Raw genomic sequence first — 129,197 nt, forward strand, 5'->3', positions numbered from 1 at the left:
GTTCTGGAAGGAGTGATTGTGGTATAGCCAAGTCGGATGGTGAGATCGTGTTGCAGCATGGGGTGAGCCGGAAACACGAGTAGTTCTGTCTTTGTAGAGTTCAGCTGGAGGTGATGCTCTTTCATCCAAGCTGAGATGTCTTCTAGGCAGGCTGTAGTGCGAGCTGCTACAGTGGTATTGTCTGAGTGAAACGAGACGACGGGTGTCGTCAGCATAACAATGATGCGAGAAGCCATGTGCCCATATGATGGCTCCCAAGGATGTTGTGTAGACGGAAAAAAGCAGCGGTCCAAGCACCTATCCCTTAAGGACCCCAGTGACCATGTGGTGAGCAGTGGACAGCGAGCTCCTCCATGACACCCTGAAGGATTTGCCTGAGAGGTAGGATTTGAACCAGAGGAGAGGAGAGCCAGAGATTCCTAGAGATGACAGGGTTGCTAGCAGTATCTGGTGATTGACAGTGTCAAACGCTGCAGATAGGTGTAGCAGAATCAGGACCGAGGATTTTGATTCCGCCTTGACTAGCCACAGTGCTTCAGTGATCGATAGCAGTGACGTCTCAGTGGAGTGGTTTGTTTTGAAGCCAGACTGCTTGTTATCCAGTAGTTTGTTCTGGAAAAGGTAGGGAGACACCTGGTTGAAAACTGCCCTTTCAAGTGTTTTTGCAATAAATGGAAGGAGAGAGACGGGTCTGTAAATGTCGGGAGTAGAGGGGTTCAATGTGGGTTTCTTCAGTAGGGGCGTGACCTGGGCCTGTTTGAATGTGGATGGAAAATTGCCGGTGAGCAGAGATGTGTTGATGATGTGTATGAGTGCAGGTGTGAGTGTGCTGGATATGGCCTGAAGGAGATGGGAGGGGATTGTGGGTCAAGCGGACAGGTGGTGGGGTGGCTGGAGAGAGGTCTTGTGACTTCAGTGTCAGTCAGTGGGGTGAAAGAAGAGAGTTCAATGTTTGAAGTGAGGGTGGTATGTACTGAGGTCTGAGGTGCTGAGAATTGTTTGCTGATGGATAATGTTTTCTCAGTGAATAATACAGCGAAGTCTTCCGCAGTCAAAGAGGAAGTGGGCGGGGAAGAAGAGGGCGAAGAAGAGTTTAATGTCCTGAAAAGCTGCCGAGTCTTTGTTGCATTGCTCACATCGGTGGTATAGAAAGATGTTTTAGCTGTGGTAACACTAGCAGAGAAAGAGGAGAGTAGTGACTGGTAGTCCCTTAGGTCAGCAGGATTCTCCCCAAAAAATTCTGTCATCATTTACTATCCTTTACAGTTCAAACCTGTATGTTTTTTTTTCAGCAGAACACAAAAGAAGATATTTTGGAACCATTGGGGGTCCAGTGATGTTCCGTTACCAACTATCTTTAAAATATCTTCTTTTGTGTTCTGCGGAAGAAAGCCATAAAGGTTTGATATGACAAGATGTTGAGTAAATGATGACAGAATTTTTCTTTTTGGGGTGACTATCACTTTAAAAAAGAAAATTCAATGTCATAAGCACTATATAAATGCAATGAGTTATTAAATATTATCATGTTTTTACATTGTTAGTTTACTCTGACAACCATGGGAGTTTTATTTACACTGTCAAACACAACAGATGTTTGCCACATTGTTAGAGACTGCTGTGAGAGAGTGTCGTCACTGCTGTACAGATTTTGAATGACACGAGAGTGATCACAAAGCAGAATTTTAATTTCTTAAGTTAGAAAATTACTTTATGCTCAGCACATTGTGAAGGAAATGCGACCCTCCTTTAAACGTATAACAAAGCCATCTGCCATTTTAAGAAAAGGTTCTTGCCTGGTTCACTTCTTTATAATGGCTTTACGTTTAGCTCTTTGCTCAGAGGTGGCTTTAATATGCAATTTTCTTGCAGATATGAAGGTTCTACTGAGTATTAGTAGCTCTAGCTAAGTCAGAATAGTGCTGTGCAATTCAGGTTTGAACTTCTGACCACAGCAGCAAGATCTTCAGTGGCCATTCTAATCAGCCGATTTTGGCTCATCCAGCTTTGAGCCTTGGGGTGGTGCCAAAGCTAAACCCTCCCAGTCTTTACTGTCACTTCTTGTTAACACCAAGAGGGGCTGCACTTCTTTAACATGTTAAACTAAAATATATGATATAATTGTAGTTTAAACTGAATTAATGTTTGATAGAACCTTAAAGCCTACTCTTATTTCATATTGTAACTACATGTTAATATTGTCATTACATTAATACTACTTTAGGCTAAATTTTAAACCGTGCTGAATTATAATAATGATTTGATCCTGTTAACACATTATTAATAATCATGTGTTTTATATTGTCAATACCAATATACTGCATGTGACACCTATGGTGAAATAACAATTGCCCTATACTTTATGAAAAAATATAGAACAGTGCACAGAATAATAAGTAAATAGTAAACAAATGATTAATTGAATGAGGATACATAAAAATATCTAATATGATTTGATGTAGTATGCTTGTAGACTGAATTGAGACATTTAATTTTATAATGTACATAATTTGCTGAGGGGTCGAAGAGTAAATTACTCTTTTACTTTCATGGTTTTAAGGAGTATGTATATGTATTAACTGTAGATTACAGTCTATCACATTAGACAGCTCACCTTACTCAACCCCATCCTGATCTAAGATTAGACTGAACATTCTGTAGATACCCTTTCTCTGTTACATACCAGTGTCCACAAAGTCAGCATATGCACGGACTTGTCTGGAAATCTGTACGTTGCTCAATGTCTATCCATTTAAGGCCAACTCCAGATCTATGCCACCTGAATGTAATTCAATACTCAATATTTATGTGATGTTAAACTTATAAGGATCCTACAGGTTTTGTATTTTTTTAAATCATAGCACAATTACTTGCTGATTTTCAAAATCTGCAGGATCTGGGGATAGACTGCTGCTTTTCACCTATTTTGGTAAATTTGTTTATTCTTTCTTTGACCACAATGTAGGCAAGATCTTTACTAACGTTACAACAGTATTGACAACTAGAAGCCTGTATTTCACATCAATATGTGACAGCACATGCATATCAATAGAAATTCATGTATGATTTGTGAATTGCATTCCTTCAAAGCAATGTCCTTCACAAAACACCTTTGTCATTTGCCTGCGGCAAGGTGTGGATTTTGAACACATTTCCTGCTAGATCATATTAATGTCATCCAAATACTTGGCATATAGGTCAAATCAAACCTAGCAGGGTATTTCAAATGCCAAAATCTCAAATCATTAAATATGGTGACAAATTCAAAACTCATTGGTTCTCATATGACTTGTGAGCATAGCTGTCATAGAAGTGTTTCTTCACAAGATATGCCAGAACGAACAAGATTTAAAGTTCTATTTATATCTGAAAAACTAAATTAATTTGGGGAGAACTCTTTAAGTTTGTAATGCTAGTGTCATGAAAAACTAAGGGTGGTGAGGACATGGAGACAGAGGACCCAATTGCAGAGAGGGAGGTAAGGTTTTTTTAACAAGACTTTAATAAATAATAAAAAACAAAACAAACACCCACGAGGGGGTAACATAACAAAACATGGAAACAAGAACAGTAACAGGAAGAAAGACTAACTAAACTAGCAGGACCAGACTAGTAACACAATCACTACAAAATAAACTAGACTCACTGACAAGACAGGAACTCACCCACATGACAAAAACAATGAACCAGCACAAGACAAGAGACACAAGGTCAATATATAGGGAACCAAATAAAGAGGGAACAGGTGCAAGGGATAAACTAATTAACACTAACTAGGAATCAGGAGGGCAGGAACAATGACTAGACCGGGGAGAGAGAGAGTATGGCAACAAATAAGTGCCAAAATAGTCTCTCTCCAACATAAAACAAGAGATCCTGTCTGATTCCGCCTCAGACCAAGTAATACCTGACATGGTGAGGTGGAATCATGACAGTAAGTGTATCTAATGCAGGACCAGAATTATTTTGTTAACTTGCATCCTCATGTTTAAGAAAGCAATGACTCCAATACAGTTCTCACGCTATGATAAAGAAAAGTGTAAAAATAAATAGACATGCATGAGTTTGAGTTCTCAGTGTAGTAAGAGCAATGTGTGTTAATGGTATTGCCAAGCCTCATTCCTCAGCTCTTTTTAACTGTTGTGTTGCAGTCAGACACAGTCAGGCCCTGAAGTTTAGTGAAGCAGCAGATTTTGGCTCTATTAGCTTCAGGCACTGGCATGGTTCTGTGTCTTTCAAAACCCTTTCTTAAAATAGACTTCATTTGTGATTCCCTGTTAACATTGAGAGTGGATGCCCTTCCTGTTTTGGTTTTCATTATAAGAAAAGGTGATTATAGAAATGGAGAAATCTCAGTTTTTCAACTATGCTCCACCAATCCATTACAAAATCTAATGTATATTTATTCTACCATAGTGTTCATTATATAATTATTTCATCCATCCACCCATCTATCTGTCCATCCATCCTCCATAATCTATGTATTTTCTAAACCACTAAACTGTAATTTTGCAGGAGGTTTGCCAGTAGCTTACTGTAGATTTAATGTAAAATTTTGTTTTAAGTATAAAGTTACCTAGTTTATATAATTTTCTTTCATAAAACAGGACTAAATATATTGAGTCACTTTTCTTGTAGGTTAAATGAATCGAAATTTAAGTTTTAAATATTTGTAAAGAAAACATGAGAAACATGCTTAGAAATCTTAAATTGTAATTAAATCTATAGTAAGTTACTGGCAAACCTGCTCCAATAACTAAAGCAAAGTTTTACAGTGTAATTATTTATACTTTCTCCTAGTTTATTATGCAGAGACAATTATTTTTACAATTTCTCATAGTGATTCTACTAAAGCAGAATTTACACACTTTTCTGAAGACATGCCAGGACGTGCCAGCTCTGTTTTTGGGTGGAGTGTGGATTGTAATGGTTCTGCCACTTCTTGTCAGGTTTTTCCCAGTCTTGGGGCAGGATCATGACAGTATCACATGTTTTTTGAGGAGAGCAAAACATTTTTGTCGGTCTCGACATAATGTGCTTTCTCTCCGGTCTCGTCTTTGTCTCCGCCCTCGTTAATTATCTTATTATGGTTTCATCTCCCTCACCTGTCCCCTGCTTGATTTAGTTCCTTATTTAATGCCCTTGCATTTTCTGTCCTGTGCTCGTTAGTATTGTATTAACCTGTATTGCTCGCCAGTGTTTAAGCCTTGTGAAGTTATTGCATCTGGTTCCTGTTCGTCTTCCTCGAGTTGTGCCTAGTCTAGTCCAGTTAGTGTTAGTTTGTGTCAAGTGTCAGTTTAGTCAGTCTATGTTCCTGTTTAGTTATTATTTCTGTCATTCCTATTTTACTCCATCGTGGGTCTTGTTTTGTGTTTTGTAATTAAAACCTTTGTTTTCCATCACCGCTGCATGCGTTTGTGTTCTCTCCTTCCAAATATACTGACAGGATAGTGTGTCATTTATGCTCTTTATCTTGTTAGCAATTTACACACCTTGTTTTGTACCAAAGGTGTTTTTATTTCTAAATGTTAAAAAAAATCTTAGGTCATTTTTATTGTTTTAATTACTTTTATTGTTATTTAATCATAAATTCAATGTTCCAAGAGCAACCTATGTGTCACTGTGTGTATTATTAAAATAAAATTACATCATCTGAAAAGTGATGCTATGGTTCGTGTTAGCAATTATACAATTAAATACATTTCAAAATGAGTTTGAAGCCTTCTGTTATGTGCAAACGTTAGCAATGATTTATATTGACCCCACGCCACAAATGTTTTAATATATGATCAATTACTTTATTTAAATTGTTTAAATAAAAAAACTTGAATTGTTACTTCCTTTTTACTCGCTTTACCAATCTAATATTTCAAATACAATTTTAAATAAAATATTAGAACAAAACATAGATTTTGATTTGATTGTTGATTTTTCTGAATTCAAGATGCTGTTGATTCTCACAGATGCTTCAAAAAACCTAACAGAAACCAATTAATTCGAGAAGACATGTGAAAAGAGTATATGAAAATAACTGAAAATATACAATGTAGAGAAAATTGGAATTTTACTGTTTAGTTTTTCAGAAACTCAAATTAAGTCACATTACAAAAATAGACTGCAAATTTACAAGCTGTGTGTAGAATGCATCACATGTTATTTTATTTTACAACGATGTCCTTTCTCTGAATGATACAAGTAAGGCTAGCCCTTTTCACAATCTTTTGTTTGTGATTATGAAAAATTATGAAATCACATGCAATTTTATTTAACTTTTTCGTGGCGCACGAGCTGCCGGAATATTACCGGCATATTAATATGTGTGAGGACTATTTAGCAGCCCTAAAGTATGATATTTACTTTTTTATTGTATTTATATCCCTCCTCGAATGATAACTGTTGCTCACCTTTTCACAATCTTTTGTTTGTGCTTGTGAAGAAATGATGTAAAAACATTAACAACATTATTAAAAATGTATATATCTTTTCCCCAGCGCACCAGCTGATGAAATATTGTAGGAATACTATTGTATGAGGAATACTTACAAATAACACAATGCAAGCGTTATTCTTAATTTTCAATGTAACATATGTTTCCATAATTTTTTTTTACATTTCAGTCACATTTCTCCGTTTTTTATGCCTTAGACAAAGGTTAGGTATATGGCCAACACTAACGTGACTGGTCATGGCTGTACTGGAAACCAGCGCTCGACCTCAGAATACACAAGCAAATATCAATCAGATCATTCAGGTGTCAAAACACAGTACCTGTCAGTTGTGGTCACATATAGATTGACATTATCATATGATCTGGTCTACCAGTGCTAAATGCAGGAGGTATGTGAAGAGAGATCAGCTGCTTTTGCCTATAGCCCATTTCACCTTGTACAGCGTGGAGTCTGAAGACATTTACCCCACTTATTTTGTGTTGGTCATGTTCTTTAGCTTCCTTACTTGCTTTACCAGCTGGGTCACAGTGTCCTTGAATGATATCATGGAGGTCCTTTCTGTATGCCTAGTATTTTTTGAGAAAGCTTTCAGTTGTCAAGTGTGAATTATTTTGACATTTGTGTGTCCAAAGACCTGGTCAGGTTAAGTGCTTTTCATTGTGGTTTGCCCTGTGTCTGAATACCAGGGTGATGGAGAAAGATTTAGCAGCCCTAAAGTTAGGATTTGCGAAACATCTCTGGAGCGTGCCACTATATAGACAATTCAGGAAAGATTTGAACGCTGAATTTTTCAATTTCCGTTCCATCTCCAAAAGATTACTGTAGCTCGCCATTTTCATAATCTTTCATTTGTTCCTGTAAAGAAACAATCTGTTTCTCATCAATGCCATGCTGTGAGTGTTATGAACTCACTGCATGCCTCCTCTATTGGACAGGGAAAAATAATATTACATAAAATCGTAATGGTATTGTTCCAAGTTGGAAGAGTAAAAACTGCATAGAGCAGTGGTTCTCAAACTGAACTGAACACTCCCATAAAAGTAACAGAGCCCTGTTGACTGTGCACTACAGAAAAGTGTTTTGTGGCCACTATAACTGCTGGCTAAAGCCAAGTTTATATTACACAACTTTAAACGTCGGCCGTTCAGATTTCATGACTTGCTCTCTGTGAAGTCTGGAGTCTTCAAGTTGTTAATGTGTTCACACTTTGTGACACTACGTAAATGATCTGCAACAGGAGGTGACACACTACACGAGCCGTGAACAATTCTCTCACACATTGACTCAATCTGGTCCCCAAACCATGTTTTGTCACGAAAAAAACACAAGAAATGGAACGGAAAATGACTTAAAAAACATGTGACACAGGAATTGCTTATATGACAATTGACTTCGGATAGAAATTTCCACTTCAAACTGTTTGCTTGATGATTTGATTGGAAACACCTAGAAAAAGGAAAAAACACAGGATATGGGTGAAAGAATTGACAAGGTTACAGAGATAGTTCCGGTGACCTTAACCCATTGTTTGATATCATTGGCTGAGGCTCGTCGCATCACTTGACATCACATGATGTTGATTCGTGCGACAGCTCCAGATATTTATCATGCTAGATAGTTGTCTGGCATCTGCGAGGCATCAGCGATGCATCCATGAGCCTCTTTGATTGGTGGTTTACTAGTTCAAACATAATGATTGACGCACACTGTTTTGCCCCCGATCACAGCTCAACCTATCGGCATGCTTAATGACTTGCAAATCGGGCTTAAAATCATGTAGTGTGAACTTGCCATAACTTGATAAACATTTAAAAAACATGTTCTTTAGTTTGAAAACAGCTGGTAAATAAAAAAAGTGTTCTTCTTATTAATAATACATTAGAATCAGAGGATGAGGTGTAAGATAAAAATTCACAGCTCTACTATTAATTTGAGTGTTTATTCATGTGATTTTCAATGGCGGTCATTAGGTGGTACTCGGAACAACTCATTTTATTAAAGGTGGTACTTGATCTGAAAAGTTTAAGATACACTGGCCTAAAGGTTCATAAAGGTTTCTCTTCGATTTCCATGAGCAGATATTGCTGATAGGTGAAGTTTTAGAGAGTTTCTCTAGAGTTTGGTAGGCCATGTATTAGGAGTAAAATCAACCTGAAGGGGACTTAACTACAAATACCGGTACCACATTAGCAACAATTTTTTATTGAATCGTAACCATATATAAAGTCATAAAGTGTATTAGGTCAAAAGGCACCATCTGTATGTTTTTAAATGGTTTTCAATATCTCAGTTGAACAATAATTAAACATCTCACTTCAACTGCGACGTCAATCCTTTACGTGAAGAACGTGAGCAGGCTTGAATTGTTCTGTGTCTTGAGTGTCCAACAATAGCCTTCATAGTACAGAGATAAACACTGGCCATGTTAATCTCTGCTTGTGTCCTACTTTAACAGGCCCTGCCCACAGTCATGTGTCATATTTAATCTCTTACTATACAGCAGAGGGTCTGATCTCTCATGTGCAGATGAACTTGATACAAAATGAATACGTGCAAAAAAGCAGTCGATATGGTTTACAGAAATACAGCAGCAGTTATGTTGATGTAAAGCAGTTCATTTAGAGTAGGTTATTCTGTAAACTGGAGCATCTCTTTTAACACAAAGACTGAGACAGACTTTTGATTTATAATCAAAGTCAAAGTTATGTGTTAATGCAGTGACACTTGCATACAATGGAATGTGTTTTTCTTTCAGCCTAGTGATGAAAAAATGGGTAACGCTTTAGATTACGACCTTCAATGTTCTGCATAATTAACCAGGATTTACAGCGTTACTAATTGTAACAATCATGTTCCTCTACAGTATATATCTGTAGATAAAGGGGAATAATATGTAAAGTTTGGAGAATAAAGTGGTAAGAGTAAGGAAAATAAAAAAGATTTTTTTTTGAGGGAACTGCATGCCATAAAAGTATTTAAATCAAACCATTCTTGAATACTTGATTATCTCTAAAAAGATAAACATTGTTTTACACATTAAAACTCATCCAAATAACTCATAATGAAAATAAAATTATTTGTGACCAACAAACCTTAAAACAATCAAATAAAAGTGCATCCTAAAATCAAAACAAAAAAGGTTAATTTTTACAGAATGTCTGTATGCTTCATTCTTGCTCTTTATCTTGTGCAAAAGCTGAATACATCGTTTCCTATTATTTCATGTTTGCTATAATAACAAAATAAGAACCCCAAAGTAGCTTTGGATACATTGTGATTACAAAAGTAGTGCTCGCTAAGATTGTTGTATAGCATTCTTCTGGTCATTCATACCACATTAAATCAAAATAATTATCCCTTCGTTTTAAAATACTTATAGTATAAATATTTTCTTTAAATATTCTTTACTCCTCAAACTTTGCATATTGTTCCCCTTACCTACAGATGTGTACTGTAGAGGTACATTATTGTTACAATTAGTTACGCTGTAAATTATGTTTAATTATGCGATATATTGTGGGCCTTAATCTAAAGCGTTCCCAAAAAATAAAAATATTTTAAGAATAAAAATAAATAACACTATGAGAATGTAATAAATATTGATATTGTACAATATAAAAAGATACATGAAAATTAAAACACAATTGGAGCTATATGACAAGCAAAAGTGGCTGTATTGCACAGATGTGATTTGACCTATTTTCACAGTTTGTGTGGACAGAACCCAAGTGCAGACAGGTAAGGTTAACAAAAATACTTTTAATATAAACAAAAAAATATATAAAAACAAACCCACAAGGGGGCAAAACCATAGGCACAAACAAACTAAACTTGGCAAAAACAAAACACTGACTAGTCTAGATTACAACTAAACACTTGACTAAGACACTGACTAGACTCAACTTGTCTTCCAAGAACGAGAACAGGGTATCAGGCAAAACGAACAGCACAAGACAGAAAACACAATGGCGTTAAATATAGGATAAAATCAAGAGAGGAACATATGAAGGGCATAAAACCATATAAAGACAATTAATGAGGAAACGAGAGGGCGGGAACATAGACGAGACCGGAGAGTGCATGGCATGCCAAAACGAGCGATGCACATGCGCTTCCACACAAAACATGTGGGACACGGAGCCGATCTAACCAATATCGATATTATACCTCAAAGCGACGATGTTTCCGATCACCATCTTATAATATGTACACTGCGCACTGCAGAAATCAGTTGTATATCTCGTTATCGACAAGGTAGAACAATCACCTCAACTACTAAAGATAGTTTCGTAAAGAACTTGCCAGATCTGACTTCTCTAATAACCTTTCCAACGAATATAAAATTGCTCGATGACATGACCAGCAACATGGGCACTATTTTCTCTAATACATTAGAAGCGGTCGCACCTATGAAGTCAAAAAGGATAAATGAAAAGAACATAGCACCATGGTATGATAACACCACTCGCGCCCTAAAAAGAGAAACGCGTAAACTGGAGCGAAAATGGAAACAAACCCAATTAGAGGTCTTTAAAATTGCATGGAAAGAGAGTGCAAGCTGTTACAAAAAGGCACTCAAAGCAGCAAAAGCCGAGCACTTCCGTAACCTCATAGAAAATAACAAAAACAATCCAAGGTTTTTATTTAGTACAATTGCTAAATTAACAAACAAACAGACTCCACCTGACCTGGGTATTCCGCCGCACCTTGGTAGCAATGAATTCATGAAATTTTTTACAGAGAAAATCGAAATAATACGAGACAACATAGCTAAAACCAAACCTCCAAGTTTGTCGGAAGAATTAGTTTCAACCGTCACCCAAAAAGAAAAGCTAGAGTGTTTTTCTCCTATAAATCAGGAAGATTTAATTAAAATTATTGCAACATCCAAACCGACGACATGCTTATTAGACCCCATTCCGACTACTTTATTAAAAGAGTTACTACCTGCTGTAATTGAGCCCATTTGTAACATAATCAACTCGTCTATTAATCTAAGGACATGTCCCAGGACCCTTTAAACTGGCTGTAATTAAGCCTCTTATCAAAAAACCAAATTTAGACCCAAATGAACTTGGAAGCTATAGACCGATTTCAAATCTCCCGTACTTGTCTAAAATACTAGAAAAAGTAGTGTCAACTCAACTGTGTACCTTCCTACAAAATAATGACACGAACGAAAAGTTTCAGTCTGGCTTTAGACCGCATCACAGCACTGAAACTGCGCTCGTTAGAATTACAAATGACCTTCTTATTGCTTCAGATAAAGGAAACATCTCACTCTTAGTCCTGCTTGACCTTAGTGCTGCTTTCGATACTGTAGACCATAAAATACTACTAGATCGTTTACACCATTATATCGGTATTCAGGGACAGGCACTGCAATGGTTCAGATCTTACTTAACAGACCGATATCAATACGTCCATTTAAATGGGAAATCGTCAAATCTTACGCAAGTCAATTATGGATTACCACAGGGATCGGTTTTAGGACCCTTGCTTTTCTCCATATACATGCTGCCCCTCGGCAACATTATTAGAAAACATGGAATTAGCTTCCACTGTTATGCAGATGATACTCAGCTATATATCTCATCAAGACCAGATGATTCCTTTAAGCTATCCAAACTGGCAGAGTGCATCGAGGACATAAAACATTGGATGACTAGTAATTTCCTCCTTTTAAACTCTAGCAAAACAGAAATATTACTTATAGCACCAAAATTAAGTAAACCGAATATCTCCGATTACAGCCTGCAAATTGAAAGCTGCACTGTTACTCCAACAAATACAGTTAAAGACCTAGGCGTTATATTAGACGGCAACCTGTCATTTAAAAATCACATCTCAAATATCACAAAAACAGCCTTCTTCCACCTTAGAAATGTTGCCAAATTACGAAATAGTTTATGTGTTGCAGACGCAGAAAAGCTTATTCATGCATTTGTGACCTCACGGCTTGACTATTGTAATGCTCTACTTAGTGGTTGTCCTGTATCATCGATAAACAAACTACAGTTAGTTCAGAATGCAGCTGCCAGAGTTCTTACTAGGTCAAGAAAATACGATCACATAACCCCAGTTTTATCATCGCTTCACTGGCTACCCATTAAGTATCGCATTGATTTTAAAATTATTTTAATTACTTACAAAGCCCTGAACGGTTTAGCACCTACTTACTTAACCGAGCTTTTATCACGTTACAACCCATCACGCTCGCTGAGATCTCAAAACTTAGGACTTTTGACAATACCTAGAATAACAAAATCCACCAAAGGTGGACGAGCTTTCTCATACGTAGCACCTAAACTCTGGAATAGCCTTCCTGATACTATTCGAGGGTCAGACACACTCTCCCAATTTAAATCTAGATTAAAGACACATCTTTTCAGCCAAGCTTTCACTTAATGCATAGTTAATGAACAGCAGCTACGCTAATTATTCTCTTTATTCTCTTTCCGCCTCTGCCTCGGGATGCCCATCCCGAGGTAGGAAGAAGTTCCACCATGTCCAGACGACCGACAGATGCCCATCCCGAGGTAGGAAGAAGTTCCACCATGTCCAGACGACCGACAGATGCCCATCCCCAATTTGAGATTACACCAGATACAGCTGCAGACTGACTGACCATCCCAGCTCCATCTAAGGCAATTCCACCATCTGCCAAGAGAAATATGACCATCGGACCATCCCAGCTCAGACCACTACATCCCCAACCAAGAGCAAAGACGGACTATTTGTCTTATTAATGCTGAAGTTACAATATTTGGTATTAAATGCTAAACTAAAATCACATGTCACCAGTCTGAGTGCAGCTATGACACGTCAGAGGGGATCTGGCCCTCCCGGTTGAGCCTGGTTTCTCCCGAGGTTTTTTTCTCCATTAATCAATCATTGGAGTTTGGGTTCCTCGCCACAGCAGGGCAGTGTTGGCCTGCTCACCGGGAGACTGCATTCATTCATTTATTTATTTAGAAATTAGATGTTATTTATTAGAATGAACTTACTCGTTGTATAAATACCATGCACTGTGCTGTGTTTTAACTTTTCTGTTTTTCCTGTTTGCCCCTGTAAAGCTGCTTTGAAACAATACACATTGTGAAAAGCGCTATATAAATAAACTTGAATTGAATTGAATTGAATTGACTGTCATGATCCTGCCACAAGACTTGAGAAGCTTGACAAAATGAGGCAGAATAATGACACTGTATTATGTAACTTAGAACAAACATCAGTGAAATGCATTCATATTCATGTTAAAAATCATTTCATAAACACTAGTGCACTAGGCAACATATTTCAGGTAAAGTTGATGAAAGATTTCAGTGTAATTGATGAGAGCATATTTTACTTGGAAAGGAAACTGAACCCGCGCTTCCGTTTAGTTTGATTTGACCCCCGGCAAACCTGTGTAATACTTCTGTTGTTGTGTCGCAAAATGTAGTTTTAAGAGTTTGTTAGAGGACCATTTGGTTGTTTAAATTTACAATCAGAGGCTGAATTATAAAGGTGCGACTGTTTAAAAATGTGCTCTGTCATTTTCGGAGGTGTAATGTTCCGCTGTCTGTGGTGTTTCACTAGTGTTTGTAAGAGGTATTTCAATAATTAAGGCCCAAACAGCCCCTCATACAACTCCATAGCTGTGTCAAAATAATAATGTATAATTTGTTTATGCTCTTGTTACATATGATTGTTTTTTTCACATTCTGTGACGAATTTTCTCCCAAATTCCAAATAAAAATAGTTTTATTTGCAGAAAATTGAAACAGGTCGAAAAACAGTTCGGAAGAACAAAAATTCTTAAATACTGCAAAGAATAACAACTCAAATTCAACAACACAATACTAATGTTTTACTTGCATTTTAGGATCGGTTCAAAATGTAATACCTTCAAAAATGTAAGATTACTACGTTGTTGTTCGGTTACTTTATGTCATGAGTTTTGAAATAAATTTCCCAACATTACATTTACATTACATTTAGTCATTTAGCAGACGCTTTAATCCAAAGCGACTTACAAGTGGGGTAGATAATGGAAGCAATTAGGACAGCATAAGTACAACAAAAGCATAAGTGCAATCAAAAAGAAGACTAGTCTCATATAGCCCAACAATAATGAAATAAATATTGGTTATTCTAAAACTCCTTTGCTTCATATCTTTATCTGGCATGCAAATCTCTTGTTTTCTAAAAAGTCTGACAAAGGATCATATGTGTTGTTGATACATATTGACATTGGCTCATCTTTTTTAAATTAAGCACACACTCTGCTTAAGGGCATCATGCACACATGATCAGACTTTAAAAAACCAGGATAAGCGGATTCGTCACACATCTCAAATGGTTTATGTCTGTGAAATCTTATCTCAGTTTTACAGATCAAAGATTATAGACAGGTAAAGATACCACATGATACAATAATATTCAATAATAAGTTAATTTTTAATCTTAGCTTGCAAACACAAATTATCAGTTTATTATCAGATAACATATGTAAAATTACACTCTTTGCATCCCTTCTAAGCCTCTTTATGATCTTTATAGAGTGTTAACAGGCCCTTCATTCTTTGATTTGAATCTATGTACATCGTAAACTATGCTTAACATTTAGCGCACTTGCCAACATCAGAAACAGAAGAGGACTGAATTCAGAAGTTAAAAGCGGCACTGATCTACAGTTCTTCCTACCCACACACTCATCCAGACCAATCAGTGAAAGATATACGTATGGGAATTTGAAGTGCTGAGTAATATTAGGTTCAGTCCTCCGGCCTGGGCCTGACCCATGAAGTTATTCAGGGGAGTGGAAATTCTTGAGAGCTTTCCAAAGGTCACATGCTGCTCACTCAGATCAGTGATGGGAAAAATCATTTGATTTAGAGCCCAAACCCAACTATCAATTTGTTTGACATGTTGTTTAGTGTATACACATACTGTGGCCGAGAAGTGAAAACAAAACAACAAGTTGCAAAACTAAAAAAAGCAAAATAAAAATTATCACTAAAACTAAAACGCAATATCAAATTTAAAAACGGAATAGCAAATCTTAAAACACAACAACAATTCGGGAAACAAAATGACAAGTCAGAAACCACAGCAACAAGTCAGTCAAACCGGAAAAGATATCAAGATATCCAGAACGCTCGATGTTACTATGTGAAAGGACATTCATATGTGATACAGCGCATATTTATTGATTAACGTTCAAAAGCCACGTTTAGCTAATAAAGTTGAACAGGCTCATCTTTCATTAGGAGTAGATGCATGTATGTTTCACACTGCATGCATGAGGGCGGCGTGAGCCCTGAGCTGAACGTAAAGTGCAGCTGAAAGGCGACTGCCTGTGTACCATCCATGATCGTTTTCCCCTAACAAGAAGCATACAATATAAGCATATGACATGATATGTACTTTAATCGGTGGTGAGAAATGGACTGACGGGATCGTTTGTATCGCTTACAGATAGAAACATAAGCCTATACGCACTCATCTAACAAGTGTGGTGTATGCGATGCGGTGCTGCGCGTCTCGGCCGATGTGTGAAGCCAAGCTGGAAAGTGATAACTTAGCTATGGTTTTGTTTGTACAACTGTAAAAAAAATATAACGAATATAGAGAGACTTTCAGAACAACTCAGCCACACCGTGTTTTCAGATTTATCTTTTTGTTTTTTAATTTTGCTTTTAGATTTGTTTTTAGTTTTGCGATTTTTTTGTTTTGATTTTCACTTCCCGGCCACCGTATTCACATGTTATATATAATGTAATGCATTGATCTAAAAAAATAAAGCTGATTTATGAAACTTAGTTGTGTTTTTTGGTATCATCTCTTTGCAGCAATTAACGTTAATTTATTATGCTAGACCATTTCAAAAAAGCTTGATAAAAGCTGGAATTTTAATCAGCTGCTTGTCTGCCAGTTTGTCGTGTTTAATCAGAGAGGCACAATGCTTCCATATTTGAACATCTCCAATTCTGAAAGCATTCTGTGTTTTGAGTTCAGACCTGCTAAAGACGTCAAGTACGATTATGGGAGAGGTTGAGATTTTAGTTTGTTAGGTTCTAGGCGCCTATTCTTACAAACTGTTCTGAAATATTTGGATGTGTCCTGTGTTTACAACAAACATGCCAATGAAAGATGCTCAAAAACACTTCTATATACACGAACACTTTTTAAGCGATTGCAAGGCAAATCATCTGACTTTTGATGTTAATCTTAAATAAAATATTTATATAATGCAAAGTGTGCAACATTAGATATTAAATATATATATATACATACAGTACATACCAGTAGAATGCGATCACCTCAGTAATGTTTATTTAGTGAGTAGATCTCTAGTCACTCACAATCACAACAGACTTAGATGATAATACCCCTTAAGCGCCTTGAGGTTAAATGCTGTGACCGTCTATGACCGTCTGAGATAGGTGGCTTATAATGATCTACAGACCTAAACTTAATTTCAGACCTTTGTTAGGTCTGCATTTCTCTAAACATTGATGCCATTAAAGCATAAACATTAAGGCATTTTACCATTACATGCAATGTTTCATTTGTTTGAACATTTTGTGTGTAATTTTGGAACTGTAACTGGTTTGGTTTAATAGCAGAAGTCTGGCTTGCTGTGGTTCTTCAATGGAAGGAGGTTGTAATGAAACACATGCTGCCAGTTCTTGACTCAAGGGCCTTTGGAGAATTTCTGAACTTCTTTGAAGTTTATGCCACAGTTTACACTCATAAAAATTGCATCCAGCGTTCATTACACTGAACACAATACCATGATTGTGGAATAATGGTTTGCCTCTTGTTTATAGTTTGGTTCAATCAAGTAACTTTTTGTGGGTGACGACTTTGCTTCTATCATTTGGTGGTTATCTGCTTAAGATCTGGTTCTTAAGTCAACTTTTTTGACATCAAGAATAAACATGCATCCTGATAGATCAGACTCTATACTGGATGCTGTTTATGACTTGCATTGTTTGCTAGTGTAAATGCATGAGCATGGATTTCTACAGGACCTGTTTGTGTATAAAGGATTGGAAATACTCCTGTTATATAGTACACTGTGAAAAACAATTATAGGATTAACTTAATATTTTGTATTAATTTGCGCAAGTTTTGCACACAGTTAGTTGGAAGTACATTTAACTCAAGTTTTTTTCACACCAAATTTATTTAAAGGACTCTTTAAATGAGCACTTTCAACAAGTTTATATTACTTATTAGGGTCATTATGAAATGTCTGGAACATATTTTGCTTAAAGCGGCCCTAACACACGCGGTTTCTGCCAATCTAATTTAATCTTGAGTACCTATAGAGTATTGCATACTTAGTATCTTCGAAGAGTATTTAGTTTGATCATATTTATAAAAGATAGATACAGCTTTACGATTCTTTCCGAAATCATACGGCGCGTGCGGGGGGAGAGGTAGGCTGAACTAAAGCACATTGTCAACAAAACACAGACATCAGTTTCACTCACCGCATGCAGCTTCATGTCTGGCATCTTTTAGCACTGGGACGGCTCCATATATCAGTTTCAAACGATCTCCGAATCCAGCGTTATATCCACCGTTTATATAACATTCATCATCCAAATGCAGTGAACAAACAAACACCTGAACTTCGCGAAGGTATGCTCTCTCTCTCTCCTGCATACAAGTGAAAGTGACGTCTGCACACACTCCTTCTCCTGCTCTGTTCACTGCCGCGTGAGCGTGCCTCGTGATTTTCCAGGAGAATAGTCCAATAAGGGAGTAAACAAAATAGTTTACGAAACAGTTTTATATATTGGAAAAAAACTTTCCAAAACCTGTACGATCGCTGGGGGAGTGTAACATGCACAGAAATACTTTGTAATACTCCAACTTGTTTTATGACAAGTTGAACGTGTTAAGCATGAGAAGACAGCACGTTTAACATTATAAAGAAGTCAGAATACATAACACATCATTGCAGCACCCCTTTAACGAACATAATGTATCAAAATACATACAGCTAGACTCCAAACTTACTGACCATTTGCCAAATAAGATATAAATATAGAGTAAGTTATAGGCACAAATAAAATCAAAAAGTAAATCTTGCAAGTTGTTTTTTACAGTGTAGTAGATTATCAGTTTTGGATGATAAAAGGTTTCAGGAAACTTCTACACATTGGCATCAAAATTGTCCCTGGTAATGGGCCATACTGTATATTCAGATGACATTATCTTTTGCTAATGGAGCTAAATTGTCGACATGGCAGATTCAAAATCTTGATGAGAATGAGTTGTGGTATTATAACTTTGACTGCATAATTTTTCAATGAGAAAGTCATATTCATTCAGGATGCCTTTAGGGTGAGAAAAAAAAAATTTGCTGGTTAAATATCCCTTTAAATATGCTGTAAAAAAATGCACCATCTCGCTCTTTAAGAAACATTAGGTTTTATTTCTAAAAGAAACAGAGTACAGTACAGCTTGCTTCTGAACAAACAACTCTCTGTGCAGTAGGAAATAATATTTAGGTGTACACCATGTTTGTGAGAACCATTTTTACATTCAACCTACATTAACTCTCTTAACAATTACAGCAGCTAGCAAAGTTCATCACAGTTCACAATCACTTTCATCTATCAACCTCAACCTGCTTTGCTTTTGCAGCACAAAAAGCATGAAAAAAGGCGACAAACAATCTTGTTTTATATTATATTTCTCTGCCACATTTCCTCACCTACCATTAATTCCCAAGCTATATCCAAAGTCACTCATTGTTTATAGTCCGATCACACTGAAAATCTCCACACACGTCATAAACCACGAAGCAAAAAACACAGGCACTCACAAACCCATAGCAGCAATATGTTGTAGGAAAAGACACTGAGAGTGCAGCTTTTAAAAAGCAGAACAGACATAGGAAAATATGGAAGTTCAGGAATTTTGCACTTAACGGGCATTATTATTTCTCACAGACTTCCTTATAGTGCATCATGCTTACTGCACTTGTAAGAAAGTGATCAATGAAGTGGTAGTATGAAATGAGATACACAACTTCAATATGAAGCAATCTCATATCATACCAGAAGATTACATTTTACAATCTGTGAAAAAACAAATGCAGTGCTGGTTTCTCTTATTCTTAAGGATGACTTAAATTTTAATAATTTTAATAATTTAAGTCATCCTTAAGAATTAGAGATACCAGCACTGCATTTATTGTTTCACAGATTGTAAAATGTAATCTTCTGCAACCGGTCACATTTCTCAAGCAGTATTCCCAAAATTCAGTGTCTTCAGAAGTAAAACTGATGCTTTTCATCAAAATTAGTATCCTTCAAGATATCAAAATAGTACAGTGAATAAAAAAAGGGGTGCAAGCACTAGTTGTTTTACTTTAAACAAGGATGTTTGTTAATATTAAAAATGATTCCACTATATTACAGTTAAACTAAAAATAAAATAAAATCACATAGGAAGGCATCTATGTTCCGAAAACTGGTTTACCGCAATCTAGAAAATAGTATAAAGTGCTACAAAATAAAATTATTTTTTCATTTCAATAATTGCCATCATTTAGTGTTATCATAGTTAGTCTAAAATTTTGCATTCTTTTAGAGCGCTACATCTAAGCGTGTATCTCCGGAAGCATAAAAAATAATTTCATGGCTAAAAAGGCCCTTTGTTTTGTTAATATCATAAAAAAATTGACTTGTTTGACTTTTTTAAATATGCAGAAAATCAGATCAGCTCTGAAAAGAATCAGGTCCTCATTTGCCCACTTTCATGTGCTTTAACCAAAATGACATCAGTTCATTGGTGCCTTGAAGTTTTACCAGTAGGGGGTGTTGTTCCCGATATGGCCCTGGCTCTGCCACTCGGGGAAAAAGCCACTGGATGTCCTCGGGCTTCCAAACTGATCAAACTCCATTTCTGGCCGTTTAGCTTGATTCTTAAAATATGTCGTCTTCTGCACAACATGGTTGTACTGACCGTGCTCATTCTCAGCATGTACCAACTTGTAATTCTTCCCATCATTACTGTCCCAGTGTGTCATTTCATGAGTTCTGTAGGATATGCAGAACTCTACCTGCTCATCCTGGTGCACAAAACTTGGCAGGTCAATAGAAAATGAGAAAGTGTCAACGTCTTCACAACCATAAACGTTATTCATAAAAGTGCAAGGAATGTCAGTGTAACTTTTCCACGAGTCAAATGTTATTCGCACAGTGACGGCCTTCTCAAAACTTAGATTGGAAACTTTCACTGTGCCTGTGAGCAAACGCTCTTGAATTATACAGTTTTCTAAACACACCAGGTTCTTCTTTAGACGATTTCTAAATTCTAAATAGTCTGCAGCGGGCTGAGGGAAGTCCAAAGCAAAACTCTTATCATTCTCGAACTTCATGCCAACAATGGCATTCTCTAGGTCTGATAACTCAAACTGCAGGTCTAATACGTCTTCCTCAAATTCCTTGAACACATGGACCGCCGTTAATGACATGCCTTTGGAATCGGCAAAAAACACTTTCTTTTTGGCCTTGGTTTTGGTACTCTTCCATTCTAAGTTGGCGGTGTCCACTTCTGTCCTGGAGCTGATGCAGGATTTCAGAGGTCTGGACTGGTTGACCAGGATCCTGGACTTGTAGTCCTCATATGAACTGAGGAAACTGTGAAGAGGCGGCGAGTGTGCCAGACAGATTCTCATTGCCACATCCACAGGCATAATTGGACTTGGCATTGGCCTTGGGTTCAGGATATGGAGAACCCTGTAATACAGAGAACAATGAACAACACTGTTATGACCAATTAGACAGAAGTGATGACAAAATGGTGACAGCACATTAAAAAGACTTTGCAGTTAGTTACTGAGTGACATAGTTACTGATTTACAATGTAAGTTATTATTAAATTAACTTAATATTTTATAAAAACTTATATCGCATTAAGAACTGGGATAAAACAACATGAGGCAAAAATGCTATACATTTCTTAAAACAACGATAACTATAAAATCGTTTTAAAAAACACACAACTATATAGCCTCTTGCGATCTTGATATATAATATTGACCATTACTTTTTGTTTTAACTCTAATATTTAAACAAATAATAAGAAATGTGGATTTCCATTCTCTGCAATAGAAGTTAAACATTTAACCACTTTCAAATACGTAAATTAACACATATATAAAACAAGCCTTCATAATAACTTTCATAATAACAAATTTCAATATGCACTGTTATAAAAAAGACATTAGACTTCTTTTTACACGGGTACAGAGCAGCGATAAATCCTCTCTGTCTATCTCTCTCTCTCGCTCGAATGTGACGCACTAAGTAATCTTACCTGGTGCAATTCATTGGAAAAACGTTGTATTTTTCCAAAACGCCAGATACAATTTGCTTTGCTTTAGTTGGAACAAGTGCAGTTTTTCCGACGTGCTTTAAAACTTCATTTAAAAAGCGTTTCAAACAACATAAAGGAGAAGCCCATTGAAGAGCAGACGATCCGTGCGGCACGCCCCCCTCGCAGCCCAGCTGCACTGCTGAAGTCAAACGCATTCAGCATGTACATCAAGCCTTGAGCGCATTGGTTCACGGTATACGTCGTGACGGCCAATAGGAGGGCAGGAATAAGAGACCATCGACCAATCAGTGCACAAGACAGGATCATTCGTTGAGCGCGTGCGAGTCGGATCAGCCCGGCAATTGCTCGAAGGGAGGCGTGGCGGATGAGCGCGTCACCGAAAATTTGGATTGAGGGTCTGTATTGACCCTGCAGGAGCTACGATATGTTAAAAGTGTTTCAAGCAGTCATTTCCGTTATAACGACGCAGACTTATGTCTCATTAAAGTAGTTTTTGAGTGGCAATTTTTACAATCTACTTTAAATATGACAATTTTTGTGTGCATTGTGATGTGAAACTGTGACATAATAAGTCATTATGTGAATATTCATAAATGCAGACATAAAATCGGTCTATATTTTTTGTAGGGAGTCTGCAAACTTTCAAGCATATACACATTTCCCCTTTTGATTCTAAATATGGTATTAAATATTCAATGAAAAGGCAAAAAAATATGAATGTGCACAGAAACAGTGTTAAGATATTTGTACATGGATTTATACTCTAAACCTTTACAGTCAATTTTTGAGATTAAACATTAATGATGCATAGATACCCTACAGCTGTTTCGGTATACAATCAATTGTATGTTGCAATGTCAATAGACTGTTGAGTAATGTGACCTACATTAGTCAGTTAACTATTGCAACATTTTACAAAGTACAGCTAAATGCAATTGCAATCTGACAGTTCTGATGTAAATGGTGGTAAACGATGGCAAACTATAAATTTACAGTATATTTCATGGGTGTTGAATTTACCAATGAATAAGTATAGGATAAAACTTTTATATTGAATAAATATTACAGATAATGGGAAATAATTGCAAATAATGGGAAATAAGATGTACCATAAATGAACATGTCCTTCTTGTTAAAACATTTAAAAAATTACTTTGATCAAGCAAACTTCATCTTTATGTTATATGTTCATGTCAAATACTGTTATATAATTTAAAAAGTAATTTAAATCTGCAAATACAATTATTATATGGTTACTCTGTATCATCTTTACTGCTTGTCCCGTGTAATAGCAGGGAGTGATGGAGCCTATCCCAAGATAACTTGGGTCAAAGGCAAGGGTGGTTGGTCATATTTTATGGAGAATTGTATAGGTTTGCTGTTAAACCAGGATAGACTAGTCGCTAATAAAATATGCTAATAATATACAGTATTACCCTAAGGTGTCATTTACAGTAATGCATAAGAGCCGGAACAATGAGAAACATATGTTTAAAGCATATTTTTATTTTAGCATATGTGAACTTTCATCTTTCTTGATGTCTTAACACAGCTGCGCATTGATTGACTGTTGACAGATTTGATTTAAAAATGTATTAATAAAAGGTTGTTAGTTCATGGTAACAAATGTAGCCTAAATAATGTTTAAAAATGAAACCTTATTGTAAAGTGTTACCGTAACAGCAGTTACAAAATAAATGTAAAATAAATATTTTGTTAAGAAAATCCCCCAAATGCATTGAGTTCAATGTCAATATACTCATATAAATAATTGATGTCTGGACAAATTATGTCTTATCTTTTAATTATGCCCCCTCTCCCTTGAGATAGCTTGCTAAATCTGTTTAAATCTATACAAAACACTCTCAAGAGAGGACATTTCATGAGTGGTAAGTGTTGGTCCATTAAGGTGACTTGCAAAACAGGAAGTGAAGGCTGCGGTTTAGCCACACATGTCTATAGCAGCAGAATGCTATAATAGGCTTAGGCCTACACTTATAAAATAATGTTTATATTATCAATTTTGATTATAGAAGGGAACATCAATTCTTTAATTTTCATAATAAAGTCCTTGGTTTTAATTCAAGTCAGGTGTTTGCAACCTTTAAATGTTTTTTTATTCAAATACACATGAACATAAACATAATTATGTTATGCTTGAAAAGATTTTGTCGTTTGTTTTGAACTTTGGAATGTCTTTTAATAGCTATTGTTTTCTATTGAGCGAAGTTAGTTATGGATGATTTCCTGATGTGGGTTAGACAATAGAGGGTGTGAGTGTTTTTTGCTTCGTATCTAAAGATATGCTAACATGTATTAAGTAAATCAGGGTGAAAAATATGCAAGAGCTTGCAAAGATTTCTTCATTTTTCCTGATTCAGCTTCCTGATGGTAGCCCATATACAGTATGTCAGCCATGACAGGGTGGGAAAAATACACATCTTTGAACTATTTTATGGGATCTTTACCCATGGGTGAAACAAACAATTTGCAATCAAAAGGCAAAGATTTCAAATTGGTTTCAAACATTTCTCAAAAAATTATTTCACATGATCTGGCTATAATATCCAACTTATTTAAAATAATATCAGTATAATATACATCATATGAATAAATGGATACATCATATCAATAGATGGATGTATCTTATTAAATTTATTTTAAGAGAATCATCTGAGAAAAAAATTACCCTTGAATGACATATGAGACTGAGAAGTCAACTGAGCTTAAAAAAATCTAATATTAAATAAATCAAATATAAAAATTAATGTACATGACTGTGTTATTGGCATTATGTTTCTACATGACATTTCCTGAACATTTGTCAGTGATCTGATATGCTGGCAATATTGAGCAATATCGCTGGGAATTTACAAGCACAATAAAACAACCAACCCAATGACATGCTTTGAAAATGTGTTGCACTGTAAATTGCAATGAGCTGAAAATATAGGGAATACATTTTTAATTGTGTATCCAAACACCGGTTTCATCCGAACACCCGTTTAATCTTTATTTTAAATCCAACAATGAATTGACATAACTGTTTATAACCAAATATATTTTTGTAATGATTTGTGAATTGATCACAGGATTAGACATTGATGACACATGAGAGGTTTAAACAATCACCTATGAACAAGTCTTGTGTTGACTACTACTACCATCTGCTGCTGGGTAGCTGTATTAGCAGCATGTAATGTAAAGAAATCTAACCAGATGTCTAAAAGTCATTTAACTGTATGTAGACATACAAGTATTAATATGTAGACATATTATTTATCAACTTATTTGAAAAAAATACTAATAAACACAGTTTTAAAAGTAGATTTTATAATAACAATTTACATCCAAAAATATTCCATATATTCTAAAATGGCACACATTCGTTACATTTTAAACAACATTCATAACATTTTGAACAACACTTTACTGTAAATGGGCCTAATGATGTTATCATGCCTTTATGCTTTTTGACTCAATGTAGCAATTGCCTAATGAACTACATCATACAGAAATACATCAGTCATCAACTTGATATACAAAAAACACTGACAATTACAAGTGTATAATGAGAGGCTGTGTCCAGATATGAAATATTGCCTCTTATTTTACACAAATAAAAACACTGAAATGATTTGCCAATGTACAGTGTGAAATTTGCAACATTTTCAGTTACATTCATCTAAATATACACTGCCAGCATAAGAAAACAAAACAAAAGACCTTCACACTAGACAGTTTGCCTGATGTAAACATAACCTCAACTTGGACACAGTGAGTAAACTTGCAGCCGAGCAGTCTTGCATCATGATATTTATATAAAAATATGGACGTCTGCCAGATCAGCTACATCATTTCCATCATCTAGAAACAAAACCTATTAGATTTCTTGTCAAGCTTCTTCCATGCAAAATATAAATCAAACTCTTCACTAGTACAGCTGAACAACAAACCGCCAGGACGTCCAACTTTGACACCTTTATCTCGCTTTGTCTAACTTCAGTTGAACAGAATGAAACAATTACAGACAAACAACAGACTCAGATAGAGGCAGACAGAGGCAGATAGGACTATGGTTCCATTACACCATATGCAAGAATAGCTACGGGAAGCACAGAAGATCAAGATCGGACCCAGCTGACAGGCACCCACTGTGGCTCTCTCTCAAGTCGTTCCAGAATATTCCTCAGCTCCAAACAGCCACTGGCAGAGTCCTGTTTTATCAGGACCCTGTCCACTAGATGGCCATATTGTTGGTCCATTTGTTCGGCTGACTGCCTCATATCCTGCAGATCTTCATCCTTTTAACAACAGGACAGGAAGTATAACACAAAACAGAATATTGTTAGACTATATTCGATTTTATACAATATTAAGGTAGTAAAATAACATAGAAGTACGGCACTAAGGGTAATATGTGTCTCACTATGATGTGTCCATTGTCATCATTTCCTGGTGATTTGCTGCGTAGTTGGCGAGTCTCGGGAACATAAGGCTTTACAAAGATCACGTAGGCCTTAAACTCGGGTGTACGAAGAATTTTTAGGGCCTGGGAATGAGGTTCATAAAATAGCCAAAGTGTATAAAAAGTTATCAATCATGTACACCTCAAAGAACCAAGAAGAGAGTCCATACGTACAGTATACCTATATATACCTTGTAATAATCTAGTACTTTGTCGTTTCATAATAGCCTCTCACAAGAAAGCTATATCTTCAGTACTCAATTTGGGTCTAATTTTAGTCTAAAAGTATTAGTCATCTGAAGGCCCCTTGTAGGCCACGGAACCACATTGAGAACAACAGCTTTAGAGAATAACTGCAAGAGAACTGTAAATAACAGAAGTGTAACATTTACCTCAGGTTGAACGTCTACCAGACAAACTTTATTTCTCGCCAGGACACTCCGTATCGCCTCAAGACTCGTTCCATATTGGTTATTCTTATATTCACCATATTCAATAAACCTGGACAAACAGAGTATGCAGTTGTTACTGTACATGTACACGACATAATAACAACCATGAAAATGTATGGCATATATGAATCGATAGGCATTGAAAAATGGTGCATTAGGCATTTAGATAAATACATTTTCTTTATAGATCTAACATACTTATTAGATTGGATGTCAGCCTCAAAGGCCTGCTTAGAGATGAAGTGATATTCAATGCCCTCCTTCTCGTGGCTCTTCCTGGATCTTGTTGTATCTGTTAGAAACAGTAAAATATTATACCATGTAGCAGTGCAGTTTTGTGACGAAGAAAAAAACATAGTGTAGTGATTTCTGATAAATGACATGCAGTTCCTTTACAATTCAATTAGATTTACATACAGTATGTGCTTTTAGCTGAAGCTGTTATCCAAAGCGATTTACAGCAATAAGGAAAACTGTAAAAAGTGATTAATATTGGGGAGCCAATAAAAGACGGTTTTATCAAACATTTGGTATATAAACTGCTTAAATTGAAAAAAGTAATAAAACCCTCACCCTCATCTTACACAAAATGCACGCTGATCACTGGGTGTTTTTACTTTTATTTAAAAAAAATTATGTGAGATCAGTATTTCTGACCTCTTTCTAATCCTTTTACATGAAAAAATATATATATATACTACTACTACACTAAATTTCAACATTGCTTTATTCCTTTGATCGTGACTAACCTTAGCTTAGGCACAAAGTGAAAGAATTAAAGATGATTAAAGATTTCCCTAATCTCTTACATTAACAGAGAACAGAGAACGGTAACTCACGTGGCACTGCGACGCCGTACCGATGAGGATTCTCAGCAATCACCTTCTGCTTCAGCTCATTGATTCGAGCACCAAGAGAACCTGCAGGAGGGAAAGAAAGCAAAACTGAAGTACAAAGGCAAACAAAATGAAGAAGTTAGATTGTATTGTGTTGAGCTTACCTATTAGCACCACAAGTCTTGGTTTATCGTGAAGTCTCATCTGATATAAAGTCACCTCTTCATATATGAAAAACTCAGTTTCTCCGGACTCTGGATGAGACTCTGCTGTCGAACCCTGATGATCCTTGCGGCTCAGCCTGAAACTTCTCCTGAGACCAGCTGTGAAAGATTAGATATATGAACAGAAAATACAGTGGATATACAGAGGATGGTAGAATCACATAAAAAAAGTGGAAAGTGATTCGTCCTCCAAAATTGAAATGCCTCATACTGAACCAAGACACAAAAAGAAGCTTTTAGTTGCTGATTTTATATAAGAATTATCTGAGAAGCACTTCACCACACAATGTTAGCCAAAGTTATTAAAGTTTACTGAATTAAAACTTTTACAACATTTCTGTTAATTGACATATTTTCTAAATATGATATATAAAATATTGATATATGAATATATGAAAGAAAACTAGAAATGTTGCCTAAGCAATAAACTAAAATGAGTAGATGGAACCGAAATATTGAGTGAAAAAAACTAAAATAAAGTAAATATCAATATAAAAATTAAAAAGCATTTCAAAATAATATAACAAATAAAATAAGTATTTTTTTTATTTTAAACTAAAATTAACAAAAACATATATAAAAAAAATATTTTAGTAATTTTAGCGCTTTTAGTAAAATTACAGAAATATCACAAATTTACAAGAAAAACATGGAAAACATATTATTTTCATTTTTTTATGGTTTATTGGTGGCATCCCAGCTGCCAGAAAAATGCTTTTTTTTACAATGTTTAAAAAACTCTATCCATGGATACTGCTTTGTTTACACTTTGCATACAATGCAAAAAGAAGATATAGAGTTTAGTTTAAAGCAATCTATTCACCTAATTGCGAAAGAAATGTGGTACCTGAGTAAAATTCCCAGGAAAAAGCCTGGCCACAGGATGGTGTCACCGCCTTACACTTTGGAGAAACTACAACTAATGTTAGACCGTCACACATCCAACATTACTCTACAAAGACCATCGCAAGCATTCAGCCATGCCAAAGCCTTCATAAGCCATTTGCCTGATGCAATAGTCCCCTGACTACAGCAGTGCTCCTTCGCTTTCACAATAAGTTCCACAAACATAAAAGAGCATCACTCTTTGTCGCTCTTAGCAAACAGAACACATTAAAACCCAAATGACCAAAGCACGCATTGAAAAAATGTTCGAAGCCAGCAGCAGAGCAAAGGGCTGTCACTACGAGAATGACCCATGGCATCTTAGGATGCACCAAGCCCATGAGGAACGTAGTCAAGTGCACAATAAAACCAAGAGACATTTAAAGCATCTCACTCTGCGTAACAAAGCATCATCCAGAGCCAAGGCAATGTGGAGTGGATTTTAGTGTATGGGGAGTGCATGCTCTCACCAATGTGGTGTCCACTTCCACTGCCCTCACTATCACAGTCTTCTGGTGGGTGGGTTGGGGTCAGGGAGAACGGAAGAGATGGCACGAAGGGGTACAAGCAAGGAAAGGACAATCAGTAGGGTGGTGGGAAATATTTCACAAGGATATTTTACAGGTTTCTCAGCAGAGGACAGAATTACTGGAGAGCGAAGCCAAACCGCAACGGTAAAATAGAGGCAGCAAACGCTGAGCAAACATATAAATTGCAGAAATGACGGAATTCAGATATTCACACAAGTCTTGCAATTGAAAAAAAATATTCTTTTTTATGCAGACAGTTGAAACACTGTACGGGATTCATTCATTTTTTAGTCATGATTTTATGATGGTGACTCACCAAGTACGTTGCTAATGTTTTATGTCATTAATGTATTGATGTTGGTTTTACGTTTGTAATAAAATTATATGTACACACACCTTTAATAAATGTATATTTGAAAAAATAAATAATTGTAAAAAATTCAAGGTGATTTAATTTGTTTTCTTAAAAAAAAGGTAATTATCTGATATTTTTAGGATAAACTATACCACTCTCTAAAAACAGTTGTGTTAAAACAACACTTCCCTTTCTGTCGGTCTCTCGACGTTGTGTCGAGAACGACAGATGGGGGTTCGCCCTTGACAAATAATAGAAAATCAACAAATAGAAAAGGCCAATGAAATTTGGCGAATGAAATTTGGATTCCGGGCTCCGCCCCCGGATATCCGGTATAGAAGGAAGCCGGCGTGCAGCATTCACTTACCTTTTGTTCTTCAGAGCCTTCGCTCATGACTACGAACAGAACGAATTCCATGAATTCCTCTTCTTCTACATTGCCGGATCTAAGACGTGTTGCAGCGGATCGTCCTTACCTGCAGCGACCTTCCCCTGGGCGTCTCGGCGATTCCGGAGGTGTTAGAGATATTTTCTAAAAAAGTCCTTTTCAGGACTGACTGAGCAATCTCCAGCGCGGCATGTCCCGCTGTTCTCTTGGGTGCGGCACCCTCATTGAGGAGGGGGTTGGACACGATCGCTGCGTTAGGCGTCTGGGCGTCCAGCACGCTGAAGCAGCGTTCGTTGACACATCTGCCGGCACTGCAGCTGATCTTCCTACGGGAACCAGCCACCATTGCGTCTGCTACCTGGGCTGTGACATCTGTGGCTACGGCCCTGATGACCACCCACGTAGCAGCGTTAGTGATATGGGGAACTCCGCGAACGTAAACCCGCCAGTCAAGTGCTCACGGGCAGATCGCACCCCGATTCGCTCTTCTAAGCGTTCCCCAACCGGCGGTGGTATACCGTCCGGATCCTCACGCACACACTCGGAAACGATGTGTGACGTAGATGAGATGTCGCTCGCAGCATCGGTGGGAGACTGGCATCCGACTCTGACGAATCCAAGCTCCACCCCCAGCGGTCGAGTTCAGGAGGAAGCAGAAGTGATGTCATCCATGCTAACCCGGGGATGCGTGGTTCCTGAGGTCGGAGCGCGGTGCAAACCGCGCCCACCCCGGACGCCATGTTTTTCCCGGAGGTGCATGAGGAGCTGTGTAAAACTTGGAGCGCTCCACTCACGGACCGTTCCAGAGAAACCAGCTCCGGCTCCCTTACTTCCCTCGTTGGTGGGGCAGCCAAAGGCTACGTCGAGATCCCCCGGGTGGAACGGCCCCTGCGGTGCACCTGTGCCGCGGGCGGCTACCTCCTTGGGGGAATCGGCCACGCCTACCGTCCAAAGCGTGTAGGACTTCGGCATCACTGGTGTCGAAGCCTTACACTGCCGCTGGCCAGGCTGCCTCCTCTCTCTATGCCATGGCCATCCTGCAGGTCCGCCAAGTCAGGGGAGAGGAAAGTTTCTAGGGCAACACGACCTGGTCACCAGGTTCCTAAGGGGCGCGAGAGGGCGGAATCTGCCTCATCTCCGCCCCATACCCTCTTGGGACCCTAAGTGCTCCTGGGGAGCCTCAGTGCCCCCCAAGAGCCCCACGGAGGTTCCGATCTTCCTCACAGAGTAAGACTGCCCTCCTGACAGTGCTCACTTCCTTCAAGAGGGTAGGGGACCACCGAGCATCCTCCGTGTCCCTGGATTGCCTTAAATTCGGCCCTGGAAACTCTCACGTTATCTTGAGACCCAGGCCCGGATGCGTGCCCAAGAAGTTCCCACTACTCCCTCCGGGGCCAAGGCCATCCCGGCCCTTAGGCCGGGATACCATGTGAGCTATCACAGATAGCTCTAACCGGACCTAGTGCTACCGGACGTCTGTAACACCCCCTCTGTGGGCTGTTCCGTCTGATGTATCCTCATGAGAATGGTTCCCACTCCTGGTAACCCATGAGCTTCCCCAGGTGGACCTCCACCTTGCGGTTAACTACCCAGTCCGCACGTTCCATGCGTTCTCCTCCAAGGACGAGACCATACCTATATCCACCATATTCCTCTCCACGGGTAGGAGGTGGCCTCTGCAGCGCTTCTCTGATTAAGAGTTGCGCTCACCCGGTGTAAACCCGAGCAGGACGGCCTCTCGCCAGTAGAGAGCTAAGGCCTCGTCCTCGAAAGGTTACCGGTCAGGGCTGTACCCATCTTTCTCCTGGAAAGCTCTGGAACCCCCCGACCACCACACTGGAAGGTTACAGTTTCGCGAAAGCATCCAGCTGACACGCCCAGGCTTGTTACTGTCGCTTCGCTAGAGATTGTGACGCGATACAGCGTTGTGGCGTTTTCCATAGGCAACCCCATCTGTCGTTCTCGACACAACGTCAAGAGACCGACAGAAAGGGAACGTCTTGGTTACGTATGTAACCTCAGTTCCCTGATGGAGGGAACTTATGCCACAAACACGTATCGTATTCTGCTGCAGTCGTGAGAGGCTCTCAGGCTCTTCAGAACAAAAGGTAAGTGAATGCTGCACGCCGGCTTCCTTTTATACCGGATATCCGGGGGCGGAGCCTGGCATGCAAATTTCATTCACCAAATTTCATTGGCCTTTTCTATAGTAGTCAGAGTTGATTGGTTCTCAAGGGCGAACCCCCGTCTGTCGTTCTCTACACAACGTCTCGTTCCCTCCATCAGGGAACTGAGGTTACATACGTAACCAAGATGATTTTATTCATTAATGTGTTGTCCTTAACTGAACACAACTCTGTCTTACACCTTTGTGTTACTTTAACATAACTTAGGTTGTCCCTTTATTTCACATGAAATTAACACGTAATCTGTTAGATAGCATACCACAAACAGTGTGTTAATTTTAACACGGGCTTTTTAAGAGTGCACAATTACTTTGATTTGGTAAACAAAAACTTTTTAAATGTGACAATATCTGTAAACAAAAGTCAAAAAAGCAAAACAAATAATAATAAAGGATTTACTGTTGTAAATTGGTCGGATAAACCAACGGATACTTTGGGCCAGTTACAATATATACACAGTCACTATATTTTAACTAACTAATAACTAGGTTGTTCTAATCAACAAACTTTGTCTAAAAATATGTATTAAATACATTCTAATGTATATCTAGATAGAAGCAACAGAAGTAAAGAGAATGTCATGGCATTGACCCATTTACAGATAGGACCTACTTTTGAGAACATTAAAAACCTATGACTCAATGATTTTTTTCGACTGCATTTCGTCAAAATCACTTACCTTTATCACAAGTCTGATCACCTGGGGAAAGCATAATGAGGAAACAAACACAACAGCTGAAACACGAATAAATACAAAAGGCGAATAAATAAGGAATACTGCAACAAGTACCCTATTGTCATTAGTGAGTACAGTAAAATATAATCACTCTCATTCTGGAAACTTGATGGAAAAAATCAATGTTTTTCAGAAGAAGGAAACTATATAATACTTTAAAAATATATAAACTTGAGAAGCACTTTTTAATACTTTTTCATTGTTAGATTAGGGCAAAACCCAGTGACATGGTTTTGTAAGGACAGCGACGATATATCCGAGTCCTAAAAAGACAGGGAATTGTTGTTTTATGATGTTCTAACATACCAACAAATTCCACTATTTGCTGATTACTCCTTCTAAAGGTTTATCACACTGCGAAGATGTTTGTAATCTTCTAGTTGTCTGGTCAATAATAGCTGCATTTGCATATAATGTGTTTTAATATCAGACGGATCATTAGCTATGCTGCAAGTAGTGGGTGACCTTGAGCAGTAGCTTCTGAGAACTTACATTGTGCTGCTCTGGGTGATTTTGGGCTCTGGTAAGTTCCCATTTTCATTCTATACAGCAGTCGTCTAAAAATGTAAGAGGTAATGACAAACACATGTTAATAAAGTATCTATCTTCCAAGATCTGGACACACATTCAGATGTGTGTGTCAAGGGGCTGGTGACAGTAAATAAATAATAATTGTTGATGACCATGTTGACATTGTTGTACCTCTCCTGGAACTGTTTTGAAGGAATAAGTCCAGCTCGCAGGTTGCTGTCTCCCACCCGTTTGGCCTGCCACCACGTTGGGTCATCCTGACCTACCACCTGCAGGATGTCCCGACACTGGAAAGGTAGTCCCGCCTCCTGACAGGGCGTGGCTTTGTCTTCAAATGGTGTGTAATCAAACATGGCTCTTAAATAGACCTTAATACAAACATAAAATAATTTGTTAATGCTGTTGTTGCTTCACAATTTTAATTTTTACTAAAAAAATATATATATCAATATCTAAACTGTGATTTTATTCACCTTACTGTCTTTGAATTTGTCCTCCTCCTTAATGGCAGGGATTATCTTCAAAGTGATCGAGCCTTGAGATTGAGACTGCATCCCACCGAGACAATAAACATCAAGGACACTTAATCACAAAAGTGCATTTTGGTTGATAAGGTATATGGTCGGGAATGACTCAGCTTTTGTGAAAGTAAGGACGAATCGTGCACATACCAGAATCTGGCTGATTTCCTCAGGACGTTTGTGTATGATTAGATTTCCATTGACCTCCCTGAGCTCATCTCCAACATGCACCAGACCTAGAGGAGCATTCAGGCAACATTAGTCACAGTGCATTCAAAACACATTGGGGTCTAGCATCAATTTTAAATGCATTGCTCTCCTAATTCCTCAACTCAACTCAACTCAACTTTATTATATAGCGCTTTTTACAATTTTCATTGTTACAAAGCAGCTGTACATGAGACACATTTAATACAAGTATGAATTCTAAAGCAGCCCCCCCGGCCAGGCAGATAGTGCAAAACAATATGCAAACGGTGGTCAAAATATCTTCTATTGTGTTCAACGGAACTTAAAATATTACACAATTATTTTTCCTACTATAGAAGTCAATGGAATCCCAGAACTGTCGGTTGCTAACATTCTCTCACATATCTTTCTTTGTGTTAAAAAAATTTTTTTACAGGTTTGAAACAACTAAAGGGTGAGTAAAATATGAGTTTTTTAATGACGTAATTTTTTGGACGACCTATCCCTTTAATTGTCATTCAATACAATCATAAATCATTTTCATAAAGAGTAAAATTTCCATTACATAAAATCCATTTTTGTATATTCCCAGTGTAATCTGTAATCCCCAGCAGAGCATAATCTCAAGGATGTTAGTCAATATTTTGCTTGTTATTAAAAATCCTGCTGCCCAGAACGCTATTAATATCAACAAAATCATGATTCTGTTGTGAGTACAGTTTCGCCTCATTGCTTTGTATTTTTTTTGTACAAACAAAATGTATTTTTTGTTTTGTATATTTTAAGTGATTCATAATTATTCATATTACTTGTGAGACACTGGAATTTGACATTCATGTTACCTTTCACAGTTTTTGATTTACATGCTCTCTATCTGTGTCATCACAGATTATGTTACACCAAATCTGCCTTTTCTATCTAGCCACAGTGAAAAAACTGAGAAAGGGGGAGTGTCCAGGATGTCACTTACCGCTGCGGTCAGCTGCCCCGCCCCTCATGATTCTAGCAACTACCACCGCTCCAGTATCCTCGTCCCTGCGGATAGTCGCACCCTAAAAAGACAAAACAACATGCTACAGCAAACCACATTTATCACAATCAATGACATAATATAAAGACATGTAAATACAGCATATCAAACGCTGAAAATATTAGGTCAGTAGGAATAAACATTTACAGTTGCAGCACAACTAACAGAAAACCATCCAATCCGAACACTGACATCTGTGAAATATTTTTTTACTTTCAAACTTTTAGCTAGATACCCATAGTAGGGTACATAAATACTATGGTAGTCAATAGGGGAGGAGATCTGTTTTATAACTGACAGTCTTCCAAATATCTTCCTTTGTGTTTTGCAGAAATTTTTAATTTATTTATACAGGTTTGGAACACCCCAAAGGTGAGTAAAGGACGACAGAATTTTCTTTTTGGGGTGAACTATCCCTTTAATATAACATTATTTAATGCAGAAAGCGATGTTTTATGATGAAACTCACAAGAGGCTCCTTGTTCTTCACCAATCGGACAATTTTCACAGATTCTTCTTCTAATTCATCATCTAGATCATCTGGCAGCGGGGGGAGCACAGGGTCAAAGTTTTTCTGTGCCACAGTGTCATGTACTGTTAGCACTGCCTGGTGGAGAAAAATTACAACAATAGTTGTAAAACTACTTTATTAGTGATGTGGAAGAAAAGGTGTATAGGCCTATGTGTGTAAAATGTATGCATTTATGCTTAAAAATTAAAACACAATCTAATATAGGTCTAATAGAAACTGCTGACTGTGTTTCGTCATGCAATCAAATAAATACGGATTAGAAAATGAATGTAACATTTTACAGTAGCTGTATATCAGGAACTTACAATGAACAATACTTTTACGGATGAGTACAGCTTTTGGTAATTTCTAGAAATGTTGATTCATTAAAAAAAATATTGTTTCAATATTGTTTCATTAACTGTAAGAGGTTTGAACCTTCACATGTGGAGCAGTCAGTAGTGTTAATAATTCTCTCTCATCTTCATCCAGTGGTCCATTCTGTAGCTCCTCTGCAAGCTGTCAATCAAACCACATGATCAATGTTGTGAGAACCATATTTTTGGTGTCACCACAGCAAGAATATCCGTAACAATAATTTCACTTATGAATTCAAAATCATCAGTCAACGTTTGCAGTAAGAGGAGAAACAGACTCACGTCCTCCGCTAAATAGGAGGCGCTGTGGAGCACAGGGATCGGGCTTTGGAGCTGAAACTGCCTCAATCGTTCATGGATCTGCAAATAACGGTCAGTATATGAGAATTGTTATATAGAACATTTTAATTTTCAGAAAATAAATTTACAAATTTGTATATTTCACATTTTTAATAAAGGCATGACCATGTGCAATATTCCATCAGAAACTAGTTGCTAAACTGCTACTGCAATAATATAAGAACATATTGTCGCTGTCCTTCTGATGCCTCGTACCTGCGTCCAAATTCGCTGATTTTCAGGAAATGAAAAAAATAAAAAATAAAATTATTATTAAATACCGTGTTGTAAAAGTTGACCTTGTATCGGTTAGATATTTGCAAAACCAACCCTGTCTCCGAAATTGTATACTATGAAAGTATGCACTGATTTATATGAAGTACAAATATGAATTTGACCGTTGCCCAGCTCCCGTGGCATCATGGGACAGAGAAGTGTACATGTGATGCACACTCACAAATCTCGGCAGACATTTCTCGCCTACTGTTTTGTGCATACTGAGGTTTCGGACATACTACTCAAGACTCATACTAATTTTCGCCTACTATATAGTATGGAAGTGCTATTTCGGACGCACGGTTAGTGACAGACATAAAGGGTGACGAATAATGATGATTTCTGGAAAAACAATCATGAAGTATAGAGATATAAGATTTCAGAATGACAGCAGCTATATATAGTCATCATGCATTACATACTTTCATTAAATGGCTGAGGCTCCTTTCACTGAAGACCTCTCTGAGAAAGACCAGGTCCTCCTTATGGTTTGCTTCTGGGTGAAGCTGAGAGGTTAGGAGTGCTAGCATCTCATGTAAACCTGCAGCAAATAAAATAATGCAGTGTTGAGATTGTATTGTTATGCTGAAAGGGATTAAACGATATCGTCATGACTGCTGAATGAAGTACCCACCGGTGACAGGTGACAGAACAGGCATGGCTGATCATGAGACAGTCAGAGATGCTGGAAAAACGATTCTTCTCCCTTTTCTCTTAGGTCGCTCAGAATGCAGGTTCATCCGAAAGACCTGTTATCCACAAAAAAGAAAGAATCAATAAAAAATGTTTTTGCACAAAACGGCATCGGGAAACCCCTTTCCTGATCCATTTCTAATCCACTGCCAGTGTTGTAAATAATAAATATCAATTTAAGAGGTATTGGACCAAACTAAAGTCATGAGGCAATGTTAAAAAATGTAATGCTCATTTGACTACTTTCATTAAAATGCATTCATTTACATTTCATATTTACATTACAGATAATATTACTGTTTGGATACATACGGAGGTTCATTGTCAAAACGTTATTAAAAGAAAATGAAAAACATCTTTAAAATGGCATTACAGTACATAGCATTTAGTTCCATTAGAAGATTACAGTATAAAATGTTGCATCAATATCAAGTTACAATAAACAAATAACAAAACATCAGTCTTCAATGGGGTATATAGTAGCTATGGTCGGCCCTAGATCTGAGCAAGATAGTATAGGAAGTAGAAACGTGATCACCTAACCCCCTAAAAGAGTCCCATGGAAATTAATCTCATGACAACAACAGTCAACATTTTATCACGTTCTTTCACCCCAGGAGATGGGCAAAATTACAGGACAGTTATTTATAAATTGCTTTGAACTTGTTTCTTTTTTTGGTTAGACTTAGTCCTACTGAAAAAGCATTATTTTCAGATGGACAAAGTATTGTGTGAGCTAATATAATAATTTATCCGGTCTGCACATCAAAACAGCCAAATGGCAATAAACACTACCGATAAGGCAATTTGATTCCCTCAACTGTGAATATTTAGAAAAAGCATCTGTAAGCAAGTGAAAAAGAAAAACATTGTGCAAAACATTCAATACTTTTGTAAAATATTTTGTCAATTTAAGAAAGAATATTACCAAAAATATGGGTGGTGTAATTAAAAGCAGGCTGAAGATATTTAATTCATATATAGGCCCAAAATGTATATCTTAGCTTATCAATAATGTAGATTAAATTCTAAACATTCTAAAGTTGGCATATTTAACACAAGGAGTTCAAACCCTGATATGTGTGGTCAAATTTTGAGGGTAGTTACGATGTTTGAATTTGGTACAGCTTGTACCAGACCAGCTGCAGCCTTACCAGGACTTTTGGTTTTCTGAAAGCCGGTTAATCCATCCTGATTCTCTCGAAAAAAATCCAGAAGCATCTCTCATTTTCTCTTTCTCTCTGATTATGACGTTCTACATGGAAAGATTACGCAGGATTGTGTCTCTCTTCATCTCATGCTGCAGATGCATTAGGAGGATTCTCACCAGACATATGCTCAGATCAGGCATCTCTCACTGCTACTTTACAGCCCAGCTTTCTGTTTGAAGTGACATCTATCTCACCTGCACCCACATAAGAAATCTAATCACATCAAAATCATTCGGGTTAAATAATAAACGGACACCTTGAGAATTTCTGTATTTATTCATTCACCCCAACTACATCTCCACACTTGGACACAATTGTTTCACATACGGTAATGGCACAAAGAAATTTGGTTTTAAGCCACACTGCAGGGTTTTCCAAAATGATAAAGTAAGACTCATACAAAAATACTTTTCTTGTTGTATTTGGGTGCTCGAGACATTTCTGGAAAGCAACCATTTGCTAGGGAGATCCAGCCAATGAAGAAAAGACCTACTGCTAAAAAATAACCCTTGATGACAATACCAGCATAAATACCAGCAGCCGGGCACAAACCAACTAAATACTAAGTTCGTTGTTGTAGACAAATGCTGTGCTCCAACACAGTCTCAAGGGAAACGCAACACTTTAGTTTTTGCCCCCATTTTTCATGAGCTTAACTCAAAGATTTAAGACTTTTTCTATGTACACAAAGGCCTATTACTCTCAAATATTGTTCACATATCTGTCTAAATCTGTGTTATTGAGTACCTCTCCTTTGCCGAGATAATCCATTCATCTCACAGATATGGCATATCAAGATACTCATTAGACAGCATGATCATTGCACGGGTGTTGGCCACCACCTAAAATATGTACGACTTCTTTGGAAATCAGGTTTTATATATATATATATATATATAAACATACGTACACACGTGATCTGTGTAATAAAAGTCATGCTGAGTAAAACGAAAAAAAGTTGTGCTGAGTGACACGAAAAAAGGAAGAAATTCATGTCCATGTACACAAATTAATAGATTCCAAATTTCGTGCCTATGCAATGAATTACCTTGAGAATAAGTTGTGTTTTCACACCAATGCGAAGCATAGCGTAGTGAACACAGGAGTGGAGATAGATTTCTTATGTACATTTAAAATAGTTATTTTTTAATTGTACTGTAAAATATCTATTAGTCATTGTTAAGGTCTGTTTTGTTTTGGGCCTCATCATGTGCCCTTCCATTTAAGTACCTGTGATATGATAATTATTAGTATATTTAAGTCATGCAGGTTGATATGTTTACATTACACAAGTTAAATAAATATACATTTATGGACTGTTACATATACAGGCACCAAAATTAAGTAATGTCTGCCAAACTTTCATCAATTTTAGTAGCCACAGCTACCAAAAAATGTATGCATTCCTGTTTGCATGCAGTCTGGGTCTCTAGTTTGAGCTTTGTCTGACTTTTTCAATGCCATCCCCTCTCTTTTGAATAAAACAGGGGGTCTTCTGCCCAGTCCTTGCTCTCACAGACTGATTCATGTGAGGCTGAAAACATGCCCCGCTGGGGACAAGGTCATTTGGCCATCCTTCTGCCACCATCTGTCCTCTCTACCATTATACACGGCTAAAGCCCACCACTAGTAATAACTGCTCGGCCTCTCTCTTTCCCTTTTGTGAATGTGTGTATAGGATACATACTTTAGATGCTTGAATACAAGCATTGACATCAAATAACTATCTGTTGGGAGCAGATTCATTTAAACAGCAGTCTGTGAGATCTATGGGATACAGCCAAATGAACCCAACTTCAGAATTTCAGAAAACTGCATGTCAAATCAAAACTCATCACAATATGAGTCATAATATATGCACCTGAAATCATTTTTGATAAGAGTAGAATCATAAGTTGACGCATACAGTAGAAGCATGCATGTACACATGTTTGCTTTCTTTTAAAGTTTCAATTGACTTCTTAAGAGCTAGTGATGTTTTATATCCCCTAATCTTTACAAAAACATTTTTGCATTCAGACATATTTGGCTGGTCCCCACAGGGTATTCAGAATGTTACAACCACGTAGTTGTGACATAAGACAAATCACAGGTGCATAGCAAGACGTTCAAGACTGCCCAAGATGCAGTAGAAAGAGAAGCATACGAGGGACAAAAGGAGGCAGTCTGCAGAACTCTAAAATACAACTTCACATCTTCATCTCTATTAAAACAGCAATATCACTGTGACAAACTAAAGGCAATACAAGGATTGTTAAGGGATATCCAGCATCTGTGTCTACCTTATCCCAAATGAGCATCCCAGAGTCTTCCCAAAAGCGGTCCGGCACTGAACGTGGACAGCCAAAGGAAAAACCATAACTGGATGCTGAGATCCTTTTAAGTACTGAATCCCCCCCCTGCTGTTCATTCTTTCTGCGCATTAAACATCAAGCCATGCAAACAAAAGAACGCCCCTGTATCGCTTACCTTTCACTGTGTGTGTGTGTCTGTGTGTGAGCGAGAGAGAGTATTTCCGCTGACATGGAGATACCCTCAGCATCTCTGTGTTAATACCTGCTAAACTGACTCAAATCTCTGTTAGTATGTCTCGTTCACTCCCTTCCCCCTGCCTCCCTCCCTCCCTCCCTCCCTCAGTCTCTCTCTCTCTCTCTCTCTCTCTCTCACTCTCACTCTCTCTCTCTCTCTCTCACTCACATACACACACAATCTTCAGCCCTCCCTCAATCTCTTGCTCTATCACCATCCCCCACTGCTCCTCTTCCTCTCACTCTTATCTAATGATTCTTGCTGTGAAATACCAGGAGCTGATAGGCAGTTTCAGCTTGGCTCTATAAAGTATAGTGCTTCGGTTCTATCAAAAGCGTGAATCAAACACAAGTTGTGTTTTCTGTCCTATGGCTTTCTTAACCTTTTATACGATAATAGAAGTAGGCTGTCTTGTGTGGGGAAATTGAGCATGGACACAAGAAAATAAGCATAAATACATTTTAACAGACGTTTTAGCATCATTAAAGGATGCACATTGGGATCTCTTGTTGTTTCCCAAATGACATATATTATGCACAATGTACTTAAAGGCATTGTTCATCCAGAAATGTAAATTCTGTCATAATTTACTCACCCAAACCTGTACGACTTTCTTCTACAGAACGCAAAAGAAGATATTTTGAAGAATGTTGGTTACCAAGCGATGGCGGTAGCCATTCACTTGCATTGGTTTTGTGTCCATACAATAGAAGTGAATGGGTACCGCCATCGTTCAGTTACCAACGTTCTTTAAAATAACGTATTTTGTGTTCTGCAGCAGAAAAAAGTCCTACAGGTTTGAAATGACAAGAGGGTAAATAAATGATGACAGATATTTCATTTTTGTTATCATTTTTTATCATTTACTTGCCCTCTTGTCATTTCAAAACTGTTTGACTTTCTTGCTTCCGCAGAATACAAAAGAAGATATTTTGAAGAAAGTTGGTAACCGAACTGCACTGGACCCTATTCACTTATATTGTATAGAGACAAAACCAAGTGAATGGGGTCCCGTTAACATAGGAAAACATGGTCTTAAGTTCATATTTTCAAATGTTTTATTGATTTTTTAAATAAAAATGGAACAACAAAAATTGGACAACACAATCAATAACATAGTTATAACAGCACACATCTCAAAGGCTGTTACACAAGAACATTCATGAAACAAAGCACAAAACAAACTAAATAGCCAAGTTAAGGATGAGGGTTTTAAACTTTAATCTAAACTATAGCAGGGTGAGTGCAATTTTATGCATTTTTTAATTTTATGAAGAACCTATTCAATTTGCCCACTTTACAATTAAACTTTATTAATATAAACAAAATGAGATATATAAGTATTGAAATTGATCATGAACATTTAATATATATATATTTGACATTAAATAACAATTTGACAAGAAATATCACCAAACTACAGATAAGAGAATCAACTGAAGTCTCACAGGATGAATGTTTGAGTGTTTGCCAACGCTTGTAACTCCCTGCAAACTCAGACGTTAATCATCATGACTAGATGGAGAATATACTGCAGCCATAATTTACCACCCATAAGTCTTAGCTGGCAAAGTGACTGAGAGCCAGTCCTGTAAAATGATCTCAAATGGTCTTCAGATTGTAGACTCTCCCTGACTGCATATACCTGATGAATCCTGCAAAGAAGCAACACAAGAAATCTGTATTAACTGCCATTCTTTAAATTAAGACACTTTTTGGAAATTAAACACTTCCTTCCTTAAATGTATACTATACCAGATATTTATTATCACTAAATGTACAGCATTGTTATTTAACAAGTTTCAATTGCTATTAATTGAGTATAGATTAAGCTAAGGGGAAGAGATCATCATGTAACCTTACACAGACCAGATGATGTGTGAGTTCAAACCGCACACGAGGGGATCTGCATTTTCAAAATCAATCTACTCTCAGGCCTCGATGGAGCAAAACACAACTAGATCTGTGTCACTGTAATATTTTAAGCAACCGAGGGCCTGACCTTTCATTATACTAATGCAAATGTATTTTGATTCTAAATGACGGCTCATGTCTCAACTGACATATCTGAACCACAGAAAATAGGGGAACCGATATGTTATGAAAACACTCTGATAGCTAACACGATCATATTCAGAGAACATAACCGCAGCAAATTGCAACAATCAAAACAAAATGTATTTCCGTTTGTGCATACAATTGATGTATTCCAAATTTGAGGGTACAAACAATTTCCATTATGCCTACAGTTTGTTCAAGCGCGACAACTGAATAGGTGCCTCTGCCTCTCCAAATCACTTGATAATTTCATCAGGGTTTCAAGGTCTTTAAAGGTCTTTCTTGTCCTTCATTCCCTGTCTACCATTTCTCTTCGATCTAAGGCCTCGACCAACCTTCAATGAGCCTTTAAAAGCAGCCTCTCCTTCTCCATAAGCTGTTATAGCTTTCATTGTGCTCCAACATTCATCTCTTGGCTTTTAACAGCATAAGGAGACAGACGATGGCAACATGGCTGGCCAAGTGCCAAGCACATTTTAGGACACCTGCTTCCCTATTTTTCCACTATTTTCCTATTTTTAGCTACCATTGGATTGAATGTTAATTTGTTTTTTTTATTAAAATGTTGACAAAATTTGACAAAAACAAACAACATGTTTTAGGTTAAAAATGCATTCATTGCCTTCTTTATGAAATTGAACATGCTGAATACTAAAATCTAATTTTGTTTTAACCATAGCCTCGAAAAAACTACCAATATTTTCACACATTTATACATTTCAGTATTATTACTCGTATGCAGAAATTACAAGGTACTGGCATAACACTGAGCTCAAAACAACAGTTAAATATATCAGTGTCTACACCAGCATTAGAAACGAATTAAAACCCATTATAATTTTACATTTTGTCCTCACTGGATGCATCAAATTTCTAGAATTTTCTGACAGTGACAATTGGAAAATAATTATTGAAATACGTAAAAATTTGTACAGTTTTTATTTACAATATGCTGATTTAACGCAATTAATGATATAAGCTTAAAATTTACTTGAGCTAAATATACACTGACAACAAATGCGGACAAAAAAACACTGACGATGCATGAAAATAAATATTACCACAATAACCAGCACCACAGATTCGAACAAGAACTACAAGGTTTTAGAAGGACTGCAGTGATATGTATATATATATATTCATATTACATAATATGTAATAAAAATGGAAGTGACACTTGTTTGCCCACATTCAATCAATGATTATCTCACCGTGTACAGGGGGTTAGTAAATGTATCATCTGTAACCACGTCAGACTGCAGCGGTGAACTATCAACCTGTGTAAAAGAGTAAAGAGGGCGTCATAATAAGTTTCATGATTAGATCAGAACCGATCATCTCTGTGCTACAGTCTATGCTTGTGTTGATATTTACTGATGTCTCTCTAACTCCTGTTTCTTCCTCTCCTTGTACTGTTCATCGCTTTTTCTGTCACATCTTGAGCAGTGAACATTAACTACTGCTGTGTGGGTGTTTCTTTTATTATAACATTATATTAAGGCACCACTGAACTGACATTTTTTTGAGATCCTAATAAGAATTTAGTGTTTTTACCCAGAGTGTGAATAAAAGATGATGGTTAACAGTGTTCCATGTGCTTTTAATCCTACTGAAAGGCTAGATTGAAAGGTCTTCATACTGCAAGTGAAATCATTTCCAGGAAAAGGAAATCATGTGTCATTGGCTGACTGTCACCATGGCTAACCTTGTCAGGCTCAGTGTTGACATGGCTGACATCTGGTTTGACAGAGGTTACAAAACCGTTTGGCTGGGTCACAGAGCTCATCTCAGCAGAATAGACTGGGTTTTCAACACTCTCCTGAAATATCAAAAAACACTTTGAGAAATGACAATTTGGTGGCTTGTTGACTAGTGTTATATTAAAAAGAGTAACAAATTCTTCTTTTCAATCTAAAATAACACAGGATGAAATGAAAAAAAGTGTTGTGGTGCATATCTATTTCTGTACATACAGATAAACAGGCAATATATGTTTTTCCACTAGAGGGCAGTAACAGACATACATTGGCAGGTTCGTTGATGACAGTAGTTGTAACAGCCCTTGGAGCTGCAGGAGAGTCTTTTGTACCCTCCTCGGTGCTATATGCTGGATTCTCAAAACTCTTTTCTGCTCCCTCTACTTCTATCGATGTAATGGACTCCTGCAGTTGATCACAGAACAAAAGCTGGACTTATCAGAATGTGTCACTCCTATTCAAAGGTCTGGGTTTCTTTCTTATATGACAAAAGAAAAACCATTGCAGTAATATGCATATAAATTGCATGCTTAAACATATTACTGCAATGCATAATAATATCACATTTTTAAATTTATTTATGCGATCACTTAATATGGTTATGAACAACATGGTAAATACAAACCTCTTTGGCTATCTCATGTTGTCCGGATTCGGTTGAGCTGGAGAATTCAGCCCTAATTATATTAAACAACAGCAACAGGTTTAATGTGCTCTACATTTCATGTGTTCCACTGCAAATTATGTCTTCTGTTTAACCCTGGTATTGTTGAGGGAGTTCCTACTTAGCCAATGTTTGTAAGTCTAGTGGATCCACAACATTATTGAGTTTTATATATGTGTAATATAAATGATGTAAATTATTTTACAGACGTTTACTTTTCCCAATTACAATCAACATTATATTTTGAAAGGTTATATTATCATTTTATATTTGATGGCAATCATTTTTGGCAAAATAATTTACTGAAGAAAAATCTATAATATGTGTGGAAAAATTGAATAAATATAAATGTGTGAGGAATGGGATAAAATTAAAAATATATAGTTTGAAATAAAAGGGTCCCACCATCACAAAAACAGAAATGCAGACATTTTCTTTAAACTCACCAGAAACTAGGTCTACTGAAGTTTGGCATTCTGACAGGAATGTTGATATTATGAAGAACGTTTATTATTTTTGATTTCTTTTGGGCAGAATATATCAAACATCCAAGGAAAAGAGCCACAGCCGCCGTCACTCCAAGAGCAATAGCCACTGTGGATAAAAAAATGATGACATTTACATTAATGCTTTAGATCCAAAGCCACCTATAGTTTGATCAGTATGTGCATTTCCTAAAGGAAACAAAACCAATGGCATTGCTTTTGCAAGTGCCATGTACTACTAGACAAGCTACAGTAAAACCACACGCTAATGTTTGTTTGGTCTTATATAAAAAAGAAACCCATTCAGAATATACACAGTAACAATGTTCAGGTATATTGCAGGTAATTGGCTGTTGGCATTATACCTGAGGTGGACACCACGCCATAAACACTGGTTTCACAGAAATCTCCATTCCAGTCAGGGGGGCAACTGTGAGGCGGGAATTAAAAGTAAACATTACCATATCCATAAATTCATCCATCCGTCCACTCATCCTTGTAACCTTTGAACATGTGTGGTACTAACACATAACAATATAATCACAAGCTTACATGCAGAGCGCCTTATTGTCATCAAAATAACATGTTCCACCATTTACACATCGGCACGGAGGGGGCATGGTGGGTTCAGGCTCAACCCCTGCACAAAAAAAGGTATGAATAAACAGTCAAATGAAGGGAACTTGTCAATGTTTGGAATCAAACTGCCTGGATTATTATTACTGAAACCAGGAGGCTGACGTCAGTAATGTTTCACTAGCTAAAATGACCCATGGCATATCATTAAGATGTGTTATAAAAACAGATAACAGATATTTAAGTCACCTGCGTCACATTCAGTGCTGCTACCGGGATATAAATTGGTGCCTTCTGGGCAGGCACAGGTGTAGCCTCCCGGCCTCAGGAGACACAGGTGACTGCATGTGCCCTTACAAGGGTTCTTCACTGTAAAGGGGGAAACAGTTACAACCAGTTAGACTGCTCTTGTAACACACACAATTGTGTTTTTTACGAATAAAATGTCAAAATTTGAGCGAGATAATGTTACATACTCATTCAGTGTATCACAATAATTATGTACAAATTCAAACAACAAGCTTATTCTGACTTAAACATATTAAAATTTACAAAAGAATAAGGGAGCATGTTAGATTTAATGTGCTCTAAATGAGTAAAAAAGTCTTCTTGACAAATGGGCAAAACCTAGGATAGTGGCAAATGTAAGAAAAATTTAAAATTTTAGTGTGCGTCTTCTGTAAATCAAGGAAAATTTATGATATTTATTTTTTATTCAGAAAAACGAAAACAATCATACAAACATATACATTTTCAATAAAAAAATGTTTTTGGACATCAACAATTTCAAGCGGTATTACACTTACTATTTTTATGCTTAAACCTTTTTTCGTCATTGACCCAAATATGTATGTATGTCTTTATGTGTGTGTGTGTGTGTGGGGGGGGGGGGGGGGTTGTTGTGTATATATGTATATCTATATCTACGTTTGTGTGTTTCTATATACTGTATGTGTGTGTGTGTGTGTGTGTGTGTGTGTGTGTGCGTGTGTATATATATACATACATACATATATGCATATGTATGAAGTATTATATATGTAATAGGCCTATATATTATCTTTACTATATCCTCAAAATGAAGTTTGAATATTGACTGGAGTCATATGGAAGTCTTAAGGTTTACTGGGGTTACCCACTGGCTATAGAGTTGTATTTCTGTCGCTGGTAGACATTGATCTGGGTGAGCCAGGGTCCTGCTGTCAGAAGTTTGGTTTTGGCACCTTTGCCAAATTTGTCCTGTCTGAACACTTCGCCTTTCTCCTGTGTGCTCCAGTAGACGTGGTCCTCAAATACATCCACACTGAAAGGGTTTCTCACATCTGAGTCAGGAAAGCGGTACAAGATATGAATTTTTGAAAATGATTAACTGCGTTATTGTTACTGCTGGTTTGATCCTGTCGCTAGTTAAGCTGATAAATCTGGAATTCTGAAACAGTCCCATTAGAAATTCTGATTGGACTAACCATATTGCTAAATAAATCAAATCCCTACCTATGTAAACTGACGTGCGTCTGCCCTGTCCATCTGGCAGCATGGACTCAATGCGACTCTCCTTCGCATCCGACCAATAGATGCGGTCGTTGTTAGTGTAGTCGATGGATAAACCTGTAGGCCAACCCAAAGCATTTTCCACCAGAACCCTCCTCTGCTGGCCATCCAACCAGGAGGCCTCGATGCGGGGTGTGGGACCATTGTCACTCCAGTAGAGCATTCTGCACAACAGCACACAATTTTACAATCTGCAGCATATGTTTATGAAAGGTCAACTAAAAAAGGTCCACAAACAAATAAGACGCGTCTCACCCCAGTCGAGGGTTAACGGCAACAGAATTTGGTTCTCCCAGGTCAGTTTTGATTAGATGCTTCCTGTAACGTCCATCCAGCATAGCCACCTCCAGACGTTTGAGCTGGGCATCGGCCCAGTATAAATTTCTGCAAATATTTTATGACAGGATTTTCTTATTTAGAGTGAATCATTAAGGTCCAGTAGAAGTTTACCCATTAAAAGAATGCTCTACCTGCCAACCCAGTCCACTGCAATCCCATAAGGCTTAGTGATATACTTGATGTCCAGGTTCACAGCAGCCGCAATGTTATTGCTGTGATCGTCCACAGCTGGCAGATATGCTCTTTTGATAGCACCAGGTGTCGCGCCCTTCCCTTCTACTGTAAAATACACCACACCTAACACACACAGACAAATACCACATTAAGAACAAAAGATACATTACTTTAAAGTGATAAAAATAATAACGTAACTGATTTGTGATTTTCTTATGAATGATAGTTTTTTCATATCCGTTGATAGAGAGCACTCACTGAGTCCAGTGTTGTTATGGTCCCAGTCATAGTCCAGAGCCACGATGCGTTCCTCTTCCTGTAGAAAGTCATGATACTCCTCTGTCTGGAGGTTAAAGCGACGGATGCGGATGTTCTCTGGCAACAGAAGCAACGGTCCAGGACCTGGAAGACGAGACCAGAAAAAATGATTGTACTTTTCTTTTATACATTCTGTCAGAACTGACTCATACACTCATTTAATCTTTCCAGACTCATTTAATCTTTACTAACTTTTGTTTTTCATCAAAAGGAGAAATTTGTGTCTTTTCAAACCATCCTCATTTTGTGGAAAAATTGAAATATTGAAGTGAAAATATTAAACTTTTTGTTGAATAATCATTCTATATACAGGTGTATATATAATGAAAGTGAAAAAACAATAAAGGAATAGCATTATAAAATCAGTCTATTGAACCATAAAGTACTGTAGCTTTGTATAGGGACCAAATCAACGTAGATTTTTTGTTAAAATTATGCTCTCCCCTGTCGAGTTTACACAAAGATTGTACACCTTCAAACCTTTAACAGAGCACACAAGTTGTCTGGACGTTTATAGTGCTATTTTAATTTTTGACAGTCCAAGTTCCTATAAACTTCCAAGTTCCTAGTGACTAGTACATTCATCAGTCATAAGGGTTTGGAAAAACTGATGGGGATGAATAAATCATAACATAATTTTCATTTGTGGGTGAATTATTTCTTATGAAATGATCAAAACTTATGCTCAGTAATTGAATGTTCCTACCTTCAGCCTCGCACTGATTTCCTGAGCCCACTTTCCTGTAGCCCTGAGCACACTCGCAGTCATAGCCACCTTTAGTGTTCTTGCAGACCTGTAGACATGTGCCATACTCTAAACACTCATCAATATCTGAAATGGGAAAACGACACAGGAACAAGACTCAATAAGAGTCAAAATATTAGAATAGTAGACAAAGAGGTTTATTAATATTCCAACATGCATGGGTCACAGCCAATGTATATGCTGATGTCTAATGTACTGTAAAGAAAGTTATTCACATTCTTAATGTGCCAATATTATATTAATAGTATTTCAGGGTTGTGCATCATGATGTAGCAAATAGAATAGGATATAGAATAGTTTTTATGTGCCCCCAACCCATAGAAATATTTGTTTTTATTTGTATGCTTATTTCATTTTTTAACCTTTAATTATTTTTAACTTTATATCTTCATATTACATGATTTTTATTTATCATGAATCATTATTACTAGTGGCCACCTTTCATGTTTGTTTGTGGGTTTTGCCAATATATAACCACGGAACGTTGACAAAAATAGCTTGATGACTTTTTGACCAAAAAATGCAAAATTGCAAATTAAAAATCCATTTCACGAAAAGTTGAGGTTAAGGAGGTACAAGTTTCTGCTCAACAGATGACATTATTTCAGAAGTAAACAAGAATGGTGCCAAACAACAGAAAAACCATCCGACAATGTTCTCTGTCATTGTGTAAAAATTGTAGCTCTATAAATGTATCATTTTGAATTCCAACTTAAAGCAATAACGAGCAATTTTTTTGACTTAAATTAATGTCTGTCAAATTATTTTAGTGTATAGGACAACTTTTAACTGGACACATTTTACTGCCGTTGCTACCTAAGCAGCCTCCTATCGGCTGAAATTGCACTTGTAACTTTGGTGTTCGGGAAGGTACAAGCCCCGCCTATCCCCTGTTTTATGGCATACGTCACGATTTACTCGTAGCCTTGGAGAAATTAGCCAACAGCTAACAATAATACGAAATGATCTAGTTCAACGCAAGTCTCCAAACCATCACCATGGCAGAGCCAGCAAGTAAAACAAAGAGGAAAATAGAGAGCGTGATCGGACACGAATCAATATCTGAAGGACTTACACTCAGGGACACGAGCTGCAAGAGGCAACGGTTTGCAAAACGGATGGAGACCTAACGTTAGCCTTCCAGCTTCTGGATTTGAAAGTGTTATATGTAGATTTTTTCTTACTGTCTTGTTCTTTTGAGCTTATTAGTAATTTGGCTTTCCTCAAGTTGTTTTTTGGCGCACTAACATTACTGGTTCACAATTTATAACTGTAAGGTAGACTAGAGATAATGTAATGTTGCCGGGTCTCAATAGCTTACGTAGCATGATCGTGCCTCATCACAAATTTAGTGTTACGATTGCAAATCATGACTACCAAACCACAATAAATGTTTTAAGGTCAAAACTTGCTGATTCCATAGTTCATGCACGTAGACTAATGTTATCGGTAGCCAATCTATAGTTACAGTGCTATGCACGATTCCCATAGTGAGTTGAGTGTAAGATACTGATTGCACATTACACAAGCACAACACCTGGCCGCGAGAGTGTTTCCGAAAATATAACTACAGAAAGTTGCGTTGATTACTAAACACATTCACGTTCATGCGTTGTGTTTTGGGTGACTGCAAATGAGTTATCTAGCTAACGTTAGCAAGTTAGCTGCAATGTTGCTAGTGCTCTATGCGCTAACGGCTAACAACCAACTGCTATCTCAGAATCTAGTTTGAACTATTAGTATAACCCAGTAGTATAATCCGCAGGAGCTTAAAGAGTGCTTTTGTTCATGCACAGTTTATGAAGTGATGTAACAGCGGTTTATGCCTAGTCAACAAATTCACGTGTATTGCGCTGCCCACATGGAAGCTTATACAGGGGCAATATTTACGACATTTATAACAGACAATTGCGCTTATCAACCACATGGGGCTTGTTGTTGCTTTAACACCCTGAGGTGTGTTGTACCATTGCAGCGGAAGGTGTTGTCCGTATCCACAGCATATCCTGGTTTACAAGAGCAGATGAATCCCGTGCCATTTAGGTTTGTACACTCATGCTGGCATAACTTCTCATCGCAGTTGCGGTCATGGCCAAAATCTGCAAACAATCACTGATCAACTACCTGAGAGTTTAAAGTACTGCAAGTTTCATTATGAACACACAGTACAAAATGACCAAATCCACATCACCAAAGTAAAGGTTACAATGTTTTGGTTAGACTTACTGCAGCCCAGCTCATCAGTAAGATCTCCACAGTTATTGTTGTGGTCACAGACGTATGGCAGAGGCACACAGTGGCCATTAGTGCATTTAAACTCGTTGGGTGTGCAGGGAGCAAGGGTAGGGTCTTGACCTGGTTATAAACACATTGTACAGTTTACGAATTCAACTGTTCAATTTCAGTTGTAGTTTAAAGTTACGGGAAAATCTCTTACAGAGGTCCTCTTTTTCATCACTTCCATCTCCACAGTCATCTTGCTTGTTGCACATGAGACCACTGTAAATGCAGTAGCCATTGTTGCAGCGGAACTTGGTCGGCATCTCACACGTGATGTTCCCTGTTCACAAAACAGCTGTGCATTGGTATACATGCAGTAATAACATTGATAGTTCTATTGCTTAACTGCTCAAAAGACCCAAAATGACATTTTGTTTACTCATACTCATGTCATTCCAAACCTGTATGACTACCTTTATTTTGAAGAACCCCAAAAATACTTTTTGAAGCACGCTGGTAACCAAACAATATTGACCCCCATTGACTTCCATTGTATGGACACAAAACCACAGAGACATTTCTTGGAAGAACTTATTTCGTGTTCCACAGTTTCAAATGACATGAGAGTGAGTCATTGATGAAGGAGTTTAATTTTGGTGTGACCCATCCCTTTAAGAACTAATGACTGATAATGTACCGGAGTCTAATGATTTCAATGTGTTTTTTGTTATAGTGTCTTACAGCAAAGGTTGAGTTGTTCATCTGAACTGTCTCCACAATCGTTGAAGCCATCACACACCCACTGCTGGTTCACGCACACTTTGTTGTCACACTGAAACTGGAATGATGAACACCAGCGTCCTCCGGGATAGCGGGTGGCTATTGGGCATACAAAAAGTCTGAAACAACTTCAATAAGAATTTGAAACAGTCATATAGTTTCAGCCCAGCATACTCACGGCATGTGGACTCATCAGAGAAGTCCAAGCAGTCAGGACGGCCATCACATCGAAGAGCTTCTGGAATACAATGTCCAGATGTACATTGGAATGTCCCAGGACGACAAGTGAGCAAATCTAGAATGACAAGAAAAACATTTGAATTCTCATCGTCTCAAGTTCTCATAGGTTAAATAATCTGATTTCACGTTAACTCACCGCAGTCACGTTCATCTGAATTGTCCCCGCAGTCATTTTCATGATCACAAACCCAAGCTCCTGTAATGCACTGCAGGTTGTCACAGCGATACTCGCTCTCTGAACAAGGTCTGGGTTCTGCGAGCAAGGAACACCCCAACTAAATACGTCTTGCTCGACAATGAGAAGAGATTTGGACATTATTGAGAGGTATTGGATGTTTAAAAAGTCTTACTCACCACAGTTTCGCTCATCAGAACCATCTCCGCAGTCATTGTTGCCATCACAACGCCAGCGAATGGGCACACAGCGGTGATTATCACAGCGGAAATCCCCCAGAGGGTCACAGGTCAACGCATCTGCATGCAGAATTATTTTGGGGGTTAAATCACATTCTACAGTAACCCACTTTCTAAAGTAGTATTATAGTTACTATAGTAAATTAGTATTAATATTACATTTAAATTTACCACAATTTATCAATTTACTACTGTATTACAGAATTATAAACTGCACTATGCTAAAGCAGTTAACTATAATAAATTCAAAATAGTCCTAAAGTATTTTTATGTGGTGAAATATTGCTAATCATATTCTGGAGGTATGATCAAGTAAATATATTGTATTTGTAATCCATAGCACTTCATCCTATTAACAAACTACATAAAAGGGATAGTCACCCTAAAATAAAAATGATGTCATCATTTACTCACCCTCTTGTCATTTCAAACCTGTTTGACTATTTTTCTTCCACAGAACACAAAGAAGATATTTTGAAGAATGTTGTTAACTGGCCACCATTTACTTTGCATTGGTTTTGTGTACATACAATAGAGGGTATGGCATTAATGCATACCCTCTGTACAAGTAAAGGAGGGCGAGTGCTGTTCGATTACCAACTTTCTTCAAATTATCTTCTTTTATGTTCTGTGGAAGAAAGAAGGTCAAATGGTTTGAAAATGTCAAAAGGTTTGAAATGAAAAGAGGGTAAGTAAATGATGACAGATCTGTCCATTTTGTTTCACTTTAAAGTGTGCAACAGAAGTTAGAAAGTCATATTTTACGATCACTATTCAATACCAGAGAACAAGATTGCATCCTATAGGAGCGTTTGCGTCAACACCTCATGTGAATCTTTTTTTAATTAGCATTAGGTAGGACTTACGGCAGCCCTGCTCATCACTGTTGTCTATGCAGTCATTGGTGCCGTCACACACAGCCCACTGAGGTATACAGCGATAGTTTGTCTTGCAGGAGAACTCTGTATCGCCATCACACTTATGGTCTGGGCCCACTACAAAAGGGGAAAAATGTGTTACATCTAAACTGAGATAGTCTTAAAGAATGGTCCGAACAATTTTGACATTGTTTACTCATTTACTGTATGACATTTTCTTTCAAAGAACACAAAAGTGCTTGTTCTAGGGTACATATGTCCAAGAGAGTGTTTATTTTATGTGATCTCTTTAAAGACTGAAGAATGGAGACACTCACTGCACACATCGTACGGCTCATCTGAATTATCCCCACAGTCGTCCTGAGCATCACACACGTAGCTCGGTGGAATGCAGCGCCCGTTTTTACACTGGAACTGTCCGGGTTTGCAGGTCTTCGCTGAGCAGCTCTCGGATTCCTCATCGCTGCCGTCTGCACAGTCCTCTATACCATCACAGTGCCAGGATATAGGGATACAGAGCTTGTTTTTACACTGGAACTGATTCTCAGAGCACCGGTAGTCACCTGGATCACAAAGAAGATGTGTAGGATGTAAAGAATAAAATATAGTTTAGTTGGAATTTGTTTTGTTTTTAAGAGATAAGTGGATAATGTAATTCAATACGTGTTAAAATGGATTCTTTTAAAAAGAGATCATTCTCAACAGGGCTGATGCATAATCGGTGGATACAAATTCACGTCCAGTTTTAAAATCTAAATTTCACTCGTTTTGTAGAATGACACATTTGATACAGCTGATATAAGGGGTGCATACTGCAGAGTGCTGCGTCTTCATCAGATCCATCATGGCAGTCCATGTGTCCATCGCACAGGAGGAACGGGTAGGTACAGTTCCCATCCTTACACTGGAAGCGTCCGATGGGGCAGTAACGTGGAGGACAGGTCTGAGGCTCATCAGATCCATCACCACAGTCCGACTGACCGTCACACTTCCACCATATGGGAATACACCTGGAGATGAACGGACAGATAAGACACATGACAGAGGAAGATCCTTATACACGAGCCCATCCACATCAAAATCATCACTCAAAGTTAATAAAAGAACGTACTTCTCATTGTCACCACAGCGGAACTGAGTGCTGGAGCAATCGGCCACACACTGGATCCTAAACCCAATAGCCAAACCAATAAAATGATCGGGACACTCGCATTTGGCACTTGTGCCGCCCGCCCCAATCAGACATAAGTGACTGCAGGTCAGGTCATGCCCATTGCAGGGATTCTCACCTTAAAAAAGTAAACACGTTTTATCATCTTTAAAAATCGATGACATATTGCTAGCACCATGGACTACAGGAAACTGAAATCATCTTACTGCGCGGCTGTCTGTAGGGATGGTAGATGTGGACGTCATTAGGGCGGTGTGTGTTGTTGCCCATGATAACGCGGTCAGCGCCAGTGTATTTGTGGGCCTTTTCTACAGTATAAGTGTTCCAATCGGTCCAGAACACTGAATCTTCAAACAGGGTCAAAGCGAAAACATGAGGCAGTGAGCCAGGAATGGCCCTGTGTCGGTTTTGTCCATCCATATCGGCGTAACTATTAGAATCAGAAAACAATCATTGAATGACAGTAGTGGAATTTTATCTTTCAGAAAATAAGTATTTGCTGAAAAGAGTATTTATCTTCGTATTGAAATCGGAATGATGCAGAAAGATCTGATTTTGCCAAAAAATTGCAGGAAAAGTGTGAAATTAGAATTTAATATTACCAGTGTTGTTACAAAACACTAAAACATTTATTAAATATACAGTCAGAGTGAAAAACTAATTCAAACTAAATAATTATATTGAATAAAAACTAAACATTTATAACCCAGGATCTTACTCGAGGAAATTAAGGTGAGCATCAGCAAAGAAGATCTTGTTGGTGGTGTAGTCGATAGTCAGGGCATTTGGCCACACTAGTTTTGCGGAGATGATGGCTGATGCATTAGTTCCATCCATGCCAGCCCTGCCAATAAATGGTGTCCGACCCCAGTCTGTCCAATACAGCCATCTGACTCGGATAAAAAGAGAAAATTTAGGAATTGCGTTCGTAAAATGCTACATGTACAACCCAGCAAACACCTGTTACTTTGCATACCCGTATTTAGGGTTAACTGCAACAGCCCGAGGATTGGCAAAGCAGTAGGTAGAGTTGGCATCAACACAATCTTTAAGGAGCTTCTTCCGGTAACGCCCGTCAAGTTCGGAGACATGAATGGCACCAATATTTCCATCCGCCCAGTATAGCTTCCTGCAGGAGATGAAACATAAATCCACACCTTTAACTAATTTTAATGTAATTATGGGAGTAATTATACTAAATGTAAACTTAACACAAATATGTGCTAGCAGACAGTTTTTTAGTGATGCTTTTAGTTTAATTTTGGTAGCAACTAATTTAAGTCCAGCTTTGCATCCTCTGCCAACATTTTACTTAAAATTTTAAGACCAAGATAAAAATGATATTTAATGTGTAGTTCTAAGCATGAACTCCTGTCAATAAAACGTTATGCCATAAGTAAAATACAGCTCACAAGGGTCATGACTCAAAGCATGAACGTGGGGAGCCTCTGCTCTGACAAAAAACAAAATCAATAGAGCTCTGAGCATTCAAGAAGCCTAATCGCCCATGAAATGGATGATTTCATGATCCTGATGAACTTACCGCCCCACCCAGTCCACAGCCAGACCCTCTGCTCCAGTCAGATCATGGTTCATGATGACCTCCCTTCCTGTTCCATCTAAATTCATCCTCTCGATGCGCATCATGCCAACATCCAGCCAGTATAACTGCTTCTCATATGTATCAAAATCGAGAGCTACTGCGTTAGACAGACCCTGCAGCACCACTGACAATGAAGATCCATCTGCAGTCAGGTTACGTATGTAGTAGCGGTTGCTATAGAGGAGGTACGGGGAGATCCCGCTGTTCTGCCTGCAGGTGCGACCGTCGGGCTCACGCAGGTATCCCGGGGCACACTTGCAGTAGAAGGAGCCCACGGCGTTCTCACACACCTGACTGCACACTTGCGGCTTCTCTTTGCATTCGTCGATGTCTTCGCAGGCCTTCCCATCTGGCATGAGTCTGTAGCCATCTCTGCAGGAGCAGTAGTAACCCGTCGGAGTGTCTGTGCAGCTGTGAGCACACTGGTGCAGGGCTGGATTGTTGCACTCATTTATTCCTATATTGACACAAAACCAATGCAAGTCAATAGGGACCAACGTTGTTCGGTTAAAAATATTCTTCTTTTGTGTTCTGTTGAAGATTAAGTCATACAGGTTTGAAATGACAGGGGTAAACTATGAAATTTACATTTTGGGGTAAACTATCCCTTTAAGGGCATTGAAAAGCATTTTTTATATAGACTCATTTAAACTTGTGACAAAATCATTTCTCTTGCTTATATTTGTGTTGCTGTGTATAAAATAAAATAAAAATGTAACATAGTCTAATTTTAATAATATTAATTTTGTACAGTTTTGTAAACTGTAGAATAAATCCAGGTCATCACTGCCAGCTTTAAGTGACAAAGTAATTTTGCGAACTTAAAGTCATACAGTATCTTACCACATCCCTTCTCATCACTGTTGTCCGAACAATCCCTCTGCTGGTCGCAGACCTTGGAATTTTCAATGCATTCCCCAGATTGGCACAGGAATTGTCCAGGTGCGCAGGTGGGTTCGGGGCTCCTGCACAGTCCTTCCAGCTCATCAGAGCCGTCCCGACAGTCTGCGTCTCCGTCGCATACAAACGCAGATGGGATACACACTCCATTCTGGCAGGTGAACTCATGACTGGAGCAGGTGTCGTACACGCAGCCGATCTCATCGCTGCCGTCTCCACAGTCATTCACACGGTCACAGCTGATGAGAGAAGTTGCAGATACACAGTTAACTGGTTGTTTTGATTGGTTGTCTGTTGTATGGATGAAAACAGTGTTTAAATAGAGGAGAGCTGTCTGGGGTTTTCTCAGACTCCCTTATATGCGTAAAAAGGGGCTAAAGGAACAAAAAATTATCCTCAAATTTTAATTCCTAACTTTACCTAATTGAGCATATTTGCAGACATTATATATTCTCAAACCTAAGGGTGTTTATGACACTTTTTTCAACACAGAGAAAACACAAATGTGTCATTATTGTGTATGGTTGGAGTAAGAGGGACGTACTGAAAGGGTACAAGAATGCAGCGACCATTGGCACAAGCAAACTCGTTCATGTGGCAGGTGCGATTTGGGCAGTTCTGTAGCTCATCTGCAGCATCTGCGCAGTCCTTCTCACTGTCACACACAAAGCTCAGCGGGACACAACGTGGAGAACCCGGATACCAAATGGGACACGTGAACTCACCGGAGTTGCAAGTCCTCGATCCTAAAATATACAAAATGGTAGTACACCAGCAAATAATACCAAAATTCATTAATTTAATTATGGAAAAGGTATTGTGGAATTGTTTAGTTCATACATTGGAAATGAATGTCAGCTCTTACCGCATTGTAGTTCTGGGGCCTCATCACTGTTGTCTCCACAGTCATTGTTGCCGTCACATATTAAAGATGTCTGTATGCAGTGTCCATTTGCACAGTTGAATTGCTGTGGGCTACAAGTTGAAGCCTGATAGTCTGTAAAAAAACAGAGTTTCCTTTACACCTGGTACATCTGTACCATAATCTTAACCGATAATCAAATAAATAGAAAAATAAATGTTTTCTGAATATCAGATCCTGTCTAACAGACAGGTAAGGCCGTGTTCACATTTGACTTCTTTTATGATACTGCTAGTGTCTGTTTCACATTATAATCCTTTGGAGTAAATGGCAGCACTTTTTCCTGCGGGTCGGAGTGTCTTTTGAGGTTGAAAAAAGTTATTTTCTGAAAAATAACAGCCAACGTCAGCACCTTTTTCACAGCTAACCAATTACAGAGACTAGTCCTTTCAATAACAACATGCGAGGTACGTGATTGGTCGAGAAGGCTCAAGCTAAATAAAAAAATGAATGGGGGCCGAAACGCCCATTGGAGCATAGTTTTGTATAAATACAAGTTTAAATTTCACTTTCTTATGAAACCTGTCTCTCCAAGCTGCCTTTATGCACAAATGCTATCTTTAAGCATTGCCGGCTGCTAGTTTTAATCACAACGCTGCAAACGTTTCGTTTTAGTCTAAGAAGTCAAGTGTGAACACAGTCTAAAAGGGGATTGATACCTACCACATGTGGGGGGCTCATCTCTATCATCCAAACAATCTGGGATTCGATCACACACCCATGACTGAGGAATGCATTTGCCATCATCACAGCCAAATTCATCTGGAGGGCAAGTCCGGCCAGCTGTTGAACATAAACAGAACAGAATATCATCTCATCATGTCAAATGCATATATGTTAATGTAAATGCAAATCATGTTATTCCACATTTCAAGCATTTCATCGTATCAAGCATCACTATTACTACACGTTATTGAAGCAAATCTGCAGGCAACATTTGACTCCTCTGAGACTCACCGCAGAAAAGTGGATTTTCGTCGCTGTTGTCCCCACAGTTGTTATAGCCATCACACAAGTTGGATGGATAAATGCAGATGTTGGTGTTGTCACATTTTATCAAGCCAGGCGCGCATGTTCTGTCCGCTAAAAAAAGAGAATTGTCATATGGATTTGGAAAAATCATGAGTGAACAAATGATAACAACATATTGTGTTTTACAATTCCTTTAAGATAATCTTTTACAGATCATTGATGTATATCTTGTTGTCACTCACGGCAGTTAATCTCATCAGTGGTGCCGTTGTCTCTGCAGTCATTGAATCCATCACACACAAATGCAGCATTGATGCAGCGTCCATTAACACAGGTAAACTCAGTGATGGGGTTGCAGGTGGGGAAGGGACAGCCCAGCTCGTCACTGTTATCTCCACAGTCATTTGTGTAGTCACACACATAGTGCAGTGGCACACAGCCACCATTATCACAGGTGAAATCAGTGGGTGAGCACGTATGGAAAGCTATAAGACGCATAAAGGGTATTTAGTAGCTTTACACATAGGTCATCAAAGTATACTGTATATTTTTTCTCTCAATGTAAATATAGTGCAGTAGAGTTAAATGTACAGATATTTCAAATTAAAATGCCCAATGAAGTGCTTTCTATTTAAAAGTCCTATTGCTTGTGTGCATGGTTTGATGATGAAATGTTTCGTTTTTAAGAGAGATGATAACTTATACATTGTGTGTTGTGTATAAGGCCTGGTAAAGCAGTTCAAATAAAAATCTGATCCACTTGCAAAGCAAAGGAGAAAATGGGGTTAAAACTGAACACTTGTTACGAAACAAAGTAGAACATAAAAATGCTTTGAATTTACTAAGGACAAACCTGCCATTTACTAAAGCAATGTTTTAGAGTATTTTATTGTATTTATTGCATTACTATATTGCATTTTGGTGTATTTGGAGGTTACTTCAGTGCAACAACATTATTCTTTATGCATAAAGGGAAAAAAACAATAAATAAAATTCAATGCTCACCACAAACTCTTTCAAGCTCATCTGATCCATCCTTGCAGTCTTTGTAGCCATCACACTTCCAGCGCTGGGACAAGCAGTCTCCGTCCAGACAGGTGAACTGGTCTGGATGGCAGCGCTGCCCGTTGTCATGGATACAGTCTTTCCCATTGTTGGCTAGATACCAGTTACCAGTGCTGGGACACTGACACTCTGGGCCAACTGGACCTGGAAAAAAAATGGTTTCACATTACTTTTGTTACATAGTTTGTTTGAAAATTGTTTTAATTCTCAGTCAATTCAATTTGGTTTTCATATTTTACACTTTTACACATTCAACACATTCATAATTGTCACTGTAAGGTTCTTGGTAGTCAATTGATGCCCTTCAGGTCAATGTCCATTGATATCTGTAACTTAAATTACATCAATTATGATTAGTTGCGACACCTGGGTCTCAGACTGACCTGGTACACAAACATGACTGCAGCCTCCGTTAAAAAGCAGACAGGGGCTGGAGCAGCTCTCCTGCTTGCTGCCGGAGAAGACGTGGATGTCATTAGGTCTATATTGCAGACCTGTGGCCATTATTAACAGCCCAGATCCGTCGTCCTTGTTGGCACGGTATACGGCCCAAGTGTTCCAGTCTGTCCAGTAGATGTCCTGCTGGAATACGGTCACAGAAAAGGGGTACTGCGTCAGAGTAAGAATGACCTCCCTGTTGGCTCCGGTCAAAGACGCACGCTCAATCCTGTCCCTGTGAAACAGAGAAAACAAATGTGAGAGGATTCCACTTCCAGAACTGATACTGGGATATGTAAAAGCATGTATCTCTAAATTTAAAGTCTAAACTCACAGTGTTGAATCAGCCCAATACAGCATTCGCTCCTCGTAATCCAAAGATAGAGCATTAGGTTGTGAAAGGCTTGTGTTTACAATAGGGATCCGGAAGTTTCCACCAAGTGTGGCTCGTTCAATTTTAGCAGGGTATCCCCAGTCTGTCCAGTACAAGTATCTAAGAAAGATTTTTGGTTTTTTACTTCTGCAACATATTTTTATCTCTAAAGGGGCAAAAAAAAATTCAAAATGTTACCCATAGCAGGGATCTACTACAATAGCTCTTGGGCGGTCGGCATGAGCGATGAAGGAGCGGTTTTGGCCATCTATACTGATAGCCTGTACGCTCCGATTATAATAATCGGTGAAATAAAGACGCTTGTGGATCCAGTCATAGGCCAGACCTTCAGGATCATCCAGATCTGTGAAACATACAGAAAAACTCTAAACAAATTCTGTTGACTTGTTACAGCTTAATTCAGAAAATGTAAAAACTTGAGACCACTCTACCACTGGCTATGGTGATTGGAGGGCTTGTGGTGCTGGTGGTTGTGATGTATCCGATTTTGCTCCTTCCTATGCCCACATACTGGGTAAAGAACACTCTCTTGTCCTGGAAATCAAACTCTGTGGCCACGACACCATAGCCGAGGAAGAAGGTAGGAAATGGGGAGCTGTGGTCCTCCGGGTCCAGCCTGATGCTGTTCAGGGTGTAATCCGTGGTGAAGAAGAGGTGCTCATCAAGGCCAAAGCCACAAGAGACGCCATTGCTGAGCAGAGAGCCATGAGCACAGGCACATTTGGGCTGCTGCTGTTCAGGTATCGCAAAGCATAACTGAGCACACCGCCCGTTGTCCTCCTGGCATGGGTTGAAACCCACCTGGTTGGCACTGGTGGGCTGAACATGACTGTCAAACACTGCAACATCTGTCAGATCTGCAATGCCATCACGGATTACTTCAGGTGTGTCTGTATTTCCAGGGAGCTTGCTGGCTTGGAATAATTTGCCAAGCTTGCGATCAACCCATAACATGAAGTTGCCAAAGATGGCAACACTGTATGGGGCTGGGTAGCGACTGCCGTACCGTACGATCTGACGCTGAGTTCCATCAGGTGCCATGCGGGAGATCATATCCAGCGTGTCATCCACCCAGTACAAGAAGTCATTGGTGTAGTCAACTGTGAGCCCTCGGGGGGATGAAAGGCTTTCAGAGGCCAGAATAGTACGATTGGTACCGTCTAAAAGAGCACTCTCGATCTTGGGCGATTGGCCAGCATCAGTCCAAAACAAGAGACGCAGTTTGGGGCTGACAGCAAGGTCTTGCGGACGATTATCTGAACTCTTGACCAGGATCAGTCGATTGCTGCTGTTCAAGCATAACACCTCGAGGTATGTATGAGTTGTGAATGTATTAGTGAAATACAAGTTTCCTGACAGAAAAAAAGTATATATATCACAGAAAAAATAGAAAGCACTTCTGTAGTAAAATCAATTCTTGTAGAGTAATTTACCTGCGATCCAATCTACAGCCAAGCTCTGAATCCTTCCTGTGCCAACTTGAGTGATGATGGAAGAATAGCGGGAACCATCTGTTTTAGCCCTGTAAATGCCTCTGTAGGATGAGTAAGTGCTGTTATCAATCCAGTACAGAAACCCAGAGGGAATATGCATGTCCAACGGGCCAATAATGGAGTAAGTACCTATGAATTAATAGCAAATAATACATTATAAATAAAGAACAGAATGTTACAGAGAATCACATGTCTCAGGGTTATTATAATATAAATGATGTAATATGACATTATTATTAATAACAAAAGTGTTATTATTACTATTATAACATGGCTATCTAAATTACATGGAAATCGAAATGAGCAACTATAGTAACAGGGAAAAATGCTTTTCGCTGCAATCTTATTTCATGCCTGCTGTTGTATAGGTTCTATCTTTTCATATGAAATACTGATTGAGGGTCAAGAAGTTGAACATTAAAACAAATACTCACTGGCCCCCACAGGAACCATGGCCTCAGAGTGATCAGAGCTGTTGATGTGGAATCCTCTGATGAATTTAGAAGAGGACACCACAGCGTAAGATTCATACTGCTCACATTGGGAGCCGTCTTGAGATGGGACAAAACCTGTGGTACAGGCACACGTCTTCTGTCCATCAGGTTTGGGAAGACACAGATGGGGACAGCCACCATTGTTTGTGCTGCAAGCATTAGTGGTTCCAGCAGAGTCTGGAATTTATGGGTTAATGGGGCACAGAACAAAATTGTATTAAAAAAAGGAAAATCCAGAGGATTAAACTACAGTCTCCTCTTATAATTTGCGTTTAAGAAAATTAAATTTTTCCAAATAGATCACATGAGACCTAAGTTATGTTGCATTTTAGTATTTAAATAGTAAATTAAATCTTCAAAAACTATTGAGGAAAAATAAAACAACACATGATAACGTTTCGGTTAATATCATCTCTCAATTCTGGTTTTAAGGTTCGAGTATTTCAGCAAACCTGTGCACAAGACAAGACCGTGTTTCAAACTTGAACAGATAGATAATCAAAACTAAATAAATAAATTTACCAAAGTGAATATATAAGAAGATACAAAAATGATTCTATTTAATCGCATTAATGATGTCAAAGAGACATGTGATTTTTCTTCCCTGAAGGCATGACATGAAGTACTGCAATGATTCACTCACTATCTCTTGCATGCACTTTAACTGCCCGCACCCCAGCCATGCCACTCCTCATCACCACCATGTCTGCACCATTGTTCTTGTCCACTCTCTCGATGACCTCATAGTCAAGATCAGTGTAGTAGAGGTAGTTTTGGTAGACAGTGATGCCCCAGGGGTGAGATAACCCACTTACAATAGTCACCCTACTCACACCATCCATGGTTCCACACTCAATCTGACAATCAAAAAGTAAAATCTGAGTGACAAAAATGGCTAAGAAACTGTGTCTATACCACAAAACTACCAGAGATAGCATAAATACAGCAATACATATTTGCATCAAAAGCCAATGCGGTTGGGATTGATGTCTACCAAAACAAATCAAATGTGTGAAGGTATACATTTGAATTGACAGTATATGGAACATCTGATATTGAAGTAAAACAGTTCTCACCATCCCAGTTTGTGGGACACCCCAGTAGAGCTTCCTGGCAGCAATATCTGCAGCGATGAACTCAATGTTGCCCATGTTTCCAGTGTAGAGGTTTTTAAGGTTACTACCATCCATGTCTGCACTCGCCACCTTCGGTGGAACACCACTGCCTGTTCCTCTATCTGTCCAGAACAGTTTCCTGTAGTTGACCATTCATTATTATACAAAGACACTTAAGTTACCACATTACAAACAAACATTACAAGAATAAAGTTTTTTACCCTCTGGCAGGATCAAGAGTGATTCCTATTGGTTCTCCAGCTCCCTCTGGTTTTCCTGTATTTGTGATTATAGTTTTCCTGAAATGTTGCGATCCATCAACCCTAATAACCTATATGAGAATAAAAACAAAATTCTTCTTCAAATATACTAACATACACTAAATATGATTTTATTTCACTTGAGAAATTGTACTCACCTCAATGCTATTGGTGGAAGGATTGGTGTAATACATAATTCGAGTAATCCAATCAAATGCGAGACCAGAGGGGGAACCAATGATAGCAGCTGGTGCAAACTGAGTTCGGTTGGTCCCATCTGTCTTACTCCTATAAATAGAAGCCTTAAAACACAGACACACTATAACCTTAGTTTCATAAATATCAGAAATTAGAATTTAGTTGTACCATTTTTAAAGGCGACACAGCACATTCCAAATGTATACACTCTTCTTGTATGTTGTTTCTAACTTGAACTAATGTTATTGTCTTTTTCTAAAATTACATTACGAAGGGGTTACTCACTGTGCCTTGGACCCAATAGACAAACTGCTCTTGGTCATCAAAATCAATATCTCTGCCCTGTGTGATGCCTGAAATCGGTGTCATGCCATTGTTGGTTGTGTCATTGGGGTTAAGAGGGATTCCCATGATGACTGTATCCCTAACAACCATCAGGAAAGGTGTTTCATCTATGATTAAAAAGAACAGTCTCTTTAGGTCAAATGACAAATATAAGAGAAATAAGGAGATTGACAGGAAGGCTCTCTCAAACTTTAGCTTAGCACTTCAAAAATGTTAGCTTCAAATATACTAAAATAGCATGCTATGATTAAACACTACATTTTGAAGTTTGTCAGGACTCAGACCTTTAGTACACGTGCGGCCATCACTATCAAGGTTCCATCCAGACTGGCAGGCGCAGTTGTAGTATCGAGGTCTTAAGGTCGACAACAGACACAGCTGACTGCATGGATGGTTCTCACAGGGGTTCAGCGCTGTATGGAAGACAAAACTCTTGTATTTACAGTCATGAAAAACAATGTGTTTGTTTTATCAGCAATCCATTTGGAGATCTGACCTGAAGGCTGCTTTACAGCGTGATCTATGGTGATGCCCATGCCCTGGTATACAGCGGACATAAGGACGGTTGTGTTTCCTCCATGAAATTTGTTGGTCATCATAATTTGACTTGTGTAACGGTCAGTCCAGTAGACGTTGTCCTCAAAGATGGTTATCCCGTGGGGTTGCTGAAGAACCTGCAAACACAGAAATTAAGTGGAAAACTTAATGTCTGGTCCCTCTTCACTCCATGTTTCTTTCATTGGTATATAAGAAAACCATTTAACATGATTAACATATTAATATTTTATTATTTCGTAAAATTTAAATATGAATAAATATTTAAATAAATCCTATGACTAAAACATGAAAATGTGAAGCATGACATAAATGACCCATATGACTTGCAACAGCCTGTAGCTAGAGGAACTCTTACCAAGTCACTTGCAAAGACCTGTTGCCGATTTTTTCCATCATAGTCACAGTAGTCAATATATTTCAAGTAGGCATCAGCAAAGTATATTCTTCTAGTTGGGTAATCCAGGGTCAGGCCATTAGGCCAGTAAATCTTACTAGTCACAATAGCTCTTCTTCCAAACCCATCCATACTAGCCTGTTCTATACGGGGGTTCTGACCCCAATCCGACCAGAACATAAGATTCGTACTAAGAAGAAAACAGTGGAAAAATGTGTTATTTGCATTTTGTGCTAAGACATATTACATAACTCATTAAAATCATTCATTACTATCCTCTTAATTGTCAAGATAATGAAAAAGAGGAAAAGTGCTTTTAAATTGATCTCAATTTACAGTGATTAGTTGCAATCAATTGTGATTAATCGATAATTATATATATGCAACACACATACTGTACATAATATATTCACATGTAAATATTACAACAAATTATAGTTATATATAATATAATATTACTTATATTATGTATCAAGATAAATATATAATACACTTACTTCCTAAATATATAAATGTATTTTTGAGTATTTAAATATACATGCCACATAGACGTATTATATAAACATAAAAAAATGGGAATTGATTAATTCCAATTAATTTGATAACAGTATAAAACAATAAAAACTTCCTACTGGTTGCGGGGGTCTAGAGCTAATCCTCGTGGCCTGGTGATATTCTGTGCTATCAGAACTTTCCGGAAGCGGCCGTCTAGAGTGGATACTTCAATGTTCTCCATGACAGAGTCGGTCCAGTAAATGTTTCGACCCACCCAATCCACCGCTATAGTTTCAGGTACCATAAGACCTGATGGAAACACCTAATATACCAGCATCAATGAATGAGTTAACCAAGGATATCAGTAAAAAAGACAGGGGCTACAGAAGGCAATATACATTTCTTTATACCACTTACCTGTTTTCTGTCTGTCCCATTCTGGAATGAACTGTAGATCATGTTGTAGTTTACATCACCCCAGTAGACCCTCTTGCTGACACTGTCAAAATCTACAGTGACGATGCTCACACCGCTGGCTATGGGTTGGATGATTTGCGGCCTAAAGTTGATGCGGTTAGCGATAAGTTGGCTGCGTCTGGCCACCAGAAGTAAAGCATCACCTGGGGCTGGAGCGGATTCCATTCAAAAACAGAGATATTAGGTTCCTGGCTACATGAATACCATTTCATACGAACAACATACTCCTCTTTAAAGCATCTTGGTCATGCTGTTTAAAATATAAGTGATGGGGATGTCGCTTACATATGGCTTTACATGTACGTCCATCAGGCTCTAGCTGGTATCCGTGGTGACATGAGCATCGGAAAGAGCCGCGTTCATTGTAGCAGGTTTGGCTGCAGAAACCAGGGATCAGACATTCATTTATGTCATCGCAGGTCTTCGAGTCATTCAACAGTTGGAATCCTGGTTCACAGGTGCACAGAGCTCCAAACGGACCCTGAATACAACCATGACTGCAGCCCCCGTTATTCACCTGACAGTCATCTCCATCTAAACGTATTTAAAGTAAGACAGATGTTAAAAGGAAGATGTTTAGATTGAAGCTTATTGAACAAATCTGTTTCTCCAGCATCAGTACTCACTGCAAAGGGGAGATTCGTCAGCTCCATTGGGACAGTCTCTCTGGCCATTGCACACCTGAGCCTCGGTGATACACACCTGGTCTGTGGGACACAACCATTTTCCCGACGGGCAGCTGAATGGAGGATTGGGACAGTTTGTCTCATCGCTCAAATCCCTGCAATCGTCATCACCATCACAAACCCAGCTCTGTTGAATGCAGTTTCCATTGGCACACCGGAAGTCTGTGGATCTGCAGGTGCGTGGTGGGCAGCCGTTGTGTTCGTCAGAGCCGTCTTCACAGTCCGGATGGCCGTCACATTCCCACACTTTTGGAATACAGAATCCGTCGACCTGGCACTGGAACTCATTGTCATGGCAGAGGCCAGGCCCACGTGTGGCTGTATATGTGATAAACTATTAGTGTTCACCTAAATTAACACTCAATAAATTCATAACATATAAAGTGGCTTATATCTACATTAAACTTTTTTTCTAACTAAAATCTATTTACGATGTACATAGCATCATAGAAGAAGACAATTTTCTTTGCAATCAATTGAAATTAGTGCCAAAATTCATCCACTTTTCACCAACAAAAAAATCTTAATTTCATATTAGGAAATTCTTAAAACCACACTGAAAGAGGACACGTGTAACTTACGACAGTTACTCTCATCTGAGTGGTCCCTGCAGTCATAAATCCCATCACAGCGGTAGCTCTCACTCACACACTGGTCTCCACTGGCACATGCAAACTCCCAAATACCACATGAGTACTCTACCCAGAACAAATAACAATATGCTAATTTAGTAGATGTTTAGAAATACGAATACATTAGATGTGAATGTAACCACGTCTTACCACAGTCTTTCTCATCAGATCCATCCAAACAGTCCTGGTCTCCATCACAAACATATGACCCATAAATACAGCGATGATCGGGACAAAGAAAGAAACCAGGCTGACAGGTAGTAGTTGCATCTAGAAAAGGGCGGAAAAGCAGACAACAAACACTAAAGGGACAATTCAACCAAAACTAAAATTCTGTCATCATTCATCCACCTTCAAGTTGTTCCAAATATGTATTTATTTCTTATTTTTGATGAACACATGGAAAGATATTTGGAAGGTTTCTTATAAAAAAACTGTTATTGGACCCCATTGATAGCAGGAAAAAATACTTCTTTTGTTCTATTGAACACAAACGAAGATATTTGGAAGAATGTAGGACAGCAAAGAGTTCTGGGGCACTTTTGACTTCCATTGTAATTATTTTTACTGTAGCAGTCAATATCTTTCTCTGTGTTCAACCAAACATGTATACATGTTTGGAACAACTAGAACGTGAGTCATTCATGACAACATTTGTAATGCTGTTTCAAACTTTTTAGAGAAGGATATTAAATATGTGTGTTCGTTCTGAATTTTATAACGTTAAAATCGTTAAATAAAAGATTAAAAAATAGATATGTTAGATGTGTCTCAAGCAAATAGTAAAAAAAAGTCAAATGCGTTTTTAATGATTAGATTAAGTATGTGTTGTTGAGATTTTTTAAATCTGATTTTATTCCAAAATGTGAACGTGTATAACTTACTGCAGTCTCTCTCATCAGACCCATCACCACAGTCGTTAAAGGCATCGCACACCCATGCTTTTGGGATACAGTTTCCATTGCTGCAAGGAAAGAGGTGTGATGAGCAGGTGGTTGGTCCACGTGTGGGGCAGTTATCTTCATCAGACCCATCACCACAATCGTCATGTCCATCACACCGCCATCTAGCAGGGATGCAGTGCTTGTTTCCACAGGTGAAGGCATATGGGGAGCAGGTTGCCCCTAATAAAATTGTACTTGATTAAAATAACATTTTAAAGAAGTACATACATACATATTGCATTCACGTTTTGAAAAAATAGATAGTAAATAAAGGGAGAAAGGGTCTAAATGCAAGCATTTTTAAAACATTTTCTATATTTATTCCGTATAGTTCTAGTGTATCATATTCCAATCTTTTCATCAAAGGTGGATTCCATTCTCATCCACAGATGTCCTGGCCTATTCCTGCATTTGCACTTTTGTTTAAAAGTTTGTGATTCATGCCTCCCCCCCAAAAAGGTCCATTGTGCTTCATAGTATTCACACCTGGCTCTGTGCAGTTGGTTTCATCTGTCTTGTCGATGCAGTCATTAACACCATCACAGCGATATGAATTGGGTACACAGCGGCCCTCATCACAGGGAAAGGAGTAATCTCCACAGTTATTATCTGGTGGAGGCTCAGAGTCATCTTTTACACAGTCTTGATGGTTTTCCTGCAGCTTCATTCCGTAGGGACAGCCGCACACACGGCTGGATGCGGGTGTTGGGAAACAGAAGTGACTGCAGCGGCCATTTGGAATTAAATTGCATCTACTTTTGAACACTGATGCAATAGACGTAAACAAAGCAAAAATAATTTTAGCATGAAACCTATAGATTTATCAAGACAGAATACAGAGTAGATAGATATTTACATACATCACTTAAAGAACATATATAGATCACAACAATGAACCTAACTGTGCTCAGCTTTAGTCAGATAACAAACCTAAATATTTTTTCATTAATTAATCCAGGACCCAATAATTTGGGTTTTTGCTGTTAATGTTATCTAAGGAATTTTAGGGGACATGTCTGAGACAAAGTCGATTCTTAAAAATCATTGAAACTTCCCTGAGTTAAACAAAGTTAAACAAACACTAGTAAAGGAGGAGCATTCTGACACTTACAGCTCTGTATATCTGCTGAATAAGCCTTTACATTCATTATGCCCATAATGCCCTTTCTGAGTATTATATTTTCTCCACCATCCCTCTTCCTCATACGGAACACAGCATTTATCCTCCAGTCTGACACAAATAGATGATCTAACAAACAGCAGAAACAGATCAATCATTGACAAGTGAACTGAGTAAATCATTAGATTTCCTCATATCTTTATATAAACGTAATCAGTTAAACACATGGTAATATTTGTCTAAGAATCACATTTCTTTCCACATGTATTTGATAATAAATGAGTACTGTAATGGGGCTGACCTGAGTGTATCGTAAGTGAGAATGGGTGAGTGATTTGTCCGACACTGGAAAATGCCTGGCGATCCATGCCATCAATGCTCACATGTTCAATCCGATCCAGCTGTGCATCAACCCAATACAACCTATCCGTTCTGTAGAGCATGAACAAAACTTTCTGAGGTCATTTTCACAAGCTCATTTATGAAAACCAAACTAAATCTCTTGATGTGCCCAAATGAAATAACAAAAATTCCTTATTCCGATTAAAATACTAAAAGCTGATAATGTGGAAAGGAGGTCTTCCTTACAGGTAGTCTACAGCAAGTCCATTAGGCCACCCAAGTGTAGTATTGATCAGAGGAACAGCATTGCTTCCGTCTGTATACGCTCTGGTGATCACAGCTGGACGATACCAATCGGACCAAAAGAGGTATCTGAAAGTACATAATAGAGATGTGTATCGGAAATCAAAAAAAAATGCTGACTCGCATCTAAAGTTAGGGTGTCACAGAATACCGATATTGACAATAACCGTGATATGAAAAATACATGATTATCAATATCTTGTTAATAATAAACAAATGATAATATAAATAATTTATAACCATTTATTCATCTTGTAACATTTCGACTTTATTCTCATAACATTTCGACTTTATACTCATAACATTTCGACTTTATTCTCGAGATCTATTTTTTTTTACGTGACACTAAAACGCCGTCGTAATATGGACGTAACCTTTCAACATTATTCTTGTCACATTTCGACTTTCATCTCGTAACATTTCGACTTTATTCTCATAACATTTTGACTTTATTCTCGAAATCGATTTTTTTTACGTGGCACTAAATCGTAATATGGTGCGAATACAAGTTTTATTGTGTCTTTGGTATTATAAGTTGTCCGTGCATGTATTCGATACATAAATTGCTAAAATTAAAGTGTCGGAAAAAAAGATGCATTCTATCTAAAAGCGAATGCTCACCCTGACCTGCCTGAAACGCCTCGTGCAACCACACCCCCACAAATATTCGTCAGTTCATGGTACGAATTGACTAAGACCGCCCAAATGTATACGCTAGTTAGTTACCTGCCAGTAAAATTGCTTGGAACCTGATGTTCCAAATATGTTAAGAGGCGTTAATTTTCCGTCACACGCTTGAAGTATTCGACCAATCACTACGCACTGGTTAACTGGCCAATCATAGCATACCTTGCTTTTCAGATCGATGAGCTTTTAAAAAATCTGCACGTTACAGAGAGACGGGGCAAAGATGCGATACAAACATGCATGGTATGTGGAAAATACAGTGCATTTAACCTTAAATTGTGTATACATATTGCATTAGGCCTGCGTCTTAAACAAATGACAATATTCTTTTTAGCAGTGTCATATGATCGCTTTAAGAACCACAATGGTTATAAAATCTCTTTCTGCCTCCCTACAATAATATTTTGAAAATAATTTATTGACCAAAAAAGAGAGACCTTTTATTACCTGTGCTGACATTTTTCTATTGAAATAGAGTTCTAGCTGGCATATCAAAGGCATACATTTAAATAGCCAATAGCTTTATTTGCATCATAGCCACAAATCATGATTGTTAGTTGGTTGTATTGAGAGATTTCATTCACCTAGGGGTGGGAGGGACCAAAACCTTTGTAGTGCATCAATACTTTTTTTCAGAGAGATAATGGTTTGGAATCAACGGTGTTCTTTATTCCTGACCATTCTTCTTACCCTGCACTAGGATGCACTGCAATACCCCGGGGGTAAATCAGGTTCTTGACAATGTCTCTTCTGGATCCATCGGTTATTTTAAAAGCTGAGACGGTTCGATATGAGCTGGATGTCCAGAAGAGGATCTTTGAAGTCCAATCATATGCCATTGACTCTACAGAGCCTACTCTGTAACCTGTCAGAATCTTTTGATCTGAAATGTAATAGAATAAAAGTGTTAAAAAGAGCTGTACTACTCTCACATTGATAAGTGAGAGAAGTAATACGTTCACAAGTTTTGTTGTTTGTTTAGTGGAAAATGACTCTATGAAGTTCAGAATTTGTAAAGACTCACTGGTGCCATTGATGGGTGATTGGTATATGAGTTGTCGCGTGCGATCATTGTAGAACACACTCTCTTCAAACCCGTCATACTCCACAGCAGAGCCAGAGAAGCTTCCCGTCAAACCAGCCAATGGCAGTGTTACGTCCTCCTGAGATGACACATTAAGAGGGATCCCTCTGACTGCTGTCGCACTAGATACCAGTAAATAATCTTTAATCTCTGAAATTGAGAGAGACAGAAGATATGTTTTAGGATATTCATTAAATTCTACAAATTGGACAGCTATGGTAAAATTACAAACAAACAATATGCAGTCCTGGTCAAAAGTGATGTCTAACTATGTAAAGTTAAAGGTTTAGTATATGAAATTGAGTGGCATCTAGTGGTGAGGTTGCAAATTGCAACCAATGGCTCACTCCACCCCTCCCTTTTGACGGTTGTTGACACAGACAGAACTAAAATGTTGTCATGTTTTTGCTTCTTTGCCAAAGGAGAAAATATATTTACGAAACGCACTGAGTAGAACAGTTTGTCCATTTAGGGCTACTGCATAAACAACATGGCAAATTCCATGTAAGGGGACCCGTGGTGTATGTAGATGGAAATAGCTCATTCTACGGTAATAAAACAAAACAATTCATTATGAAAGGTCTTTATACACGTCTGAAGACATTGTTATGTATATTATATTATATTGCATTGCATTTAATAGATCCAAAACATTCAAATTTCAAATTTCAAATCAAATGTATTATTAAACACATTTGTAATAATGTTGCATTGAAGCTCATATTTGGAAAGAATTTAAGGAGCATTAAAAACAAATATGGTAAAAAATAAGGACACCAGACATCATTTTTGTTCAATACTGTACGTGTTGCAGCCCAGCTCTGAAACTCACTAAAGCAGCTGTGGCCATCAGACTGAAGGTCATATCCAAGGCGACACTTGCAGCGGTAACCCAGCCCATCATTGTCTGTGCGGTGACTCAGAAGGCAAATTTGCTCACAGCCGCCATTGTGTTTGCCACATGGACTTCTCACTATAGTCAGAAAAAAAGAGCAGTTATGACCAAGTACTGTATACTTGATAATACTCACTACTACAAACTAATTTTAGTAAGAAAAAGGACAAATTTGTATATTTTATAATTATAATTAAAATTGAGTAAAGGAATGGCCATTGTAAACCAGCCTAAATTAATTTGGTAGTCAAATGGTCTCCTAGGCTGGTCAAACACATTTATTGTCTGATGATAGATGGGTTTTGGGCCAAAACAGTCAAATTGTCTTCAGCTATTTTTTGGTGGATTTTTTAGCAGGGATATTTTTATATTTTGATTTTATCATGAAACTTTACCAGTGGGCTGAAGGAGCGGATGGGAGACCACAATTTGTCCAGGTCTATTAGTAGAGCGGTAGAGAAAAGTGGGGTCACTGCCATTAAAGCGATTGGTCCGAATCACACCCATCTTGACCCAGTCGGTGAAAAAGGCATGGTTCTCAAATACTGAAATCCCAAAGGGGTGGGGAACCTGATGACCTCCATTCAGCACTACTTTCCTATAAGCACATTTGATCGACATATAATCAATGATGTAAATCTCTTCTAAAAACAACAGATTTGGTTTAACCCATCAAAATATTTGTAAAACATCCTATTCGCAGAATACCTCTCCAAGCCACTATAAGTGACTGTCTCGACTAGGTTAAAATGGCTGTCTGTCCAATAAACCCTCTTAGTAACCAAATCCAGGGTAATTCCAGTAGGAGAACCAAGTCTGGTCTTAACCAACTCAAACCGGTTACTTCCATCCATGAAGGCACGCTCCAGTTTAACATCATCCGTGTTAAAGCCAGAGTCTGTGAAGAACATATAACTGGGGAATGACAATGATTATAAATTAGTCTCAGGAGAGAAAACATGGAAATACCCTATTATCCTGTACATCACACATACTCACCCCACTGTTGGGTCCAGAGCAAGCCCATGAGGGGTCACCAGATTTTCTGCAATCAGGGTGACACGGTTCCTCCCGTCATAATCACATGCTTCAATCCTCTCCACCCGTTCCTCCACAAAGTAAAGCTTGAAGTTGACCCAGTCCACAGCCAGGTTCTGCGCACTGTGCACGGCATCAGAGAGAACCTCCTTCTTATCCTCACCATTGTAGTTTATGGAGTAAATCTGAATAAAAATATTTTTGTGAGTATCACTTTATTCCCACACATGTCAGTAGTAATTTTGCATATAAACCATAAGACACCTTCTGAGAATTGGTGTCTGTCCAGAAGAGCCGTTGATTGTGCCAATCATAACCGACGCCCACAGCATAGCCTTTGCCATCTGATTGGACCAAAAGTCTAACAAACCTCCCGTGTATGTCTGCCATCTTTATATCACGTCCATCAGTGAAGATCAACTGTGGTAAACCCACTATGAGGAGCAAGCGAGACATGTTACAACAAAACAACTGGAAACATTGACAAAATTCTGTCATCTTTTACTCACCCTCTTGTCAATTCAAACTGTCAGAATTTATTTCTTCTGCAGAAAACAATTTTTGAAGATTGTTGGTAACTGAACAGTGGTGGTAGCAATTCACTTCTATTGTATGTACATAACAGCAATGCAAGTTAATGGGTACCACCATTTCGTTACCAACATTCTTCAAAATATCGTCTTTGCGTTCTCCAGAAGAAGGTTTTAAAGGACAAGAGGGTGAGTAGATGATGACAGAAATGTCATTTTTGGGTGAACCATCTCTTTAAAGGGACTCATATGTCTGTCTATAAATATAAAGGCACTAAAATACATTCAGATATAAAGGACAAAATCTCTGTTTGACTCTTTGAGCACATTAAAAGCATTTAGGTTTCTTTTTACCTGAGATATTGGCTTTGCAAACATGGCCTTGCTCTAGGAAATAGCCATCAGCACAGCTGCAGTGATGTGTGCCTGGTCGATCCTCACAGAAGTGATCACAGACTCCCCAAATATCACAGTCATCATAGTCTGAGGATAGACCATATATGTGTTAAATCTGTAAGGCTAGATTCATTCTAATCTAATAAATAAAATGTTATTTTTTGCAATAAAATACAAAATGTAATAGTGAATATCTGAAATTGAATTTGCAGGTTGGAGTGTTGTATTGTTGCAATAGCCTATAATAACTAAAATAACAACACAAATGTTAACTAAAATATTCGGACTATGTGTTATAATCCCACTATTTCAGCACAGTTGAATTGCCCAATAGGACATTCATTGATCATTAAAATGATAAAGTCACTTTATGCCATTTTTGTTATATTCAATATTCTGTCATGCTAGCAGAACATAAACATTATGACCATAATTTGATTGTGAATAAAACACAGTATTGACCAAATGATATCTTTGCCAAATCTATATGATTTTGTAATAAAAAGTAATCTGAATTGTAAAATGTGTTAATTACCGCTTTAACGTTTTAAAGGAACACCGGATCTTTACTCACCCACACAGGAACGGCTGTCATTGGCTACTGTAAAGCCATCGGGACAATAGCAGGCTCCACCCTGAGGGCTGGGATGACACTGGTACTCACAGCTGAGAGCAGAGCACTGGTTTAAACCTGCAGGTGAGGCAGTTAAATTGGCATGGTCACATGCATAACGTGATATGAGAGTATCATCAAACATCATCAGCGCATTATTGCTGCAATAAAATGATAGCCAGACACAAGCAGCTGAAATTTAGAACATAAAAACATAAAAAATCAAATGCATAACACATGAGTGTCTAGTAAAATTGGCTTTTGTTAGGCTAAAAGATCAGTATTGATTTGCCGAAGACATGTGATTATCATCATTATAAATGAATCTTGATGGAGTTGTTGGGTTCTTTCTTTATTCACAAACAGAGCCATTGAGAGATAGAGTTCTGCCAACGGAAGTCCAAACGCTGGAGGGTCACGTGATTCATGGAGCTTTCAGATAGTTTCCTATAAGTTGTGTTTTCTCCTGAAATGCTTTATTTCTTTAATTTATTTATTCATTAAAAGTTGAAGAGAAATCATAGTGACAATAAGTGAGTGAAAATAAACTTTTACCACAGGTTAGCTGTGCTGTAGTGTTGGTCTCATCTGTTCCACCAGGGCAGTCAGGTTTATTGTCACACACTTTGTTTATGGGCACACACATTGAAGAGCCAGGACAGGGCCACTCTCCAGGATAACAGTCTCGGATACTTGGATCTGATAGAATGACAAACCCGTTTGCATCCAGCAATTCTCATAATCAGATTTTTACTGAATTTGTATTTGCCCTTGATTGGTCTAATTTTGAGAGGAGACAGGCGTAGATATCTCACCACATCCGTTCTCATCACTAAAGTCTCCACAGTCGTTGATGCCATCACACACCCATTCCTGGGGCATACAGCGTCCATTACTGCAGGAAAACTCTGACCCGCTACAGGTCCGATACTCTGAGAAACAAGACAACACAGCAATGTAGCGTCAACCTTTTAAATGTCAATCCTGCATCAGAGCAACACTTAAAGGCTGGACCACACTACAAGACTTTAGCTCCGTTTCTCCCAAGAGTTTCTTTCTGGACTTGTTGCACTAGTCTGCAGATTTTATTGCATTGTGTGGTGCCCTGGTTTTATTTTTAAACTTTCAATATGTCTGTAAGTGTGTGATGTCTAGTTTTAAAAATCAATTAAGATTTTAAAAGTCTTGTTGTGTATTCCAGCCTTAAGTTTGCTTCAAAATTTCACCATCTTGGGAAACCTGGGTAAAACTATTTTTCATATTCTTTTTGTGTTGAATTACAAATTTTATTTTTTTTAAGGCACAGTTCACCTCCCCCAAAAATCTCAAAATTTACTTACCCTCGAGTTGTTCCAAATCTGTATAAATGTCTTTGTTCCAATTAAAGATATTTGGAAAGTGTTGTAACCAATCAGTTCTAGGACCCCATAGTAGGAAGAATTACAACGGTACGGCTTTCCTACATTCTTCAAAATATCTTCCTTTGTGTTAAACGGAACAAAGACATTTATAAAGCAAATGTATCTTATATGATATTCAATGGTGGCCAAGAACTGTTTGCTTACAAGAATTCTTTCAAATATATTTTCATTTTTGGGTGAACTGTTCCTTTAAGGTAAATGCTACCCTGTAGAAAACGATAAAATTACAATATCAGTAAATTATTAACTGAGATGTATAAAACCCACCACAGTCTTTCTCATCACTGTTGTCCCCACAATCATCCCAGTGATCACAGACGAAGGCCATCGGGATACAGTATCCATTCGTGCATTGAAAGTAGTGCGGCTGACAATACCTTGCTGTTTCAGAAGCAAACCATGGAGAATGTGAGGAATTGAATTATTTGACCAATGACAAAAACTTTGTTAATATGGACACGCTTTCATAGCATTTTGATTGATTTTTACACTCACTGCAGTTGGATTCATCTGAACCGTCTCTACAATCTAGCGTCCCATCACAATGCTGAGAGTTGTCGTAGCACGCTCCATTAGCACATGTCTTCTCTGTGCATGATGGGTAATCTGGATTCAAGAGCAGGAAATGTCAAACACTGGTGTTTTACGGGCAAACCCTGAGGATTCGAGATTTTTACAGAATGTTCCCAAGTGGTTATTACTTGTCATTCTGTTACTGATTCATCCTGATTCATGCTGAATATATGTTGAAGTCATGCATTTTTGGTCTTGTAAAGATAATATTGCTTAAGGCTTTTATGGCATTCATTACATGGCTGTTTGCAATAAATTTTATTGTTTGAAATTTAGATTATAGTTCAAATAATACGGCCAAATTCAAACTATGCAATCCCATTACCATTTTTCAAAGTATTTGTGACACAATCCCTTATTTGTTGTTTTGAGACCTATTAAATATTTACATCTTTTATTTTATCTGACGTGATAAAAGTAATCTGGCGTGAAAAGGAACAGTTTTGAAAACTTTGAAAATGCAAAGCCCACAGAATAAATTATGATTGATTTATTATAATAAACACATCAACATCATCAAAAATGCCCCTTTTTTACAATACAAAGATGATCTTACTGCAGTTGTTCTCATCCGAGTTGTCCACACAGTCTGAAACATGGTCACATCTGTATTGTCTGGGAATGCATTGCCCTTCTTGACAGGTGAACTGGTCTGAGCTGCACGTCTGACCGCCTAAAAGCAAACATGCAGCTGCAAATATCCGTGTCCTAAATTAATAAATAGTGTTCTGTCCTTTAAGACATTTAGACTTACCACAGGCTCTTTGCTCATCTGAACCATCAGGGCAGTCTGCCTCCCCATCACATACAAATGCCAAAGGGACGCACTCTCCACCCGTCAAGCACTTGAACTGCTGAGAGCTACAGGTGGACAGCGCTAAAAAAAGTGAAAAAGAATTTTAAAGATTTCTTGGTCATTCCACCAAGTCAGTCATGACTCATGAGAGCTACTACGACAGTTTAGTTCATCAGAGTCATCTGGACAATCCTTGGTTCCATCACACCTCCAGTCTTGATCGATGCATTGGCCGTTATTGCACTGAAACTGATCACTGGCACACCGACCTGTTCAGAAAATGATCATTTGGATTTGTTTGAATTATCTCTTATAATATAACAAAACATTGCTTGTTTTTACATTTGACAAATAGTTGTGTACCCAACTAGTCAAAATAATAGTGTTTAAAGACTGTTCATTATTAACAGAGAAACCATTTACCAAGGATTGCGTTTGTGTTTTTTTAATGTGGTAGTATAACAGATTACAGGTTGTTTATCTAGTAAATCTTAATAACTCAAATTAGCCGAGTTTATTGGGCAGTTAAGAAATAATTTTCACATCTGCAAGAAATAATAATCAATAAGTAACTTTGTTTATGGCTTTTTGAAACTACTGTGTAGAAGACCTGAACTTTCCTCATGTGATCACTAATAAAATATTCAGCATAAAAGTTTCAATTGTTCAGTTTCTGCAGAATATGTTTAAATCAGTTATAATCACAATTTTTCATTTGAGTAAAATGAATATCATTGCTCCAAAATGGGCTTAAAACTCACTTAATAACATTGTTCTAAATGGTAGCATCCCTAAACTTTCTGTAGTTTACTTTACAGTAAGATAGTATAAAACCATCAAGACCAAATCATTTATTTAATGTAAGGTAAACGATATAAGACATCTCAGACTGTTGAATTTTGATTCAATTGAATTCCTGGCATTAAAAAAACTCAATGCAGGATTATAATGTAACATTAAGGCACATTATAATGTAAAACTAAACAATAAAATACACTCCAAATTCTCAAGCGCAAAACTTAAGAAAAATAAAATAAAAAAATAACACATACCTTGAACAAAGCAGGGTCCACAGATTAAACATAGCACTGCCACCCCATAGACATTTAATCGGTCCATTTTTGTGTTTGTATCACACTGCTTGCACAGTTAATGAAAACTGGCCTCGGAAAGGGAATAAATCTCTTCCTCTGTTTCTTGAGTTTCAGCGATCCATCCACAGTGAGATGACTCTGGACCCAAAAGCTATATGATGGGCTTCTCTCTTAAAATAAACAGGGACTGGATGAAGGACACAAAGTTACAGCCCTTTATGAGCCTTGTCTCCTTATGAATTTCATCTAAGATTAACTTTTACCAGTAAAACATGTCAACGTCAGCGAAAAATACTTCAATGTCATGTTCATGTAACTGGAGAACCATCCTTTTTTGTTTTTTATTGATGGTAAGGTCTTGTAACTGTTAGAGGAACACAATCAAGTGCTAGACAGGTGAATATCTCAGGTTTTAAATTTGACAAAATTATCAAGTTGTGTCAGTTCATGTTCAGTTCAACATTTAAAAAGCCTTTAACGTGACAGCTAACCTGCTGAATTACTGATCATATTTAACGTCAGAAAGCTTTAACATTATTCCAGTCCTTGGATACTCTTTGTTGTCTTTATGCTTTGAATTGGATGCCAAAATGTTTGTTTCAGTCCATTTCAAGTTAATTTCAAGTCGATTTCAAATTTATATTTCTACATTTACTATGAACAGTATGGGTTTAGGTGAAATTATAATTTTTGTTTTATTCTTGAAAACTGATATTTCTCCCAAATTTTAAATACAAAATAATGTTTCTATAAACTGGAGAAACAGAAAAGATGCTCTGTAGTTTTTCAGACCTTAAATAATGCACAGAAAACTATTTTATATTCACTTTTAAACAATACAGCAGTAATATTTATTCATACGTGTATTTGGGAAAAGTTCCAAAACAATTTTATGTAATAACGCAGATTTTTTGTCACAGTTTCCATGTGTCTTCTCATGCTGTCAGTCTTTTACATTGCTTTTGGATGACTTTGTCACTTCTTGGGTTCAAACCCAAGAGACTGGACTTCTTGAAATAATGATTAAATGAAAATTTGGAATGGTCTTTTTTTTCTAATTTATTATACAGAATATACTTTTCTCTAATACACATTGGTTTTAATTATTCAAAGGCTTTTACAACCTCTTATTTTTGCCAGGAGACTGTTACAGCTCTAAAGTCTTCACCTTTACTGCCTAATAAATTTCGAGAACACCTGACAAGAGATTGAGGCAATTTCTTTGTAGAGAATTGATAAAGAACCTTCAGATTTCCAGCTCCATGTTGGTGCGTCTCCTCTTCAGTTCTCTCCACTCCTTTTCTATAGGGTTCAGGTCTGGAAACTGGGATTTATTTATTATTATTATTAAGTCTTCCTTAATAGAATTTCAGCTCAATTGTATATATATATAAAATGTGTATTTATAAATTGAAAGGAAAAAATAAGCAATGAAAAAGAAATTAAGCATAAAAAATTATATTATTTAAATATATTTTTTTTTATTGCTTATGTTTTTTCTTTGCTTTTCTTTGCTAGTATATTATATGCAAGTTTCTTAAAATTGTGTTTTTTAGAAAGAATTAAGCTTCTGCTACACATAATTAAACAAACTTAAAAATAAAAAATATTATATATTAAATACTACAGAAATTAAGTTAATTCCTAATAAAGTTCACACTATTTTATACATTCTCCTAGAAGTCATCTGGCAAAAAGTGAAAGCTGCAATCTGCATTCTGATCATTTTGTTTTTGTATCAATGAAAGAAAGATGTATGTTTGAAACGTGAGGGTGAGTAAATGATTACAGTTTTTTTATTTCGGATAAACTTTAGTTTATTGATAATAGATCGTTTGGCATTTAGACATACCAAGAACAACATTTAAAATACAATCAGTTTCAATATCTTAAATAAATTTGATTTCTTACCAAGAACAATAATTATAAAAATGTATGATTTAGATTTATCTACAGCGAACGTAAGTTCCAGCCCAAGCAACATTCAAAAACGAAGAAAATCCAAACCCATTGCATAAATAAGAAAACATTTTTTATGTTTTTTAAAGGGTGTGTTAATGTAATAAGCAAACAAGAATCACTGATTGCATACTTGTAAGTCTGTATAAAAAGATAGTAAAATAGCTGTAATTCCTTTTTAAACAGTTCATGTCTAAATGTTACTTAAATATTTAAAACAAAAGCATATATACAAAAGAAAAAACCAACGAGATAAACTTTATGAGCTAAAGTTCATGATGAGTGTTAATACCGTAGATAAAATACAGAAAAAAATCTGAATTCTGCTCCTGCATAATTAAAATAACAACACATATTCAAGTGTAATGTGTGTTTCTTGAAAATATGTTGGTCAGTTAAGAAATGAATAAAATGTAATTCAGCCTTTTATTTGAAAAAAAGTTGAAGGAACAAGGATCTATCCTGTGCAGCTAATATCTGGGCATTCTGTCCTCATCTTGCCGATAGTATGGGTTTTGGTTGCCTCTTAAACCATTTTCCATAACCCTGACTCCACCGTACACTGGAGGATCATGATTCCCGTTCCTCCCGTCATCGCTGTCATTATCATAAGTAGTGTAGCGCTAAAAAACATACATATTTTTATTAACATTTGATTACTAGCAATTGAAACAATTTAGAATTTTTGCAAGCCAACAGCTGAACCACAACTACTTCAGCATTTTAGCTGTCATCATACCGCTTTGTTGTCTCGCTGACTTTTGGTCACCAGTGCCTCAGTGCTCCCACTCTTGGTCACTTCCAGATTTGCAGGCTGCCAGTTTGAAGTAGGATTGACCCGGGGGATCCTGGGAACTTCATTGGGTTTATGCATTTCCACGCTAAAATCTTCCTTAGACTTTGAGCTGGTAACTTTTTGTTTCCTTGAAAAATACATGAATTTAGAAACAAATATTTGTATTACATGTATCCACCTGAAAGTCTCTGTGAATATGGATGTCACTTGACATAAATAAGATATATATGGTGGATTTTCACCTGCTGCACACGACTATAAGTGCGACAACACATATGATCAGCAATGTGCCCAACACGCAGGACACCACAACCACGACCAACAGGTTAGCTGAAATGAGAATCTGCATTATACAAACGCCACTCTAAGTGTGAGACATAAGAATAAAAATGTAGACTGACTGATGATAAAGACATAATATTTTGTGGCCACTTACGATCATTGCAGTTGAATCCAGAAAAGCCAAAATCACACCTGAAATAAACCACATAACTGTAAGTGATGCTGTGCAAGCCAACCACTAAACTGACGTGCTGTTTGACTGTAAATATGCAATATTCTTACAGTACATTATATTACATTTTAACGGGTAACACCTTACATAAGATACACCTTACATAAGTGTTTAAAGGTCCAATGTATGAAATTTGGCTGCATTTAGCGGTGAGGTCGTGAATTGCAACCAGCAGCTCACTCTACCCCCCTCCTTTCGAAGCACTATGGCAGCTGAAGAAGAGCTAAGATTACGTCACGTTTTTAATTCCTTTCCGAAGGAGATAACGTATTTCAAAATTGGGTTATACCACAGGCTGTGTGACAAAGTAGTCCCCCAAGTTATAAGAGCAATTTAGAATGTTAGACAAAACATTTTAGTGTACTCAAAAGTAGATTCGCTATACAAGGGCAAGGAACCTAAACTCCAATGATTGATTAATGGAGAAAAAAACCTTTGGAGAAACCAGGCTCAACCGGGAGGGCCAGATCCCCTCTGACATGTCATAGCTGCACTCAAACTGCTGACTTGTGGTTTTGGTTTAGCATTTAATACCAAATATTGTAACTTCACCATTAATAAGACAAATAGTCCATCTTTGCTCTTGGTTGGGGTTGTAGTGGTCTGAGCTGGGATGGTCCGATGGTCATATTTCTCTATAATCTATTTGAAGAATAATGCACTCGCTTACTTTTTACAGGTTTCTGTATCAACTGCTTTTTCACCATAGGGACAAGCTGTAAAGCAACAGACAAGTGATGAGAATCACTGATTGTATGAACAATACAGTGAAAAGAATACAAGGAAAAATTTGTCATTAAAAACACTTACAAAAGCAGGATTGAGTTGAGAATTCTGACTTGATGTACCCCTTTTTACAGGTACACACTGCAATGCCATCACCACTACAAGATGTGGTGGTTGTATCACAGAAACCAATGTCACACACCGACTTTTCTGTGAATTGAGAAAACAAGTTGATTTTACATTAGATGCCTCTTTATGGAGCCTTAAAAAACTGTGAACAGCAAAACGTGGTGTAAAAACTCATAACTCGTACGTACTTTCAAATGAATCAGGTATTTTTTGGTTAATCTGGCTTTCAACTGATTCTGTTGTGGCATTTGATGAAATCCCATAGAAATTTCGCACTTCTGCAACAATACTGCCACTTCTGTATGGGTGGACATCATATAAAGGAAAATTACATGGATGCATTACAATTCATTTAATTTGAAATCGCGTCTAATTAAAATAACTGTGACTCACCTCAAACTCAAAACAAGAGAATAAAGGTAGCCATCATCACTTTGGAGAGCAGACCGGAGCTATATTTCAGGCAGGAATAAAACAAACAAGATGAACTATTACCCATGCAAACATGTACTCATAACACTTCAAATGAAATGTATTCTTACCTCGGCCTGGATTTGTTCAGCTTTTTTTATAAAAGATTCAGATTTCGGGTCAGACATTTCCTTTTCAAACATTTCGTCAGATAAAGTAAAATCACCAGGGAAAACCTTTGCTGCAAAGGATACATATAAACATGTAATTAATTAATTTGATATTGCATTGTGCTTGTATTTTGCATATTCATGTAGCAGTTTTTTACTGCCAATGCATTGATAGCATAAATGTGGACTGGTCATACCTGGAATACAGCCTGTGGTGTTATCGTAAACCAGTCCAGGCCGACAGGTGCAAACAAAAACCTGCCCATACCGCTCTTCACAAATTCCGTTTCCAATACAAGGATTTGGAGTGCAGGGTCCTTCACAATCAATTCAAAATCTGGTTATTCAAAGAGTACTTCTCTAATGTAAAAACTACAGGATACTATTACAGGATCCTCTCCAGCAGCAGTTTTGAGGGATCATTTATATATTATTTGGTCATTGTAGACCGTTGCCCTAACTTCATAAACACAATGTATAAGTTAATATAATTTGTTGTGACCTTAAAAAGCTATTTTCAAATAATTACAATTTTAAAAAGTTGCTTATTTACGTAACCAGTAACCAACAGTTTTTAGAGTGCATTCATTAAGGAAATACTTTGTGTACATCTGGAAAATGTATATTTACTCAAAGAGAATGATAGTGAGGTTGTGAGGGCATGTTGTACATGCTGCTTAATCCATTGTATTCAGCTTAAGTTGATGACAAAACATATTTAAATAAAAGTTAGACGTCAAAATAATGAATTTAAGGCCATCGTGGACCTTTAGTCTGTCCCCCACAATCGTTTTTATTTGTGTTAATTCAATAAAGCACCTAACCTTATTGTATTTTACCCTGTTAAATTGCCCATTCAAAACAATGGGCCAACATGCTACTTCATGTACTTTATGAAAAATTTTGAGCCTGCTGGTGGGGATGTTGATTTTGAAGTTTTGGTACCTTTTGTCGTGGTGGTAGCTGTGGTGACAGGCGTGGTGGCAGCTGTGGTGGCAGGAGTGGTGCCATCTGTGGTGACAGGCGTGGTAGAAGCTGTGTTGGCAGCTGTGGTGAAAGGCGTGGTAGAAGCTGTGTTGGCAGCTGTGGTGACCGGCGTGGTAGAAGCTGTGTTGGCAGCTGTGGTGACCGGCGTGGTAGAAGCTGTGTTGGCAGCTGTGGTGGCAGGAGTGCTGCCATCTGTGGTGGCAGGCACGGTGGCAGCTGTGGTGGCAGGCATGGTAGAAGCTGTGTTGGTAGGCACGGTGGTAGCTGTAGTGGCAGACGTGGTAGAAGCAGTGGTGGAAGCTGTGGTGGTAGTCGTGGTGGAAACCGTGGTGCCACCTGTGGTGGGAGGCATGGTTGTAGGATTGGTGGCTTGAGTGATTGTGGTTGTGCTGCTTTGATTATCTGCTGTAATAAAAACTTTTTGTTATGGAACGTTGCAAAACAGCATGTGGCAATCCATATCCACGAATTAAACAATATGAAAATATCAATCATAACTCAGGTTGATACCCAAAAGAATGGTAAAAAGGAAAATGATCCAAAATAGAATGTAGGTACGGGAAGTGTTAAATTAGCATGCTCTTATTTACTACTTAAACAGCTGGGGAAATTCCCACTGCCAAATCAGGACAAACAAAATATCCAATACACCCATGTTGTTTTTCTGACGTAATCTCTTACTTTACCCAAAAGTTGAATTCCAAGAAGGGATGGCCATAAAACACACCATTATTTATTTCCTAACGCAAAAATGGTCACTTTAAATTGTTTTGGATAAAAAGTCTGCCGAGTGACAGAATAAACATGGAAAAACAGTTTAGTCGGGAAAGTTGTAGAATTTGAGGCCATAATAAAGATGCTCAATCCAGTAATTTGAGTAGGCTAATTTTTTATGAGGAAATAAGGCAAAAAAATGTAAGGACTTTGAAACCAATAAAAGTTTGATATGATGTGTCATGACGAAGATTACACAGTACATGTTGTCATTTCCCACTCACAAGGTTAACGGGCACCTGTAATAAAACACCTCTTGCCGAAACTTTATTGATTTTCCATACAGTGGATGTGCGAACAGTTTACTGCTTATTTTTTTTCCAAATTAGCTTTTGTTATCCGTTACATAATGTACTACAAGTATCAAACATTTTAAAGAAGCACCTAACAAGTGATGCAAAGAGTCATACGATATACAGTAGGGCAATTCTGTGGAAATGTCAACATTACCATGAAAAAATAAGGTTTTTACAAGCGGTTTTTACTATGGCAACAGCACAGATTTTAACATTTGGTGGTTCAAATACCCATGTGAGATCTCTCTTCAAATTTGAAAAGCATTTGTTTTATTTTCAGTGCATGATTTTTCATAGTCTGGTAAGTGCCATTTTCAGGAATGACACATCCATAACTCTACATATTCCTCATAAATGGACTCACTAAATAACTATTTTATGTTCTATAAAGAGGCATCCCTTCTCCATTAATTGGGTATTATTGCTTCAGGATTGAGAATTTTTTTAAGTTTGTGGTCTCCCAAAACATGCGTCCTTTTTTTGTCACATCCATAACGCATGTTTATTTCCCTTTTTTAAAATAGAATATTTGTTCATAGACTGATTCGTTTTGTGTTTAGACTCTATCAACAAGGGTTTAGTAAATATAAACAGACGGTTCAATATATTTGTATATAATTCATTCTCCGAGCATTTTTATGACACGTCCATAACGCAAAATATCACGTCCATAACGTTGGAATTGCCCAGTACCTATGTCAATCAAAATTCCTTAGTTGTTGATAATCTCCTAAGGATGTCACTGTGCCTTAACCAGGGAGCCTCATTATAAAATGTTGCATAGATACTTTTGTAAATTTGTTTTTACGATAATTTCTCAAAGTAGGGCAACGTGTGTATGTCTCTCTTTCAGATGTGATAAATATAAGCCATCTTTTGTGTAAATATACCATACATAGTAACCATACGAACTGGAAAGCACAATAAAAAACATTATTTATTTTTCAACCTAGTAACTAATATTTCACTGTAATAAACTATGGTTAATTTTTCTATGGGAAGTAAGAGCCTTTGGACACACAGTTCAGACAGTACACGTGGGACCTTCAATGCCACCTTCTGGATAAACAGAGACGGTTCTCATGACTTAATTGTCAAAGACCCAACAAAAATAGAAACAAATAACTGAACTTCTGCTCATCTTCAAAAATAAATAAATACACATAAACAAATAAATCCTCAATTCACAAAATTGTAAAATCAAGACTAGTGAGCGTAGGTCTTAAAATCACCACCTTATGCCACATTGTTGTATAAGGTTGGTTAAGTAATTAAGTATTAGTTAATCTTAAAGCAAACAAATTTAAACCCCAACATATGAATTAGAGCTGTCAGCACATTAAGAATAGCTGTTAGGAAATGTTTAATGGACGTAAACTTCACTTTGGAATTTTTCTAACTGGAACCTTTATGTACCAGTCAATCTGCTAAAACATAAATGTAAGCCAGATGTAAGATAACATTCACTACGAACAGTTGGCTGATGTGTTATTACCCATTAAAGTTAATGTTACATGTTATTTAAAATATTTATGATAACAGTTGATGTTGAAACTCACTCGTTTCTACAGCCGACGCAGCAACCAAGCAAAAACACAAAATGCTCTTGAATAGTTTATGCATTTTTGGATTTTCAGATAGTCCTTCGATTATTTTGCAAAGTGGTACACAAGAAATAAGGTGTAGTTGAAAGCTTGCTTTGTGTTGCCCTCTGTCTGCTTTAGAAGAGCGCGAAGCTTATTAATGAAGCTCAGAGCCACGCCTCCCGGAAAGGTAATGCAGGTAACATAAAAAAAACTACTTAATACGAAATAAGTTTTTATTATTTAATGATACAAATCTTATCTTGACATATATCAAGTACATATAAAAAAATAAGAAAATTTAAAAGAAATTTAAAGAATTTAAAACTCTACATTAAAAAAGGCAGAGCTGACATATTATTGTCCTGCCCTTTCATTCTAAAAATAGATGCTATAGGCTGTATGAGATATTTATATTACAGGTCCATTTGAGGTACTTTGATAGCAAATTCTTTTGATAAGAGTTTAAAATTAGTGATAAATCACTTATTCCATTATCCATTAATTCACTATAGTCAGTGAGTCATTAGCAAAGCCATAAATAAAACATTAGATCTTAGAGACAACAATAATTCTTGTTAACTTATTATTTGGTTAAATGTTGCATTACAGTCTAGCACTATGAGAACAGAAAAAAATAGAATAAGTTGGAGTCAGTATTAGAAACAACATTATGTGTACAAATATATTGCTTCAAGTTCTATGGTGATAGGCTACTCAAATAAAGCCATATGACAACTTAAGTCACAAAAGGTAGGGCAGAAATCATAAAGACTGAGTATGAACTTTGCCCCTCCTCTGAACGGTCAAAGTGCATCACAAAGAAAATATCTCATAATCTGAGTTGAGTCTGATGTCATACATTTGAACATGATTTATTCATTCTGACCTTGAGGATATCAACCCTGAAAACCAGTATCAGAAACAGTAGTTAAATGAGAATCAGAATAGAATGTGAAAATGTAGTATGCTTTTAGTTTAATTTAATCTACACATAATTTATACGTGTTGTTGTGATTTTCAAACAAAAACCAAATCAGACAAATTAAATGTGATTAAATAAGGATTTTAAGTTCAAAGCATCCTTGTGTCCAGTCCATGAGCAATACTTACTGGAAATATAGTGTCTTGTTGCTGGAAGTTCTTGAAGTCACTGACTCCTCATATACCAATCATAAAAACCCTACCCATTTTTGTACAGACAACAAGGAACATTTGTTTATAGCCAATAGGTTCATGTGTCTGATGTAATGTAGATAATAGGCCGTAATTCAAAAGATTTATTCTCAATTTAAATTTGACATCACATGGAAAAAAATAAAAATTAACAAAATAGTCAATTTGGATAAATCATTTGTGTTAAATAAGGAAATTCTCTCTCCGTCTCCAAGCAACAATAAAAACTCATTGTGTTAGCAAATAAATTAAAACCAAGCCCTTTGTACCATGATGTTACAATAAATGTTTCAAAATGGAAACATAAACAGGTCATTACAACTCTGGCCTGGTTTCACAGACAAGGCATTTGGCTAGTCCCAGACTAAAATTAATGTGTGACCCGTCTTAACTGAATATAATTTGCCCAGAAATATCTCAAAATATATCAGTGCCATTGTTTTGTCTCGAGATCCACACCGGTAATGTATTCTCCTAAGGTATTTTTATAAAGACGACATAAATATCTTAATTTAACCAAGGCATACTCCTGGCTTAGGGCAAAGTTCTGTCTGTGCACCGGACCTTTAAGTACACAAGTTTAAAATCGTAAATCTTATGTAAGGTGTAACCTGTTGCTTGTCAACAATGTCAAATCAAATCAAAGTACGGTCAGATAGGATATGGTATCAAATAACTGACAAATCAAACTAAACTATGTTAAAATCCTTGTTTAGGGGTTCTCGTCTTTATACATAGAAAACGTTTATCAATCTCTAACAACTTGTGATAAATAATGTGAAATGTGGTTTTCCTAATATTTCGTGAAACATGGCTCGATTTTGCCACCTGGTGGTAAGCAGAACACAAAGGTTCAGTAAATACAAATACATAAGATATCCATGGAAGTAGACCGAATTGGCTTTAATTTCTGTATTGGCAACATCTAGAGAAAGAAAGATGTTTAAATCTACACAGCACTTAACATCTCCCCATTATTTCCAATGTCTTAACTGTCAAACTTTCGTTGATTTGAAGGTGACTTCTGATTTACATTAAAAAGTTTGCTTGATATTCATAATGGCATAACAATTCTTGTACTACATTTTCTTAAAAATGACTAAAGGTTCACATGAATTGACATTCAACCCTATGTAAGCCCTTAACAAACAATGCAAAAGAATACAAAACGAGATTTTTATAACAAAAGGTTTTTTATTGGCTCACCTAATCATTTATAAAGTCATCTGACATGTACAGCCCCGTCACAGAAACAAGACTGAAGTCGGGGATGCATATGCTACAAACTTCTGGTGCAATGGTGATCAGGGGAAAGCCATAAACAAAACGGAACAAAACAACTTCATGTCATGCATATCAGAAACAAAAAACAAAACAAAAACATGGTAGTGTTTTTGTAGATTATTGTAAACAATGAATTTCTAGAAATCATATCAAAACACATGGCATGTAACAAAAACAAATAGGAAAACAGGACAAAATCATGAAATTCTAGGGATTATTCTACAAAGAAACACTGCTTGGCATAACCGCTTAACAGACAAAAAAGCATTACGCTTGTATTTCATCATATCAGCTTAAACTGTAAACTAAGATGGTATCATATGATTATACAATAAGCTGACACAATACAATACAATTAACTACAATATTCCCACTACATGATACACACGTCCCTGGTTTCTCATTTTTACAATGATATGAGGTATATTAAGGTCAATCCTATTCTTCACACCACTCTTTTTTTTCTTTCTTTCTATAAAAGCATGGAACGAGTTTGGAGTGCAGCATTCAGACTTTGTTCATGACACCGTCACAGCAATGGCATTTCTCTGTGACAGGACTCCGTAAAGGCAAGGGGGAAATACAGGGTAGGACCACTGAAGGACCTCACACTGGGCCACAATCCACAGCAAGTGGAAGACATACCTGCCCACCACTCTTTCCAAGGGCATCAAAATTGCATTGGGAGGAAACCACCTCGTTTCAACGTGAAGTCTCTGTAATCGGCTTCGTTCCTCAATCGAAGTCAAACAATATTTAAAACATAAAACATCACAGGTTCAGGTCCTTTCGTACGCTCCGGAAGTGGGCTCTGCTCCCTGCAACAATTTAAAAGGGAAGCTTGCGATTTTCACAGGCGTTAAATTCAAAATGACGCGGTAAGAGGTAGAAGTCCAATTGTTGCTACTCGACCCAAACAGTTGTGATAACACTTCCAAAGCAGTATTCTGCTCTGCAAGGGTACTTTTGTTAGCCTGAGGACCACAACAATAAAAAAGTGGCATTCAATAACAGTATTTTCAATTACAGGAACAACACTATATCCCCAATGAACATCCAAAGATTCCAATGCCCTTTTTTGATCGGCAAACTCGCCTTTCCCTCCCCCGCTTTTTAAAATCACAGCTTTCTTCATCAAAAAATAACAGTTTTACGTGTCCTGAATCTGAATTCTTGCTTTTTCATGGTTTATCAAAGTGCTTATTTGATTCCTTGAGATATAAAAATCATATCAGCGGACTAAAAGTAAAGTTTAATGGGGATAAGAATTGCTGCTCACCCTGAGACAATAGTTATGTGGTTCCATGTAGCTACAAATAAATATCTACAGATTTTCAAAGGTTCTTATTTGCCTACTTGACTACCAGTACTTTTTCTTTACATGGCCCTTAGTGAAAGTATGCAAGTGTTTTCACATTAAGAAGTACCGTAAGCTTTGCAAAGTAGTGGAAAGAGTAACCAGTGTCAAAAGCTGAATTCCTAATTGTCTTCAAGGAATTTCAAAAACAAAGCTGTCATTTACAAGAACACGTGTAAAAAAGGGTGCTCAAACACCTCATTAAAAAAAGTTACTGTTTTTTCCTGAGTAATACTTTTGATTTTTGTAACAGACAATACATTTTTTTGCAATTGAATACTGGGCCGCTCCCTGACATTTGTTATTGTAAATTGGCGTTCATCATTAACTTAATCTTACAACTGGACTATGATGGCTAAGACATAAAGTTTCGGAAAAGTCAAGTCCTTTGCTAGCCTAATTCTGTCGAAAATTCATTTCGAATCTATTCTTACATCCACTACACTAATAAAACAGATGACTAAAATACATTAAAAAGAACAAGAGAAATTGCATTAGAGGTCTTGCAGACCTTCCCTGGTAAAGTCCTCTATTGACATTTAATGGCAGTGTAATAATTAAAGTTATACTCGTGAAGAGGAGGAAGCATTGGAGAAAGTCCTCATCCCACAAATCAGGGTTAGGCGAGCTACCTAAACCCTTACCTGTAGCTTTGGCTTGTGGGGGTTTTGGATCCTGAGCTAGCTGACTCACTGACATCTGCTAACAGACTAGTATACCCTGAGAATTCTGAAACGGGAGTCCGTTGTATTCTGTGGTCCACTTCCCCGCCGTAGCCTAGCGAGGTCCGGTGACCGGACTTGAACTGGGAGCCGAAGGCTTGGGCGAAATTCTCGATCTGGTAGGTGGCACGCATGTCCACTTCCTTAGAGGGCTCCAAAGTGGTAAGGTTAGGAGGTTGGGCCATGGAGTAGACTGAGCCGTTGGATGAGCTGCCACCGGTGCAGTTTCTGTTTGCCGAAGAGGTGCCGTTCTTCGACTGCTGGTCTTTTTGGCTGCCGCCATTGGTTAGCTCCTGAGTTGTGAGAGGGTATTGCGGTGAGTGCTGCTTCTCTAGCTGGTCAGTAAGCTCTTGAGATGGCGTAAGCTGCTGGTGTGTTGCTGGTTCTAGGCTGCTGAGATGAAAGCCTTGTTGCGAGGAGGGTGAGGCGTGGGAAGGTGACGGAGAGCCTACCAGCATTCCAAAATGAGATTTGGTTAGGGAAGAGGAGGAAGGTGCAAGAGGAGAGGATACAGGCTGACCATATCCACAGTCCAGTGGGGAGGCGGTGTAGATGTTCTTATCTGTGAAGAGAGTGCTAGCAGAGCTACTACTAGATGACAGAAGTGTCGGGAAGGGTCCAGATGGACCCAAAACAAAGCTACTGCTATGGCTCGTTCTCTCCAGGGTCTGCAGCAAGAACTTTGAGTACTCATTCATCACCCCACTCTTGTCACCATGGCTACCGGGGGAACCGTCATCAAGTTCAGGTGTTGCTGAGGCTGGCTGCAATTCCACATGGTGTGAATCTTGCAGATCAAACGTCACATCATGGTGTGAGCTATCGGATTTCTGGGTGTAGTGGTCCAGCAAGCTCTGCAGCACTTCATCTGGGATCCCCGACTTGTCATGCTTGTCGACGCTTACCAGCGGTGACGTGTCAAGCAAGGCCAACGTGGGTTCTCCTATACCTCCTTGGATGACCGTCGGCTGTGGAAGGTGGATGGAGCTGAAGTCAATTCCAGCCCCTCCACTGTTAGCAGCATTCAAGTAGCGCCTCTTTTTCAAAAATTGCATGGCATCATCATAGTTGCTGCTGGTCCCTCCCTGTTTGGGGCCAACGGAGGATTGGAGAAGGCCAAGACTGTCCATACTTCCAGATCCAGACATGTTCAGAGTACCTGGCTTCTGTTCATGAAGACCAGAGGCTTGATGGGACTGATCCATAGACGTCGGACCCTTGCCCATACCCTTGCGTCCACCTTTCTTGAAGACAAGCTTGGGTGTGCGTCCATCCTGGTGGTCAATGCTGGTATCAGCCAGACCTCCTGACGAAGACGGCCCTGATCCACTGGGGATGTTCACAGCGTAGTCCTGTGGGCCAAGTCCTCGCGTCATCTGCGCCCCTCCTCCTGCAGCAGCTTTCTTTCGTCGTCGCTCTCCTCCCTCATTGGCGCTTTTGGACTTGCCCCTCTTGCGTGGAGGGGCACTGGTGTTTCCCTGAGTGAGTAAGTAGCTGCTTTCTCCCATGTCTTCATCTCCCAGATCTAGCATCTCTGGGTCCAGACCTTTCTTTATGGCTTCTCCACAAGTTCTCTTGTGCTTCAGTAATCGATCCGTTCGTGAGAAATACTGCAGGGCAAGAAAGAGAAGTTTGAGGTCAGGTCAACTGTTTTTTTTCCCATGCATTTTCAGTCTCATGGCGTAGGTGGATCAGTTTCACTCATCATCGCAAAGAGGATTTTAACAATAAAACAATTTAGTAACACAACAAATGATAATAAAGGAAACTGTTCTTCGCCTCACACAAAGATTTTTTTTTTTTATATTTTACTGCATTTTCTGCTAAAACTCATTACCGTTACACGTCCTGCTATTAGTAAATATAAAATGTTCTGGGGAAAAAAAGATTGTATGCTAGACGGTCTGAAATGACAAAAAATTTACAAAATATTTATGTAAAATTAAGAAATAGTGGAAAAATAAGTTTTCATGACCCATGCTCTCATCTTGCATAAAATTTTAAAAGAATTGTTTAAACACTCAGTACAGAATCAAGCGTAAAATAAAGATCTAAGAAGTAATGCAGTAATCTTCCAGGACTTGCCAAATGGCTACCAGCTTTGCAGATTTTTTTTATTTTCTCTAGTTAAATGTTTACAGTTCTCTTGTCACACGGTGTACACAACAATATTGATTATCTTTACCAACAGGTCGGTCCATATTTTTAAAAAGCTTAAGCTTGCTTAAACATCATGGCTTCTCTTTTTCCAGCATGCTATGGTAATGACATTTTTACTCTTACGGTAATGATATTTTTAAGGTCTCGTTTTGAAAAAGAGATCAAAAACATGTTCAAACTTGATAGACCTCGTTTTAAAAGCGGCAAAAAAATATGTGCAAGTTTTTTTAAATCAGGTTTAAAACCAGACGTTCAACGCATGTTCAAAGTACAGCCAAGAGTGTTTTTACCTTGTGGACCCTTTTGTCTCCAGTGCAAGCAGAGCTCAGAAGAAAAAATACTCCTGCTGACTATCTACAGTAGAGATGATTGTAGTTTGGTTTTTCTATGTCTATTGTCTTCCACATAGTGAAAATTCTAGTCTTTCAAACCATGCTTTAACGACAAGCCTGTATAAATGCATTAAATACACAATCAAATAAGACAAAGCAGCACACTATGACTGTTTGGTGTTAGCTAATAGTGCAGTCAAGGCACAAGTTACAAAAAACAGAGCAGTAACCGATATTAGCTAGAAAGAGCTGTGAAGTGTATACATCTTACTCTATAATCTCAAGAGGCGAACTAGCGACAGACACCAGAGGCACAATTATTGAGCGGAACCAGTAACAAATGAAGATATTCTGCAAAGACCCTGCAGTTTCATGTCACACATAATGTGCAGGAGCCACAGAGAATGAAACACACTTTTGGCTTCACTTTTACGTCCACAACTACTAATAACAAACATAAGAGATCTGCTAATTGTGGGTGTATATTACTCCTTTATTGTGACGTTAAAAAAACGCACAACGCAGCATTCCTTGCATAGTACATAACATTGAGCTCACTTTTGTTATCATTTTGTTTCATTTCATGTAGTGCTTTATCATCCAGTCCAGTATTAGCGCAAATATGACTCATCTGCTAGGACTTACCTGTAGACAGGTGTCACATTTATATGGCTTTTCCCCACTGTGTGTCCTTTTGTGTCTCTCCATGTGATACTTCTGAATAAAGCGCATGTTGCACTGGTCGCAGCTGAATGGTTTCTCTCCTGTAACGCAAGCAAAACCATGTCAGCGCCATCTACATATATATAAAGCAATCTTCCATTGTCTTCACTGTGAAAGCAAACTTAGACTCACCACTGTGGATTTTCTCATGCCGCTGCAGCAGATATTTCTGAATGAAGCTCATGTTACACTGACTACACCTGAAAGGCCTTTCACCTGCACGATCAAAAAACAAATACAGCATTTTCCACATAAGGTTTTATACAAGAGCATCTCATAAGGTGTCATTCTCTCTGCTATAATGCAGCTGGCAGTAAAAGCTTGTCACCTGTGTGAATGAGCACATGTCTGCGCAGGTGATAGGAGCTTCGAAAGGCTGCATTGCAGTGCTCGCATATGTGCGGTTTAGAGTTGGGAGAAAGAGGCCCGGAATCCCCATCCAGCATGAGTGACTAAAACAACAAAGAAAAAGACATTAAAACATCTTCATTCATTAGAAAAAAATGAAATCATTATGGTCAATATAGCAATATATTTATGATTCCAACCGTGACAAAACAATATATCTTAAAAAACTACTTTATATATAATATATATTTTACACAACAAAGTGACCAATAAAAACAAAAAACCTTTGCGGAGTCTCCCTGTTTCCTTCTGGATTTGCCCTCTAGTCCTTCTCCATTTGTCTTCCTCCCTCTTCTAGTTCCTGATTCTTTTGGGTCTTTCCCAAGTCTGCCAGAGAACTGCTAAAGAAGAATAAAAATAAACTTTGGATGAAAACCAAAGACGGTTTGAAGGCAGGCTGAGAAAACCAGCACCATTTAATAAATTATTTAAAAGCATTATTTAATGATCAACTTAAGTCAATATATTGGCATTCAAAATTAATCATGAGAATTCAGTAAGGTAATACACTGGATGCGTTGCGACATGATAAAAGATAATAGAATGCATTAGAACCCATTATCATTTTCAACTGGATGTGGCGCAGCGCAACAATCCTGTTAGAACAAGCCATGTGTCGGGTCGTGTCTGATGTAGACACTGTCTAAGACAACAATATGGTTAAGAACAGCGGTTCTCAAACTTGGGGCCCAAAGATTTATCCGGGGAGGCACAGATTATGTTGCATTTTATGAAATAAAGAAATTCATCATAAATTTTAGGCATCAAACCTAGAAAAATAAAAGCCTGCCAACAAAAAGAAAGGATGTTCATCGTATACTGAATATGTTTTTAGTTTAATTTAAATTCTAAGTGTTTGATTAAGTCTTTATTTGGGGGGCCGCAAAGCAATACACCCAACAAAAGGGGGTTTAACAACAAAAAAGTTTGAGAGCCACTGGTTTAGAGTATAAAATACATTCAAATAAACAAATTTCTAATTTGGTTACACTTACATTGGTAAGGCTTAGGTCATGCAGAAGCATATTTTGGTGGTTGCCAAGTGACATGTCCAGCATATCAGTGCTTTTTCCTCCTGTTGTTCCAGTTCCTGTCGCATACATCGGGAGGCGGTAGTCAAGCTCGCTGAGCTTCTCCTGTTTGATACCCATACTATGGAGAAAGCCACCACCATGATCAGGAGAGTCACGCTCTTTCTTAAGGATCATCTCCTGGGGCAGATCTGCCATCGAGGCTTGAGAAGTCAGCCGCGTGAAACTGGTCACCGGAGGTAAATGGCTAAACATAATCATGTTTGGTGGGAAGTTGGGGTCCATGCCTCCGTTCCGCAAAAACTCATTGCCTAGCTTGTCCTGGATAATACTCATGCTTGGGTCTTCAAAAGGCCAAAGTTTGTTCAGCTCAGTTGATGAAATAAGCTTCGAAGAAAAAATATATGACAGTGTTAATTCAAGAACCATTACATAAATTATAGTAATTGTATGATGTAAAAATACAAGTCATTAATACAATTCATGTACTAAAATCAGATAATTGTGTGATTTCAAATGAAATGCCACCATGATGACAAATCTAAAAAAAAAAATCGAGACATTTACACCATATACAGACCACAAGAACTGCTTTTGGGATGGTTCATTGTAAGGATAAAAAAGACATCTTGGGTCATAAAGACAGTTTACCCTCCTGGCTGTCAGCATCAGACCAAGATGGTAGATAAACGGATAACCTTAAAAACATTGTGCCAGTCATTTTAAACCACTAGCAATTGCCGATATCTTCTAAAATGGCAGGAGTTCATACATTATCTTGGCAAGCTTTGTTATGATAATTAAGGTCCATCACAGATTGAATAGTCATGACTAAAACAAGCATTGGCTTATATCAAACATTTAAACTTTCTAGACTCTGCAAATCACAGATTCTCTGAAATCACACTAAAATACAAGTTGTTTTATTAAAGGATGATGCTAACACAAGTTTAAACATCAGAACAAAATCTCACCATATTCTAGTCATAAACAGAAATAGCAAAAATAACACAAAATAGCTTTGCTTTTACTTATACGTTTAAAAAAAAGTTTAAAGAAAACAAATAAATCCTTAATTTACGGGAAACTGCATTGGTCCTGTTCGATGAACTGTTAGCTAACCTTAGCCCCATTAGATTAATAGTACTTACAAAAATATATATTTTTAAGGTTATGTGTTAAGCAAATACAAAAACTGTGAAATTGGGATTTATACTCATAAAATACAGTTAAAATACTCTTCATATGGGATAAAGACGGCCCTGGTTTTGTTGGTCCCGCAGCATTGTTCTCTATTGTGATCAGCTAACGTTATTGCCAAGCTGCTTAATCGTGTTGATATGACTCAATCTTTTGATAAGTGTGGGTTTTACCCAATAAAATCAAGTCCATGCACGTTGATACTCAAGTTCTAACTCTATATATCGGTCCTTGCCTCTTATTTGGGGCCTAAACTAGGTAAAATTGATCACGTTTTACCAAATCCGGCCAATCTAGTCGTTCATCACAATTACCCAAACACATCTCCGTCTAAATGACTCCATTAGCAGCTAACGGCTAACTCACACCAAGCAGTGGGGCAAGGGAACTTAAATAATATTTAAAACAAACTTATGGATGTAACGTTGAATGTGGAAATGATTGCACGTCCACACAGCGTAAATGCGAAATAAAAGTAAAACTCATAAGAAAAGTGGATTATTGAACCGAGTGATGAACGGTGCTAGCCAGAAGAAGTAGCATGCAGATGAAAGAGCCACAGCTAACAGCCCGCACGCGACGCTCTTATGCGCTCCGATTACAACATACGAATCAATCTGATACAGTCTGAGCTGCGTAGAAGCGTAAAAGTTGTATTTGATCATGACTGCAGCCTTGTAGTTTCTCGCGTCCCGTGCTTATACTGTACAAGGGGTGATATATTGTTACCATTCATTGCGCACACCATCACTAATTATAGCCCGCGCACAGTAACACAATCCGCTGAGAATATACGACGATAAATACGATGTAACAAGCACACTGAGATTACTATAAATGTAAATTATCTAAGAAAAATATAAATATAGCGTAAAAGTGCCTTTAAACGGCCCAGTCTTAAGCAATGGTGTGCGCCTCTGAAACAATGATGCTCACGATGAACGCATCTCTCGCTCGAGCGGCTGTGATTTCTTTGGAGCTTTCAGTCGGAAATAAACGCGTTTCTTTGCTCAGTCTTAAAGAAAAGAAACTGTAAAATACAATAGCACTTACTTGTACATGACCACGGCCCACTCGTAGCGTTCAAATGAATTCCGGCATTCGGGTCCTTAAGTTATTTTACAGCCAAAACATTGTTCTCTTGCAGCTGTTGGCCTCTTCCATGTTGTGTCGACGCTGGGAATTATGGGTTGAGCGGACGGGTCGTGAGAGGAGACAGACGGATACAAGCAGGACTAGTCAAGCAGGGGGCCACTATGCAAATGCGGATTGTGCCTGAGCATCTGCGATCTTTTTGAATTGTTAGCACATATTTGATGTAGGCCATTGCTTATTTCCCCCAGGCTATAGGTTCATTCACATAATGGAAATAAATATTAAAGCGGATTTCAAAATAATTAAAAACCCATGTATATAATACATCAATATAAACTTAAAAGATGTAATAAATAAATAAATAAAACTACTAATCTATCTACAGTAACCATCTATTTAGAATTAAATACCTTTATTGGCATAGTAAAAGGAGACTTAACATTGTCAAAGCAACCAAACATTACATTTACATATTTGCCCAGAAAAACACGTTAAAAACAAAAAGTATATAAGGATATTATAAAAAGTAATATAATAATCTATAAAACCTTAAAATAAGTGTAATAAAACTCATTTATATATATATATTGTTATTTCCCAGCTGTGGTTCTGTTCCACTGGCTGTTTATTGGTTATGGCAGGACTTGACCAATGCTGTGTGATGAGTGGGGTGCAACATACACACGTTTTTTTTGTGTGTGGAATCTTATCGTAGTGATTTATTATAGATTAATCAATTTAATTAAATATTTTATCAAATATTTTTCCATGTAAGTTTTGGCTTGGCATGTAGAGTTTACTAAATAATGTGAGACAATATATCACAGTTGTATGCATCCATCTTGTGTGCATTGACTGATTTGACTCACAAGGCTGCAGTGTAACTTCAATAACTGCACTAACTCATCTACTGCACTGTAACTGTATAACTGCATCTACTCATGTATTCACTATAACTTCAATAACTGCATTAACTCATTTACTGCACCGCACCTTTATTAACTGCATCAACTCATCTACTGCACTGTAACTTTAATAGCTAATGTCTGTAACTAATGCACACTCAAGTCACTTGCACTATTGTATAGTCTATATTGTTATCTGTTCATAACCACCTGTACATTAATGTTTACATTATATAGCCTTCTGTTTACATTGTTCATAGTACATACCGACTGTCATGTTTTCATAGTACATGCCCATTGTAAAGTATTTCCTAATATTGTATTCTGTATTTATTCACACTGTATATCCTGCACTTGCTAATTGCACTTCTGGTTAGACCTAAACTACATTTCATTACACTGTACTTGTATATGTGTAATGACAATAAAGTTGAATCTAAATCATCTAAAAAGGCAAATTACTAAACAAATAATAAATCAAAATACAAACATAAAGACTCATCAAGATGTTGTTTCTAAATATTTTAATTATTGTTAACTCTTATTGGTATGCTTGTCAATAACCTTAAGTGTCAATACTTGTCAATAAACCTGAATCGACTCAAATATGCAAAATATAATATTGGTCACATCTATACAAACATGATTTCTATAATAATGATAACATCAGTCACAGTTGCAAAACATTAAACACAATAGTTGGACCATGTGTCCGTTAGTAACACATCTTTGTCTCTGAGGAAAAATTATCAGTGTACATTTACCTTAACTAGAACAATTATTGAAAATACACAATATAACCAAAACATGGAACTTTCAAATAAATTACTTGTCAATGCTTAACAAACAATTTAACAGTACATTTTCAATGTAACTCTTTTAAAATGTAATCCAATTCTTCATGTAAGACATTATGGTTTAGATTTCAAATTGTATACCTACCCTAAACTAGTAAAACGTTTAATTGTATAGGTTGATATTGAATGTGTGCCAGCCTTTTTATTATTAAAATAATTTGCTAAAATATAGTAATGACTAATTTTTATGGCATATAATTATTGTTTACGGCTCTATATTATGTATTTGTGCCTTATACATTTCTGTATTCGATTTTGAGGGGTGTGTCTGTTCCTAGCCAATATTACATCACCTGGAGCTGGTGTTACGATCGATATGCCTTCAGCAGATGGCACTGTAGTGCAAGTTTTCACAACAACCATACATGTTTTCCCCCACACTACTGCTATTCGATGTGTTGGACACACGCACAAGCACATTTGCCCAACCCCTGCCTTTCTCACACAGCGTATATGCAATACAAGAGATGTAGAGATGCACACACAGTGCCGCAGTTTATCTACACTAGACTCTATGGAGCTGGGCAGAGATGTAACATCAATCTGGAGATGCTGAGGAGGCTGGTGCGCATCACAGAAGTTTGGGAAAAGGCATTGGAGCACTTATTGTGTTTTAACTTTTTTGAATACCCCTGCGTCGGAATAATTTGAGCAACTCAAATGCTGCAAGTGAAGTTACCGATCAAGTAAATTCTCGCAACATCTATGGACCGCAGCACTAAACGCGTGGATTATTTAGTGCCATGCGTAAATAGACTGGCGTGAAACTCGAGACATTTTACGCGTGCGTTCATCTGACAATTGCGGTTGTCTCGTCATGTCTACAATCAGAAGGAAATTCGGCGATGACTATCGGGTGGTGAACACGGACCGGGGCATGTCGTTTTCTGCCCCGGCTAAAAGAAAGCGCCAGCGATTTGTGGAGAAAAACGGACGCTGCAACGTCCAGCACGGTAACCTTGGCGGGGAGAACAGCAGGTACCTCTCCGACCTCTTCACCACGCTCGTGGATTTAAAGTGGCGATGGAACATGCTCATTTTCCTCTTGACGTACACGGTCGCGTGGCTCATAATGGCATCTATGTGGTGGATCATCGCGTACATCCGTGGAGACCTCGGGAACGGCCACGACGAGTCGTACACACCGTGCGTCGCCAACGTTTACAACTTTCCCTCCGCTTTTCTGTTCTTCATTGAGACCGAGGCGACCATAGGCTACGGGTACAGATACATAACAGAGAAGTGCCCAGAGGGCATCATACTTTTCCTGTTCCAGTCTCTCTTGGGCTCGATCGTGGACGCGTTTCTCATCGGCTGTATGTTCATAAAGATGTCACAGCCCAAGAAGCGCGCAGAAACGCTCATGTTCAGCCAGGACTCGGTCATCTCACAACGGGACGGGAAGCTGTGCCTTATGTTTAGGATCGGGAATCTCAGGAACAGCCATATGGTTTCAGCGCAGATCAGGTGCAAACTCATCAAGGTAGCTCACTTTAAACAACATTACATTGATATATTAATCCCAATAGAGGACGTGCGTGCCAATACGAGAAAAACATGAACAGAAAACAAATTCTACGATGGAAAACGTATGTGCTTTTTGATAAACTCGCATCTAAAACAGGGTTTAAATTCTCAGTCTAGTTAACTGATTCTCAGTGGGACAGGCAATAGTAGATGTATTGATGCTTCCCAAGGAAAGGGGGGGGGGGGGCGTTCATTGATTTATACCAAGCACAGAGTACTATAAACCAGGCAACTGGTCAATGCGTTTGCTCTTATAATGTAATTCAACACAATGCGATCCAAGCAATCTCTGATTTGCATAGAGATCTTATCTGCTCCTTGAACAAAGAACTAAATAAATAATTTGGAAAGATTCACATTCTTATTTAATGGATTCCCATGGGAAGCCTTGCGGTAAAGTGTATAGTTCTTGGACACAAAGCAGATTTCCAATTTGCTCTGAACTGTCACAATCAACTATTGGATTGTGGATGCACAAAGAAGTGGAGGGTTAAATATAGTTCAAAGAGAACATAATAAGAGAGTGAGAGAGTTATGTGGGCACCTTTAAGGTCCAAGGTCACATTGCCATAGAGCAAAGATGTTTATATGTTCTTTGCGTATATGCGTCATTTACAATCTCAGGGCAGCGTAAATAATCACATACATAATCTGAATCCAGTTTAAATAAAAATATATGTTTAAAATTATGGAAATAGATGATCGGATTAACATGGAAAGTAATTCTGGAATTTTGAAGAAATGTTTGGATTTATAGGGCTGATCACAGCAAAAGTGGGATATTTGTGTTCTGAGAAAAGTAGATCCTGATTGACACATGGTTCTCACACGCACCACTGACAGCAGTGGAACTCAGCAGGCGCATTGCAGCGAGCGCAGAATGACGGATGGTTGACTCCAGACGCACATTCCTCTCCTCTGCTCTGCCCTTTATCCGTTACTGTCCAGAACAGCAGAGAAACAGGAGGGGGGAACAGTATCCCATATATAGCACTCTGCAGATTAAGCACTGTGTCCCGCCTTTGAAATGAAGTGTGTTTGGTTCAGTGTCTGGAGTTCTGTATTGCTAGATAGAGTGAATAGGCTTTGGCTGTTTTATGCATTTGTTAACAAAACACTAATATTATTGGCAACATTAAAATTGGTGTTAACAGTCACAGCCTTGTTCATTTACACTACATGCAAAAAAACAAGCTTTAAAATATATGCACCTGGGAACTTTATGTTTTCCTTGTTTTGACACATTTTATTCAACACATTAGTCAAATTTTAAAATTGTATTACGCATGTGATCCCTGGAGCTCCATTGACAGAATGTCAGAGCTTTCTATAGCATCTCATGTGGGTTGAAGGATTTGACAGGAATGGTTAAACATCACCTGGGATTTCTCACGCTTAGCTGTGGGAATGATTATATTAATATTAATCTCATAGCTTTCTATTTTTTTCCCCAGAACTTCAGGGAACCATCTGAGGGTTTCTAAAGCCGCCTCTTCTCCAACTTTCTAATTAAGAAAAGGCACTTAACAGTATCTGTATAAAACCATAAAACACACAAAAAAAGATCAAATATTAAAGCTGCTCTTTAATAGACAATGAAAGTGGTAAGCTGTGGTAATTTTTATTATATGGTAAAGATCAGTTTTGTTTTTTGTCAAATAAAACTTTTTTTAAACTCATGCTGTTGGCTTTGATATGCCTGGTGTTGCTCAGTTTGACACGCTTTGCTTTTAGTAGATCTGATCTGGCTGGAAGTTACATTTGCATGATTTCCACATTTCAGGCTGAATATCATTGAAAATGGATTTTCAAACTGGGTTTGATTTTTGGATGAAAAGAAAAAAGAAAAATTCAAATGAAGGATGACAACAATCTTGCATGCAAGAAAAATTCAAAAGAAAGATGACACCAATCTTGCATGCAAGAAAACGTCAAAGAGGGCTTTCTGATTTGTGGTGTTTAGGATTCACACACAAACGTGGGAAGTGAAACCACACAGAGTTGCAGTACAGCACCAGTCAAGAACAGTCAGCAGATGTCTCTCCACCACCTTTATCACACTAGCAGCTGACATCTTGTGCTGCCCTTTGAAGGTTTTACACTTGGGGTTTTACAATTTTCTTAGATTAAGAAGATTTGTGTGTGTGATGGTGGCAGCATGCAAGCACTGCATCTATACTTGTGAAAAATCTCACCCTTTTGCTGGGAACACCACTGTGATAGAAGCTCTCAGTCTGTTTCACCATCTGTGCCCTTAGGCACACACAGCAAACCCGGCTGTTTACACCGATCTTTAATGTTAGTATAGAAACACAAGCATGGGTGTAAAGCAGATACTGCATTGCGTTCAGTAATTAAAGATGGTCTTTAAAAGATGTTGGTATGTATATTACACATAAAAAGTCAATGTCATTCCTCAGTGGGATATGTTGCGTAAATGTGTCTAGATGACCCTAGTCTGTGGGCGGGTGGGTGACATGTTATTTCAGGCAGTGATGGCAATGTTCTATGGTTTGACATGCTACTCTTCATCTGCGACTTCATGGAATATTTGAAGTTTTGAAAAAATAATTTTAATGTTTCTTATTAGATAAAAATGTGTGCTTTAAATAAACAGCAGAATTTAGATGTGTAGTAGTGTTTTTATTTGCCAATTGTAGTTAAACTTTTAGTTTAAAGATCCAATGTTTAATATTTTTGGAGGATCTATTGACAGAAATGAAATAAATATAATATAATTAATATAAATGAATATAATATACACAACTATGTCTTCGGAGATGTATAAAGACCTTACATAATGGAGCGTTAAGTTTTGATTACCTTAGAATGAGCTATTTCTATCTGTATACACATATATATTTATTTTATCTTATATTAAATTAAATTGATTTAATATATATTTTTTATTGTATATTAACGGTATTACATTAAATAAATTGTGAAGGTCTATTGGAAATTAAGTTTGGGCCACATAACATAAATAGTTTCAAATTCCTTTTTCTTTTCCATTGTAAATGATGTTCTTTTGTTTTAAGCATTTTCAAGATTTTTTGTTCACAAATGCATATACAGATTATATACATGTACAACCCATAGTAAAATGTTATTCTGGTAATCTCTATAGACTGTGCAAAAAAACGTTTATCAAGAAAATGTTAACAGTTATAATTAAACCAAATTTAATTCGAAGAATGGAGTAAAAAAAACGAATTGTTTTGGTTTATTTTCAGGTTTAAGTAAGATTTTCAATTCCTGGTTCAAGGCAGACTAAATAGAAAACTAAAGAAAGTTAAAGAAACCTTTAGTCCATTGCCTAGGATCATATTTGTCAAGTGCAAGTTATAACATAGTACATCACGGTACCACCATCATTTTGAAATAAATGAGACTGAATTCATATAAATTGAAAACTTAACCTAAATTGTAAATGTGACTAAATTTAATTTGTGATAAATTTAACAATCTCTCTTTTTGCTTTAGTCCCGTCAAACCCCTGAAGGAGAATTTCTCCCGCTGGATCAGAGGGAATTGGATGTAGGATTTGGAACAGGTGCTGACCAGCTCTTTCTTGTCTCACCCCTGACGATATGTCATGAGATCAATTCCAAGAGCCCATTTTTCGACCTGTCCCAGCGCTCCCTCATGAATGAGCAGTTTGAGATTGTTGTCATTTTGGAAGGCATTGTGGAAACAACAGGTCAGTATCATACAGAGATTACAGAAAGACAGCAAATATGATTTTTTTGAAGAATCTTGTGAAAAATAAGAACATTTCACAACATTTTTGCTTTTTGCTCTACTATTTATTAAAACATAGTCTTAAAAATACCCTAACTGTATTCCCTTTTCAAGTATATGTGTTACTTAAAATGAGGCTAAAAAACAAGATAATGTTATTAGACTTTGGTTGACGTTGCTTTTACAGAATAATGTGTGTGTAACAATAAAGGGTAAAGCAAGAATTTAAACTTATTTCATCTCTGTAAAATCATTATGTCCACCTTTATCAGGCATGACGTGTCAGGCACGCACATCTTACACAGAGGACGAGGTGCTGTGGGGTCACCGCTTCCTCCCTGTCATGTCACTAGAGGACGGTTTCTTCAGGGTTGACTACTCGCAGTTCCACAATACGTTTGAGGTGCCTACGCCCCCATACAGTGTAAAAGAGCAAGATGAGAAGTCGTCCCTCCCCTCCCCTGGTCCTCTTCTCTCCCCTGCGATGATTGACGGGCGCAGACGCCGAGAACGGATCTTCTCTTTAGACGGGGTTCCTCACGCTGACGGACCAGGCTCCAAATTACCCAGCAAGCTCCAGCGTATGAGCTCCAAGAATGGAAAAGAGGTCCTCAAACCTGGAATCACTCAGCCAACGGAAAAGGCCTCAAGCACGGGAGACCTGCCTCTCAGGGTTCAGAGACTCGGATCACTGTTGGGCCAAGAGGAGCCGGAAAATCTGCTCCAGTTAAAGGCTCTAAAGATGGGTTCAGAAGCCCACACCCAGTCAGCAGGAGAACTGGAGCATCATAGACTGCTCCTAATGACTGCTTCTGTTCCAGGGCCAAACCTCAACTCATTACCCATGTCCAGTGGACGACCGGAGGACAACCTCCCACCTAAATTACGAAGAATGAATGCAGATCACTGAACAGATCAGGGATGAACATTGAGAGATGGCTCTTTAAATCATGTAATAATTTTAAGAATATTTATTTATTTATAAGAGTATAGATTCTTTCTCTTTGACCTTATGAAAGAGCTGTGTCTCTTGTCAAAAACCATCGCTTTAGCGTCAACTTGAGCATTTTAGACTTTCTGAGGTTAATCTGATTTTAAATAAGCCTAATATACTGTGTTGAAGAAACAGTCAATATAAATTAAGCACCTTAATGGAATTATAAACACAAAATGTATTTCTTTGGATATTTATATAAGTAAACTATCAGGTATTTACTTGTGTACTGAAATGTATGTACTGGCTTTTAAGGCTTTTTGTCACATTTCTGTCAGCAATATACAGACAGAAAGACGAATGACTTTAGAATTCACAAAAATGTCTCGTATATTCACTCCATTTTGATCCTTTAAAATTAAAAGTCAAAAATGAAAGTAGTTTGTTTTTAACAGATATCTCTCATATTGGGCACTAAGTGGTAGCTAACAATTATTGTGCAGATTCTCAATACAGATTTTTAATAATCAAATAGCTTGTAATTTGAAGAATTTCATTATTCAATCATTTCTATAATAATAAAATATTTCAGAGAGCATTACTTCTGTCTGCCTGTCTCTGTGTAACGTAGGTCACTTGTGACGTTCATACACCCGAACCGGGGCATGTAACATTTAGCACGTAATTGAAGTCATTTGCATCAGGTCCCATCTGCGTAAAGGCCCGAGACTTGCGAGTCTACTACTGCTGATGCTAATCATCATCTCCTTGGAAACATCCTGCCCCTTACCTCAGGCAGTGGGAGGAAGTGGAAGTAATTCAATTCGTCTTCAAGAAGGAATAACTCACTCTCAGCGCATGAACATGCCGTTAAACGTCATTACTCTTAATTGTGGATGCACAGAGGTTCTAATATTGTTCATTACTTATGCAATTCATTTGTCAGGGAACGCAGGAGTGTCCGGTGAGGATGGTAAATATCAGTTTATCCTGGGGGACACAAAGCGGGGCAGTGCATTTAATCCTTGCTAATGTGAATCATAAGTAAGAATACAAGCAGAACAAAAGCAGATGATTAATGTGATCTTATTATTTGAAATCCTTAAAGCAGAAAGATGTACTTTTACATACATGATAAGATTTGTTGTTTGGCTATATTTAGTGAAACTGGATTAAAGTCCATTATTCCAATCTTAATTGTATGATATATATTTAAAAAGTGCTTACTGGATTACTTTTTCAACAAATCTACTGATTCAGAGCAGTCAGTTATAATTTCTTCCATCTCTTTCTTTCTGTGAGAGCAGGAGATGAGACAAAGAAGTGCTTTTCTGTCATGAAGGAGTGTAGCTGACCCTCACTTAAAGGGAAAGGTTAATTTCCGCCTTTTGACCGGGTGCCAAGAGAGAGTGCAGCCTCAACTGAGATGATATATCGATCGCCGGGTGCCGTCACATCGGCCTGGACAAATGTTACATCTGAATAATCTCTTCTCCAGAGATGAAGAAACACAGATGCATAGAAATGTGCTCGGATCATCCACAAAAGTCTGATTATACAGGTCGACAGCTCCTTCAACACGTTAACAGTAAGTCAACTTCTCTACCTTCGGTGAAATTAAGGTGTTTATTACAACTGAACCTATATTGTCTTGACTTTCAAATAGAACTTGATCGATGAATTAAAGGTATAGTTCCAGCAAATATGAAAAATCACTTAAAGGTTCTGTGTGTAAGTTTCAGAGGCCACTATTGGCGATGTAGGAAATTGCAAGTTACAGCTCCGATACCCCCCTCTCCCTCCCATTAGAGAAGCTACGGTTGGCATCACAGGACAAAAGGGTTCCGTAAATGATAGTGGCCATTATCGGTGGTGTTGATAATTGCACTCTACGTCTCACAGGCTAGCAACAGACCGAAGCAACGGACACAGGACAGAGATGTCGTCGTCTGAGACAGCAGAGAGTAACCTTTGCAAGTCAAGTGACAAGGTTTATTTACAAAGAAAAATTTATAAATTAAATTGACTTAATTCATTATTTACTCTAATCGTTATAGGGAATATGATTGTTACTTGTTTACCATTGTGTCAGTGATGTATTCGCTTATTTTCATAGCCTTTTTTGGCACGGTAACTTCGTTCGTAACTTGCTGCCTATTGAAACCGCTTGCTAATGCTAAAGGCGTGTAATCTAACCACGATAGTTTTAGCAGACGTTTGGCATCACCCCAATTGATCAATTGTATCTTCTCAAATCTTCGTTGACACTGTATTGCTGATAAACTATGCAACTTGGAAGTTTGGATTTTATCCTATCAATTATTAAATTACACATTTGTATGTACAGAAGCTAAGCAGTATTATAATATAATTTACACCCGATTTATGCAAATTATGATTGTAAAAATGATTTCTAACTTGATTTGCACACGGCCATGCAAAAAGGAATTATAGTACAATAACAAAGTGCTAAAAACAAGGAAAAACTCACTTGATGCTCATGCTCATCTATCAGCTAAAGCTATCAAACAAACAGTTCACTTATATAGGGGCAATTAGAAAAATTTAACCGGTCCAGCAGAAAGCTGGCAACTTCGGCGTCGCCTAGCAAACCCTTGTCCTGCTTCAGTGCCCTTCATTTGGGAAAAGCCATGCCTATGTTTATTCGGGTTTTCTGCCGTTTTTTGTCTCGACTTCGCCTTGCTGCATCGTATTTTCTCTTTTTTGAACGAATATATTGACGCTTTATCGGCTCGTGTGTAGAGAATGTGTGGTCCGCCATTATCGCAAATTTTGCTTCTTACTGCAACAAAGAACAAAGAAGTAAATGCTGTTATTGTTCTTCCTCTTCTTCTGCTAATCCTTCTATGTAGTCGCTTTGCAAGCTGCCTCAAAACACAGCCGTAGAAGAAGAACTAGTCCCGTGCATCCTTCGTTTTACGAAATGCGCTTAGTTTGTCTGTGTAGTGCTACTATAGAAACATGGCTGTGCACATTGATAAATTACATGTAAGGGTGTGCCCGCGGTGTATATACATAAAATGGCTCATTGTAAGGTAATATAAACATTTCGGTTCATTTTGTAAGGTATTTCTTCACTACTCACAACATAGCTTTGTATTATATATTACATTTTGGTGAATAAATCCTTCAAAACCCTACACACTGTAACTTTAACCTCACATTCAACTTTGAAGAATGTTAGTGCCTTCTGTAAACAACATTGGCTTAAAATATCTTATTTTTTGTTCAACAGATGAATGAGTTATATACAGGTTCACTTTAAAAAAGTCCTTAAAAGAACCGAAATTTTCTGTAAACTGGAAAATTATAGGATGTAAGGATTTACATTAAATAGTTTTCCCCATTTTTCTTGTTAATGTGTTGTCTTTTTTGTAATTTTATAGTTTTTGACCGTATTTCAAAAATAAGCTTTAAAAAAAAGAAATCTTGTTAAAAAACTGAAGTATTCTTGCAGCTGGGGCATCAGAAACAAACTGTTCTCCCTTTGTTTTCCCCTGTAAAATTACACCTTCCCCTGGTTTTCTTGTAAATTTGCAGTCTTTTTCGGAAATTTTACGTTTTTTACCTTATTTAAAAAAAATACATACAAATTTGTAAAAAAAACTGTGAAATTCTGTTTTGTTTACAGTTTTCGTGGAAAATCAGTTTGTTAATCTATGCAGATATGAGAGTGTGTAATTTAAAAATGTCCTGTAGTACAAGTTCATGTAGTCTGATTTTTAATCTGCACCAAAACGTCTGGAATTGATCATACCAAATTCAAGGGAGTTCAGCCAAAGATCAAAATTCTGTCATCATTTACTCATTTACCCACTTAGCTTTTATAAACCTGTGTGACTCAATTTCTTCTACAGAACACAAAGACGATATTTTGATGAATGCTGGTAACTTAACCATGGCAGTAACCATTCACTTGCATTGGTTTTGTGTCCATACAATAGAAGTGAATAGGTAGCGCAGTTGTTCGGTACCAACATTCTTCAAAATATCCTCTTTTGTGTTCTGCAAAAGAAAGTTTGTAGTCTGTCCAAATCGAATATCTAGTTTACTTTCTAGTATTTTTTTCCAACAAACATCATCAACACTATACCAAATGTGCCCTTACTTCCACATAATGCGTAAAGCCATCCAGACTAAAAATATGATTTCTGTCAAAACTTCTTTATTTTTTACATGCCCACATCAGACACATCGTCTTCATGCCCATTCGTACCGCACGATTTGAAGCATACTGGGACCATCTTCTCATTGACTTCTGTATCCAAAAAACAGAAGCGGTGGTCATGGCCAGACTTGTTCTCATTTCTGATGCAGGAACAGTGTTTTTCATTGAAGAATAATGTCCACAGTCAAGCGTGCCATGCTCTCCAACACAATTCCAGATGCTCATTAATACATAATGAGCTCAGAAAATTCTGTGTCAAATCAGAGCACAAAACACAACGGTAGCAAGTAAATAAGCAATGCTGAGGGGCAGATATAGAGACTGTCTAGAGACAGAGAGGAAAAAAGGGTTTACCTAGATACCTTTTGTTGCCCCTCTAGATGTGCCAGATGCTCAGTGCAAACATTTGTAAAAGTTGTCTTTCATATTTGTTTTATTTTAAGGCCAACAAGCTTTTTGGTACCATCCTTTGTTTTGTTTAGTCTTACATATTATTTTAATCTTTTGTGAAAACTGTTCTTGAAATGTCATCACATGACAGACATTCAACGATTGTTTACGAAAATCTTCTATGAAGTGTCTAAACATTTCCCATTATGCGCACTCAAAGCACCCTTCGGAAAAGAAAAAAGTAACCCTGAGCTGTCTGTGGCATATTTACGCTGCGGGCTTGGCCTTTGGCTGTCCTGGAAAAGTGCACGGTCAGCTGTGGCCCTGAATCTAAATCAATGAAAACTGCTATTCTCCGAGTATTTGCCGGCTTCTGAAGCAAATACAGGAATATTGAACACTTGCTGATAGAGCTGTCCATCAGGTCAGGAAAAAGGATTTTTTGTTTGCCCAATTTATGTAATAACACGATTTTGGATTGAAATTTTGATGCATTTACACAACGAAGCCTATGAAACAGTACTAAATAACAAGCCATTCTTTGTGGCTTGTTATGCAACGTCGTCACCACTGGGGCAAACACAAATTTACATATATTTTCTTTTCAAAATTAGAAATGCTAAGGCTAAGGGGTCTGAATTTTGTTGTAAATCATACACTTTTACTAAACGGACATATGCCACATTTATGCAAAAATGACACAAGACAAATCTAAAGGCACAATCTTTTTATAAAAACATACGCTTGTTGTCATGCATGCTGTATAAAAACATTCATGAGATTAACGACGGAAACCCACTCTTGTTTTGTGGATTAAAACATATCTGACTTATTAAATTCAGGTAGCTATATTTCACTAAATGACTGAACCAAACACAAGAAGTGTCAAGTGACTATAAACAAACAAAAGCAACGAATTATGGGTATGGGATGTACTTCAGCACTGAACATGTTTGTTGGAGAGACCCCGCAGTGCAACTCAGTGTTCCAGGGTTCTTGTGCCAAAGTCATTAAAAGCCACTTTATCAAGCCTGTTATTATTCTTCTCTGTCGGCTCAAGCAGCTTAATTAGCTTTCCTGAGCCAATACTTTCCTCAAACACAACTTACAACCAGCGATTTTACAAATGACTATAACAATGTTCAACCAGGAACTGAAGTGTAACATATCCATAGCTCATGTTGTGACAGGAATCACTTCTAAATGGCATAAAACCAGATCATCTAACAAAACATGACATTGAAATGTTGGCTATTTATGTGTATACTCATTATTATTATTACATTAAAAGCCACTCGCAGAAATATCAATACACTTGACAGCACTCTACCATTTTGTAATGCACATTTGTTGGCATCTGATGTTATGTTGATGTATAATCAAACTGTAATGCATTGTTCAAGAGTATTTACATGATTTATGGTCCGATTAATAATTAAGTTGTGTTGACACGTAATATAGAAGATTCTTCCTAATGCTGTCTGTGCTCCTGACCGCAGATCCGGGAGCAGCCCACAGTAACCAGACCTCCCATCCATATTCCTCTCATTACTGATGAGGATCAACAATGAACCCAAGACTAATTTTCAAAAACAGGTCCAAAAATGTCTAGGTATTGTATATACTGTGTGCCCATTGAAAACAGCACACACTTAATAAGTGTATCAAGCAGGCTTTTGATATGTAAAACATGCCAAGATCTGGACCCACTAATGCACACAAAGCCTTAATCTTCACCATTTGAGTGCACAGCCTCTCCAAAGCATTATTGAATGCTAGTCTATGAATGCAGAGGCTTAGTTCATCGAATCTCCATCAGTCTCTGATGCATAGACACATACAAACTACACCAAGGACGGATGTTTCGTCATGTTTTAGAAAGACAGCAGCTGATCAGGAAATCGACTGAAAGACGTTTTGACCTTCCAATATCCTTTTTCTGAAAACCAGAGTGACTGGGGAGACGATATAAATAGGCATTAGGATGTGACCGAGCTGTATCAACACAACCACACTTGGGTGGCTGTGCCAACTCTGACCCGGCAGAACAGATTGTCCCAGGGCTTCTGATCGGCCGGTGGGATGAGAGGACAGCAGGCTGGTCCTCTGGAATGATTATGGCGAACTTTACCATCCCTCTAATGTTCTGCCAACCAATGAACACACTGGATATGAGAGACAATTTGGCCAAAGACAATGATAACAGTGAGAAGGTACAAGCCAAAGACCCACCCCACCCAATTACGATATCCAATCTGGAATCAAATAAGATATATAAGAAGAAATATGCCAACATCTATCTCTATTTGTCTAGCTTTCCGATGATAATAGGTATAAACGACCCAAGAATTAGTGTAGACAAAAGCTAATATCTAAATTGTCTTTTAAAGGTGCAGTTCTTGGTTAGCAGCTGCCACTAGCGTTGTACTATAGATTTGCCACGAATCGCTCAGTCCAAACACGATAGTGGCCACCACAGTACAAAAAGATGTCGTCGTCATGTTGACGGAGGGAAGAGATTTTGCGGGCTTTAGAAAGAATGTAAAAGAGCGATGTCTTATGTATTACATAAAATAAAAGTTCTGTGGATTTTAAGTTTAAAAAGAAGGATAAAAGTCAGGCAGCAGCTAGGACCTCCGATAATATTATAAAGACATTCCAGCAGAGACGTGTTAGGACGCACGGTACTAAGGCTTTAAGCAGTGATACTCATATAGATATCTATGGAGATACTTTCCAGCAGAGAGACGTTGGAGAGAAAGATCATCTAAAAATCCCCACCGCGGAGGTTGCTTTGATTCGGATCAGTATGTGAGTAACATACTAACATACTAAGATATGTTGTTGTTGTAATATTAGCTGTGTGATGGAGCAGTTTTTGAGTGTCAATGTTTATCTGGAACTGCTTTAATATTGTACTTGTCCAGATTACATTACTTGAGAGAGAGAGAGAGAGAGAGAGAGAGAGAGCGCGTTGGAGCTAAGACTGCAAGAGTGAGAGCATGATTACTCTTTTACTCAATGATGAATAAACTTTCAGTTAATCACATGCGTTCCGAACCGTAGAGAACAATCCGTACGGGTCACGGATCATCCCACGATCCGTTTCACCACTTTACCGCAGGGGAGACAAAATGGACGTTGTAGAGTTCTTTGTCCTTTTACATTTACATTTATGCATTTGGCAGACACTTTTATCCAAAGCGACTTACATTTCATTATCCTATAAATGTATACTTAGGTATCCACAATTCACTAGGATCGAACCCTGTTAACGCAATGCTCTTACCACTGAGCTACAGGAAAGCTTTTAGGGTTGCTGTACAAAACATAGTGGCGAATTCAATGTATGTAGGGCCGCTCTGTATGTAGATGTAAATAGCTTATTTTAAGGTGATACAAACAAAATGCTTCATTATGTAAGGTCTTTTTACACCTCTGAAGAAATGGTTTTGTATATTATATTGCATTTCCGTCAATGGATCCTCCTAAAAACGCGGTATTGTTCCTTTAATCTCAATGCAAGCTAGACGCTCATTTTGTAATCACCATTACATACAGCCATGTTGATTGATGTGAATTATGAGTTTTGTGTTTCTATGAGAATGTATAGGAATTCCTATAGGTAGTTTTCAGTGCATTTGTCTCTTGACACATAATCAAAAATGTTTATATACAATAGAGGTTACATTTGTACAACATATGATTTCACTCGATTCAATTTAAACGGTAAAAAATAAACGTTTTAGCAAAATAGAAAATTACAGTATATCAGGGAATATAGATTTAATTAAAATATGCAGAAAAATGCACATGAAATTCAAAGCTCTCAAGAAATAAATATTTGTTGATCATCTTGTGTAGTAATATTTTGTAGTAATTTTCCTGAGCAATGTCTTCATAAACTTCATGTGTTGTAATTTTGTGCTTTAGTTCATACCCCAAGTACAACTATGCAACATGAATTCAAAGTTTTGAATACATCTTTAATAATATAGTTAAAAAAAACTCATATGCAGTATTAAAAATACATACATCTGCGGAAGACCGTTTCAAAATTATTGTTAGTTTTCTGAATTACTTTTTAAAGGTATGTGTTTAGATACAATTAAAGTTTTTGTTTCATTCTGTTAACTACTAACACCTTTCTACACCAGACACGACTGGCGCAACGCAACTTAACACGACAATACACGCGGTTTGTTTTAATGGGTTTGTCGTGCCGCACCGCATCCATTGTGGACATCATTTAAAATTATATTGGGATCTAATGCGATTCTAATGTCTTTTGTCGGGTATTTTCACACAGTTCGCGACTGATGGTGTTATTTATTTGTGTACATATTTCATATATAATCTGATTATCTGTATTTTAATACAAAGAGAATGGGATGGTCTTTAAAACAACCAAAGCTAATGGTGGGCTAAGGCTTTGCACAGTATGCTTCCTCCTCAATCAAACATGATTTCTGAGTAACAATCAAAACTTTTAAAAGCCCAATATATGTTAAAAAAACATTAGTCATCCAAGTCGTTTAAACTTATCATCATCCAAAAACAAGAGAAGGAAAAATCGCAACCCGCAGAAGCTACAAAAATAAGAGACGCTGCTCCAGAAGGTAAGTAAAGCGCCAGACTGGAGGGCATTGACAGCAGCGTCTGTTGTGACTCAAAATCCAATCACGGAATAGAAAGCAGAAGTGTGTTATGTGCTACTTTTTTGTTGCTGGAGAAAAGATAGAGGGAGAGAGAATTGCGGGAAAGAGGTGAAAACCAGTCCGTCCTTTGCTCATCTGTATTCATGAAGGACAGCAGAAAGCTTTGTGTTGCATGCATTGAACGAGCCCTGCAAACTTTCCCATCAGGCAGAAATTTGGATATTTGGTCATGATTATAAATGTGCATATTCTAAAACCACGCAGTGACTATTTCAACCAGCAGATAACACTTTTAGAGAATCTTTAAAGGCCCGATGTGTATTTTTTGATGATCTATTGACAGAAATGCAATATAATAATACATAACAACTGGAGGTGTATAAATATGAAGATAAATCACTAACAAAACTTGAGAGCATGTTGATTTTAACTTAATCACTAAAATGTTCCCTCACAGCCCCAATGTGAAGACTTGTAAAATATAAAACTGAAGTTGAATGTTGAGATTTGCAGTCATGGACAAAACTCAAAAATCTGTCTTCTGAATTTGAAGTTGAAGAAAAATACAGTTGTGTTCAAAATTATTCAACCCCCAATGCTGTAAATGGTTTTAGGGAATTTAGAGTACATTTGTAATTGTATTCAGAATGAAATCCTACAAGGACTTCTTAAAGAACCATATGCAACTAAAATGACATCAATTAGTTTTGTAATACAGTAGTAAATGTTTCTTTTGTGAATTCTTCATTGACATAATTATTCAACCCCTTAAAGACTACCACTCTGAAGAACAGAGGTTCAATGAAGTGTTTTCAATCAGGTATTGAAAACACCTGTGGATATCAGGGAGCAGCAATAAAGCCTAATAAGCACCAATTAGGCAGCTTTAAAATGACTGTGATACTCAGCCCCTTCTAGACATTTACTGGTGTGGTTACAAACATGGTGAGGTCAAGAGAATGGTCCAGGAAGACAAGAGAACAGGTGATTACTCTTCACAGGAAGGGCAATGGCTATAAGAAGATTGCAAAGATGTTAAACATACCAAGAGACACCATAGGAAGCATAATTCACAAATTCAAGGCAAAGGGCACTGTTGAAACGCTACCTGGTCGTGGCAGAAAGAAGATGCTGACTTTGACTGCTGTGCGCTACCTGAAGCGTAGAGTGGAGAAAAGTCCCCGTGTGACTGCTGAGGAACTGAGAAAAGATTTGTCAGATGTGGGTACTGAAGTTTCTGCTCAGACAATACGGCGCACCCTGCGTAATGAAGGCCTCCATGCCAGAACTCCCAGGCGCACCCCCTTGCTGTCCCCAAAGAATAAGAGTCGACTGCAGTATGCCAAAAGTCATGTGGACAAACCACAGAAGTTTTGGGATAGTGTTCTGTGGACTGATGAAACAAAATTAGAACTGTTTGGGCCCATGGATCAACGCTATGTTTGGAGGAGGAAGAACAAGGCCTATGAAGAAAAGAACACCTTGCCTACTGTGAAGCATGGCGGGGGGTCAATCATGCTTGGGGCTGTTTTGCTTCTGCAGGTACTGGGAAGCTTCAGCGTGTGCAAGGTACCATGAATTCTCTTCAGTACCAGGAGATATTGGATGACAATGTGATGCAGTCCGTCACAAACCTGAGGCTTGGAAGACGTTGGACCTTTCAACAGGACAATGATCCCAAGCATACTTCCAAGTCCACTAGAGCATGGTTGCAGATTAAAGGCTGGAACATTTTGAAGTGGCCATCGCAGTCACCAGACTTAAATCCGATTGAGAACCTCTGGTGGGACTTAAAGAAAGCAGTTGCAGTGCGCAAGCCTAAGAATGTGACTGAACTGGAGGCTTTTGCCCATGATGAATGGGCAAAGATACCCGTAGATCGCTGCAAGACACTTGTGTCAAGATATGCTTCACGTTTAAAAGCTGTTATAACTGTAAAAGGATGTTGTACTAAGTACTAAGATTGAATATCACTTGGGGGTTGAATAAAACTGATAATGATGTGAGCTCAGAAAAGACATTTGTGGTTATTTCATTATAAATGTTATGTTATATTTGTCTGACCTACACGTGCCTCTTTGATTTAATTGTAAGCAGGATGACTGAATGATCATAATCAATGTCAAACCGACCAAAACCATCAATTTCAGTGGGGGTTGAATAATTTTGAACACAACTGTAGTCAGAAATGTGTAAACTGGCATCTAAAAAATACTTTGGCAGACACAAATGCATTGCACATATTTACACATTTTCCTAGATTCAGATTTGAATTGCAACCACAAATAGACATCTAACTTGTGCACTTAAAAGCACATATGCGAGAGAAAGAGTGGCATCCTATGACGTCGGATAATAGGGCCTTTCTGATAAGCCATAAACAACGACCAGGGAAACACAACATTCTGTCAAACCTTCCATGTATTAAACTTTAGTTTCTGTCAAAACAACGAGCCCTTACGGATAAATCTCTTAGTCCATTGTAAGGGAACAGCGTAACGTAAGTTACAGAAACAAGGACAAGGGAACCCACATTTCTTTCAAACCTTACGTAATAAACACTAGCTTTTATTTAAAGAACAATTGCTTATTCCAAGGATGAGATTAATCATCTTAGCTTTTTATCCTCCTTAGAATTATGAGGAAACCGCATGTTGCGCAGGGCAGCTGAGAACATGAAACTTTTATTTTATCGTGTTGATATTTGAAATCAGTGATAAACAAATGTATTCAATTTTGGTTTTCTGTGGTTGTTGTTTAAGCTGCATGTTTTTTTCCGTAAGGGTTCGTTCTTTTGACAGAAACTAAAGTAAGTAAGTTTTGACAGAATGTTGCGTTTCCCTTGTCGTTGTTTTTTCGCATGTCAGAAAGTCCCTATTATCCGACTCAGCTCTTCTCGATGCAGATACTAGTTTACAAGCATTTTTTCAAGACTTGTACTTGTAGTAGCGAAAAATTGACGACATCTTAGTGCTATGTCAGCCGCTGTAGGGCCTCGAAAGTGAGCCGTTGTTTGCAATTCACAACCTCGCCACTAGATGCCACCAAATTTTACACACTGCACCTTTAATAATTGTGTGACCTTGAATCATAAATGATGCTACTAAGAAGTATAGACTGACATATTAGAGTTTTTTGTAAGATAAAGGACAAATAAAAGCCAGAAGGCTTCATTCACAAGTACCAATTATAAATATCTTTACCCCAGTTCACCTAATTAGGTCTTCCATTATCATATAACTATTGCTCCAAGTTCTGTCCCTTACCTCAATTAAATCAAAGTTTCTATCGAGGACGTGACCTGATGTATTATAAAGAGAGTTCTGACAGCTTTCATTACAGACCGATAGGATTAAGTCAATAATTCATACATCCATTACCCCAAATAATCCACTCATCAATTACCCATATCTGCAGTGAATCTCACAAATCCCAGTTGAGACTTCACAGAGACAATAAAATATTCTGGCCACTTGAATAATAATATCAAAGCCATGTTAAATAATGCAATAATTTTAAATTTTACACATAATTCAAACAACATATTAAGCATTCACAATAAGAACATAATACATGACGCATTGTATTAATATGCTGCTGGAATTGTTGCTGACGTTACAGAACATGGTTTCCATTAAAACTTTGCTCTCACTCACAACATCAGTCCTGGGAGTTATATTTTTGATCTGCAGGGCATGCTCTATAACACATAAATCTATGAATCTTACATGAATTCACTGTCTTTCACTCTCTCTCTCTCTCTCTCTCTCTCTCTCTCTCTCCATGTCTGTATGTTGGGTGATTTAAAGCAGTGTCACGGACTGAATCATAAAACATGTCACAGATGTACAGGATCCGGCAATATTTCATTCACATTGACCCAACAATAAACCACTTTTGTCTCTCTCAGAGAAATCAAGATATCGCAGCTGATAACTTGCCCGTGGCTATGTGTGACGGTGTAAAAAAAAAAAAAAAACGTTCAGGTGAAAGGCCCTCTGCTTATTGAGAACAGAACAAAACTACTGAGTACAAGTATGGTGGACAAGAAAATGTCTCAACAGTAGAAAAGAAATGTAGCATGACTGCATACAATCACATGGTCTAACAATAATTCCTATTTAATTATATGTATATATAATATTAATGAGCAGTCCGCCATTATCATTTCTGGCCAGTTGTGCATTGAATCTTATAATCAAACATTAGAAACTTAGGTCTCCAAAAGGTGCATGCTGTGGTACATCCATATGAAATAGTAATATTATATCAGTAACTTTAATCAAATACAGTGTGGGAAGAGGTTATTGTATTGTGAGGTTGTTGTGAATCTTCTGAGGATGCGTCTATTAATCATGTAGTCCCATGGGAAAGCTTCCTGCATATAAACATAAGGCTATAAATCAAGAGTAGACTGCAATTTTTTTACCTAATCTTTGCATACAATTTGTCTTAACGGCACTGTTTTTTTGCTGCATTTTAATAGAATCAGATGTTTGTTTAAACTAAGTATATATTTTGAGAAATGTTATTGATAAAGTAGTGTAGCAAATTTTATAGTTCTTGTACAATTCTGTGGTGATAATTATTGTGGTAATTTTATTGTGCATTCCATTTATTATCAATCAAACTGCAGTTGGTTTGTTTTGATTTATGCCATGACAACAACAAAAAAAGCTAATTTAGACAATAAAAGCATGACAACATAATAAAAAACATGATTTATGAAAAAAATGTATTAATTATTTATCTCATTTTTGGAAAAAAAAACTTTTCATGTAGCATCAATGTTTTACAGTATATTTAGCTCAAGTACAAATTCCACATCCTTTTTTAAATTATTTTCCAATTGTCACAGTCAGAATATTCTAGAAATTTCAATAGCACAAGGAAGGTGGGATTAAGTGATTGGGTGACTACGTCATGAACTTTTTTTGTGAGGAAAGTATTAGTCATAAACATGTACACCTCTGAAGTTTTGGAAGACAAATTTTCCTTACTGTTATGTTCAACTGTTGTCTTGAGCTCAGTGTTACGCCAGTATCTTGTCATTTCTGCGTACTAGTAATAAAACCGAGTTGTATATATGTATGAAAATATATTTTTGTTTTTTTGAGAGTACTGTAAATGAAAAAAAAAATCTTATTAGCATGTTAAACTTCAGAAGGAAACAGTAAAAATGTAAGTGTGAAACAGCTTTTAAGAAATGTTTTACATTGTTTTATTAACATTTTTGGTTTACTTACAACTTTTATAAACTCAAAAATAACGACTTTCAATATTGTCAGCCGTCTATGACAAATAATACTTTCTGTATAACATGTATGTTTTGTAATATGGAACAACTTTGAAAAAATCTCAATCAGGACTTATAATGAAAGCAATTATTATAAGAACATTTGAAATTTAGTTCAACCATGCAAAAAAATCATAATGAATACTTTTTTTGCATTTTATTGCATTCACCCTATGGAATATGCAAATAAATAATATATAATTTAATCATCCACAGTTGGTTCTGATTATTTGAAGCCGAGTCAAGATGAACACATCAGTTGTGAATGAAACACCATGCTCAAACTCTGTAGCCACACATCTCTGACCCAGCTCTTCGAAGCCCTGACTCGAGATAAATTTCACTCTGTCCACCTTTAAAGCATGAAATGAAAGAACACTGACCTCTTGTTCTCTAATGAAAAGCAAGCATAGCAACCGGTGGTGACACATACAAACACCATCTGCTAAGGATCAGGCTGAATGAATAAAGATTCTCACAAATAGGAGCAACACATGCAAGCCACATTCAGCATCATTCTACTCATTCTTACTTATATATATATATATATATATAGCCACAGAAACTAACATAAGAGACCATTTTTACGTTTTCAATTATTCAGCATTTCTAGATGTATTGTGGCCATTCCAGTCCAGTGTCAGTTGAATTTCAATAGAATCAAACCATGACACAGCATCCAACAGCAATGTGAAAGACTTACAGCATAACAAAACACATTCAAACTGTGTAAAGCTGATGACATTCATAAAAATAAATTTAAACTTTTCCTAAAGCCGTGTCCAAATATATCTGATGTGAATTTCTGCAAATAAATGCAAATAGAAACAATATTTGTATTAAACATTTGAGGGAAATATTGTTAGTAGTTCATAGAATGAAACAAACATTTTAATACTTAGTTTTTCTGCAGCTGTATAAGAGCAGTGTTGGGGAAGCTACGTTGAAACTGTAGTTAGATAAGCTACAAGCTACTCATCAATAAAAGTAGTTAAATTACAGCTTAGCTACCCATTTGAAAAAGCAGTTAGCTACACAACAAGTTACTATAAAAAAGTAGCTAGCTACATTGAAACTACTTTGATTTTAGAGTGTCATTGTATATAAAGAATAACTGATTCATTGTTAATGAAAAATATTTTAAGAAAACAATGTAATATAATACAGTTATGATTTCAGTTTTGTTTTATTTTGTAAACTACACAGTACGCAAGTTAAAGTTAAACTCAAATTTATCTCAAGTTTGCAAAATAGAGACAATGTGAATTATTAAAACAAAAAAAAAGAACAAATGTTGGGCCAACTTTACATTAACATTTAGCAGACGCTTTTATCCAAAGCGATTTACATTGCTTTATCCTATACATTTTATATAGGTATATGCAATCCCCTGGGATCGAACCCACAACCTAGCGTTGTTAACACAATGCTCTTACCACTGAGCTACAGTATGTGTTTCCTTAAATTTGTGCTTAAAGTCTCTGATGCAGACTGCATTTTAATTTTTAGTTTTGAACAGAATACATAAAAATGTGTAACCATTACTGTTTGCATCTTTAAGAGACATGAACTTAGACAAATAAGGCCATGGGCAATTAATCACTGAGGGTCAAGCCAGCCGCCGTTTAGATTTGGATGCGTAGATATTGAGTGGTTTACCGTAATTTCCAGGAACGCTGCTTTTAAAGCTTTATTTAAATGTAGAGGATCCGTGTCTCTTGTCAATAACCTATTTTTAATAAGTATAAAAGACGGATGGTGGGTTTCAGTTGGTGCCGTCCCGCAATATATGCACACCATATGGATTTTTTTACTGTAGCATTTTGGAGAAATACACAGTTTTCCACTTTAAAAGGCTATAGAAACATTATACATCTTCCGATTCTGAATCTGAAATTCAGTCGCCATGCCTTGCTCCATCCTGGATGGATGTGTGTGTGTCAAGTTCACTTCGGCACATTCACGTAATCATCAGACGCGATCTGAATACTGTGCGTAAGCCGCGAGATGCGTCACAGGACAATAGCTGGCAGTAATGCATACATTTTCAGTAGTAAGTAAGGTGACGACGCATGTGCTCAGTGCGCTGCACTACTTATTGCTTTAAAGTTTGTCGCAATGGAATGTAGCGAGTAGCGTTTGGGCACTCTCTTCACACAGCAGGACTTTGAGTCGCCGACATGTGCAAATATTTAGCATGCCAAATATTTCGCGTGCGTCTGCGTTGCGTCGCCCACTCTCTCAGATCGCATCTTTGATCATTCAGATTGCGCTATTGTCACTCGCGTGAACAAGCACCGATCATGAAAAAAAAATCATGCAGTGTGAACTCGGCATTAGTCTTGTATAGTTTAATTGGTCACCCTGTCCGCCTGTTTTGTCCCCCACGTGGGACGTTTTGGTTTTTGTTTTATATGTATTGATAGTCCTGTTCTCATTTGTCTCCCCAATCGTGGGTATTTGATTTGTACACATTGAAAATCATGACATTGGGACCTTATTGTTAAGTGGTAGCATACAGTACATAATTGAAATTAAACTGAATAGGAAAAGCATCTTAACAGTAAACACTTCCCCTTTAATCTGAATAAACAAACTAAAGATAATTGAATGCATAAGTAGGCCACTTTTTCCATCTTCATCAGTATGCATAACAAATATGATGTTCCTAACCCTACAAGATAAGACAGACTACACTTGACTGCGATACAAAATGAGAGCGCTACTGAATCACAGACTCAGAGAAGCGTCTCAAAACCGAATCTGTATTCCAGAACCGTTTGCTCTCGATTACTCCCCTTCTTCTGTTAGCCTATGGACAAAATGCCACTCAGGAGCATGAATGATCAAATCAGCGCTAATGACTCTTTCTGCTCAAGTGAGAGAAGCTCTGAGAAGATACAAATGTCAGGCAGGAAATTGAATGGGACATTGAGGAAAAATGCATAAAGTAATTCAATTGGCCTTGAAAACATAACCTTTTCTATAACCGACATAAGAACCTTTGAATGTGAAACACAGACCGGAAAATGACCGTTGCAGTTTGTTCAGCATAAATGCATGGTCGATGGTTTGTTGTAGGGATTCTGAAATTCACTTTAGTCTCAAACATGTGGTGCATGTTAAGATGTTAAGTCTAAAACACGTGACCGCGTTTTAACATGAATATTTATATGTTTATGTCTGGCAAAAAAAAATATTATTAAAATGCTTTGTGGATGTGAACACAATACTGCCAAAGCATCAACACACCAGCAGCAATGTAGGCATTACGGGTGGGTCACTCACTACTTATATGCATCCTTGTGTCACAAAACAAAAACTAATAGGTTGTACGCATAACATCTCTGCCAATCATATTACAAATTATCAACTGATGCTTGTGTGTCATTCAGTGCTGGATCTTAGCAAGCCAAATATTGACATTACACTTAAAGTGCATGTTTCAAAATAACACGGAAGATAATTGAAAAAGTTTGTTTTATCCGAAGATGATTTCTGTGGCGGAGATGGAACCACGATAGTAGAACATTGCACTGGAATTGTGACCTTGAGAAGCTATTTCAACCACAGTTTGATAAACACAGGGTGCCATAGATCAGTGACAGAAAATGCTTAATAAAACACATGAAGTAAACATAGGAAAAAGATGGAGGTTCAAATGGGTATACAGTCAAATCAATCATACCAGCATTTGAGATTACACCAGATACAGCTGCAGACTGACTGACCATCCCAGCTCCATCTAAGGCAATTCCACCAGCTGCCAAGAGAAATATGACCATCGGACCATCCCAGCTCAGACCACTACATCCCCAACCAAGAGCAAAGACGGACTACTTGTCTTATTAATGCTGAAGTTACAATATTTGGTATTAAATGCTAAACTAAAATCACATGTCACCAGTCTGAGTGCAGCTATGACACGTCAGAGGGGATCTGGCCCTCCCGGTTGAGCCTGGTTTCTCCCGAGGTTTTTTTCTCCATTAATCAATCATTGGAGTTTGGGTTCCTCGCCACAGCAGGGCAGTGTTGGCCTGCTCACCGGGAGACTGCATTCATTCATTTATTTATTTATTTATTTAGAAATTAGATATTATTTATTAGAATGAACTTCCTCGTTGTATAAATACCATGCACTGTGCTGTGTTTTAACTTTTCTGTTTTTCCTGTTTGCCCCTGTAAAGCTGCTTGAATACAGGTGCTAAACGGGGAACTGGAGGCAAGCTTGACTTTTTTAAGCTTAAAGACGTTCTCAAGCTGTGACCTTAGAAGAATTCATAAATATAATTTAGGGACAGTCAAAGTAATCCAAGGCACAGATTGTTTGCTCTGAGTAATGATTCAAAAATATCTGGAATCAATAGGATATCTCCAGAGGAGAGGCCTGTTCATGTTCAAAGACACATCAAGGAGTTTCAAACAAAGACACAAGGGGCGGGAACGCTTTCGTAGATCCTATAACTAATGATGGAGGTACCCGATTTTAGGATGTTTCAAGGACCACGTAAGTACTACTATCATAGTCCTCCGGATGAGACGTTAAACCTCTGTGATCATTAAAAATACCAGGATGTCATTCGAATAAGAGTAGGGGTGTGACCCAAATTCTCCCATTCGCCTAGCTCCATACATCATGGCTTCCTAATCATCCCCATATGTACTAATTAGCATCGTAACCATTCGATTCCCGGTGGCCTGGCGACTGATTTGGCCTGCTGCCAGCCAGCTTTGACTTTTTTTTCAGACAAATGTCGATATCATGTCATTGTAGCGCAATCGTATGTCGCTCGCATGTGGATTTCTTTTGCTCTCGCTCAAAACTGGTCCAATTTTGTGCAAGAGCAAAATAAATCCAGGTGCAAGGAAACCATCTTTCGAATGTGAGCGGAGAGCACTTAAGGGCGCGCATCCAGCTCTGTGCATGAGCAAAAGAAGTCCGCTAGCGTGCGGAGATGTTCGTGGTCACACAACTATATTGACGTAGTTTCGGGCTAAAATAACGTGCTCTTGACATTTGTAAGTAAAAGCACACCATAAAAGTCTGACATAAAGTTAGCTTAACGTGACATTCACGTTTCTAACGTCATTAGCATTTAATAGGAAAAAAGCCCTAATGCAGTGAAGGAGAGATTATTGACAGCACGATGCAATTGTTTCTCATCACAAATATTCATATGAATAAAATGCATATTTGCATTGAAATATTTGTCGTTTTATTATAAAACCTAAAGATTGAATGAATCTTCACTTTAAGAAAGACTTGTAGTATAAATCATTTAAATGGGCTTTTGTGGTTTGGCCACATGATACAATTTGTTTTAATTATGATTACTAGGCATTCTACATTTAAAAAAAAAGATTTGTGGTTTTTGGCCTGGATGAGTGTGGGATGTACCGGCATGAATTTGATTCCCAGTCCAGCCCTGTTCGTAATTCAGTCTCTTCTTCACCAATAAGCTGGTGTGTGGTGGGCGTTCTGGCTGCCGTCGCATCATCCAAGTGGATGCTGCACATTGATTGTGGTTGAGGCCCCCTTCCATGTAAAGCGCTTTGAGTGTCCAGAAAAGTAATTATAAATGTAACAAATTATTATTATCCTTATTATATTCATATAGTCTCATTTCATAGCTCTGTGTGATAAACAGATTCTCCCATTCGCTATAACTTTGAACTAGCAATTGCAAGTTCAGTTTTTTCTTTTAGATTCACAGACATGGTTACCCATAGAAATTCTGTGTAAAAGATATTCTCCCTTTGTGTTTGAAAGAAACCCTGAGTAAATAATGACAGTACCCCATTCACTTGCATTGGTTACAACTGAACTTTCAAAATATCTTCTTTTGTGTTCTGCAGAAGAAAAAGTCATGCAGGTTTGAAATGAAAAGAAGCCGTGTAAATGACAACACAATTTTCCTTTTGAAGGTGAACTACTGCTTTAAAGAAAGAAAATGTCAATTCTGACATTTATAGTTGCGTTCCAATTCCCCTCTAATAGATATTGTAAAGAATAAGACATACAGTGCTCCATCACTGTTGTGTGCCCAAAATAATCTCCTGTAGGGCCAGCGAACCCACAATGGAGCCCAGGGGACATCTGATGTTTCCTACAAAACTTTCATGTTCTTTTAA

The 129,197-nt window shown here is 37.7% G+C and overlaps 6 protein-coding genes across 12 annotated transcripts; 1 reads left to right on the top strand and 5 right to left on the bottom strand.

Annotated features, from left to right (window-relative positions):
* Window positions 1–18,860: 18,860 nt before the first annotated feature.
* ppp1r3cb (protein phosphatase 1, regulatory subunit 3Cb) lies at window positions 18,861–21,984 on the bottom strand. The gene is made up of 2 exons (XM_056771381.1): window positions 21,780–21,984; window positions 18,861–21,199 (listed from the first exon to the last, which is right to left on the bottom strand). The coding sequence occupies exons 1-2, from the start codon at window positions 21,791–21,793 to the stop codon at window positions 20,263–20,265; spliced, it is 951 nt and encodes a 316-aa protein (XP_056627359.1). The 5' UTR covers window positions 21,794–21,984; the 3' UTR covers window positions 18,861–20,262.
* A 3,129-nt stretch (window positions 21,985–25,113) lies between these two features.
* mpp3b (MAGUK p55 scaffold protein 3b) lies at window positions 25,114–41,132 on the bottom strand. Of its 5 annotated transcripts, XM_056771745.1 has the most exons (20): window positions 41,008–41,092; window positions 38,655–38,732; window positions 37,269–37,383; window positions 37,057–37,175; window positions 36,302–36,379; window positions 36,081–36,161; window positions 35,601–35,738; window positions 35,072–35,153; window positions 34,063–34,148; window positions 33,865–33,939; window positions 33,563–33,759; window positions 33,353–33,417; window positions 32,804–32,824; window positions 29,136–29,177; window positions 27,721–27,879; window positions 27,560–27,640; window positions 26,919–27,012; window positions 26,661–26,769; window positions 26,230–26,352; window positions 25,114–26,104 (listed from the first exon to the last, which is right to left on the bottom strand). In XM_056771745.1, exons 3-20 carry the CDS (start codon window positions 37,291–37,293, stop codon window positions 25,925–25,927), a joined length of 1,755 nt encoding a protein of 584 aa, XP_056627723.1. In that variant the 5' UTR covers window positions 37,294–37,383; window positions 38,655–38,732; window positions 41,008–41,092; the 3' UTR covers window positions 25,114–25,924. The 5 variants fall into 5 exon arrangements, with proteins under 5 accessions (XP_056627723.1, XP_056627724.1, XP_056627721.1 ...); XM_056771746.1 differs by lacking the exon at window positions 38,655–38,732 and having other exon boundaries at window positions 29,136–29,174; window positions 41,008–41,132; XM_056771743.1 differs by lacking the exon at window positions 38,655–38,732 and having other exon boundaries at window positions 41,008–41,132.
* Window positions 41,133–42,430: 1,298 nt separating this feature from the next.
* Window positions 42,431–81,245, bottom strand: lrp2b (low density lipoprotein receptor-related protein 2b). Its single transcript, XM_056772050.1, has 79 exons — window positions 81,227–81,245; window positions 79,800–79,910; window positions 79,600–79,722; window positions 79,402–79,518; window positions 78,768–78,878; window positions 78,540–78,653; window positions 77,667–77,783; window positions 77,407–77,550; window positions 76,813–76,929; window positions 76,197–76,325; window positions 75,577–75,746; window positions 75,274–75,497; window positions 74,983–75,189; window positions 74,670–74,872; window positions 74,212–74,352; window positions 73,320–73,529; window positions 72,986–73,178; window positions 71,552–71,677; window positions 71,265–71,395; window positions 70,955–71,092; window positions 70,330–70,608; window positions 69,784–70,023; window positions 69,050–69,169; window positions 68,849–68,965; window positions 68,208–68,585; window positions 67,867–68,115; window positions 67,522–67,730; window positions 67,242–67,426; window positions 66,571–66,799; window positions 66,154–66,331; window positions 65,942–66,070; window positions 65,598–65,764; window positions 65,273–65,416; window positions 65,076–65,185; window positions 64,816–64,993; window positions 64,383–64,596; window positions 63,680–63,916; window positions 63,186–63,374; window positions 62,184–63,104; window positions 61,930–62,095; window positions 61,693–61,851; window positions 61,304–61,593; window positions 60,861–61,064; window positions 60,098–60,340; window positions 59,841–59,966; window positions 59,547–59,666; window positions 58,827–58,958; window positions 58,506–58,707; window positions 57,905–58,200; window positions 57,002–57,518; window positions 56,435–56,587; window positions 56,177–56,347; window positions 55,665–55,888; window positions 55,399–55,576; window positions 55,101–55,297; window positions 54,605–54,850; window positions 54,276–54,404; window positions 53,350–53,469; window positions 53,132–53,248; window positions 52,934–53,050; window positions 52,717–52,854; window positions 52,193–52,315; window positions 51,982–52,110; window positions 51,723–51,854; window positions 49,696–49,821; window positions 48,930–49,073; window positions 48,629–48,794; window positions 48,414–48,542; window positions 48,102–48,322; window positions 47,747–47,929; window positions 46,857–46,976; window positions 46,584–46,671; window positions 46,397–46,461; window positions 45,993–46,140; window positions 45,508–45,559; window positions 45,150–45,287; window positions 44,831–44,944; window positions 44,337–44,402; window positions 42,431–42,722 (listed from the first exon to the last, which is right to left on the bottom strand). The coding sequence occupies exons 1-79, from the start codon at window positions 81,243–81,245 to the stop codon at window positions 42,681–42,683; spliced, it is 13,749 nt and encodes a 4,582-aa protein (XP_056628028.1). The 3' UTR covers window positions 42,431–42,680.
* A 1,295-nt stretch (window positions 81,246–82,540) lies between these two features.
* Window positions 82,541–89,199, bottom strand: muc13b (mucin 13b, cell surface associated). 2 transcript variants are annotated; one of them, XM_056771606.1, is made up of 12 exons: window positions 89,057–89,199; window positions 86,386–86,829; window positions 85,638–85,757; window positions 85,402–85,511; window positions 85,253–85,311; window positions 85,048–85,157; window positions 84,815–84,940; window positions 84,675–84,720; window positions 83,927–83,964; window positions 83,733–83,820; window positions 83,434–83,617; window positions 82,541–83,317 (listed from the first exon to the last, which is right to left on the bottom strand). In XM_056771606.1, the coding sequence occupies exons 1-12, from the start codon at window positions 89,118–89,120 to the stop codon at window positions 83,165–83,167; spliced, it is 1,542 nt and encodes a 513-aa protein (XP_056627584.1). In that variant the 5' UTR covers window positions 89,121–89,199; the 3' UTR covers window positions 82,541–83,164. The 2 variants fall into 2 exon arrangements, with proteins under 2 accessions (XP_056627584.1, XP_056627583.1); XM_056771605.1 differs by having other exon boundaries at window positions 86,386–86,832.
* Window positions 89,200–91,436: 2,237 nt separating this feature from the next.
* Window positions 91,437–100,690, bottom strand: znf281b (zinc finger protein 281b). 2 transcript variants are annotated; one of them, XM_056771720.1, is made up of 7 exons: window positions 100,527–100,690; window positions 98,238–98,660; window positions 97,467–97,580; window positions 97,163–97,286; window positions 96,967–97,050; window positions 96,757–96,875; window positions 91,437–95,229 (listed from the first exon to the last, which is right to left on the bottom strand). In XM_056771720.1, exons 2-7 carry the CDS (start codon window positions 98,607–98,609, stop codon window positions 93,538–93,540), a joined length of 2,505 nt encoding a protein of 834 aa, XP_056627698.1. In that variant the 5' UTR covers window positions 98,610–98,660; window positions 100,527–100,690; the 3' UTR covers window positions 91,437–93,537. The 2 variants fall into 2 exon arrangements, with proteins under 2 accessions (XP_056627698.1, XP_056627697.1); XM_056771719.1 differs by having other exon boundaries at window positions 97,467–97,583; window positions 100,527–100,689.
* A 1,703-nt stretch (window positions 100,691–102,393) lies between these two features.
* Window positions 102,394–109,130, top strand: kcnj19b (potassium inwardly rectifying channel subfamily J member 19b). The gene is made up of 3 exons (XM_056771721.1): window positions 102,394–103,813; window positions 107,341–107,557; window positions 107,871–109,130. Exons 1-3 carry the CDS (start codon window positions 103,148–103,150, stop codon window positions 108,506–108,508), a joined length of 1,521 nt encoding a protein of 506 aa, XP_056627699.1. The 5' UTR covers window positions 102,394–103,147; the 3' UTR covers window positions 108,509–109,130.
* The last annotated feature ends 20,067 nt before the right edge of the window (window positions 109,131–129,197 follow it).

This window comes from Triplophysa dalaica, chromosome 17 (genome assembly GCF_015846415.1).
Source record: "Triplophysa dalaica isolate WHDGS20190420 chromosome 17, ASM1584641v1, whole genome shotgun sequence".
NCBI lineage: Eukaryota > Metazoa > Chordata > Actinopteri > Cypriniformes > Nemacheilidae > Triplophysa > Triplophysa dalaica.

What these genes read in the sequence shown, in the direction of transcription:
- mpp3b (XM_056771743.1), bottom strand. Translation starts at nt 37,293, where the DNA reads ATGCCTGTTCTGTCACCTGTCACCG. An exon ending in ACAAATTCAAAGACAGTAAG is followed by an intron (nt 33,760 to 33,864) that starts GTGAATAAAATC and finishes GTTTGTATTAAG; the next exon opens with GTCTATTTAAGAGCCATGTT. An exon ending in TGGTAGACGTTCAACCTGAG is followed by an intron (nt 26,353 to 26,660) that starts GTAAATGTTACA and finishes CCTCATTCCCAG; the next exon opens with GCCCTAAAAATTCTTCGTAC.
- lrp2b (XM_056772050.1), bottom strand. An exon ending in ACGTACATGTAAAGCCATAT is followed by an intron (nt 67,731 to 67,866) that starts GTAAGCGACATC and finishes AATCCGCTCCAG; the next exon opens with CCCCAGGTGATGCTTTACTT. An exon ending in CGCTGTAAAGCAGCCTTCAG is followed by an intron (nt 66,071 to 66,153) that starts GTCAGATCTCCA and finishes TCTTCCATACAG; the next exon opens with CGCTGAACCCCTGTGAGAAC.
- muc13b (XM_056771605.1), bottom strand. Translation starts at nt 89,120, where the DNA reads ATGCATAAACTATTCAAGAGCATTTTGTGTTTTTGCTTGGTTGCTGCG. An exon ending in CACCACAGGCTGTATTCCAG is followed by an intron (nt 85,512 to 85,637) that starts GTATGACCAGTC and finishes TATCCTTTGCAG; the next exon opens with CAAAGGTTTTCCCTGGTGAT. An exon ending in CTTATAGTCGTGTGCAGCAG is followed by an intron (nt 83,618 to 83,732) that starts GTGAAAATCCAC and finishes GTATTTTTCAAG; the next exon opens with GAAACAAAAAGTTACCAGCT.
- znf281b (XM_056771719.1), bottom strand. Translation starts at nt 98,609, where the DNA reads ATGAGTATTATCCAGGACAAGCTAGGCAATGAGTTTTTGCGGAACGGA. An exon ending in AACAGGGAGACTCCGCAAAG is followed by an intron (nt 97,287 to 97,466) that starts GTTTTTTGTTTT and finishes TTGTTGTTTTAG; the next exon opens with TCACTCATGCTGGATGGGGA. An exon ending in GCATGAGAAAATCCACAGTG is followed by an intron (nt 96,876 to 96,966) that starts GTGAGTCTAAGT and finishes CTTGCGTTACAG; the next exon opens with GAGAGAAACCATTCAGCTGC.
- kcnj19b (XM_056771721.1), top strand. Translation starts at nt 103,148, where the DNA reads ATGTCTACAATCAGAAGGAAATTCGGCGATGACTATCGGGTGGTGAAC. An exon ending in TCAGGTGCAAACTCATCAAG is followed by an intron (nt 103,814 to 107,340) that starts GTAGCTCACTTT and finishes TTTTTGCTTTAG; the next exon opens with TCCCGTCAAACCCCTGAAGG. An exon ending in AGGCATTGTGGAAACAACAG is followed by an intron (nt 107,558 to 107,870) that starts GTCAGTATCATA and finishes CACCTTTATCAG; the next exon opens with GCATGACGTGTCAGGCACGC.